The sequence below is a fragment of the Dasypus novemcinctus genome, chromosome 6 (assembly GCF_030445035.2).
Source record: "Dasypus novemcinctus isolate mDasNov1 chromosome 6, mDasNov1.1.hap2, whole genome shotgun sequence".
Taxonomy (NCBI): Eukaryota; Metazoa; Chordata; class Mammalia; order Cingulata; family Dasypodidae; genus Dasypus; species Dasypus novemcinctus.
The window spans coordinates 104,884,793-105,007,598 of NC_080678.1; the positions used below are offsets into that span (position 1 = coordinate 104,884,793).

The following is a 122,806-nucleotide window of genomic DNA, read 5'->3' on the forward strand; positions in this document are numbered from 1 at the left end:
CGGCACAGGCGCCAAGGGCCCACCCCCAAGCAGGGGGCTCCTCGCACCTTCACCAACCTGTGGGATAGTCGTCTGGTGGTCAGAACCCCGGCCAGAAGGTTCTGGAATTGGCAAGTAGTCGAAATCTGGAATCCTGGCCTCGTGGTGTTTTATTTCTCTCCCACATAAAGATGGAAAGATAGCCAGTTCTTGACTAAAATGGATCACTAAAATTCATCTGAAATAAAAATGTCTTATTCTAGCCTCATTGGCTCATTGTGGCAACTTTCAACACCTTAATTTAGCAGCTAATGATGGAAGATAATTTATTGAGATGTGATTTCATTTTTCCAGGTATGTGTTTTCCCTCCTCTGTTCTGTGAAGTGAGCCATGCCCTCAGTTCTGCTCAGTACATGCCTGCAGACAGCTTTGCAGAGACCACCACCACCAAGGCCTCGACCCTCTGGGAGGTGGAGGGGCAGGACAGAGGGCTCTGGGGACAGGGACAAAGAAGAGGAAGCCCAGGAGCTGCCTGCAGGTAGGAGAGTGTATTAGTCAGCCAAAGGGGTGCTGGTGCAAAATACCAGAAATGGGTTGGTTTTTGTAACGGGTATTTATTTGGGGTAGGAGCTTACAGATACCAGGCCATAAAGCATAAGTTACTTCCCTCACCAAAGTCTATTTCCACATGTTGGAGCAAGATGGCTGCTGACGTCTCCAAGGGCTCAGGCTTCCTGGGTTCCTCTGGGCTCAGCTCTTCTGTTTCCTGCACAAGGTCAGCTGTAGACCACGAGGCTCTCTAGACTTTGCCTCTCTCCACAAGGTCAGCTGTAGACTCTCAGGAAAATAGCTCAGTCTCTCTCCCTGGGGCTCCAGCTTCAGCATCAAACTCCAACATCAAAACTCCAATATGAAAAGCCCCCCCAACTCTGTCCTTTGCCACACCTTTTATCTGTGAGTCTCCACCCACCAAGGTTGCGGAGACTCAACACCCTAAAGACATGGCAAAATTAAAGCCCTAATCAAAACCCAATCATGCCCAAGTACAGATCAGGTTACAAACGTAATCCAATATCTATTTTTGGAATTCATAACCATATCAAAGTGCTACAGAGAGGATGGGGTGGGGGCTGCCTGAGGGTAGCAGAGGATGGGGAGTCCATCCGAGGCTCAGAGTTAGGCTAAATCCTTGGGGTGGGGCTGCTGGAGAACTTTCCAGACACCAGAGGGACAGGGAAAAATTCAATGATGATAGGTTGAATACTCCACTGTAACCATAGGATTGGGATTCAGAGTGATTCAATTGGATAGAAGGGATTTACGGGATGTGAGCAGCGTATCCCAGAATTGGATTACAATTCATGCCTGCTGACCCGAGGCTTTGTGGCAGTCTCACCTGCCGTCCCTTAGCTGGGTGTGAAGGTGGCAAGGGCCCTCCGGTGCCGACAGGAGGGCCGGAGCCCTGGGCCGAAAGCCTGGTCCACGGCCACGGGGTGTGGACGTCAGTCACCCACAGTCTCCACAGCACCACGGGGCTGGCACTGGCTGAGCAGTGCGGCCTGATCGTCCTCACGTGACAGTCATGGGGAGCAAACCCAGGCTTTGACTGAGGGATGGGAGGGGGAGCAGGTGCCGTAGAAGGTGGAGGCTGCAAGTTCCAGGCGTGAAGTGGGTGCTCCGAAGGGCGTCGCGGGGTGACGTGGGCTGGGAGGAGTAGCATGGGGGAGCTGGTCAGGAAAAGGGGGACTGCGGGGACAGGGACCAGGAACGCTGAGACCCCGTGGGCTTGGTGATGACGGGACCAGCTGGCCTGCGCGGCTTCCAGGACTCAGCTCGGCTCGTCGCCTGTGGCCCTGCACGTCGCTGGAACTAGGGTGGCTGCAGGGGGCTGGGGGGCTGGGGTTGGGGGCTCAGGGCCAGACTTGCTGATCCCCAGCAGAGGCTGAGCTTTGGCAAAGGGGCGCCTTGAGCTTGGCGCCTGCCTGCAGAAAGGGGAAAATCAGCCTAACCATGGAAACGTGGTGAAACGTGTGACACGACGGCAGGAAACCAGCTCCAGGTGAGACAGAAGTCCTAGTCCTGTGTGTCCCCTGACTGCAAACACTGGTTTTGAGATCAGCTCTTTAAAATGGCAAGGGATGACTGTAAGCCACGAGCGCCATCTCCTGGAGCCAACTGCATGTCACAGGGGACTCCCCAACCCCCAGCCCCCACCTGGGCACCTGGTGCTGAGGCAGGAAGGCACTAGGGGATGACCCTCAGTCCCAGGCCTTCTGGCCCTGCACCCTGGCTCAGGCTTCCCAGCCAATCTCTGAGAAAGCCCCCAGCCAGGGCAGGGTACCCCATCCCCCGCCTCCTGCCTCGTGTTGGTTTCCGGGTCCCAGGGAACACCTCCCAGGGTGGGTGCTACAGGAGCCAGAATCTGCTTCCCATGGAGGCCCCACCTGGTGGGGTGGTGAGGTGGGGGGTGCAGGTGGGGGGGTTGGGTTCCCAGACACAAGGAATCCTGTCCCTCGGGCATGAGGGCCCCAGGTCACCTTTGGGCTCAGGAGCTGCCCTGCTGGTCATTCTTCTACAGGACATCACTGGGGCCCCGCCCCATGGGGTCTCACCCACTTTCCTGCTCCCACGTGTCAGAGCCACCTGAGCTGAGCAGCGGGGTCCCCGTCCAGCACCGCCCCCGGGCCCCTCATCTGGGGGTTGCTGGGAGCTGTGCAGAGCCTCGTCCACCCTCAGGACCACCGGGCTCCACTCCCCCCTCCTGGTGGTGGCTGCACAACGTGCCTGGGGCCACGGGGTCAAGCCTTACCGTTGCCAAAGCTCGGGGGTCTTTTCAGAGGTCACCTTTACCCCCAGTACCTCCCACTTCCTGAGGGGCTCCTGAGGTGTGGGCTGAGCGCTGACCCCCACTTCCTGCACGTGAGGGACAAACCGCCCTCGCCTCCCAGGCAGCACAGCCCTGTGGAGGCTGGGGCAGCAGGGGGGACTGCGGGGGGGCAGGTGCTGGGCAGGGGGCAGAGAGGAGCTCAGCGTGACCCCAGGGCTCAGCTTGCCATGAGGAGGAGCAGCTGTGGGAAGAGGAGCAGGAGGGGGAAGGGCACCCCAAGAGGACAGAGGCAGAGGCTCCCCAACATGTGCAGAGAACTCCGGGAGCGCCTGACAGTCCCCGGTGTCCCCTCCTAACTGCCCCTCCCCCTGTTTGGGCCCTGACAGCAGCTCTGTTGGAGTCATGTGACCAGTGGGTGGTCAGGAGGGACCCTGACTAGTAGGGGTACCGGGCAGATGTCTGGGAGCCCCTCAGTCCTCCGTGCAGGGGCTGTGGGCAGGGGGAGAGGGGGTGCGGGCAGCACCCAGAGGGCAAGAGCCTGCAGGAGGAAATTCTGCTGGATCCCAAGGCTTTCCAGCTTCTGGAGCCCTGGTCCTGGCTGCCCTCCCGGCCCGGCCCTCAGGCCACAGGCCCCGCCTCCATCGCTCAACCTGCACAGCCCCGCCCCCAGGCCCCCAGGCCCTGCTGCCTGCCTTGGCCCAGCCCTCAGGCCCCGCCCTTCGGCTCAACCCCAGGACACGCCCCCAGGCCAGAGACCCTGCCCCCGGGCCCCGCCCCTCGGCTCAGTTCTAGGCCACGCCCAGGCCCCACCTCCAGTTCACTCCAGGCCACGCCCCTCAGTTAACCCTGGCCCCACCCCCTCAGCCCTGTCTTCTGCTCTGGGGTGGCTGCCTCTGCACAGCCTGAGGCAGGTCAGGCCTGTGCACAGCCTTTGGCAGGGCTGCTTTGATGTTTCCATAGAAATGCCCCTTGCACAGAGGCACTGAGGGACACAGCAGGCTGAGGGCATCTGGAAGTGGCCTGTGGAAAGTTGTGCAGATTTCGTGGGTCCCTGGAAGCTTCCATGTTAGGCGATAGAAACCCCCATATTCAATATGCAGCCTTCCAAGCTCCTGAAGCTCCCCCTCCCCAGGCTGGTGTCAAAGTCCAGAGGGGCCTGGCCCCACTGCTGTCCTCGGGGCTGCCCGGCTCACCTGGTCATGGCCTGCTCAGGCCTCAGACCCTTGGACCTCTGGGAGGGCAAGTCCTCGTCACCACACAGCCCTGGGACCAGTGACCTCCTCGGGCTTCAGCCCTGGATCCTCAGGCTGGTTCCCTCTGACCTCTGACCTTGACCTCTGCCCTCTGTCCCTGTTGACCCTGCCTGTGTTTAGAGACACAGCATCCCTTGGGGTGAGCGTCAGCCTTGGCCCACGCTGGGAGGGGATGCTGACCCCAGGCCTCTTGTTCCCCTGCCAGCACCTGGGCCAGGCCACCAGCCTGTCCCATGGATCAGAAGACAGAGGACAGCAGTGGCTGAGCTGCCACTGCCTCACCTGGCACAGGCTGCCCAGCATGGCGCAGGCAGAAGCACCTGTGCGCGTTTGAGAAAAGCAGTTTCCTCCAGGCACCCTCCATCTCCATTCTGGGCTAGGCCTCGATTTGGACATTTTCTCAGCCTCAAGCTGTAAGCTGACAAACTTCCATTGTCTAGGCCACCTGATTTCATGGTATCTGCTTTGAGCAGCCTAGGAAACCAGAACAGATGTGGGTACCAGGAGAGAGGGGTGCTACTATTGCAAACACAAAACAGAGGAAAGGGCTTTGGAATTGGGTTGGGCAGAGGTTGTAAGAATTGTGAGGTGCTTGAAAGATAAGCCTTAAATTTATTTGAAGAGCCTGTTGGTAGGAATATGAATGCAAAAGGTATTTCTGATGAGTCCTTAGAAAGAATGCATGTGTTATTGAAAATTGGAAGAAAGGCAGTTGTAGCAGTTTGATATGTTTATGAATTCCAATAATAGATATTGGATTATGTTTGTAATCTGGTCTGTACCTGGGTGTTATTGAGTTATGATAAGGGCTTTGATTGGGCCATGTCATTAGGGCTTTGTGTCCCCACCCCTTGGTGGGTGGGGACTCACAGATAAAAGGCATGGCAAAGGACAAAGTGGGAGTTTTGATGTTGGAGTTTGATGCTGAAATCTTAAGCTGGAGTCCCAGGGAAAGAGACAGAACCCTTCACTTGATATTCTACAGTTGACCTTGTGGAGAAAACAGAGGAGCTGAGCCCAGAGGAACCCAGGAAGCCTGAGCCCTCGCACATGTCAGCAGCCATCTTGCTCCAACATGTGGAAATAGACTTTGGTGAGGGAAGTAACTTATGCTTTATGGCCTGGTATCTGTAAGCTCCTACCCCCAAATAAATATCCTTTATAAAAACCAACCAATTTCTTGTATTTTGCATCAGCAGCCCTTTGGCTGACTAATACAGCAGTCTTTGTTTTAAAATGGGAGAGAACTTGGCAATATTGAGTCCTGATGACAGATGGGAGAACTTAAGAGCTATGAACTTGAGGATATTTCCAAGCTAAGTGTGGGTGGAAAGTGCAGCCTGCTTCTCCTTGAACTTTATAATAAAACATGAGAGGAAAGGGATAACTGGAAACTGAACTCTTGGATACAGAAAACAAAACAAAACAAAACAGACATTGATGATTGGGAAAATTCTGAGCTTTGAGAAAGCAAGTCCCAGAAAATAGCGCTCCCTGTGAGGGTTTAGCTGAGCATGGAACCGGGCAGTGGTTTCCTTCCAAGTCAGGACTGGAAATGCGGCTCTCCAGGTCAGAGCTGGGAATGCCCTGCTGCCTGATGGCTGGGACCCCTGTGCAGCACGTGAAAACCAACAAGCTTCTGAGAGATCCCTATGAAAGGAACCCCTGCCAGCCTGGGCTGGAAGGGACAGAAAAGGACAGATGGAAGGAAAACCCCTTCAAGGGCAGAACATGGGAGGCTGAGGTCTGGACCACAGGCATCCACTGGGGCCCAGAGAAGGGGCCACCTGTGCATGTGGGAAGGGCGAGTGTGCCCGCAGCTGGAGGCTGCACCTTCCCCCCCGTCGCTCAACCAACGCTGCTCCCCCCGGTTGCTCAACCAGTGCTGCTCCTCTCTCCTGAGTGGGCAGAGCCCCCACCCAGGATTGCGGAGGGTCTGGCCCCCAGCCCAGGGCTCGAGGAGGGGGACAGTGTACGGGCACTGCAGGAGCCCGGCCAGGCCAGTGCCTGAAGAGGAGGAGGCGGTCAGCGAGCCCGAGGCCCTGGCTCTGGAAGGCGGGGGTTCTCGGGGTGCAGTGGACCCTGGACTGTGAGGCCAGTGGGGCCCGTGGCTCTGACCCCTCCCTGGGCTGGTCTCACCCCTGCCTGTGGAGGCCTCAGCAGGGAAGGCCATGTGAGTGGGGTGGGTGTGGGGTAGGGGACCCTCAGGACTCACCTTGCCACCAGGAGCTCGGGTTCCAGCCCCCTATACCCCTCACCGTGGGGGCTTTTGGGCTAACAGGTGCAGTGCAGGGCCCAGGAAAAGCCCCTTCATCTGCGTTTCCACACAGGGCAGCCCCCGTCCCCCACCGCCCCTTCCCTGGCAGGTGATTTGGGACGACGGCTGCATCACGTCCTGCTGCCACCTCTCCGCGGGGTCTGGCTCCAACTGCGCCTCCCCTCAGCGTTGTTCCCAGAGCATGTCCTGACACAGTAATCGCCCCCAGGCCAGCCTGCATCCCCTGGTCTCCTCTAGCTCAGGTGAGCCACCTGGAAGAGATCAGGTAGCACAGGTGTGCTGACGTGGTCCACCAGGCCCTGTGGGTGTCACTGCCGTGGCCCCTCCACGTGGATGCCAGGGTGACACCAGAAGGCCAGCTCCAAGGTCCTCCTGCTCATGAGGGGTCTGTGCCAGAGCCTGGGGACTCTCCACGTGTCCCTCCTCCCTACCTGGGCTCACGCCTGGACTGAACCCCAGGGCCCCCGTGGTCAGGTGGGGCCATGTCTGAGCTCACATCAGGGCACGTGGCCAGGCAGGCCCCTGCCAGCCTCTCCAGCTCTTCCGCCTCCTGGGTGACGTTCCAGTTGGCAGGGCCGCCACTGTCATTGGCCTTGAGTGACCACGTGGCGGCTCAGCACCCGCTGTGGCCAGGAGCCCCTCTGCCCTGTCGGGGTGAGGAGTCCTCCCATGTGGCATTTCATGAGTGGGGCTATTTGTTCCCGTGCCCATTCCAGCTCATTCTGACTCTGCAGGGTCTGCTTCATTTCTGTCTCTTGGGAAATGTGCATTTATTGCTCTGATTTAAAATAAGGAGGAAGAATTCCCCAGGAGAGTCCCCCTTTCACTCCTCTCAGATGTGGGCAGCTCAGAGGGGAGGCTCGTTTTCTCCAGCCCCGAGGACTCAGGCAGGGGGGGTCACAGAGGGCTGCACCCCTTCTCCCCTCACTAGGGTTGAGGGGCTCCCGATCAAGGCCCCAGCCAAGGGTCAGCTGAGGGGAGGGAGGGGGGGAGAGGGCCAGGGAGGGACTGTCCATGAAATCCCATTTTCCTGAAGCCTCATGTTCAGTTCTCAGCAGAAGCTGAGGTCTGAAGTCCCAGGTGTGGCCGTCAGGGGGCCCAGTGACCTGACAGATGACCTCTGACCTAAGCCCTGCACGGCCACTGTGTCCTCGAGTGCAGGGAAGGCATGAGGGGCCACGCCAAGCTCGCGTTGGTTTAACTAAGAGCGCCCTCAGCCTCCACTGTAGGAGGATGTGGTGGCTTCAGCGGGACTGCGTGGAGTCTGTAGGAAGGTCAGACCCATTCCTCCAGAGTCCAGAGCCCCAGGCGTGGGCAGGGGCCTGCTCGGTTCACACAGAGTCAGGGGATGGCAGTCGGCTGAGGCACACCGAGCCTCAGGCACAACCAGCTGAGGCACACCGAGCCTCAGGGACAGCCAGCTGAGGCACACCAAGCCTCAGGGCACAGCCAGCTGAGCCATAGTGAGTCTCGGGGACAGCCAGCTCTGAGGCACACCGGGCCTTGGGGACAGCCAGCTGAGGCACACCCGGCCTCAGGGACAGCCAGCTGAGGCACACTGAGCCTCGGGGCACAGCCAGCTGAGGCACACCAAACCTCGGGGACAGCCAGCTGAGGCACACTGAGCCGCAGGGCACCAGTTATGGAAGGTCCAATGTGTCTGCCAGCAAAGGAAAAGAGCACGTCTCTACGCTGCCAGGTGATTGCAACCCCCTTGCTATAGTTTTCTTTTTTCAGTGCAAGTAGTTTGCAGGCTGATCCCAGGAAGTACCTCAGGAAGGGAAGGTGGGGTGGAGACAGCGATGAGAAAGTGGCAGAGAGCGCAAGGCAGCGGGTCTCAGAGGGTGACTGCTGTGAGCCCCTGAGCTCAGTCCTGGGGCTCTTAGGAGACAGTGTAGACCACTCATCTGAGTTTTCCCTGCAGAGGTGGATAGGGCTGGGGCAGTGGCCCACCAGCTCCTGTGTCCTGTGTGCCTCCCTGCAAGGGGCACTGACTCCCTGACATTTCCAGCATGCCCAGTGTGTGGACAGGGCAGGCTCAGGTGACTTGAAAAGCCCCCAGGTGAGAACTGCAGGTGCTGTTCTTGTTTTGGGGTTTGGGTACACAGTAGTGGTGTGCTGAGGGGACATGGGGGGCAAACCTATAGCATCTGCCACATCTTTATTGAGTGCCTACTGTGTGATGAGGCATCATCACAGTATAGCTCCCAAATGAAAAGACTAGAACCTAGTAAATTAGAGACAGTGGGACACCCAGTGAAGCAGGAAGGGGACAGTTTAGTTACAGCGGGTTAGAGCAGGCTTTCGGAGGAAATAGCATCTGAATCTGAATGTTGAGAAAACCCAAAATCCAGACATCTGGGGAGCAGCATTTTAGGTGCAGGACAACCAGTGAGGAAGGCCTGAGAGGAGAGAGGGCAATTGTGAAGGTGAAAGGAGCTGATGGTTGGAGGACTCACTGCTTTCCATCCTTTTGATCCTAGTTCTGCCCCAGGCCCCCAGAGCCATAAATCCACTCCCTCTTCCAAAGTCAGTCCTTGAGAGGCCCCTCACTCAGGGGTCAGGGGAAGGGTCTGGGCTCCCCCATCCAATTATCCCCACTCCTCAGAAGCCCTTTCACCTTAGACAAGGCCTCCAGATCTGAGCCTTACTTTCCTCCTCTGCAAAATGGCAGGAAAAACAGTGTCTACCTTGTAGCATTGGGAAGCAGGTTGGGAGGCTCCCTTTCTCCCAGGCAGAGGAGAAGGGGTCCCAGTGCATGTTAATCTTGTACCCTGCAAGGTTGTTGAATTTGTTTTTGACTCTATTACTTTTCTTGTGAATTCTTTGGTATTGTCTATAGAAAGGATCCTGTCATCATGAACAGAGTTTTACTTCTTCCTTTTCAATTTGGATGACTTTTATTTCTTATTCTTGTCTAATTGCTCTGGCTAGAACTCCCAGTACAATGTTGAAGAACAGTAATGAATGCAGAAACCATTATCTTATTCCTGATCTCAGAGGGAAAGCTTTCTGTCTTTCATCATTGAGTAAGATATTAGCTATGGCATTTTCATAAATGCCCTTTAGAATGCCAAGGAAGTTCCTCTCTCTTAATTTTTTCTGAATGTCTTCATCACAAACAGGTGTTGGATATTTTCAAATGTCTTTACTGTGTCAATTGAGATGACTGTGTATGTTTTTTCCTTCATTCTATTAATGAGGTGAATTTGTTTGATTGTTTTCTGTTGAACTAGCCTTGTATTTCTGGGATAAATCCTAGTTGGTCGTGGTGCATACTTATTTTAACATGCTATTGGATTCATTTTTTTTTTGTTTTTGTCTTTATTTATTTTTTCAATATTACATTTAAAAAATATGAGGTCCCCATATACAACTATGGATTGTAATACTCAATATTGAATACCATCAATATATAAAAAGCATAATACATCATGGCCAGGGAAAGTTTATTCCAGGAATATGATTTATTTTTAATATTCAAAATGGAACACTATAATTCCCTACCTGAAGAGAACAAAAGAGAATAATTTGGCTATCTCAATAAATACAAAAAGAGCATTTGATAAAACCCCATGCCTATTTATGATTTTTAAAATTTTTAACAACTGAAAATAAAAGGAAACCTTTTCTTTGAGCTAATAAAAACCTACCACAAACAATATAATTAATGGTGAATTATTGACATTATTCTTTCAGAAATAGAAAATGGCAGAATAGAAGTGGTGATAGCCACTTCAACACATGGTTAGAACCAGAGCAATATGGCAGAATAAGGATATAAAAGGCCTAACAATTGGAGAAGAAAACAGTGAACTCTCATTAACTTGTAGATGACATATTTGTTTAAATACAAAATCCAAAGGAATCTGTAAATTTTAGAATTGATAGTCAATTATTTAAGGTCTGCAGATATGAGATTAATATACAAAATTTGTTCTACTTCTAATACAGTAACAAGGAAATACAAAAGGAAATGTGGTAGCACTGGAAACCCCAAACACTGAGTGAAATTAAAGCCTTAAGTAATATAAAGGGACATATTATATTTATGACTTGGAATAATATTGGAAGATGACAACTTTTATGAAATTGATTAAAACTATAAAAGATTTAAAATAATTCTAATGTCTTATGAGGTTTTTGTGGAAAAATCAAGCTGATTTTAAAATCAATAAGAAAATACAAAGAGCAAAGACTAGCCAAATCAATTTTGAATAAGAACAAAGCTGATTTATATTGCTATTAAGATCTCTTTTATGACACAGTATTAAGATAATATGATATCATGTGTAGATATATCACCTCCTACCTGACAGTGGATTGACCTCACTCCTGCCCTTCTCCTCAGACAAACTTTCCTCTAACACTGTAGAAGCACACAGAGCTTTGGCTGCCATAACTTCAAACACAGCCTGCTCCAAGCACATCTTGTTTTGAGAAAAGAGCACATACCGAGATCTTTCTCCAGTACTTGCACATAAGCCCTAGCACTTGTTCCTCACCCATATATATACATGACCTATGAGCAGCTGCCTCAGGCAGAGACATAAGCAACTGAAATTCTTGCTGTCTCGCTGTCAGCCATGAGGTAGCTTCAACTCTCTATAAGTAAGTTCCCCTAATAAATACTTTTGGGGTGATCACCCTGGTATTTAGTGGTTCTTTGGAATCACAACCAGCCCATTGTTGGGCAGTTTGAGGCAGTCTTTGATGGGCCTTCTCGGATTTCTTTTTCAGGGCAAGTCCAGCTTGCTGGTTCAACAACTGGTATTGAGCAGGAGTCAGGAGAAATGGGCTGGGGACAAGAGGAACTGAATGAGGAAATTCCAAGCTGCCCACAATGGTCCACACCTGCCACACATCTCTTAGACACCTGTAGGTTGCCTCAGGAGTATAGTGATGCTCCAAAGACCCAGGCAAAATTGCACTCAGCCAGAAAGGAGGTAAAGGATCTTGTGGCTGGCATAGAGTAGCCCCTCCTGTGGGCAGTAAAAGTTGCTACTGAAGCAGAGTTAGCAGCTGAGGCCAGAGAATATAATGTAGAGGAAAAGGTGCAGATGGAGCAAGACATGAGGTCAACTACAACTTTGCAGGTAAGTGATATGATGAAAAAGGTAGATAAAGAGGATAAAGGTGGAAAAAGGAGAATCTAGGTTAAACACCTTGGCCTGCTATGTGCAGAAAAGTGTGGGAAAAGACTCCTTAAAGTGAAGGTATGGGCTATCGTGAAGGTTACCAACTGGGATGCAAAGGTACAGAATCCTTTAGAAAGAGAGTGAGTCTGGTGATTTGGTTGAGGTAGTCAGCTCAGAAGACAAGGGTGGGGAAGTGTCTCTGTGCACTCATTCCCTTATACAGAATAAAGTAAAAGAGACACAACCAGTGGGAGCTCAGGGGCCCCTCCAGGAGTGAGTCAAACATATTCCAGATGGGAATATATCCCAACACAGCTGATGGATATTGCAAGCCATTTCTGCCAAAATCCTTAGGAGACACTGGTGGCATAGCTAGTGAGTCTGTGGGTGAGTCTTGTCTGGCAGTAAGGCTGATAAGATCAATAATGCCACTGCCCACCCATCCATCAGATAGGGCTTACATGGGGCAAGGCAGTGCAGGGCAATCATACCTTAACCAGTTGGCTCATTAATGCCTACCAAGATGCATGACTGTTCCCTGGAAAACTATTGAAGCCCAAGCACTACTCAGAGAGCTGACAATGCACTTGGCCATTTATGCCCTGCTCTTCTGGGGCTCTGGCATTGCCACTCTTATACAAACATGAGGAAAACTTATTAAATCAACTACTAAAAGTGGGACCTCTCAGTTGGAAGAGGACACTCCTCCCCACTTTAGGTCCTCCTGCCAGTATACCTTTGTATGAGGCAGGACAAGTCCTTGCTAAGACAGGAAAGAAAGAGACAGATAACAGGATATCCAGAGTTCAGAATGTCAAATGGGAGAGTGAAATACAGGGAAAAGATAATTACCTCTCCCCAAAATCCAGTGCAAAGAGGGTTTCCAGAAGCCAGATGTGGCTGAAAGCTAGGGTGGCACAGGAGAAAATTGACAAGCAATCTAATGCAGTCCTGTTGAAATACCGAAAGGGGCTGAAGCCAGAACAGCAATATACTAGAGGGTCCTGTAGGCAAAGGTTAGAGCTCTGACACCTCAGGAGGAGACAGAAAGAGAATGGCCAAGTTTCCCTGAGATACAGGACCATTCTGGGAGCTGGAATCCATGGAAGTAACTATACACTGGACCCCACAAAATAAAAAAAGGTGTTGGCCCTAGTAGAAAAGGGAGCACAATGAACTACATATATGGGAATCCCCATCAGTTCTCCAGACCCCTGACATACATTCATGGGTATAAGAATGTGTGATAGTTTGAGGCTTTTATGGACCCCAGAAAATCATATTCTTAGGGCTAATTTATTCCTGTGGGTATAAACCTATTATAGGTGGGATTTTCTTTTTATTCGGTTACTTCAGTAAGGTGTGACCCAGAGTGGATCTTAATCCTCTTACTGAAGTCCTTTATAAATGGGATAAATACAGACAGAAAACCACAGAATACAAAAAAAGCCACAGGAACAGAAAGAAAAAGACAGGAGAACCAAGAGCTGAAATCAACAGATCCCAGGAAAAAGGAAGCCAGGAGCTGAAGCAACAAAACCTGGAAGAGAAGGGAGAGACCAGAAGATGCCTCCATATGCCAGTCTTCAAGAAGAAAGCATCATCAGATTGTGCCTTGTTTTGGACATTTTTCTCAGCCTCAAAATTGTATGTTTACAGCCTGATATCCTCTTTGTAAAAGTCAACCCATTTCTGCAGCTTTTAGCAAACTAAAGCAGGGTGCATCCATCCCAGTATCATCTGTCAGATAGGTCCAACCCCTCTATCCCACAGTGGGTATATCTATCTCCAGTACCTGACAATATACTAGGAGTAGATGCTCTCTTAGGGGCTGCATTAGATACCATTTTGGAGAATTTTGCCTAAAGGTGGGTGTCGTGAAGGCAGGGCTGCAGGGAAATACAAGGTGGGAAACTGCTGTCTACCATGACAAAGGAAAACAGTAGCTATTAAATAAGATCACCCGCTTGTGGGACAAAAAGAAACCTGTGCAACTATCTTGGAATTGGAAAAGGTGAAAATTATATCACCAGCACAGATGACTCTTGATAGGCCAGTTTGGCCTGGATGGAAGCTGGATGGAGTGTGGAAAATGGCCATAGATTATCTGGAACTGAACCAAGTGACTCCTACCATCTGTGCTGCCATAGCCAACATAGCCCAAATATTAGAGACATTAACAACCTGGCTAGGGACCTGTCATGCTATGATGGGCTTAGTGAATGCATTCTTTAGTATGCCAACTGATAAACACTCACAGGACATAGGGAGGACAGCAGTGGGCCTTCTGAGGCCTTCCCCAAGGATATCTACATAGTCCTACTATTTGTCATGGGTTAGGAGCAGAAACCTGGCTACCTTGGGTCCACTTCCAGGAATACATGTAGAACTTTATGTAGATGACATTTTGCTGACCTCTATAGACTCCAGTCTTTTACAGAAACCTACGAGAAGGTCTGGCAGCACCTCCAGAAGAGAATATGGGTAATCAACCCTCAGAAAATGCAGGGACCGGGAAATACTGTCAAATTCCTCAGGATAATATGGTTACATAAAACTTGTGTTTTTCCATCAGCTGTGAAAAATAAGACACAAGCTTACCCTGCTCACAAATGGTTAAAGAGGTGCAGACTCTTGTGGAGTTATTGGGCTATCTGAGGAGGTTCATTCCTCATTTGGCACAATGCCCATGCCCCCTGTATTGGCTAAGGAAAAGGGAACAGTATGAAATTAGAGTCACAAGGAAGAAGAGAACTTTGTCAAAGAAAAAAATGTAAGTAGCCAAGCACAGGTCCTGCAAACTGTGACTCCAGGGCGACCATTTGAGCTATATATGTCATTACAGAGGATGGAATGGGATGGGCTCTATGGCAAAGGGACAGGGAAGACACAGATCTCCATAGTGTTTTTTTTTAAATTTATTTTTTATTTATTTCTCTCCCATTCCCCCCTTCCCCCAGTTGTCTGCTCTTTGTGTCCATTCACTGTGTGTTCTTCTGTGTCTGCTTGCATTCCTGTCAGTGGCACCAGGAATCTGTGTCTCTTTTTTGTTGTTGTTGCATCATCTTGATGTGTCAGCTCTCTGTGTGCATGGCACCACTCCTCGGCAGCCTGCACTTTTTTCACGCGGGGCAGCTCTCCTTGCAGGGCACATTCCTTGCACATGGGGCTCCCCTAGGTGGGGGACACCCCTACGTGGCATGGCACTCCTCGTGCAAATCAGCACTATATGTAGGTCAGCTCACCACATGGGTCAGGAGGCCCTGGGTTTGAACCCTGGACCTCCCATATGGTAGGCAGCCACTCCATCAGTTGAGCTATCAGTTGAGCCAAATCTGCTTCCCTCCATAGGATTGTTTTGTATGTTTTATTTGGCCTTCATTTTTTTTTAATTTATTGAAAATATATCGTTCATACATAACATACATGAACAATAAATGTATAATAGTTGTGAACCTACAAAATAAATACATATAACATCAAACATATATACCATCTCACCCTACCACCAATAACTTGCATTGTTTTTAAACCTTTTTAACTAATGATTAAAGAGCACTGTCAAAATATTTCTATTAAACAAAGTATTTTTCCCCTAACTAATCCAATTATTATTATCTTTAGATCATTTATATATGAACATACATAAACAATTAAGTGTATAGTAAAAGTTGTGAACTTACAAAGCAAATATGCATAACATCATACAGGGGTCCCTTACATCAACCCTTCACCAACACCCTGCATCGTCGTGAGATATTTGTTACAAATTATGAAAGAACATGGTCAAAATCATACCATTGATCAGTTCTTATCTTACATTTGGTGTGTTTTTCTCCCAACCCACCCTTTTTTTTTTTAATATATATTCTTTATGACAGAAGTTGTAAACTTATAAAACAATCATGCACATGGGTAAAATTCCCAAACAACACCCTTTCATCAACATTCCACAACGTGGTGTGTCATTTGCTACAGATAAAATAATATCATCTGATTATTGCCATGTCCATAGTGTACTTTTGGCTCGCATTTTCCATACTGCCTCAGTATCAACACAGTACATCTTTCATATAGATGCAAGAATATTATATTATTACTACTAATCACAGTCCATAGGTCACTCCAGCAATATTTTTCCCATGCTTCTCCACATTCGCAACACCCTGCAGTAGTGATATACATTTGCTCTAGCTAGCAAAGGAAACTGTTGCATCTGTACCATCAACCACAATTCTCACCCACCTCTTGGTTTACTGTGCTATCCAGTTCCTAGATCATTCTCAAGCATTGTCAATTGGCATTTACATAACTAGACTACCATTTTCAGTCACATCTCCATTTATAAACTAGCTGTTACTGTGTGTTACCATCTACTCTATGCATTTACACACTTTTACAGCAAAGCTAATTAAAACTTCTACATACATTAAACAGCAGTAGCTCACTCAGTCCTTCTCTTATCTCCTTTAAGAATCCACCACCTTGAGGGGGTGGGGGGTATATGGGACCTCATATTTTTTTAATCTAATATTAAAAAAAAAATAAAGACAAAAAAAAAAAAAGAATCCACCACCTACCACCAGGTCTTGAAGATATTTTCCAATAATTTCTTCTAGAAGTTTTATGGTTCTTGCTTTTATTTTCAGGTTTTTTAATTCATTTTTGAGTTATTTTTTGTATAGGGTGTGAGATAGGGGTTCTCTTTTCTTCTTTCAGCTATGGATGTCCAATTCTTTCAGGTCCATTTGCAGAATGGGCTGTTCTGCCTGAGCTGTGTGAGTTTGACAGGCTAGTCAAAAATCACTTGAGCACACCTGTGAGGATATACTTGGTTCCATTGTTCTATTTTGTCTGTCTCTAGGTCACTACCATGTTGGTTTTACCACTGCAGGTAGATATTATTATGATTTAAAGTCTGGAGATGAGGGTTCACTTTTCCTTTTTATGATGTTTCTGGCTATTCACGCCTCCTTACCCTTCCAAATAAATTTATTTATCATGTTTTCAATTTTTTTTTTAATGCTGGTGGAATTTTTATCTGGATTGCATTAAATCTGTATATCAATTTGAGTAGAATTGACATCTTAATGATATTTAGTCTTCCAATCCATGAGCATGGAATGTTCTTCCAGTTATTTAGGGCTTTTTAAAATTTGTTTGACATTGAATACAAGTGCTTTACATCATTCGTTAAGTTCATTCCTGACTATTTGAGTTTTATCTGTCATATTTTATTTTCACCTCTCTTTTGACACTTTCAGTTACTTTTATTGATATAATCTTCATTTCTAGACTCTCTTCCAGGCCCCTCTCTCCTGTCTTGTCTTTTCAGGCTCTAGCACACCCTTTAGTATGTCCTGAAAATCTGGTCTCTTGCTTGGAAATTCTCTGTTTCTGTTTATCTGTGGATATTCTAATTTCGCCCTCATTTTTGAAAGACAGTCTTGCTGGATATAAGATTCTTGGCTGGAAGTTTTTCTCTTGTAGTATCTTAAATATATCAGACCACTGTCTTCTTGCCTCCATGGTTTCTTGTGAGAAATCAGCACTTAATCTTATTGGATATCCCTTATATGTTATGTATTGCTTTTCTCTTGCTGCTCTCAGAATTCTCTTTGTCTTTGGCCATTGACATTCTGATGAGTATGTGTCTTGGAGTTGGTCTATTTGGATTTTTTCGGATGTGAGTACATTGTGCTTCTTGGACAGGGATATCTACATCCTTCAATAGGGTTGGGACATTTTGTACCATTATTTCTTTATTTTTTTAAAAGATTTATTCATTTCTCTCCCCTCCACCACCCGGTTGTCTGCTCTCTGCCCGGTTGTCTGTCGGTTCACTGTGTGTTCTTCTGTGACTGCTTCTATCCTTATCAGCAGCACCAGGAATCTGTGTCTCTTTTTGTTGTGTCATCTTGCTGTGTCACCTCTCTGGGTGGGTGGCACCACTCTTGGGCAGGCTGTGCTTTTTTCACACTGGGCGGTTCTCCTTACGGGGTGCACTCCTTGTGCGTGGGGCTCCTCTATGCAGGGTGCACCCCTGCATGGCATGGCACTCCTTGCACGCATCAGCACTGTGCATGGGCCAGCTCCATACCGGTCAGGTCAAGGAGGCCCAGGGTTTGAACCGCGGACCTCCCATGTGGTAGGCAGATGCCCTATCCATTGGGCCAAGTCTGCTTCCCCATTATTTCTTTAAATATTCCTTCTGCCTCTTTTCCCTTCTCTTTTCTTTCTGGGACACCCATGACACATATGTTTGCGCATCTTTTGTTGTCATTTTGCTCCCTGAGACCTTGTTCAATTTTTTCCCATTATTTTCTTATCTGTTCTTTTGTATGTTCACTTTCAGAGGCCATTTCTTCAAACTCACCAATTCTTTCTTCTGCCTCCTCAAATCTACTATTATATGATTCCAGTGGTTTTTAAAATTTCATTGATTGCACCTTTCATTCCCATAAGATCTGCTATTTTTCTATGTTTTCAAATTCTTCTTTGTGCTCATCCAATGTCTTCTTAATATCCTTAATCTCTTTAGCCACCTCATTGAATTTATTAAGGAGATTTGTTTGAACATCTATAATTAGTTGTCTCAACTTATTTATGTCATCTGGAGGCTTATCTTGTTCCTTTACCTGGGCCATAGCTTCCTGTTTCTTGGTGTGGATTGTAATTTTTTGTTGGTGTCTTCACATCTGGCTTACTAGAGTATTTTTTCTGGGTGCAGTTTTTCTCTCTAGTTTAGGGCTTCCTATCATTTCTTCCTCGCTGGTTATGCAGTAGGAGCCAAGCATGTAGTTGGTGCTGTAAGCTGTGGAGGTTCAAGCTGCCCTCATTGCACCAGGGACTAATGAAGCTTCTTCCAATTTTCTCCTTTGCCAGGGGTAGGGACAGAGTCCCAACTGTGGAATAATCCACATGCAGGCCTAGACTGTAGTTGCCCAGAGAGACTGATGAGGCTTCACACCCCTTTCTGACCTACCTGGGGCAGGGATGGAGCTGCAGGTGTGGGCAGCAATCTATGCAAACTTCTAGTTTTCAGTCTATGCCAGCCAAAGTTCTCTGCAGTTACCTGTATAGGCTGGTGCAGGGCTCCTCAGCCTCCTCCCTGCCAGAGGTGGGGCTGAAGCCTAGGTGGGTTACAGGCTGATCTGCGTGAAAGAAACTGTCAGCCCAGCTTCTCCTCAGGCTGGGGGCAGATTCAGAATGGTGGCTACCAGCCTATTTCTGACTTGGGCTGGTTCTCACCCCAGCTGTTCCCAGGATTATCTCTTAGCCAGTCAAGTCTCCCAATCAGTAGCTGAAATCGGCAGCCAATCATCTCTTCCTCCTGTTTCTGGGAAATGGAGCTTCCTCTTCTCATCACAGAGCAGCTCCTGGGGTGGCTTCTGCCACCAGAGCAGGATAATCACTGGCCTCTGCAGCTTGGCTGGTAATTTCCTGGAGAGGATGGCACAGGTCCCCGCAGCTTCCTCCTTGCTGAAGGTGGCACTGGGGCCTAAGCTAGACCTGCAATATGATCTGGATGGGAAGAAGTCAGACCCCAGCAGTGCTGGGATTCTCAGTCCATCCTGCTTCCCCTATGCCAGATGCAGAGTTAAGATGGCAGCTCCCGGCCTCTTTCTGGCCTGTACAGGCTGAAACCTTAGCTGTTCTCAGGATCATACTGTAGCCCACTGAATTTCCTCATCATAGCTGAAATTGGTGCCCAACTGTCTCTTCCTCCCCCATATTGGGGAAGTGGAGCTTTCAATTCCAGCCTTGGAACAGCTCCCGAGGCAGCTTGTGCCTCCAGTGGAGGATGGGCACCGGCCTCCATGGCATGAAGTGCTCTACTTACGAGTCTTCTCTGCAGATGGGCTATCTCCTCATTCCATTCCTTCAAGGACATTGCAGGATGCTCTTCTGGCCTCCTGGAGCCACCAAACAGGTGCTTTAGCTAGCTTCAGAGAGCTCTGGGTGTTTGCTAACTGCTCTGAAGCAGTAGCTGACTCTAGGAGCTCCTTACTCTGCTGCCATCTTGCTGGTTCTCCCTCCATAGGGTTTTAATTTCAAACTCTTATTGGGAGCTGAGCAATGTTACAGCATCCTGGAAAAGCAATTCCTAGCTGTGTACCAAGCTTTACTACAGAGACCATCACAGGGGATATTCCATTAAGGGGTGGGTAGAGGGGTTCTTGCAAGGCCTGCTTCTGCAGTCGTCCAGGATGGCACATTAGTGCGGTGGTATGCAGATCTACAAAAGAGGGGACACTTAACATCTAGCCCTATCTCACTGGAGAAACAAGCCCGTCTGGGGCCCATATCATACACCACAGAATCAGAAGAGGCCCCAGAGTTAGTTGCCCCTAGAAATGCCCTAGTGTGTAAGGGAAGAAGAAGGGACATCTCCACAGAATGCTTGGTATACAGATGGCTCCTGCTGAGGCTATCTCCTGTCCATACAACTAGCAACAGCCACCCTTGAGGTGGAGATGGGAAGAGAAAGCAGGAGTCAGTGGGCTAAGCTAAGAGCCATTTGGTTGGTTCTTATGAATGAGCCATATCTAGTCACCATTTGCAGATTCTTGGACAGTGATGAAAGGGTTAGCAATGTGGATTGCCCAAAGGGAAGATGATAAATGACTTATAAACAGGGGTCCCTTGTGGGGGTCTAGACCCAGGCAGTGGAAATGACTGACAAGATTGAACACACATAGCCCAGTATGGATACAAGGGGGTGGTGGTCCCAGGGGTCATCACAAACCTGAAGGCCAGCACAAATGGCTGGTCTATCTCCAGACAGGACATCGACAGAATCTCCCAGGACTGCCCCACTTACAGCAAAGTGTGACCCAAATCTCTGCCCAGGGCATCTGGCCATATAACAAGAGGAAGTAAAGATTTAGACATCTGGCAGGTGGATTACATAGGGCCTCTTCTGGGGTGCCAAGGGTGTTGCTATGCACTTACCTGTGTAGACACTGTGGGTGATGTCATGCAAGCATTCCCTTGTGGAAGTGACAACCAAACATTCACCATTATAGGACTGCAGTGTCTACAATGTATGGCATACCCAGTGTCATTTCTAATAACTATGGGCACCCCTTCACCAGCATCCTCATACAAGATTGCATGCAAAAAGAGGGGATAATGTGGCATTTCATTTACCTGATAACCTTCAAGGGGCTTCCCTAATGGAAAGGAAAATTTGCCTGCTGAAGGAATAGATTACACTCCCCACAGGAAGGCCATCTCTAAACTGATGGGCAGTAAGCCTACCAAAGGCCATCAGAAAATTTAATGAAGTGCCCACCATGCAGGTAAGCCAGCCTTGACAGGACCCTTGCAGTGCCTGCTCCTGCAAAGCTAGGCAAGTGTGGAAATGAACAGAGGAGGTCTGGAGCCCTGAACCAAATGCCACCCAGAATGGGAGAGCACCATGAACACTTCCTATCACTCCACATACTGGAATAAGACGTTGGGATCTGGGGTGGATAGTGCCCAAGGGATGGATCAAGATCCTTTTGACGATAGTGCAGGAGGTCCCCCTACCCTGGAGCTAACCCTGACATTTCTAGAGGAGTCAGAACCCAGAGAGATGTGATGGTAATGGGCACATGAGCGTCCCATCCTGAAGGACACAGCTGTGACAAGGGTGCACTGGATTAGTGCTAACACAATTAGCATGGATGGGGCCACCCCTCCCATGGTGGGATGAGAGGTGTGGTGCAGCAAGCCAGGGCAAGACCCTGCTGGAGCAGAGGCCACTGCTGAAGGAGGAACCCACTAGTCTCATTCATAGAAGGGCCAAATGGCCCAGTCTGTGTTCCTAACAACTTCTTAGGTTTTTGCTGCCAGGTTATGCTGTCTTTTATGGCTAACTGCTTATGCTAACGCTTGGAGCACCTCTGAAAATATGTTTTTAGTCTGACCCCATTTAATGGCAGACACACACAACTGGTGTTTGCACCCTCATGCCTTTGAGCAGCTAAAGAGGCACCCCTGGTGGGTTGATCCGCTTCTAGGTTGTGACTCGGAAAACTGGCCAACTCTGGATTTGAGAACAGAAGGAAATGTCAACCTTGAACACCACTGACATCCCAGGTGACACCGTGGACTCAGGGAGGGGGCCACAACCTAACCTTTTCCAGCAATGTCTCAGAAAAATAAACCATCAGGAAAGGGCACATAATGCCCCAAAGGATACGACCTTTTATCAATGGGGGTCCTATGCTCAATTATGAAATGTATTTATTTGGCTAACTCCTATCATGGGATACTACCATGACCTGCCTTCCTGTGTCTGGAACAAAAAAAAAAAAAACACATGAAAGACCGTGATGCAGTTAATACTAAATATCTGGCTTATGTGCCTCCTGGAAAATAATATTATTGTCCTAACTAGCAGTGACTAGGTTGCTCTTGCCTGGGCTCCACACACCCTGGTAACTATTGGATTTCCTCTAGAGGCACACATTGATTATATGTGGCCATGGCAGCTTGTGGTAGTTTGACTGTTTGCACCCTAGAAAAGATCATTTCCTGAGAGCTAATGCATGCCTGTGGGTGTGAACCTACTGTGGGTAGGAGCTTTTGATTAAATTACTTCAGTTAGGATGTTTCATTAGATTACTTCAGTAGGGCATGACCCAGGGTGGGTCTTAATCCTTTTATTGGAGTCTTTAAAAATGGGGTGAATACAGGGAGAGGAGAACCTCAGAGACTGAGAGAAACCCCCAGAAGCTGAGAGAGAAAGTCCCAGAAGCCAGAAGTTGAAATTACCAGAATCCAGGAAAAAGAAAGCCACAGAAGCCAAGAGAAAATTAGAAGCTGAAAGTAAAGAGACCCAGAGGACAAGGGAGAAGCAGCAGACACTGCCATTTTGCCCTGCCACATGACAGGGGTCCAGGATCACTGGCAGCCGTATCTTCAGGGAAAGAACCTCACCTGATGCCGTGATTTGGACATTTTTCTCAGTCTTGGAACTATAAGCTTATAAATTAATAAATCCCCATTGTAAAAGCCAATCCATTTCTGGTATATTGCTTGGCAGGCTTTAGCAAATTAAAGCTCTGCCCCTCTGCCAAGTGGATAGAAAGATGCACTCTTGGCTTCTCCTGTTTGAACTCTAGGATATCAGACACAATCCCAGTGCCCTTAAATGAGCCTATTTGGAGGGGAGGTGGAACAGGTCTTTATTCTTTAGGTGGGATTTTTTTTTAAAGATTTATTTGTTTGTTTCCCTTTATTCCCCACCCCCACCCCAGTTGTCTGTTCTCTGTGTCCATTTGTTGTGTCTTCTTCTTTGTCCACTTCTGTTGTTGTCAGTGGCACAGGAATGTTTCTTTTTGTTGCATCATCTTGCTGCGTCAGCTCTGTGTGTGTGTGGTGCCATTCCTGGGCAGGCTGCACTTTCTTTCTCACTGGGTGGCTCTCCTTAGGGGGTGCACTCCTTGCATGTGGGGCTCCCTTACATGGGGGACACCCTGCATGGCAGGGCACTCCTGCATAGCAGGGCACTCCTTGCGTGCATCAGAACTGCGCATGGGCCAACTCCTTGGTGGGGTTATTTGATCTTTGTTTTGCTCCCCAAGGAGGTGATATTGATATCATGCTAAAGATATAAAAATTCCAAAAGTTTGTAACCATGGACCTCAACAATACTGTGCATAGCTTTCTCCCCCTAAATCAAGAAACTGTGGCTCTATGCAAGGTGGTGTTACAAAACTGCATGGTTCTGAATATTCTCACTGCAGTTCAAAGGGAAAGTGTGCCTTAATAAAAACTGAGTGTTGTGCCTACAGTCTAGATAAAGAAACCAAAGTGAATAAGTCCTTTGCTCACCCACAAAAACAACTGCAAATCATAGGTCAAATGGGTGATGATTCACCATGGTGCCAAAGGAAGGCTTGGTTCTCAGGGTGGGGTCACTGTTGGAAAACACTATTGATAGGCCTTCTGCATATTGGGGCAATTGGACTTATTCTATTGTTGGTGCAGATTTTGTCTCCAATGCTCCTTAAAAATGGGGAAAACCATTTTACAAGCTTTACCTCTACCCTGCCCATAGCCTAGGGACACCTACAGGAGAAGGGGCATGTGAGACTGTACAGTCTGGTAGGGAGATGGGTTGTGCAATACATATAGCATCTCCTACTCCACCAAGGACTGAATTCACCCCTGCCCTCCTCCTCAGACATCCCTCTAACACCCTAGAGGCACAGGGAGCTTTGGCTGCTCTAACCTGAGTGCAGCCTATCAGGAGCACATCTTGTTTTGAGAAAAGAGCACATAGCAAGATGATTTCCCAGTACTTGCACACAGGCCCCTGGCACTTAGTCACCTTTGTTCCTCAACCTGTAAGTGACTGCCATAGGCATGGACACAATCTAATGAACTTCTTGCTATCTGCTGTCTGTCAGAAGGTAGCTGCTTTGCTCTGTAAAGAAGTTCCCCTAATAAATGCTTTCAGACTGATTACCCTGGAGTGTAGTGGCTCTTTCTTTGGACTCTCAAGAAGCCCAGCTGTGAGGTGGCTTGGGGCAGTCCTGGATAGATCTTCCCCTATTTCTTTCTTTGGGGTGAGTCCTGCCACTGGTTTAGTGGAATCAAACGTAAGAGTGGAACAGGAATGAAAATATATCAATAGAACAGACTTCAGAGTTCTGTGCAGTGGTGAAAAAAGATGGTCTTTTCAAACAAGTAGATTGATGTCAATAGATAACCATGTGGGGGAGGAGGGAGAAGCTTGATCCTTTGATTACACCATTCGCACTACATTTTTGATGAATTTCAAATCTAAATATGAAAGACTTAAGTTTCCAACAGAAAATATCAAAGAATAACATTATGACCTAGGAATAGGCAAAAATTGATGTAAAGGGACCAGAAGAGAAATAAAAACATTGAATTGGAATATATTAAAATTAGGATTTTCTGTGCAAAAGATACTTTTTTTTAAAGATTTATTTCTCTCCCCTTCCCCCCCCAACCCAGTTGTCTGTTCTCTGTGTCTATTTGCTGCATCTTCTCTGTCCACTTCTGTTGTTGTCAGCGGCACAGGAATCTGTGTTTCTTTGTGCTGCGTCATCTTGCTGTGTCAGCTCTCCATGGGTGTGGTGCAATTCCTGGGCAGGCTGCATTTTCTTTTGGGCTGGGTGGCTCTCCTTAAGGGGCGCACTTCTTGCACATGGGGCTCCCCTACATGGGGGACACCCCTGCAAAAGATACTTTTAAGAGAGTAAAATGGCAAGCCATGATATTTACAATACTTAATCTGATAAGAGCAATTTATCAAGAATATAAAAACAACACCTACAAATTAATAAGACAAAGGCTGGCAACCCAATAGAAAAATGGGCAAAAGACAAGTGATGTCACAGAAAAGTATATCTGAATAGCCAATAAACATATAAAAGTCTATTTGTCATCAAGTAAATGAATTAAAAAACAATACACTACACATCTACTATAATGGCTAAAATGAAAAGGCAGACAATACCTACATTGGTAAGGATATGGAGAAACTGCAACTCTCATACACTACTAAGAATATAAATTGCAGGAACTATTTTGGAAAACAATGGCAGAATCTACTAAAGCTGAAAATATGTATACCACATGACCCAGCAACCTTATTCTCGGTACATGCCCAACAGAAATGGGCCCATATGTTCATCAAAAGGCATGCACTAGAATGTTCATAGCAGCATTATTTGTCCAAGCTGAGAACTGAAAGCTCTCCAAAGCTCGTCAATAGCAGAGCATACAGTAGAAAACTATACTGCACTATTAAGTAAAGTTATATGCAACTATCAGAATGACTCTCACAAAGAAAATGTTAAACAAAAGAAGTCACATGCGGAAGAAAATACATGTCATTTCATTTATACCCAAAGAGCAAAATTAGCTCAGGACTCAAAGTAAATATCAGCAGGAGACTGAGAAAGTAAAAATCACCCCTGTTATCTATGATTATATGTTAGCTGATAGCACAGATAAAGTCAGCTGCAAGGTTAACAGAAAACATTTCTCCCACCGTCATGCTGCAAATGTGAAGCACACACAGTGACTCTCTTCCTTGAGTTACTCCTGCTTTTTTCACCAATGATGCCCAGCCCTGCTTTACTAACCTCACCTGCCAAGCATTACTGAGATACCTCATTACTAAGCTGCCCATACTTCATGACAGCAACCAATTTAGAACTGATCCTCACTTCCCTAACTTTTACTTGGAATTATTCCACCCCAGCCTAACCCTTTCTAAAGCCTCTCCCCACCAAGATCAGCTCATGGTTTCTCTGTTGTGCCCTCCCTTGTTGCAGCAAGCCAATAAGCCAAAGTTTGTTGGACTAAATTTTCTCCTTGTTGGTATCTGACTATTGGGATTTAATAATGGTAGCAGTTTGATATTATTGATGAATTCCAAAAAGAAATATTAGATTATGTTTGTAAACTGGTCTTCTCCTCTGGGCATATGAGATTATATTGGATTCAGAGGTTTACTTGATTAATCAGGTAAACTTCTTGTGTCAGTAGGGCTTTCAGTCCCCACTCCTTGGTGGGTGGGGACTCACAGATAAAAGGCATGGCAAAGGACAGAGTTGAAGCATTTTTGATGTTGGAGGTTTGATGTCAGAGTTTGATGCTGAGGCCTTAAGTTGGAGCTCCAGGAATAAAGGAAAGAGAAGCAAGCCCCAGGAAGGGAGGAACCCAGGAAGCCTGAACCCTTGCAGACATTGGCAGCCATCTTGCTCCAACTTGTGAAAATAGACTTTGGTGAGGGAAGTAAATAACTTACGCTTTATGGCCTCGTATCTGTAAGCTCCTACCCCAAATAAATACCCTTTATAACACCAACCAATTTCTGGTATTTTGCATCAGCACCCCTTTGGCTGACTAACACAATAATATATCAAAAATAGGCCATATGGTTAGAAGTCAGGACAGCAGTTAATAACAGAGGGGTCAGAGACTAGGAGGGAGCCCAAAACTGGCTTCTATGAAGTTAGTGATACTGTATTTCTTGAGTAAGTGGTAGCTGTACAGGTGTGTTCTCTTTGTGACTCTTAATTGACCTTATACTTATAATTTGGGAACTTTTCTTGAGGTATGGTATACCCCAATTAAAAACTTATTGGGAAGCGGACTTGGCCCAATAAATAGGGCATCCGTCTACCACATGGGATGTCCGTGGTTAAAACCCCGGGCCTCCTTGACCTGTGTGGATCTGGCCTATGCACAGTGCTGATGTGCACAAGTAGTGCCCTGCCACGTAGGGGTGTCCCCCGTGTAGGGGAGCCCCATGCACAAGGAGTGCGCCCCGTAAGGAGGGCAGCCCAGTGCGAAAGAAAATGCAGCCTGCTCAAGAATGGCACTGCCCACATGGAGAGCTGACACAGCAAGATGATGCAACAAAAAGGAAAACAGATTCCCAATGCCACTGATAAGGATAGAAGCCGTCACAGAACACACAGCGAATGGACACAGAGAGCAGGCAACTGGGAGGGTGAGGGGAAGGGGAGAGAAATAAATTAATAATTTTTTAAAAACTTATTAAAAAAACTAAAAAGCAAACAAAGTATTTTCTCCACTTCTGTGTCCATCTGTGTTATCTTCACGAGTTTGCCCTTTACTTTCTTAAACCTGCTTACCATCTAGTTATAGAGGGTAGGGTCACTAGAGGCTTCGTCTTCTGCAATCCAGGGGATCAAGTCTTGGCAGTGAGCGTCCTCCTGGGGCTTTTGCAAAGACATTAGCCCATAACACGTGGTGGGACTTTCTTTTACACCTGATATTGTGTGTCCACTTGTGCTAAACAATTCTTCCTGTTCTTGGTACAGTTCTTAATTTTTGTGGAGCAATTTGAATTAGTTTTCAGTGCCTAAACTTCCTTACTTGTGCAAAAAGAAAGTTACCCATAATTTTCTTGAACCAATGTTTAATAGAACATCTCCTCATGAAGATATATATATATATATATATATATATATATATATATAATAATATCCATATATAGGAAACAGACTGTCAAGGATACATCCACAGCCAAAAATAAGTTCTGTTGTTTACAACTAAAAAAGTAAGTATTTAGGCTTTGAGTTTTTAGAGAGAAAGCTAGCCCTGGCTAAAGAGAAGTCATAAGCAAAGCCCTGGATGAAAGACAGGCTTTGCTCAAGACTTAGCCATTAGATCCATCAGAATCAATTATCAGACCTGTAAGAGAAAGGAGGGCCCCAATACCAAGGCAAAGAGCTCCTGGTTCTGAAACCTAATATGATGGAGGACACAGAGTGGCAGGGGAATCCGGTGACTCAGAAAAAGAACAGTAACAGCTTTATTGAGTCATTAGGAAAAAAATGAAAGCTACAACATAACCCACATCCTTCCCCCTGGACTGTTAGCAGATTATGGTTCATAAATATTGGTTTTCCTCAAAGTACAAGATAAAGGATAATTTTGCAGTGATTTCTCCTGGTTATAAGATTTCATGTCCCCCCATTAGGAAAATAAGTCATTGTACGCTGCACTACGTGACCTTGCCCATCAGGACAAGCCCGAGTCCTGTACTGTATCTGCTCCTGAGTAGAGGAATGCTGGTGGGGGATGTGACTCCATCAGTTCTTGAAATTTAACTTGCACAATAAAACAGTAAGTGAATAAAATGACAGCAGTGATAGTCTCCACAGAGATGATGCATGTTGCATTATCCCTACGGAGTTGCAGTTGTGAAAGCATGGGGACGAGACAGTTGTACCTTCTAAAACTGTGAAACTCTTCAACCGAATGAGCATGTAGAGCTCAGTCAGGAGCGCTGCACATGAACCCCCTGGTGTTCTCAGGAGTGCAGCAGAGGGCGCTCGTCTCTGGACCTCCTGTGCCAGCTTCTGCCTCTGAGATGATGTCTAGAACCTTTGATGGGGAGCACCTAGCATCCTGCCATTGAGATCATTGTGGGTTTTGCAGCCAATACGAACCTGCTCCCGGGTCTACGGAAGTGATTTCAGAAGCTCCAGAAAAGACAATTCCTTCATGATTCTAGAGATGGCAAGGGCTGCCCCAAATTCTGCAGCTAAGAGGGTGGAGATGTTCATGTGTGGGGGTTTATGTATCTAGAGCCAGGCATTCAAAAGGACTGTAATGGAGGGACTATCATGGCATTACCGTGTCAGACTGGCAGAGTGAGCAGCTGCCTTTCCCTGCCAGGCTCAGTGTTGACCACCACTGCCCTGGCGGGGAGGACGAGCAGTCTGCAACCCTCCTGGCTGCTGGCCAGCTGAGCTGAGTTGCTGTGAATTCTGGAATGTGGGCAGATAGGCCTGCGGCATCTGTGGCTGCTGTCCATGGAAGTCAGGCTGCTGTGCCACTGCTGGTAAGTTGGCTGATGGACGTGCAGCATCTGCCCCTTCTGCCCTCCCCGGCCAGGCTGTGGCACCTGGGGCTGCTGTGAATACTGGAAAGTGGGCAGATAGGCCTGCAGCATCTGTGGCTGCTGCCTGCCCTGGGCAGGCTGTAGTACCTGGGGCTGCTGAGAATACTGGTACATGGGCAGATAGACCGGCAGCATCTGTGGCTGCTGCCCACCCTGGGTAGGCTGCTGCTGCAGATCTGGAATGTGGGCAGACAGGCCTGCAATGTCTGCCCCTGCTGCCCTCCCTGGCCAGGTCGTAGTACCTGGGGCTGCTGAGAATGCTGGTATGTGAGCAGATAGACCTGCAGCATCTGCAACTGCTGCCCTCTGAGGGCACGTTGCTGCTGCTGCTGCTGCTGCTGCTGCTGCTGCTGCTGCTGCTGCCTCCACTGCCACTGCTGGGACATGGGCAGACAGGCCTGCAGGGTCTGTCCCTGCTGCTCTCCCTGGCCAGGCTGCTACCCCTGGGATGAAACATATTGCTGAAGGATCCTCCTGAGACTCTGATCTAAGAGCATCTTCCAGTTGGGAACATGTCCAAGCAGCCACTGGAGCAGCTTTCTCATTTCTGACTGTGGATCTCTCAGGCCAACAAGTATCTCCTGGGGATTCTTTGGGCGTCGGGATTTTAGAAAACTCTGTATAAGTGTCTTGAGCATTGGGTTCAATAGTTGTTCCCATTCAGGACATTCCTGCAATAACTGCTGCAAGAGTCTGCAGCCAAGTTGCTGGGACAGCCCTGTGTCTTCTCTGCAGGAGTCAGCCAGTGACCTAAGAAGGGCTTGTCCTGGGATGGGATTTTCTTCTCTATTCCCCCACCCCCAAGACTCTTCATTTAGAGAAAATGTGGAAGGTATGGGAGTACTTGGATGCTGTGGTTGGGTAGTTGGACAGCCAGTGTAGAATGGTGAACTGGGCAAGGCCAAAGATGGTCCCACGCTTGCCCTGGACATCACAGAAGGACTCAGGGCCATGCTCACGCTCCTGACTTCAGGGTTCCCTGAGTTGGGCCCCTGGCCAGGAACACCTTCTGACCTCCTAGCAGAGTGGAGGACAGCATGCTGGTCATCACGGGTGCTCAGAACAGGTGCTTGTCATCCTTGGTCCTGGTTCGGTCCCCAGGAGGCCATTGCTTCTTTCCTTGACTGTGTCCAGTTCTTCAATCTGAAGCCAAACCCAAGCAGGGAATAGGAAGAGAGAGCATTAATTTACTTACCACGAAAGCCTCATCAACACCTTATCATGAAATAAGGATCATTTTCTTATAGTGCAAGCTCAGCATGATGGCCTCCTAAGACTAGACACATAGCACAGATTCTTACCCCTAAACGCAGGGATCTGCTAGGGCTTGCCCCATTCTGCTTTCTCGGAATGATCTTTTCTTGGTATTTCTTACAGGCTCCCAGACACCTCCCTCAACTTACCATTTCCTCACACCTACGTGCCTTGACTGAAGCCTTTCCCACACCCTCGAGTGCTCTCCCTGCAACATCTTCCCCATCTTGACAACCTTTTTTCATCTTCCAGGACACAGGTGAAAGGCAATCTTGTGCTTGTAGAAATACCCACTTCTAGGATGACATCCTTGCATTCACCTACGCCTCACCTGTGGGGGAGTGCATTCTGGGTACCAGTAGACTGGGAGCAAAGGCAGAGTCTAAGGCAGTGGTTCTCATCACAGTCACCTGGCACACTAGGGCAGGAGGCCCAGGCTCACTGACACAGGCCTCGGTATTTTTAACCAAGCTCCCCAGCTGATTCTGAACACAGTCAATCGAACATCTCAAGACATAAACTTCAAGTCTTACTCTTAACTTTGCCAGCTGTGTGGCCCTGGAGACATCGTGAAACTCTCAGAACGTCACTTTCCTCAAGGAAAAAAGATGGGACTAGTGAAACATGTCTGCATTTCTTACAGGCTATTAAAGGCGAACTGGGGGGCAGGGTCTTCACAGCCTGAAGGGTGTTATGCAAATGTATTTTTATCCTGGTAAGAGAGATGGGCAGGCAACACACCAGCAGAGAAGCTTGGTGTTACTGCTTGTCCCCACATCAGGAATATCTGCTTCCTTGACCAATTTGTGATGTCCAGAAGGACGTTCCCAGAAAAGCATTTAGGACAAGAAAGAATTTGATTCATACACATTGGCTAACTCTTTTAAAAAGGCATTTAAGCACAATTGATATGCCAAGCAATTTCAATTTTTAATTGCTCACAACAATCCTGATTTGGAGCATTATCTGCCTAAGAAGCTGATGGATTAATTTATGTGTCCAAGTCACACTGCAGTGGAGAAGAGGATATAGAGCACTGCTACCCCTCCTGCTCTGAGTGGAGTGAATACTGCCTGTCCCCTCCCTCACCACAGGCAGGACAAGAAAGCTGGGGAGCAGGCTACGTGACACAGGAAACAGGCTCCCGTGTTGCGTCCTGGTGCATGAAAGCCCCTAAGAGAACAGCCGTGTCAGGCTGGACCTACCCCGTCGATGCCCGCCTGGAGACCCAGTACTGACCTCCAGGTCTCCGTGCAAGTAGGCGACCAAGATGCCAGGCGCTTGCTGGGGTTTTCATACCTTTTTCAAACCTGCTAAAAACAAGCAGCTCATCTTGCAACCTCCTTCCCAGATACCTAGTGAACATCTAAGTCTGTTTTTCTTCCTGTCAATTTTTGTAATTTTAGATACAGAGAACACCGATTCAAGCCCACTCCTTGCTGCACCAGACAGAGGCCCTCCTTTGTCAGTGCCTGCTGTGGACTTACCCGGGGCAGGCAGGGGTGATGCTGCAGGACTCCCAGGGCCACTGCCACCCTCCACTCACAGCTTGCAGGGCCTTCTTCCCTCTGCCCCCTTGAATCGTCCAGAGATTTTTTTTTTTTTTAAAGAAAATTGAACCTGAACTTCCAGAGATGTACTCTAAAGATTAAGGACCACACTCTGGATGCAATTAGCCAGGCACAATATGTAAGAAGCCAATCTAACTACAAGTCCCAGCGACCAGGCGAGGCAGGGCAGAAATACCTCCCAGAACACATGATTTTCAATGAAGCAACGCCTCGTCCCTCCTTCCCACCAACTCCCTCCTCCACACACAGCTGGGTTTTCACAATGGGCTATTTAAATCACGTGGAACTGACTTTAGACCATGAGGTGAGGCTCCAAATTAAACTGTTTTCCAAATAACATTTCCCACTGTAAAATCAGAAAAACTAAATCCATCAGCAATTCTTGTAACTATGAGCGGCAAACTGAAGCGAAGCAAGTAGCCCTTGCTAATGGAAGTATAAGTTGGTGCACGCTTTTCCTAAAAGCCATTCAATTTAAGATCGTTTGTCAGAAAAATAGATATTACCTCTGATCTTATAAAATCTCACAGGCAGCTTATCCTACAGGAATCTCTCTCTGTAAAGCAGTGGGTCTCAAAGTGGGGTCCCAGACCAAAAACGGTATCACCTGAGAATGTGTTAGAAAACGAACATTCTTGGGCCCCAGCCCAGGCCTTCTGAATCAGAACCTCTGGGGAGGGGGCCCGATGCGCTGGCCTTTACCAAGCCCTCCAGGTGGCTCTGCAGCACACTCACATTTGGGAACCACTGCTATAGCAGCATGTTCTCAAACACAGCTGCCCGCTGGTACTACTTGTGCAGCTCAAGAAAATCTCGCCTAAGAGACCTTTGATTTCATTGGCAAAGCCCAAAGTGATTCAAAGGTGCAGTCATGTTAAAGACCTATTCTAAGGGAAAGGAGCTCCACAAGCTTCCCATGCTGATTTTTTTTTTTTTTTTGGTCAAGTGGGGAAAATGTGAGTGCAGCCTAACTGCTCATATTTTAAAGTCCATGTATAGCCATTCAAAGTGGAAATTACAATTATATTGAAAACTGGAAAATTCTTCTGATTTTATGCAATTATGCATATTTAAATCTAATATTATCTAGAGAAAAAAACCAGAATGAAAGGAAAATGTTAAATGTGCTTGTGTGTTGTAAAGATTTTTCTAATTATCTTAAAAGCTTTTAAATGTGCTAATATTTTGAATAAAGACCATTTCATAATTTTTTAAAATGTACCCGATGATATCTGTCTTTTTTTTGAAGTAGCATGCTCTAAGATATAGGCAGTAAATGAATGGATAAAGTTTCAGGGGCACTGAAACTCCATTAAGTTTTTAAGGTATAATTTCAGGAGAGCAAAATGGTATTGGTATATGATACCACACAAATTAATTAAGTTTTTTCCTACTTAAGTATGTTAATCATGATGAAACTGAAACCTAAATCAGTATTAGCTCTCAAAGGGAATGGGGATGATCTGATTGAGAATATAGATAAAGAGCAATAAATTGATAGGTAAGAATACCTGAATCAAGATGGACTTGAACCTTTCAGACCAGGCTGAGAGAAGGCCAGGAGAGAGGGAAGAGAGAGATTTATGTTTGTTTGACTCTTTGGAATTGAATATCTTGCTTCAAATTCTTACAGAGAATCAAACTGAATTTAAGGTGTTTCCCTCCCTCCCCTCCTTCCTTTCTTTTTTAGGAGATACCAGGGATGGAAACTGGGACCTCGTACATGGGAAGCAGGCACTCAAGCACTTAAGCTACATCTGCTCCCCTGAGGGGTTTCTTGATACATTGAACTTAACCTACATCAGAATAGGAAAACTTTCTTGAATGCTTTCAAGGAGTAAACCAATAGGAGCAAACACATAGAATCCCACTAAAAGCATATTTTGAACAATAAAAAAAAGATTATGGAAGCAGTAGAAGCAGCACATATAACCACTTTGAGACAGAAGATTTCCAGTTATATGGAAGTAAATTTAATTTCTCCAATCATTTCAAAGCCTATAATGTGGTAAATATGTAAGGTTACTTTACATGAAAAATAATGTGTCTATTCTTGTTCTCTTGAATAAAATCTGCTTGGTACCTCAAAATGCTGGAAACTTGATTCTTGTAGCCCGAACTCAGACTTTCTATATTTCCACTACTTGAGGATCAGTTTCAATAAATCGTACTCAGTCACTGGAATCAGGCAGTTGTGTCAGAATCCTGCCCAAATATTCAGGTTTCTTTATAATAGCTTAATTGAATTACAATGCACATGCCCTAAAGTTCACCCTCTGAAAATGTACACACTAGTGCTTTTGGTATATTTTGTGCACCCATCACCACTAATTTTATAACATTTCCAACACCCAAAAAAGAACCCATTAGCACTCACTTCCCATTCTCCACCCTCAACCCCAGGCAATCACTAACCTGCTTTCTGTCTCTATAGAGTTACCTATTATAGACATTTCATATAAATGGAATCCTACAATCATACAACATATAGCCTTTTGTGTGGCTTCTTGCACTTATTTTCAAGGTCCATCCATGTTGCAAGCATGTATCAATACTTCATTCCTTTTATATGGCCCAAGAGTATTCCATTTTATATATATATATATATATATATATATACCACATTTTGTCTATCCCAAATGACAGGCTTTTACCATTTTCATTTTTTGGCTATGATGACATAGGTATGGCATTTTGTTATCATCAAACACATTCACACATATTAGACATACATTATCAACTCTCTTGGGTGAATCCTAGGAGTAATAATGGTTAGGTCATATAATAACTGTATGTTGAACTTTTTGTGGAACTGCCAGATTGTTCTCCAAAGCATTTTACGTTTCCATTAGCAAGGTATGAGGGTCCATTTTCTCCACATCCTCACCAACAATTATTGTCCATCTTTTTTATTCTAGTCATCCTAGGGAGTGTCAAGTGTCATACTAGAGATTTCATTCTCTATGGAGCACTAATAGCTAATGAAACTTCTACATAACTGGAGTGGGAGAAAAATCCTCCACCACCAATTCTCCCAAGTGAATGCTAAATCAAAAAAGAAAATGCCATCAAGAATATATACCTCCTTCTCTATGGTAGATGTTTTTTCACTAAACAACTATAGGACCCCAAGTGCATTAAAGAGGGGGAGAGAGAGAGGGTCCGTTCCACATACAGACCTAGGATTCAGGTCTGCAGAGAGGCATGTTCTCCAACACATCAATCAGCACATCTCCAACACTGGCATTTCTGTGCTCATCTATACGAATCAGACTGCCTACATTAGTTTGGGGAATTCTGAGAGTATTGGTAAATCTACTTTGTTTTAGTAGGGTGATTAACATCACTGAACTTTTATTTTGTGTGAATATGTAGGGGACAGGGAGAGAAGCTTCCAGCAGCTACTTTAAAGACAAGATGCAGGCAACAAATTCATTGACCCTTTCCTGAACATCTTGTGTTATGTGATCTGTGGGGAAGGAAAGGAGAACTTGCATAAGGACTAAAGATCCTCACAGAATTTCTAAATTATATAGTTCAGATGGAATTAGGTTGGTGGTAAAATGGAGAAAAAAGTGTGCCTACATTCCAGGTATGGGAAAGGACACCAGAATCAGGTCAACATATCAATGACTCCCGGCAGCTTTATTTGGTTTTTGTTGTTTTTCACTTCTTCCCCCCCACCCTCAACCTTACTGTCTGCTCTCTGTGTCCATTTGCTGTGCATTCTTCTGTGTCTGCTTTAGGTGGCATCAGGAGCCAATCCTGGGACCTTCCAGAGGAGGAGAGAGGTGCTCAATCTCTGGAGGACCTCAGCTCCCTAGTCTGCTGTGTCTCTTATTGTCTCTCCTCTGTGTCTCTTTTTGTTGCATCATCTTGCTGTGCCAGCTCTTTGCTCAGGCCAGCTTACCCCGTGGGCCAGCACTGCTACCTGGGCCAGCACTCCACTTGGGCCAGCTCACCACATGGGCAAGCTCACCATGCAGGCCAACTCTCTGCTCAGGCCAACTCACCACATGGGCCAGCTCACCACACGGGCCAGCTTGTCTTCACCAGGAGGCCAGGGGAATCAAACCCTGTACCTCCCATATGGTAGACGGGAGCCAAATCAATTGAGCTACATCTGCTTCCCACTGCCAGCATTTTTAAGGTCATGACACCCATTGAAAATTATAATATAAGCATACCTCATTTTATTGCACTTCACAAATATTGCATTTTTAACAAATCAAAAGTTTGTGGCAACCCTATGTCAAGCAAGTCTACTCTCACCATTTTTCCAACAGCATGAGCTTACTTTGTGCCTCTCTAGTCACATTTTGGTAATTCTCACAATATTTCACACTTTTTCATTATTATTTTATCTGTTTGGGTGATCTGTGATCAGAGATCTTTGTTGTTACTATTGTAATTATTTTGGGGTACCATGAACCACAACCATATAAGACAGGGAACTTAATAAATATTGTGTGTGTTCTGACTGCTCCACCAACTGGCTGTTTCTCTCTCTCTCTCTTCAGGCCTCCCTACTCCCTGATATATAACAATATTGAAATTAGGCCAATTAATAACCTACAGAGGCTTCTAAGTGTTCAAATGAAAGAGTCACATGTCTCTCACTTTAAATCAAAAGCTAGAAATGATTAAGCTTTGTGAAGAAGGCATATCAAAAGCCGAAATAGACTGAAAGCTAGACACCTTGTGCCAAACAGTAAGCCAGGTTATAAATGTAAAAGTTCTTAAAGGAACTCTAGAATAGCAAGAGCACTTAAAGTGTGACTTCAGTCAACACTCAAATGATAAGAAAGCAAAACAGCCTTATTGCTGATATGCAGAAAGTTTTAGTGGTCTGTATCGAAGACTAAACCAGCCACAACATTCCCTTAAACCAAAAGCTAATCCAGAGCAAAGCCCTAACTCTCTTCAATTTGATGATGGCTAAGAGAGGTGAGGAAATTGCAGAAGAGAAGTTTGAAGCTAGCAGAGGTTGGTTCATGAGGTTTGTAACAGTTTGATATGGTTATGAATTCCAAAAACAGATACTGGATTATGTTTGTAATCTGGTCTGTACCTGGGTGTGATTAAGTTATGATTAAGGCTTTGATTGGGCCATGTCGTTAGGATGTTGAGTCCCTACCCCTTGGTGGGTGGGGACTCACAGATAAAAGACATGGCAAAGGACAGAACTGAGGGTTTTTAATGTTGAAGTTTTGATGTTGGAGTTTGATGCTGAAGCCTTAACCTGGAGCCCCAGAAGTAAGCCCACAGAGGAAAGAGAAGTAAGCCCCAGGAAGAGAGGAACCCTGAGCTCAGGAAGAAGCTAGACCCTGGAAGGGAGGAACCCAGGAAGTCTGAACCCTGCAGACATCAGCAGACATCTTGCTTCAACAGATGGAAATAGACTTTGGTGAGGGAAGTAACTTATGCTTTATGGCCTGTTATCTGTAAGCATCTACCCCAAATAAAAACCCTTTATAAAAATCAACCAATTTCTGGTATTTTGCATCAGCACCCCTTTGCCGACTAATGTAAGGTTTAAGGAAAGAAGCCATCTCCATAACATAAAAGTGCAAGGTCAAACAACGAGTGCTGATGTAGAAGCTGCACCAAGTTATCCAGAAGATCTACCTAAGATAACTGATGAACGTGACTACAATAAACAGATTTTTAATGTAGGCAAGAAGAATTCCTTTGAAAGAATATGTCATCCAAGACTTCTGAAGTTACAAAGGAGAAATCAATGTCTGGCTTCAAAGTTTCAAAGAATTGGCCGAGTCTTCTATTAGAGACTAATGAAGCTGGTGACTTTAAGTTAAAGTCAATGCTTAGTTGCTGTTCTGTAAATCAAGGGCCTTTAAGAACTACGCTAAATCTACTCTGTCTGTGCTCTAGTAATGGAACAACAAAGCCTAGATGACAGCACATCTGTTTAGAAGATGGTTTACTGAATATTTGCCCACTGTTGAGACCTACTGCTTAGAAAAAAAAGATTTCTTTCAAAATATTACTGCTCACTGAAATGCACCTGGTCACCCAAGCATTCTGAAGGAGATGTACAATGATATTCATGTTGCTTTCATGCCTGCTAACACAACATCCATTCTGTAGCCCATGGATCAAGAAGTCATTTCAACTTTCAAGTCTTATTATTTAAGAAATACATTTGGTAAGGCTATAGCTGCCATAGGTAGTGATTCCTCCAATGAATCTGGGCAAAGTCAATTGACACTCTTCTGAAAAGGATTCACAATTCTAGATGCCATTAAGAACATTCACAATTCATGAGAGAAGGTCAAAATTTCAACTTTAAGAGGAGTTTGGAAGACATTTATTCCAGCCCTCATGGATGACTTTGAGGAGATCAAGACTTCAGTGGTAAGAGTAACTGCAGATGTAGTAGAAAAAGCAAGAGAAATAGAATGAGAAGTGGAGCCTGAAGATGTGACTGAATTGCTGCAATCTCATAATAAAACTGGAAGAGTTGTTTCTTACAGACGATCAAAGAAAGTAGTTTCTTGAGATGGAAACTACTCTTGGTGAAGATGCTATGAACACTGTTGAAATGACAACAAAGCCTGTAGAATATTACATAGTTTATAAAGCAGAGTTTGAGAGGACTGACTCCACTTTTGAAAGAAGTTCTGTGGGTAAAATGCTATTAAACAGCATCGCACACTTCAGAAAATCTTTCATGAAAGGAAAAACCAATCGACGCAGCAACTTCATTGTTGTCTTATTTAAAAGATATTGCCACAGCTACCTCAGTCTTCAGCAAATACCATCCTGATCAGTAAGCAGCCATCAACACCTAGGCAAGATCCTCCAGCAGCAAAAAGATTATGACTCGCTGAAGGCTCAGATGATGGTTAGCATTTTTTAGCAATAAAGTATTTTTCACTGAGGTATATACATCATTTTAGACATAGTGCTATTGCTATTTAGATATAGTGCTTAATAGGCTACACTATATAGTATAAACATAACTTTTATATGTACCAGGAAAACAAACACTTCATGTAACTCACTTTATTGTGATCTTTGCTTTACTGCAGTGGCCTGGAACAAAACCTGCAATAGCTCTGAGGTATGCCAGTAATTTTTTAACAAATGTTCAAAGGGATTTGGAGTTTTTACTGGGACTTGGTGAAAAATAATTTTACCTATATATATATATATATAATTCCAATATGATAAAAAAAATACAAGACATTAAGGAAAATAGATATTGAATATAAACTTAAAGGTAAAATAATCTGACATTTTTAATGAGTTCACAAATATGCATTTTTAAGTATCAGGTTTAATGCCTGAAATCAGGCTCAGATGATGGTTAGCATTTTTTAGCAATAAAGTGTTTTTAATTGAGGTATATACATCTTTTTAGACATAGTGCTATTGCTATTTAGACATAGTGCTTAACAGGCTACACTATATAGTATAAACATAACTTTTATATGTACCAGCAAATAACGTGCATATTAATCCTGTCATATTTTTAAATATTTACCGTAAGGTTGATTAAAAGAAAGATCAATGTCCCAGAAGTATCCTGGGGCTGGCCTAGGCCTAGGACCTTGTCTAAGGTCCATTCTTGTGGGAGAATTTTGTAAAACTTGACAAGTCAAATTTGAAAAACAAGAATTATTAAGATAGCTTGCCTTATATTGAGATTTTTAAATTGTAGTCATAAAATGATCTGATGTTAACATAGGACTAGAGATAGACAAATAGATCAGGAGACAGAGAATTTAGAAGCAGACCAACAAAAAAGGGGGAATTTGGACTATAACAAAGATTGCATTAAAATCACAAGATGGGGAGCAGATGTGGCTCAAGCTGTTGAGCACCTGCTTCCCACATAGGAGGTTCCGTGCCTCCTAGAAAACAAAAAAACAAGCAAAATGGAGGAAGCAGATGTGGCTCAAGCGATTGGACTTCTGCCTACCATATGGGAGGACCTGGGTTCTGTCCCTGAGGCCTCCTGGTAAAGGCATGCCTGCGTGGCAAGCCAGTGCCCACATGGTGAGCCAGGCAGCAAGATGATGATGCAACAAGAGACAGGAAGGGTAGAGTCAAGGTGAGACACAACAGAAAACCAGGAACTGAGGCAGTGTATGTGACAGAGAACCTCTCTCCACATCATAGGTTCCTAGGATCGAATCTCAGTGAATCCTAGAGGATTACTTCTTACAAGGTAAGGCAAATGCACAGATGTAATAAGAAATCAGTGGTTTTGAACTCACAATATATAAACACATAATGTGTGCCAAGAACTACATGCATGTGCAGAGAGAAGGGTATAGGAACATAGCTTGTGTAAAATACTTAAGTTAAATTGACATCAAAGCAAACAAAACTTGTACAGATTGAGGGTTTGAAATTTAAGCCCCATGGGACCACAAAGAAAATATCAGAAAATATGCAAGCTCAGAGACACAGAAATTAGAGTACAGATTACAATAGGCAGGAGGCAGAGGAAATGGGGAGTTAATGCAATATGAAAGTAGAGTTTGAGGAGATGGGGAAGTTTTAGTAATGAAAGGTGGCAAGAACTGCACAACATTGTGAATGTGACTAATCCCACTGAATGGTATGCTTGGGGATGGCTGGGATGGGAAAGTTTATGTTGTATATATTTTCCCACAATGTTTATATTTATGACATTTTAATGCAATGAATTTATTATTTATACATATAGTGCTTAATTTTGAATGACTAAAGAGACAATGACAAGTAAATGCAACATATGATCCTGGATGGGAATGAGCAAGGGATGTGAGAAGATTCATAAGAAAATTATTGGGACATATGAAAAAACCTGAAAATAGACTGTAAGCTTTATATCAATGTTGAATTTCTTGAACTTGAAAACCACACTTAAGGTGGATATATAAGTGAATACCCTTGTTCTTAGAAATGTATATGGCAGTATTAAGTGTTCAAGGAACATGATATACACAGCCTACACCCCAAGGTTCAGAAAATGGATTGATAAGAGACACAGATGGATAGATAACTGGGATGATAAGACAAATGTGGGCACATGTTAAAATTGGTGGTTTGGGGGTAATTGAGGGGGTTAGGGACATGTTGGTGTTTTCTATGGGGTTTTTATTATTTTTGTAACTGTCCTGTAAGTTTGAAAGTATTTCCTGATAAAAGAAGTTTAAAATTTAAAACATATATTGATGAACTTGCTGTGAGAAAGGACTTTCTGCAGCAAAATAGTGAAGCCACTTCAATCTTGAGTGAATTTTCTATTCTGCACAATTTCTTCCCTTCTAATTTTTCCAATATTGCCTTTATAGAAATTATTGCAGTCTACATCAATTATTTGCTATAGAACTTCCACAAAATGTAATGTGATACAACATCCACAAAATGTAATGTGATACAACAATCATTTGTTTATATTTATGAACTTTTAATGCAATGAATTTGTATGTATAGTTCTTAATTTTGCTTCTTATTTTTCTAACCAGATAAACTGTGCTGGTATATATTCTGCCAAAAATATACCTTTAATTCTAAATAACTGAATAATTTTGCACTTTTTTGTTGATTTTTTTAGTTTGGCCAAATTACTTCTATGAAGCCTAATTTTTTCCAAATGTGATCATGCAACTTACAAATTTACGAAGGTGTTTAAAATTTTGTTTAAAGCTATTTATTACAAAATATAACACACATACAGAGACCTGGATAAAACAAATATATGCCACTCAAATAAGAATTAGGATATCGCCAGGACCACAGCAGCACTCTATGTATCTGTTTCCTGAAATATAGCCAATATCATGAATTTTACAGTAAGCACTTGTGATTTTTTTAAAATATATTTTTAATATTTTAAAAAAATAATTTAAAAAAATTTTAAGAATGACTTCCTTGGGGATTGGCATCAACTTGTCAGACTCATTTAAGCTTCATGTGTAGCTATAGATAATTTCCACTGCTATCTACTATTCCACTGTATGAATATACCATAATGTATACATTATTCTGTTGATAGACAGCTGGGTTGTTCCTATTTGGGGCTAAGTAATTCTCACACATTCTATACATCAATTTACCTGCTTCTAGACTTCAGTATTATTGGCTACATTTCAATTCTCCACACACTTGTATGTATATGTTATTTTTGTGTTTTACTTTATATCATCTCAACATTATAGAAAATATAATAAAACATATACAAAAGTAAAAAGAACCACATAATGAACCACCAGGTACTTGTCATACTGTTGCCCTCCACCTATGCTTATGCTGATTTTTAACTTTTATGATGGAAAACTAGCAAACCTATGCAAAAGTAGGAAGAACAGTACACTGAACCCGCAAGTACCTATCATTCAGCTTCAGTATTTACTAAATAGTGGCCAATGTAGTTTCATCCAAACCTTGACATGAATGATTTTTAAGCTAACCTCGGCCATCATATAACTGCATATGTAAATATTTTATTATGTATCTCTAAAATATTGAGAACTTTCTTGAAAAACATAACTACAATTCCTGGAAACTAATAATTCCTTTCACGGAATATCCAATCATTGCTCAAATTTCCCTAATGGTCACACAATTTTTAAAATTTGTTTTAATCCAGATTCATGTAACGTCTGTATAATTTGCACCTATATATCTACACGTCCCTACCAAAAATTATTATTATGGTTTAAGTAGTCAATATTCATTCTTATCTATGCAACATATTTACCACAATAATTGCACTCCACACCTTCCTTAATCTGGGTCATTCATCTGGCATTGTTTTGCTTTCCTTCAAAGAATAATACCCTTTTATTTGTTTAACCCAAGACTTCTGACAGAAAATTCTCATTTTTGTCTTCAAAACTTTACTTGGCCCTCTTTCTTAAGAGTTATTTTTGTTTGGAACAAAAAGGAACATAGAGTTATCTTTCACTTTTTCTTTCACTAATGATCATGACAAGACAATTTCTTGTTCCTCTGATGTAACCTTTTCATTCCCTGGATGTCTTAGTATTCGACCTTCATCTTTCATTTTCTATAGTTTTCTTATCAGGCTTCCAGGAGCTCATTTTATGTTATGTCCTTGGTATTACTGCATTTCTGATATCTGTGATAAATGTCTTTCAATCATTCCTGGAAATTTCTCACCATTTATCTCTTAAATACTATTCTCTACATCCTCTGCAACTCAATTAAATAAATACATAAAACATACTACGTATCCTTTATAATTTTCAGTCTCTTTTATATTTGACATCCATTTGCCTCTCTGTGCTTTACTATAAATGATTTCCTCTGAACTATCTCCCAGGTCAATTTGTGTCTAATCTGTTAAACCATCCAATTAGTGTTAAGCAGTTCTAGAATGCCTATTTGGTTAATTTTTCAGAATGACGAGGACACTTTTTGTTGTTTTCAGTAGCCAAAATATTTAACTCCAGTCTTGTATCTCCTGTAAGGGAGATAAACCACTAACTTTGTTTCATCATTTACGTGTGTTAAGAATCTTCCATAGAGTCCCTTGTGTCTGCTCTTTCTGCTGGTTCTTACACATGGTTACTATCTCTTTCTGGCCTGGCTATCTGTGATTATGTGCCGAGCATAGTAATTGAAAAATTATTTTCAAAAACTTATCTGAGGTCTAAGATGATTTTTCTGCCTTCAGAGGAATTTTTCTTGCTTCTGACAGGGAATTTGGGGGCTCCAACACTCCTTGGTATTTTTAACAGACTTTCAGGGCCTAGGAATGTTCTAGACCTCCCAAACATCTTGAAATCTGGCTAAAATTTGTAGGAGGGCTGATTTACTTCCTGTTCATCATGTAAGAAAGTCCTCCAAGGGCCAAGTCAAAGATGAGATTATTATTATAGTCCATCTGCCCTATGGACCACAGGTGTCTCTTTTTTCCCATCAGTACCACAACACTCCCAAAAGCAAATCTCAGGCTGGCTACTCTCTCAGATCATTCTGTGCTGCAAGGGCAAAAGCAGGATGACATGGTGAACTAACATCTTACAATTCCTGCCCTCTTCCATACCACATTCCAGTAGTTACTGTCTTTATAGTTCTTTGATACTCCTTGGAAGATTTTTTTAAAATATTCTGTTCAACTTTGTCAATTTCCATCAGTACATTGATTGGTCAAACTAATCTTGTCTATGCTCAATGGGAAACTATTTGGTCACTAAGAATATTATCAAGCTAACACTGGGGAATGGAAGAAGAGTCCACAGCATACCATAAAACTAAAAATGCAAATTACACAAGAATAGGTAAGGTATCTTATTTTTAAAAAACAAGCACATATCCTAAAATCTCAACACTGAAATGTATGAAACAAAAAAATCTGTACTATGCAAAATAAATATACCGGCATAGAGCAATCCAGAACAGTCTGCATGACAAAAATTCTTAGACCCTTAAAATGTTTTAATTATATGATTCCATACCAATTTTCTCATAGGACTGAATGAAACACAATGAGGACATATTCTTCTAGAGCATAAATCTACAACCACTCCAGCATACTCTTAATGCTGCTGTGTATGTTATAAACATTATTCAATTAGTCATAGCAATACTTAAAATTTTCTTCTCAGACCTCTAGCAGTGATTTTAGGCATATCTTTTTTGTGACCTCGTGAACACCCAGATGATGTTTTCATGGAATTTTAAACTATAGCACTGAATATTAATTCAACTTCAAAACCTCCAAAGTGTGTAAACAATACCATTTTTAGCATAAGTTTCTCTTTACTAAAGTGCCACTACCATGCAGTGAAAACCACAATTCATAATCAACTGAGCAAGTCAGCTTTAGGCTTTGTGATACCAAATAATTATAAAATAATTTGGAAGCTGCATTTGTTAAAATTTTACAACAAAGTGAAAGGGAAAATTTCAAATTTCATGGTTCAAATTCCCACAAAATGCCAATGTTGTTTTATATATTTGGTGCATGTTCTTATATTTGGATTTAAATGCATAGAAAATGATCAGGAAGGATGCACACTGACCTAACCAGTTTCCTGAATGACAAGTCTCAATACTGGAACTGTACATTATGGCAGATCTTATCTTTACTTGTTACTAATTCATTTAGAAAAAGAATGTTATGTAGTACTTGTGAAATGAAAAAAACAATCAGATCTCACAGTACACAGTTTCATATTTCTATTTTAGATGCATAGGCTAACCTCACCAGTCTCCCTATGGAACTCTTACATAAGTCAGTTCCCTCTCCGATACCCACTCTCTTTATCTTTATGTCAAGGACACCATTATCCAACATATCCAGCTCACTAAAATTTGAACATTCCTAGCATAGGTCTGGTGCATAAAAGGTACTCAAGAAATTTATGTAAGAACCTATCACCATCCAGAGGAGGCTATAAACATGGGGAGGGGAAATGAGTTGCCTAGGGTCCCCCAGCAGAGATAGCTACTTTGGTCTTCCGAGACCTTCTTCTCAATTGCTTCTTCTACAAGGGATACAGATTTCTTGTCTCTTCCAGGATGAGCAGACTTGTTGATCCTGAGCCAGCGGTCATAAATCCAGGATCTCTCAATGCTGAGCAAGCTGTGGGGGCCCTAAAAGCCCCCAGAGATTGACCATGGCTCCTAATCTCTTCCAATTTCCTTTTTAATGGAATGTTACTCTTAGATTGTAGAGAATGACTGCACCCATGAGCTCTGTTGAAACTGTGCAGCCGTATCGTCTGACCTGCCTCCCCATGAAGTCAGCAGGGAGTACCTTATTAGTATATTCATGGAGATTTTTTCAGTGTTAGTTCTACTCTTCCATTTTTATAAAGATAAATAAGGAGATGGAGGCTCCACTTGGATGCCAGGGGGAATAAGACATTCAGAGTCTGGAAGGCTGATTATTAGGCATCATGGCAAACCTCCACTCTTGTCTGCTCCCAATATACCAATGGGATCTTCAAATGTGATCCCAAAAGGGAACTTAAGAGTATGAGATCTTAGGATCTGAGGGAACAGGGGTCTTGGCTAGTTAGAAAGCAATGATTCCCAGCTCTGCATAAACTCTGAGAACTGTCTATCATACAGTTTCCCCAATAATTGTCCCTGCCTCAGCAGCTGTCTAGTGCCTGGACTGGAAGAGCCTTCCCTTAGCATATGCAGAATGATTCTCAGATTTCTTGAGCTCTTTCTCTGCTACCTCCCTCTCCAGTAGTCTCCTCCCCAAATCAGAGCTGATTTAACCACACTGAACTCTGAAACGTCTCTCCATTATTGAGCCAGGCTATATTTGGCATTTTCCCTACATATGCCGTATCAGGGCTTTTCTCTCAACAGGAAGCTGGGGACATCACAGGGATGTTTTTTTTTTTTTTCCTCTCTAAGGAATCAGTCACACAACCCCTAATGTCCAATTGCTTAAAAGTTGTTTAATATTTTTCCAGTTTTCTAGTTGTTTCATATATTGTGTCCAGTTTTCCAGTAGCTTAGAATGAGACAGCACTTTGTGCAAAAGTTCGTTTGTAGAACAATAAATCTTTTCAATAATTTTATACTTAACTCTGGCATAAAATATTATCCCATCTAGCCATTTAGTCAGCTAAAAAATTTACAAACACACTGTTTGGATTCTTTATTGGAGAGGGTGCTTAAGAACAATGGCTATATTTATTGATATACACCAAGAGAATGCCAAGAAAGATATGAGTACATTGATTTACACTCCACAAATATTTTATTTAAATATAGATTTTGTTTTACAGTTGAAAAAGACACAGGTGTTTAAGCATGAATATTTACAACATGTCATAGTTATCAACCAAGTTGGGGTACATTTTACCTAGGATTATATAGGTTCCAGTAAGCAAACATATATACACACTATTTCAATGATAAAGCATACTCAACTCAGTGGTTCTTCATATTTATGCTTAAAAACAGTACTTTTAATTACTCGACTTAATCATGCTTTTCAAATTTAGATGCTATAGCAAATTGGTCATGCCTCTAACTGAATATTTTCAGTAACAATTTTGGTGTCATATATAAAACAGGAGTTTTAGTATATTTCCTGGAAAAAATATTATTTTCATTTCCCAAAGTGATTAATTTCCATTCAGATAAATCCTCTGACATATGATCAAAAATGAATCATTTTGAAAGTTGTGACACATTCAAAATTTTCATAAGGTGCTCCAAATATCTGCTGTTCAATGGGATGTGACTTTACTCTGGGTAAAATACTTCTCATGTTTATATTAAGTTTCTCCCCTGTGCTATTTCTTATGCAAACTGAGTAAGTGAAATAAGAAAAGGTTTCTGTACTTTCAGGATGTAGACAGGGGTTTCTTCTCTGTGTAGGTTCTTGAATTAATCAATTTTGAATTTTTGTAAAAGGCTTTCCCACATTTGTAGATTCACAGGCTTTCTCCCTTGTGTGTGTTCTCTGATGAGCTGAGAGGGATGACTTTTGGCAGAAGGGTTTCTGCCCTGTGTGTGTTCTCTGATGTACTCTAAGGGATGAATTACGGTAAAAAGTTTTGCCACATTCATTACATTTATGAAGTTTCTCTCCCATGTGAGTTCTCTGATGTTTAGTGAGACCTGACTTCTGGTAAAAGGTTTTCCTGCATTGAATGCATTCATAAGGCTTCTCCCCTTTGTGTGTTTTCTGGTGTACTCTAAGGGATGACTTCTGGGAAGAAGTTTTCCCACATTCATGGCATTCACAAGGTTTCTCCCCTGTAGGTATTCTCTGATGTACTATAAGAGATGACTTCTGGAAAAAGGTTTCCCACAATCACATTGAGTTTTTCCCCTGTGTGAGTTTTGTGATGCACGCTAAGTTTTGACTTCACAGAGAACCATTTTCCACATTCATTACATGCATAGAGTTTCTCTCCAGTATGAGTTCTCTGATGGTTAATGAAGTTTGGCTTTTGGGAAAATGTTTTCCCACATTCATTACATTCATAGGGTTTCACTCCTGTGTGTATCCTGTGAGGTACCATGAGGAATGAATTGTAGAGGAAGGTTTTTCCACATTCATTACATTCATAGGGCTTCTCCCCTTTGTGAGTTCTCTGGTGCACACAGATATTTGACTTGTCACAGAATTTTTTTCCACATTCGTTACATCCACATTCATTACATTCCCTTGTGTGTGTTCTCTGATGCACTATGAGGCCTGACCTATATCTGAATGTTTCCCTACATTCAATGCATTCATGTGGTTTCTACCCTGTGTGTATCCTGTGAGGCCTGATCTATTTGTAAATGTTTTCCCACATTCACTACATTCATAAGCTTTCTCCCCTTTTGTGTATCCTCTTATGAACTATGAGAGATGATTTGTGGCTGAGGGTTTTCCTGCAATCACTACATTCATAGAGGTTTTTTCCTATGTGTGTTTGCTGATGTTAAGGAAGAACTAGTGTCTGCCAAAAGGATCTCCCATACTGATTATTTTCATAGGGTTTCTTTCCTGCATATGTTTGCTGATAATGAGAGAGATTTGGTTTCTTGAAGACTTCCCCACCCTCATCACATTCAAAGGTGGTTTCTCCTTGTTGAGTTCTCTCAGTATGAATGGGAAGGGACTTCTTGCTAAAACTATTCTCACTCACATTACAATCATGTTTCTCTCCCAAGGGAACTCTATAGAGTTTATTCAGAGTTGACTTTTGTTGACTTTTCCCCAACAGACCTCCTCTCACAGTCATTAAATTCATAGCCATTCTCCCTTATGTGATTTCTATGATGGGCAAGAAGGGCTGAATTATTAGAAAAGGTTTTCACATTTCATGTACTTCTCCCATGAGTATTCTCTCTTATGGGTAATGATGTCTCCTCATGAAAGGCTTTCCCACATTTGTTACATTCAAAAAGCTGCTTCAGAGTTTGAATATTCTGATGCTGGAATAGGACCTCACTTTGACTAATGGCCTTCACAATTCTGTCATACACAAAATGTTCCTCTCTGGAATGAGGATTCCTATGCCTTATACCGAGGAGTAATTTCCCATGTGTATTTAACTGATCAAACTTCCTTACAATGGAGTTTCTATTACTAATAATTAATTCTGAAATATAGTGCAAGCTCATTCCACCTAAGTCAGATTTATCAGGTATTTTTCCATTCACACTGGGTTTGGGTTCACACTAAATATTTTTCCTAATGTTCTATTTCTCACCTTAGACAGTGTTTTGTTAATGAAATCAACTTTCCATAAAGGCTGGTCTTGGTTTTCCTGGATCTTCTCCATCAGGTCATCAACTTTCCAGAATTCTAGAAATGAAAATAATTTACCATACCTTATAATTGTTAACACATTTAATGTGAAAAGGGGACTTAATCTACAAATGCCTAGTATAGCTTGGCCTTTTGGCCTGAAAGTAAGCCCAAGGGCATACTTCTTGCTCCCCTAGATTTAGACAAAACAAACAGTCTGCAGTAGTGGAAAATGGGAGAGGAGTCCAGGAAAAAAAAACAGGAATTTGACACTTTAGAAATATGATCTTCAAAATTGAATAAACAGGGGGAGCACATGTGGCTCAAGTAGTTGGGTACCCTTTTCCCACATGGGAGGTCCCAGGTTCAGTTCCCAGTGCCTCCTAAAGAAGATGAGCAAGACAGTGAGCTGACGCAACAAGCTAACGCAATGACCTGATGCAACAAGACGACATAACGAGATGAAGCAAGAAGGAGACACAAGAGACATAACAGCAGGAAGCAGATGTGGCTCAAGCAGTTGGGCACCCTCCTCCCACAAGGGAGGTCCCCGGTTCAGTTCCCAGTGCCTCCTAATAACATGGAGACACAGAGAGCACACAACGAACAGACACAAAGAGCAGACAGCAAGCACAAACGGGCGGGGGGGGAGGTTAGAAATAAATCTTTTAAAAAAATAAACAAAGTTAAATAAACAGAAAATATTTCAAACAAGACACTGCTTAGATGAATGCTTGAGACCTAAATGAATAATATGTAGACCCACAAGAAAAATTAGTAGGCAATGGTATTGAGGGGAGATATCACAATAAAAATTATATTTAGAGGAGGCACATCAAAATATGGGTGCTTCTCTTTTACTTCAGGATCCTCACTAATATATATGCTTTCAATCTCACCCCACTCTTTTTTTTTAAGATTTATTTATTTATTTAATGAGCCCCCCCCTTGTCTGTTCTCTGTGTCTATTTGCTGTGTCTTGTTTCTTTGTCCGCTTCTGTTGTCAGCGGCATGGGAAGTGTGGGCAGCACCATTCCTGGGCAGGCTGCACTTTCTTTCACACTGGGCGGCTCTCTTTAGGGGGCACACTCCCCACGTGTGGGGCTCCCCTATGCGGGGGGACACCCCTGGGTGGCGCGGCACTTGTGCGCATCAGCACTGCACATGGGCCAGCTCCACATGGGTCAAGGAGGCTTGGGGTTTGAACCACGGACCTCCCATGTGGTAGACAGATGCCCTAACGACTGGGCAAAGTCCATTTCCCCACTCTTTTCTATTCTACTTACCAATGCCAAATAAAATTTCAGAAAGCAAAAATTTCCTCATGTTCAATAGAACAACCCTGTTGCCTGGAGTGTAATTTTCAGTCCAGCTCTGATTCACATGGAAATCCAATGTCCAAAGAAAGCACACATTTAGGTTATTCTTGAAACAAGATCAGATGCAAAGTTTTATTTGGCTATTATACCTTCACCTCTACCAGAGTTGTTCACTACTAACCTATCAAGGTCATCAAATCAAAGTTTCTCTATTTCTACCTGTTGATTTCACTCTGTCATAAATAAACTTATACCTCACATAATAATTCTTTACTTTGCAGGGAGATACACACACACACACACACACACACACACACACACGTACTTCACCATTTCTGGTTTCATTTCCTGTGTGAATCTTAAAGAGAGCTTTCAACCTAGTTTTAAGAATATTTATCTTTTTTCTATTTATTATGAAAAGCTTTTCTCTGAACATGACAGCTATCTACATTGAAAACATCATTATCAGTTCTATGTTCAAGACCTACAACATTGAAGGGACCAAGAAATAAGACAGACACAAATCTGCCTTCTGACAGATAAAACCTTACAATTGAATCCTATTTGTGGTGATAACTATCATTCCTCATGGCTGCAATGACTACCCTTTACTCTCCACAAAGCAGACTTCCTCCAAAACTCTCTCATGCCTAACCACAGGCCTGCCCTTATATCCATCCACTGGGTTAGTAGTAAGCCTTTCAGTCAGCTTGACTTATAAGCTAGAAACCCTTCAAGAAATGACTACTGTTCTATATTATCCAAAACAAGCCTTCTCACAGAAGTTATCAATACTAACTATATCACGTTGTATACCATGACTCTATAAAAGCATTCCTTTCTAAACATAGAATTCTGAAATATTTGATGCTGCTTTTGTTATTTTATCACAAATACAACCTAATGTCCTGGCAGGTATTACCATATTTCCAATTTCCTTTGCGCTCCTCTGAATGGATAATAAATCACTCGGCATGTACAAGTAAGTGGGTGCACCAAAGTTACTGGGAAAACTGCCTCAAAACACATCTCTCAGACTCACTGCCACCTTATATCTAATGATTCATAAGCTGAAGATTTTGACCTGAGCATGCCAATTTATAGAGTTCCTAGGTTTCTGAATGAATAAATATGAAAGAACTCTCTCTTCCCAGGCTACACAATAAACAAAGTAATCATCAAATATCTATTATATGTTACCTAGCAGAGGAAGGAAGAGTAAAAGAGATGTCCTTCTTTTGGGGATATCAAAATTTATGGGGGAAAAAAGCCTTAGGCAAGAAACACATCTTGTCAAGTATCAAAATTTATGACCAAATTTTAATTTCTTAAAATGCCAGTCATTAAGTGGACACGATTAATATAGTCAAAAAATATTTCACGAAGAGAATAGAAAACGTGAGCTCAAACCTAAAAAGTGTATAAACCAACAAAAACAAGAACTTAGCAATAGGACTACTATATGCCAGGTATTGTTTTAAGCACTTTTCATGCATTGGTTCATTTAACTATGGACAGGCAAGACACAATGGAATAAGAAGTGTAAATAAGGGAGGAACAGTATGTTTGAGAGACATCAAGAAGACTTTACCGAACAGAACTGAGCTGAAATTTCAGACACCAGAGAAAAATTAATTTAGGCAGGCAAAATGGGGCCATATTTGATACTCATCAAAGAGGAATTTAAATTTGATGTGTTAGGTATTAGGGGCAGTCTTAGACTTACCCTGTCAGGCTAGTCACACAGAAGCTTTACAGTCTAATTCATATTATACATTAGAGGAATCAAAACATAAACCTAAGTGTATGGATCTGCTTGTGAGTGATGTCAGGTGAAAGTGAGATTCTGAAGGATTTTGAAGTCAGTTTACAAAGGTGAAACAAGAACTGCAAGAGAATGGCAGAGATGGAAGATTTAAAGGAATTTCATTTTTGTCAGTTGAAGTACTTCTAATGAATAAAAACCTAATAAGTAAATAGGATGTGAGAAGAATTTTCAATTTGTGAGATATAATTTTAGCTTTTGCTTTGTTGAAAATGTAGGAATCAGAGCCCAGGAGGAATTTACTGTAGGAAGGAATAGTAAGGGGCTCCAGAGCAAAGGGACCAAATAAGATTGTGACATAATTTGGGAGTAACAGGCTTCAAGTCTTGTAAATTTATGAATCACTGAAGAGGTACTATAAAGAGAGACAAACAGAAGGTAGATGAGATGATTTCTTCCATCCACTAGATGAGCCAAGCTTTGTTCCAGGCACAGAGTATAGAGTTCTAAGCATGGCAGTCAAGATGTGAACAAGCACTTAGGGAAGAAGGGTCAAAGAAGCTAATGGTTAATCCTCCAATCCAAGGGAGGAGAGATGAAGGACACAGAAGAGCTTAAAAGAAATTCTGGCGCTCAGTATGACTGCAGGGATTAAGGAAAGGTTAGGAAAAGTCCCTATGGTTCAGAAAACAAACTATTTCACAGAGAAAAAGCATGAGAGAGCAGAAGGAAACACAGGAGATGAGATCTACTGGAAGTCACATCTTGGAATAACAGAATATAATCACCACCACCTCCACTCTCTCTACCCATATTTTAACATTTGATACCCAAAAAAATCAGGCATGCCACACATGTGTATATTATGAAGTATAAAAATCAAATAAAAAATGATGCAAAATTTAAAAATTGTTAAAAAGAGGAATAAAACACAAAAAAAGAAAAAAATGAAAAAAGAAAATCAAACAACAATGAACCCACAACTCACTTAATGTTACCAATATCCTCCAATCTACATGCGAATACCTACCTATCCTATCCCCCAATCCAGAAGAAACCCTATTAAAATCAGTGATTTAGCATTCTATTGCTTTTTGTTTTAATACACATATTGTTTTCCTATATGTATTTTTGAACTTCATTAATATGGAATCATACCATATGTATATTTCTAGAATTGCTTTTTTTTTTTAAACCAGGAAGTCCCAGGGATCAAACCTGGGACTGCCATATGGTAAAAGGGAGCTCAATTTCTTGAGCCACAGCTACTTCCCTAAAATTGCTTTTTTAAAAGATATTTTATTGTCTTTTTTGTAAAAGATACATAGATCGCACAAAATGTTACATTAAAAAATATGAGGTTCTCATATACCCCACTCCCCACCCTTCCACACTCCTTCCACATTAACAACCTCTTTCATCAGTTTGGCACTTTCATTGCATTTGATGAATACATTTTGGAGCACTGCCACACAGCATGAATTATAGTTTATATTGTAATTTACACTACACCCCCCCCCCCAGTCCATTCAGTGGGTTATGGGCAAGATATATAATGTCCTGCATCTGTCCCTGAAATATCACTCAGGACAACTCCAAGTCCCAAAAATGCCCCCATATTTTACCTCTTCTTCCCAGATGGCCAAAGTAGAAACAACCCCAGGTAGTGGTGCTCCTGAGGGCTATGGAGACACACAGGTCCCTACGGTCACGGCAGATGGCTCTGGAGTTCAGTGCCTTTTCAGTGGGCCCTACTTTGGAATTTGTGCTCCTGAGTGTGATGGAGTTGGGACTCAGAAGTGACCTCTCTACACACATCTCTTCTGTCACTTTTACTGAACCTGTGGTTGGCGCTGGGGTTGGTGTATACTCAGGAGACTTGAATCCCTGTACTGTCCATGTGCCAGCTGGGCTCTGAGCCTCTGCAGAGCTGCAACACCTACTCTACAGTCTGTAGGACTTACCTAGAATTGCTTTTTATTTTTTTTTAAGTAGCAACTTTTTCTTTAATGGTTAGTGCATATTTTAACAGCAATGGTGAGAATGGAAAATCACCTTTTCAGTCACAGTTATATTTCGTGTTTTTTCCCTTTAAGCATAGCATTCATTCTTAGAGGGTTTATTCATTGTTTAAACATTTACTGATCAGTTATTGTCTGGTTTGCTTTCAACCAACTATTTTTTTAATAGATTGTTTCAAAGTTAATAGATCACATAGAACATTACATTAAAAAAAAAACTTGAGGTTCCCGTATAACCTACACCCCACTCCCCCAACCCCATCATTTTTGTAAATTGTATTTTTTGAAGATACATACATCACAAAAAAGGATACATTATAAAAAATATAAGAGGTTACCATATATCCTCCATCCACCCAGAATTGCTTTTTAATGCAATATTTTATTTCAGATCCATTCACACTGTTGCAGCACACAGCATGGATATATTACAACATAGTCATCAACCATTCTGCAAGTAGCCATTCACCAGGGAACCTGTTATTTGTCATTACAATGACACCTCAGATCTGTTTTTACATATTTCCTGGTATCTCCAGCATATACACCTAGAAGCATAATTGCTGAGTCAGAGGGAATGGGCAGGCTCAGCATCATATGGGAAGTAGGACTGTTTTCAAAGTGGTTGTGTGTCAAGCTTATGAAAGAGTTTCTGGTACATTTGGTATTCTAAGACTTCTTAATGTTTGTCCTTTTGAGACTGTCTCACTGCAGTCTCAGTTTGTGTTGCCTTGATCACAGTAAAGTTGGGCTTTTTCTTATATAGTCATTATTAGCATTCATGTTTCTTTCAGACAGAAATGCCTACTGTTTTTCAATAGATTGCTTGACTCCTTATTAATTGCTCATTCAATAAATATTTATATTAAGTGGCTAGTTCATTTCAAGCATTGTTCTTGGTACTGCATATATATCAATGAAGTAACTCAGACAATTTTCAGACAAGAAAATAATATAGTATATGAGACTGTTTTGCTTGATGAAGAGAAAAACAAAGCAGTCAAAAGGAAACATGGATTAACTGAGCATAAGATTGCAATTTTAAATGGGATTGTTAAGGAAGTACAACTTTTTTTGTATTTCACATTTTAAAGCTTTCATATTTACCTGCTAATACAGCTGGTATTACTGTTTGTTTATGGATGAGTTGGAATCTGATGACATTTTTAATTCCACTTTCCCTAACAGTATTTACTGAGCAATGCTGACATTCCTCAGTTTCTGTCACAGTCAGTTCAGCTATAACACTAGTTTTGAAAGTACTTATTTGTTCTAAAACAACTGAAATATTAGGGAACAACTTGAGCATAACTCAAATTCTGCATTTGCTTATGCAGGATTTCATCTTCAGAAAACACTAGGTGAACACAGAAAACTGTACCAAGCTGAACAGCGCCCCAAAGGAATACATAAAATGTACACATGCACACATGTCAAACATCTCAGTTAACTGTGAATTATGAACTACATGCATCCATGTATGGTATTAAAACTTTGTCTGATTTCAGAAAATCCTCTACCAGTTCAAAAAAATTTGCAATCCTTTCAATACATACTACCACCAGCAATGGGAAGATCTCTTTAACAGTAAATATTTTTTATGCTATTATGTATACCTTAAACATTTAACAAGTGTAAAACTCTGCTGCCACTTTTATTAAGTTTCCAGTCTTTTTTTTAATGTGTCACTGAAATTTTTGACTTTTGTCTCTCTCACCTCATTTCTCCAATATAAGCTATCTGGTTTTTACTGTACAATTTTGAAAAGCACAGCAAATTTTAAGAATGCATATGACATGTTATAGCAAAACTGACTATACCAAGTTTCTGACGTGCAGGTCCTTCTGGCTTATGATTCTGCCCCACACATCAATGCAGACAAGTCATTGTCTTAGAACAATGTCCACAAAAACATCAGGGTAGAGAAGGCCAAGGGTCCATCCCTCCACAAAAACAGTGAATAAATAGGTAAACACTATGAGAATCAACTTCATCAGAGCTCTAGAACTAGTCAAAGGTCTACAGCAACTAGGCAAAGGTTAATTAAGAATCTTGATAGGCAACTATAACAAATCTACCATAGTTATGAAAGATGTTGTTAATGGGGGCAACTGGGGGGTGGTGGTGTATGTGGGAATCCCCTATACTTTTGATGTAACATTTATGTAATCTAAAGCTTCTTTTTTAAAAAAAAATGGTAGGGGGAGTCTTTAAAAAAAGAATCTTGATAGGAAAGCTTTGTGGCAGAAAGATTAAATCAGAGTTAAATGAAACAGAGAACAGAAAAATAGTTGGTTCTTTGAAAACATTAATAAAATATATGAGGCAAGTAGACTTGGCCCAGTGATTAGGGCATCCGTCTACCACACGGGAGGTCTGCGGTTCAAACCCCGGGGCCTCCTTGACCCGTGTGGAGCTGGCCCATGCACAGTGTTGATGTGCGCAAGGAGTGCCGTGCCACACAGGGGTGTGCCCCGTAAGGAGAGCCACCTGCGTGAAACAAAGTGCAGCCTACCCAGGAATGGTGCCGCACACACGGAGAGCTGTCACAAGATGATGCAACAAAAAGAAACACAGATTCCCATGCCGCTGACAACAACAGAAGCAGACAAAGAAGAACATATAGCAAATAGACACAGAGGACAGACAACTGGGGGGCAGGGGGAGAGAAATTTTTAAAAAAAGAAACACAGATTCCTGGTGCTGCTGCTAAGGATAGAAGTGGTCACAGAAGAACACACAGCGAATGGACACACAGAGCAAACAACTGGGGGAGGGGGTAGAGAAATAAATAGAAAATAAATCTTAAAAAAAAAAGAAAAGCAGGGATGTTTTAAAAAATAATAAAATATATGAACATTTAGCTAAAATGACTAAGAAAAAAGAGAAGACTCAAATCTCTAAAATCAGGAATGAAAGTGGGACATTACTACTGACTTTCCAGAAATAAAAAGAATAATATGAAAATACTATGAACAATTTTAGGCCAACAAAGTAGACAACCTAGATGAAATCAACAAATTCCTAGAAAGATACAAATTAACAAAATGGACTCAAGAAAATAAAAAATACAAATAGATCTTTACTAAGTAAAGAGATTGACTGGTAATCAAAAATATTCAACAAAAAAAGCCCAGGAACAAATAGCTTTACTGGTGAATTCTAGGAACATGTAATTAATATCAGTCCTCTATTCTTTTTCCCAAAAATAGAGGCACAAACACTTCCCACTCATTGAGGTTAGCATTGTCCTAATACTAAAGGGAGACAAAAACATCACAAGAAATCCACAGACCAATATCCCTTATAAAGTTATATGCAAAAATTTTCAACAAAATATTAGCAACCAAATCCAGCAGTATAGAAAAATGAAGATAAATAAGGAAACAGAGTTTGAAAAATATGATAAATGAACTAGATTTAACAGACATTTATAGAGTATTACACCCCAAACAGCAGTATAACATTTTTTGCAATAAAGTTTAAAAGACTGGAATGATACACTTTTTCTGATCATAATGGAATGAAGCTGGAAATCAAAAGTGGGCAGAAAAAGGGAAAATTCACATATATATGGAGATTAAGCAGCACACTCTTAAATAATCAGGGGGTCAAAGAAATTGCAAGAGAAATCAGTAAATGTCTTGAGACATGAAAATGATAACACAATGTCAAACTTCTGGTATACAACTAAGGCAGTGCTGAGAAGGAAATTGATAGCCCTCGATGTTTACATTAAAAAAAAAAACAACAAAGAGCTAAAAATGAAGACCTAACTGCACACCTAAAGGAACTGGGAAATGAACAGCAGATTAATCCCAAACCAAGACAAAGTGGGAAAAGTAATGAGCAGAGCAGAAATAAATGATATTGAGAATGATAACAACAATAAAAAAAAAAGAATCAACAAACCAAAAGTTGGTTTGAGATCAACAAAATCAACAAACCCTTAGCTAGACTGACAAAAAAAAGAGATAACATCCAAATAAATAAAATTAGAAATGAGATGGGAAACATTACCACTGATCCTACAGAAATAAGAGAGATCACAAGAGGATACTACTAACAACTCTATGCCAACAAACTAGCTAACAGACAAAATGGACAAGCTCCCAGAAACACACCAACAACCTACAATGACCCTAAAAGAAATATAAGACCTCAACGAATCAATCACAAGAAAAACATCTCCCAAAATTGAAAAGCCCAGAACCAGAAGACTTCACAGGTGAATTCTACCAGGCATTCAAGGTAAACTACTACCATTTTACTCAAGCTCTTCCAAAAAAATGAACAGGAAGACATGCTACCAAACTCATTCTTTGAAGCCAACATCACCCTAATACCAAAATCAGATAAAGATACTACAAAAACAAGAACATTACAGGCCAGTTTCTCTAATGAATATAAAGCAAAAATCTTCAAAATATACTTGCACACCAAGTCCAAAAGCACATTTAAAGAATTGTATATCATAAGTGGGTTTTATCCCAGATATAAAAGGGTTGCTCAACACAAGAAAATCAATTAGTTTTATTTCAACATTAATAAAGAAGAAAAATCACATGATCTTCTCAATTGATGCAGAAAAGTCATTTAACAAAATACAGCACTTATTTACTTATTTATACAGCATCATTTTTTACAAAAACACTCCAAAATATAGGAATAGAAGGAAGCTTTCTCAATATTGTAAAGTGCATAAAAGAAAAACCCACAACTAGCACTGTACTCAATGGTGAATGACTAAAAGCTTCCCTGTATAGATTGGGAACAAAACAAGGATGTCCCCTGTCACCACTGATATTCAATATTGTGTTAGAGGTTATAGCTAGAGCAATTAAGCCAGAAAAAGAGATAAAAGGCACCCAAATGGGAAAGGAGGAAGTAAAACTTCCATTATTTACTAATGATATGATCCTATATCTAAAAAATTCTGAAAAATCCACAACAAAGATACTAGAAGTATCAAGTTCAACAAAGTAGCAGCATATGAGATTAATATGCAAAAATATACAGCATTTCTATACACTATGATGAGCAATCAGTAAAAGTCAGTAAAAAATATCCATTTATAATAGCAACTCGAAGAATCAAATATTAAAATTAAACTTATCTGAGGACATAAAAGGCCTGTATTCAGAAAATACAAAATATTGCTATAAGAAACCAAAAAAGAACTAAATAAATGGAAGGACATTCCATGTTCATGGACTGGAAGACCAAATATCATCAAGCTGTAAATTCTGCCCAAACTGATTTCCAGATTCAACACAGTCCCAATAAAATTCCCAATGGCTTTTATTGCAGAAATGGAAAAGCCAATTATCAACTTTATTTGGAAGGGTAAGAGGCTCCAAATAGTTAAAAACATCTTGGGAAGCGGACTTGACCCAGTGGTTAGGGTGTCCGCCTACCACATGGGAGGTCTGCGGTTCAAACCCCGGCCTCCTTGACCTGCGTGGAGCTGGCCCACGTGCAGTGCTGATGAGCGCAAGGAGTGCCGAGCCACACAGGGGTTTCCCCCGCATAGGAGAGCTCCATGCACAAGGAGTGCGCCCTGTAAGGAGAGCCACCCAGCATGAAAGAAAGTGCAGCCTGCCCAGGAATGGTGCCGTACACATGGAGAGCTGACGCAGCAAGATGACATAGCAAAAAGAAACACAGATTTCTGTGCCGCTGACAACAACAGAAGCAGACAAAGAAGACGCAGCAAATAGACACAGAACAGACAACCGGGTTGGGGGGTGGGGGGAAGGGAAGAGAAATAAATAAATAAATCTTAAAAAAAAAGGCAATTAAAAAAATAAAAATAAAAACATCTTTAAAAAGAAGAATGAAGTTGGAGGACTCTCACTTCCTGACTTTAAATCACATTACTCAACTACAGTGGTTAAAAAAAAACACAAAAAAACAAAAAACCCAGCATGGTACTGGCATAAAGACAGATAGATTGACCAATGCAACTGAACTGAGAACTCAGAAATAGACCTCACATCTATAGTCAAGTGATATTTTGAAAGGCTGTTTTAAGCACATCCAGCTGGGCCAGATCAGTTTATTCAATTAATGGTGCTGGGAGAACTGGAGAGTCATATCCAAAAGAAAGAAAGAGAACTTCTATCTCACACCTTATACAAAAATTAACTCAAAATGGATCAAGGAACTAAAAATAAAAGCTACACCATAAAACTCCTAGAATAAAATGTAGATAAACATCTTCAGGATCTAGTGGTAGGCAGTAGTTTCTTAAACCTTAAACCCAAAACACAAGCAATGAAAGAAAAAGTAAATTGGATCTCATCAAAATTAAACACTTTTATGCTTCAAAAGACTGACAAGAAGGTAAAAAGGCAGTCCACTTAATGGGAAAAAGTATCTGGAAACCACATATCTGATAAGGGTTTGATTTTCATATCTTATAAAGAGATCATACAACTCAACAATAAAAGGGCAAGCAATCCAGTTATAAAATGGGCAAAAGACTTAAATAGGCATTTTTCCAAAGAGGAAATATAAATCACAAAAAAGCACATGAAAAAAATCTTCAATACCACTAGTTATTAGGGTAATGCAAATCAAAACCACAGTGAGATGTCATCTCACAACTCATATATGGCCATTAATTTAAAAAAAATGGAAAACAAGTGCTAAACAGGATGTGGAGAAACAGGAACACTCCTTCACTGGAATACAGAATGTTGCAGCTTCTGTGGAAGTTAGTTTGGCAGTGCCTCAAGAAGCTGGATATAGAACTGCCATATGATCCAGAAATCTCATTACTAGGAATATATTCAGAAAAACTGAAAGCAAGTATGTGAACTGACATTTGCACACTGATGTTCATAGCAATATTCTATGCATATGAACAACTATATTTATTAGCTAAACAAAATGTGCTATATGCATACAATGGAATATTATTCAACTGTAAGGAGAAATGAAATTGGGATGCTTATGAGAACATAGATGAATCTTGAAGACATTATGTTGAGTGAAATAAGCCAGACACAAAAGGACAAATATTGTATGGTCTCACTAATGTGAACTAAATAATGAGTAAACTCACAGTGGTAAACTCTAGAACATAGGTTAGGTTACGAGGAGAATGTGGGTTGAGAATGGGAGCTGATGCTTAATATATGTAGACTTTTAGTAAGGTTTCTTGTAAAAGTGTAGAAATGAATAGAATTGATGGTAACATATTACAGTGGGCATAACAAACACTGATGTTTTATAAATGTGATTGTGGCTGAAAGAGTAGTCTGTGGACATAAATGTCAATTGAAAGGAAGGTAGAAATAATCTAGGGAATGTGTAACAGTGATTTCAGTGGTAGGTGAAGACTGAAGTTAACAGTATTAAATGTAACAAATGTTCTTCATTTACAAAGTTAAGAATAGGATGATACACAGGAAAATTACAACAAATATAACTTCTGGACAATAGTTAACTGTACTATTGTATTATTTTTGCAGCAATGGCAAAGAAGATATTTCAATGCTAAGGGACAATAGGGGATAGGCAATTTTTCCTTCTGGAGTAATGAAAACATTCTAAAATTAACTGAGGTGATCACAGCACAACTCTGATGAAAATGAGAACCACTGAGTGTACAATCTGAATGGACTGTACAAAGCATAAGACTGTATAACACAAGGAATTCTGTGGCAGAAAATGGTTTGTGGTTAACAAAACAAATATGAGAACATTCTCTCATGAACTATAACAAACTTATAACACTAGTACAGGGTGTTAATAATCAGGTGGGGGGAGTGGATGTGGCTCAAGTGATTGGCACCCGCCTCCCACATGGGAGGTCCAAGGTTCAGTTCCCACTGCCTCCTCAAGAAAAAAAAAAACAACAATGAGTAGACAATGAGCAAAAACAACAAGAAGAAGCTGACAATAAAGAAAAACAATGAGCAAAAAGACCAGGGAGCCATCTTGGTGTAGAGGGGAGGGGAGGGAATAAAATAAAATAAAATTTACTTAAATAATAATAAAAATCAGGTGGGTTGGGGGAGAATACAACAAATGTAAGATATGGGCTATAGTTAGTAATATTCTGGTGATATTCTTTCACAGTTTGTAAAAAATATTTCACAACAATGCAAAGTTTTGGTGGTGGGGTGATATTTGGGAGCACTGTATGGTGCTATGCATGTTTGTTTTGTAAGTTCACAACTTTTATTATACTATATATGCTCATTGTTTATGTATGCTCATGCATGAATGATCTACTTCAATAGAATTTTATTTAAAAACTACTACTCTATATCATGATCAGAAATACAAAGGTGGTCCAACCGATGCAAGTCTATCAATGTAATATACCATGTTAATAGAATTAAGGGGGAAAAAAACACATGACCATGTCAATTGATATATAAAAAGCATTTAACAAATCCAATAACCTTTTATGATAAAATCACTCCACAAATTTGGAAAAGAAGGAAACTTACTTAACATGATAAAGGGCTTCTATGAAAAACCCACAGCCAACAACAATTATGGTAAAAGACTAAAAGCTTTTCCACAAAGATCAGGGATAAGCAAGGATGCTTTCACCATTTCTATTCAACACTGTACCAGAAGTTATAGCCACGACATTAGGCAAGACAAACAAACAAAAGGCATCTAAAACTGGAAAGGAAGAAACTAATCTATCTCTATTCACAGATGACATGATTACATATTTAGAAAATCCTAAAAAAATCCACAAAAATTCTATTAGAGCTAGTAAACAAATTCAGCATAGGTGCAAGATACAAGAACAATATTTAAAAATCAGTTGTGTTCCTACACACCAGCAATGGAAAATCCAAAATGAAATTAAGTGAACAATTCCATTTATAACAGCATCCAGAGATTAAAAATATTAGGAATAAATCCAACTAGTGAGGTGTGAAGACTTACACATAGAAAACCACAACGTATAAAACGGCAATATTCCCAAAATTGACCTCAGATTCAATGAAATCCCTATCAAAATCCCAAATGCCTGTTTTTTAGACATGGAAACACTAAGCCTAAAATTAATACAAAATTGCAAGGAACCCTGAATAGCCAAAACAATCTCAAAAAAGAAAAAAAAGTGGTAATGGCATAAACATAAACATATCAATGAAATAGAACTGCGAATCCAGAAATAAACCCACAGGTAAAGAATTATTCTTAGAACAAATGGGTTGAGGTATTTGGATATCCACTTGTAAAAGAATGAAATTGAACCACTACCTCATACCATATACAAAAACTAACTCAAAGTGGATCAAAGACCTAACTATTATAATATAAATATAATGTAATATAAAAGCTAAGAATATAAAACTCTCAGAAGAAAACACATGGGTAAATCTTCATGACCTCAGTTCAGCAATGGCTTCTTATATATGACACCAAAAACTTAACAAAAGAAACAATAGATATAAATTTGACTTTATCAAAATTATACTTTTCTTCATGGAAAGCACACTATCAAGAAAGTGAAATGACAACCTCGAGAATGGGAGAAAATATCTGCAAATCATATTTCTAATAAGAGGCTAGTATCCAGAATATAATACAAAACCAACTAAAACTTAAAAACAAAAAGACAAATAACCCAACTTAAAAATGAGCAAAAACATGAATACATATTTCTCTGAAGAAGATATACTAATTTTCCAATAAATACATGAAAAGATTCTAAACACCATTTTTCATTAGGGAAAAGCAAATAACCACATTGAGATACCACTGCACACCCAACAGGACAAATGGCTATAATAAAATAATTTTTTAAAATGGAAAGAAACAAGTGTTGGTGAGGATGGGAGAAATTGGAACCCTCATTTGTACATTGCTGGTAGGCAGATGAAATGGTGCTAACACTGAGGGAAACAATTTGACAGTTTCTCACTCAGTTAAACACAGAATACCAATGGTCCAGCAATTCTACTCCTAGGTATAAAGTGAAAACTGGTGTTCAACTAATAGTTTGTACATGAATGTTCACAGCAACATGTGGAAACAATGCAAATGCCCAATGGATGAATGGATAAACACAATGTGGTACATCCATACAATGAAGTACTTTCCAGCCATAAAAAAGGATGAAGTACTGGTATATGCCAAAACATGGATAAACTTTAAAAACATTATCTAAATGAAAGAACTTGGTCACAAAAGGCCAGATATTGTATGATACCATTTATATGAAATCTCCAGAAGAGCAAATCCATACAGAGAGACCAGATTAGTGGCTGCCAGGAACTGGGAGAAGAGGGAGCTGGAGAATGACTGCTTGATGGGTATGGTATTTGGGGGGGGGGGGAGTTCTACATATTCTGGAATTAGATAGCGTTGATGGTTGCACAACACTGTGAACGTACTATGAATCACTGAGTTACATACTTCAAAATGGCTAAAATGTTAAACTTTATGCTAGTGAATTTTACTTCAAGAAATTCAAATTCTTAACTGCTGAAACATTAAAATAAATCTTGACATATTTCTTGTTTCTTATTTTTATTTCATACAAATTTTAGAACTCTCACATTACATGGTAACAACGAACAAATTAAATCCTAAACAAAACAAAACATGGTGGTTTGAATTACTGAATCTACAGGTAAATTTCAGAGTGGACTTGTCATTACAACATGTGCTTTAAATCCACATTTACATTTCCTTTAAGATAAGTTTTTCCTATTTTCTCCATTAAAGGTCTTGCTATTGTAAATAGTTTAAATTTTGCTGAACTGTGTTTTCTAAAGAATATTGGTGCTTAAAAATGTAATAGATCAATTTATCTTTATTAAGCCAACTTGCTATATGTTCATACTATTTTTAATCATTTGTCTACAGATTCCTTTATTTTTTCATAAGAATAACCATAATATCTGTATATGAGCTTGATTTTCCATTGTTGTAAAACACTTATTAATTTCATTTTTGGCTTATTACTCTGGGTAGGATCCCCCAAAACTATTAAATACAAGTAGTGAGAGTGGAGATCAGATTTTTCTGATGTTTGATTTGGGATCCTGTCTCTCTCTTTGAGACTGAAGAAGTCCCCTTTCTATTCTATTTTAGTGAGATTTTTATTAAAAATGGGTGTTGATTTTTACCAGTTTTACTTACATTAAGATGACAGGGGTTTTACTAAAGTATTAATGAGGTAAATTACAATGAAATACTGTCTCATGTTAAATTACCTTACATTGATAGAGTGGAGCCTACTTGATCATGCTTTATTATCTTTTTATTTTTTAACTCATTATTATATAAAATTTCCTGTTAGAGATTAATTTTGGAATCTTCCATTCTTGTTCTTACCTTGTAAGATTTTTTTATAAGATTATATTTATTTCAAAGTAAGTTCTGGATAGTGTTTATTCTTATTCTAATCACTTGAAGAATTCACATGATATTAAAATTATCTAATTCTTGAAAATATGGTAGACCTTCCCAGGAAACAATATTATAATATTGTTTTCTTTCTGGAAAGATTTCTGAACAACTGATTCAATTCTTAAAATATTTTAGCTTTGTATTGTTTTTTTCCTAGAAGTTTTTCCACTCTAAGTTTTCAAATTTAGTAACATGATGGTGTTCAGAACAGTGGCTGAGCACCTGCTTTACATGTATGAGGTCCTGGATTCAAACCCCAGTCAATCCTAAAAAAAAAGAAAGAAAGAAATTATTAGGAAAGCACATGTAGCTTCCCATATCCAAGGTCCCAGGTTCAATACCAAGGACCTCCTGGGGAAAAAAAAATTCTGTTATGACACATTTTTAAATAAAAACAAAAGCACAGTAAACAGTATAAAGAATGCCCATGAACCCCTCACCTACTCTCAACCATTATCTACGTTTTGTTATCTGTGCTTCATCTATCAATCCCCCAACACACAAATGTGCATTTGTTGCTGGGAACATATTAAAGCAAATCTTATCCAATTCATCCCAAATACCGCAGCATACATGAGAGAATGTGAGTTGAATAGAATAAATTCACCAATATTTATTAAAATTATTCTTATGGGCTAGAACACAAACATGATCGATTATACATTTTGTAATTCTTTTAAATATTGACTCAGAGTTCTGTATACACTGTTTTAAGATTAGCAATTTGTACTTGAAATTTCCTAGATTTTTATTAAAGAATTTTATTTTTGATTTATCAATAATTGAGAGGGGGATGTACTGCAATAGAATTCATTATGTAATTCTATCAAGTTTTATTTGCACCTATCATTTTGGGTCTAATAATCTATCCCAATTGTCAGAGTCTTAATCAGTGACCCGAGGGTATCAGGAATGAAATAAAGAGAAAAGGGGGAAGGAAACAAGGAGAAAGAGCAGAGAGAGAAAGAACGAGAGAGCTGGGATCAGAGGATCTGCGAGTAGAGACTCAAACAACTTTATTACAAGGGGCTCTTATATACCAGTGTATGTGTCTACAAGCAGGCCCACAGCAGCCTAAATGCCATTAAGCATAAACATTAGCATTAACATAGTGTCCGAGTGACATCAAGGAGCAACACTTATTAACCATCAACATTACCTATAGTCTAAAGAATTTTCTTTTTAAAAAAATCTTATCTCAAGGTGCAAAGTCTAAGTGTTCTATACATTACAAAAGGTATGAGCTCATCTTTTCCTTCAGCCTTTAACAGCTTCAGCCCATTTGCTGGGAACTCCCAAATCACTGCATTCCTTAGGTTGCAAGGGTAGTCATAGAGACAGCACGTCTCTCCTTGAGAGGCTACTGTGCCTCAGTTTCCAACATTTCCCCCTTTTTTAGTCAAGGTGACCGTGCCTGTCTTAGGTTGCCCTCCTCTAAGGGTCTTACCCATCATTGACTACCGTCCAAGCTCTTCAACTTGGGGAAATTATTGAGGTGCTTTTGCTAGCACCAGATTATTCACATGTCCCATGGCTGTTACGCTTTGCAATTTTCTTTGAAAGCACTGTCCGGCACGGGTGAGAATAATGAGCAACAGAACAAGTATGATTAGCACTATTCCTAAAGCTGACAGAAAACTCTGTGATTTCCACCAATTTACTGGATTAAACTTATTGAAATGAGAAATGAAATCATTAAAGACATATCCTTATCATCAGCTACATTAATCTGATTAAGGGATTTCTAATTATCTTTTTCTGTAATTCTTCTATTTCTATTGACATATTACCTTTATGACCTATCAAATGATTCTACTATATCTGATTTATTATATGCAGAGTCAAAGAAATTACTTTCCTTCCAACCACACCTCAATCCCCTTAACAAGTTTAAATTATACAATTGATCTCCAATATGCAAAACAGCAGATTCTAAATTATTAACCCAATTATTTAACTGTTCATCAATTGTGCTTTTGGCTATGCCACAAATCACTACCATTTTTGTGCCAATCATGCACGTATTATTGAGTCTGTACTTTCACGCAAAGCTATCATAGCAGTAGCAGAAGCTGTAATGATTCCAATCAGTCCCAAAATGCTTATAATGAGCAGTCCAATAAAGCATTCAGTCCATTTCAAGAATTTTCATGCAGCAATAATTGACTTTCAGAAGATGACTGCCAAATGAACATCATTCTCACCAGTATCCAGATGCATTTTCTTCTTCTGGTCATGGCTGTTGTTTTTCCGTCCTGCAACACACTTCCTGATATGTATACAAGGTACCATTTTCATAAAACAGTGGAACATTCTTAATAGTTATCTTACCAGTTATGAAAACAAATGGATCTTCGACACAGGTTTTAAAATGGTATGTTTAAGGATCAAATGTATTTCCCAGCCATTCATACGGAGGGGCAATTCCAAAAATTATTTTCCACAAATTCTTTTGCAGGTTATGACTGAGTGCCATTGGTCCAAGGGGCCGGTATCCATTTTCCTTTGTGACGGTAACAGTTCCTGCCACAATAGCATAAGAGCACACAGGCCCAAAATCCATAGGCAGACAAAAGCTGCAAGTTCACAGTTCCAGAATGTGTAAAGTTCATGTGATGTATGGAAGCAATTGAAAAATTTTTATGATTAAAGTTAAAATTGCCACAGGTTTCAGTAAAGTATTTTAATCTCCAGCCATATTTCCACATTTTCCCCTTTTTGTTTTAGTAATGAATACAGCTTCAGTGGGTTTGAATAGTGCATCTGAGGGCTCATTCCTCTCAAGAGCAGGAGGGCTCTGATGTCACAGTCATTGGAGTAAGCAGGAAGGAACTTACGGGGGATGTTTATTAGCTGTTGGTGAGTAACCATAATTGCTGGGCTAGGCACCACAAGGTTTGGTACTCGATGATGTTCGCCTTTCTGGTAGAGCCACTCTGCCTTTTCTCAGGTTTCAGTTGTAGGCCCAGGATCTTCACAAAGGCATCTGCGTCAACAGTCTTAAAAGGGATGTTAGAGGAGTGGCAGGGACATGACAGTCACCTGTTACTAACAGCAGGTATCCTGGATTTTTTTTCATAATCTGAGGGTGATTTATAAAAGTCCATCATTTCTGTCTTGTTTTCAGTATTTGCAATCTACCCCTGGATAGGGATGGCCATCTTTAGAGTGACCAGACATTATTGGGTTAAGTCTTTCACTTTTAGCAGGGTCTCCCATGCTGCATACAATTGCCTTTTATATTGCACTTTTGACCTTCCAGAATTGTGGTTAAAACCCAAGGGTTACTTTTAGAATTTTGCTTTTTCACAAACTCCACCCAAAGCCAATATGGGTGCTTGCCGCATCCAATTCATAGACTGAGTTAATGTCCAAAATTTACCTTCTTTTTATTATTTAAAGCAGCTTGCTGGAGGTTTCCCTACTTCCTTGAAGGACCTTTCCCAATTAATACATACAATGGTTTTAATATTTGAGACTAAGTGAGAGATGAAAGATTTTTAGCACTTCAACATTATTACAAACTCTGTTAACATGATTGCATTCCATCATTTACAACAAGAGGGCATAGTTTTATCCCATCCAACCAAACCACATTTAGGAATTTGATAGAGCAGCAGGGACTTTGCAACCTGTCCCAATTGTTTGCTTAGTTCAGGCTTTTAAGAGAATATACTGAAGATGGTGGCTGAGTGAACTTGCCTTGCCGTCTCTCCTGGGAAGAGGCAGCTGGGCACCGCTGGAGGTTCTCCAGGACCAGGCTTTTACAGGATTTTTTCAGGGCAGGAAGTGTCTGGACATCGATTTGGTGGGAAGGTAATGGAAAGGACTGGTCTATAAGATATAATTTGGGACTTTTCAGGAGGGGGAGGCAAGATGGCGGCTGAGTGAACTTCCCGGTTACTAGCTCCTGGGGGGAATCGGCTGGGAGGCGTCGGAGACTCTTTGGGACAGGCTGTTTTGGGATTTTTCCTGGTCCGGAGGTGTGTGGACATCGATTTGGAGGGAAGGTAACAGAGAGGATCCATCTGTGAAATATACACGGAGATCCCAGCTACGTGTGGAGGACTCCCTCCTTGGGTAGGTGGAGCCGAGGCAGCTAGCACTGCCGCAGGTGGTGGGCGGGAGAGCCGAGCTGCGCTGTGCCGCGGCTGGCGGCGGGTGAAGGAGCCGAACCCAGCCGAGCCTAGCCGCGCCGCGGCGGGCGGGAGAGCCGAGACGCGCTGCGCCGCGGCGGCAGGCGGTGGGCGGGGAAGCTGAGTCCGGCCGAGCCCGGCTGAGCCACGGCGGGCGGGGGGGCCGGGCCCAGCTGAGCTCGGCCGAGGCCAGCTGTGCCGCGCCAGGCGGCGAGCGGGAGAGCCGAGCCGCGCTGCGCCGCGCCGGGCGGCAGGTGGGAAAGCCGAGCCTGGCCGAGCCCAGCCGAGCCGTGGCGGGAGGGGAAGCCGAGCCCAGCCGAGCCGCGGCGGGCGGCAGGCGGGGGACCCGAGCCCAGCCGAGTCCAGCCTAGCCCAGCCGAGCCGCGGTGGGCGGCGGGCGGGGGACCGGAGCTCAGCTGAGCCCAGCCGAGCCTGGCGGCGGGGTTTCTGTTCTTTGGTTTTTTTTAATTTTTTTTATTTATTTTTATTTTTTTATTTTTCGTTGTTGTTGTTGTTCTTTTTTTTTTTTCAATCCTCTCTTTCTTGTCCCCAATATTCTTCTTATACTATTTTACCTTAACAATACAATAGGTCCTACAGGAAATACCTCACATTTGCTGGGTTTCCTCACCCTCCACTGCCTCATTTCTCTGTGAATAGATTTAGCCTATCTGCACTATCCCCTTTCCCCTACAACTTGATATCCTCCACCATCTGCTATCTCTCCTATATTCCATCTCCCTTTCTTTGATCCACAAAGTGTATAACTCTTAATTTCTAATACCTTTGTTTAGTTTTCCATCTGGTATTCATCCCTGAAACTATTACCTTTCTTTTCTCTTTCCCTCTCTCACGAAAACAATAGCCTCTTAGTACGTACCACATTCCTCCCATATTCAGTCGTCTACCTCATTATAGGTACTTTCCTACTACTATAACTCTACACAATTTACATGATCTAACCTCCATCCTCCCAGAACTCATATTGTTGCTTTGTAAACATATATCACCAATACTACTTCACACTTTTCCTTCCTTACACAATTGACTTACCCCAGCACTAATACTTTCCTTTAAAGTGAGCTTAACTAGCAATAAGAAATTGGAATAAGAAGAACAAAGTGACAAAGAGAAGATATAACACTTATGCAAAAACAACAGCTAATTAATCTCCAAGACTAGACAAAGAAGCTAAGGAACTGATTAAACCCGTCAAGAAAAAATGTTGACAAGACAGCAACAAAAATCTACAAACCAAACCAGTAATCAGGAAAACATGGCTGAATCCAATCAACAAACTGAAAATCAGGAAGGGGGGCAGGACTTCGCACAAGCAATGAAAGATCTCAGAACATTTATCACCGACAAATTTAATGAAGTAATGAAAGAGGTTAACAGCGTGAAGACAACACTTGGAGGGGAAATTGCAGACATGCGCAAAAAAATAACAGATATGATGGAAATGAACACCACAATTCAAGAAATCAAAAATACACTTGCAGCAAATATCAGCAGACTAGAAGAGGCAGAGCAGAGAATTAGTGATGTGGAAGACAGTGCATTGGAAATCAAACAGATAGTAGAAGTGGTCAATAAAAAGGTAGAAAAAATCCAGATAGGACTTAGGGACCTGAATGATAACACAAAATGCTCAAACATACGTATTATAGGCATTCCAGAAGGAGAGAAGGGAAAGGGGTCAGAAGGAGTGTTGCAGGAAATAATGAATGAAAACTTCCCAAATCTACTGAAAGAGACAGATGTACATATCCAAGAAGCACAGTGCACTCCACTGGTCATAAACCCCAACAGGCCCACCCCAAGACATATACTTGTCAAATTATCCAATGCTCAAGACAAAGAAAAAATTCTAAAAGCAGCAAGAGAAAAGAAAACCATCACATACAAGGGAAACTCCATAAGATTAAGTGCTGATTTCTCATCTGAAACGATGGAGGCAAGAAGGCAGTGGTATGATATAGTCAAGGTACTAAAGGAAAAAAATCTCCAACCAAGAATACTCTATCCAGCTAAACTAGCATTCAAAAATGATGGAGAGTTCAAAATATTCACAGATAAACAGAAACGGAAAGAGTATATCAACAAGAAACCTCCCCTTCAAGAAATTCTTAAGGGAGTTCTGCAGGAAGAAAGGAAAAAACAGGACAGTCAGAGATGGAGGAGAGTGTAAAAGCAACAGGAAAGACAAAAATAGAAGGGGAAAATAAAATAATACAAACAAAATATAACAAACACAAATCCAACCAAAATATGGCTACCATAAATAACTCTCTAAACGTAATAACACTGAATGTCAACGGATTAAACTCACCTATCAAAAGATTCAGACTGGGACACTGGATAAGGAAATATGACCCATCTATATGCTGCCTACAAGAGACACATCTTAGACCCAGAGACTCATGGAGGTTGAAAGTGAATGGCTGGAAAACAATCATACAAGCAAACAACAACCAAAAAAAGGCAGGAGTAGCTATATTAATATCAGACAAAATAGACTTTAAATGCGAAACAATTGTGAGAGACAAAGAAGGATACTATATTTTAGTGAAAGGGACAATTTGTCAAGAAGATCAAACAATCATAAATATTTATGCTCCTAACAAGGGCGCCTCTAAATATGTGAGGCAAACGCTGGAAAAACTAAGTGAAAGAATAGATGCATCTACAATTTTAGTGGGGGATTTTAATACACCACTATCAACTCTGGACAGAACATCTCAAAAGAGAATCACTAAAGAAACAAAACATTTGAACAGTATATTAGAAGAGCTGGATCTAATAGACATATATAGATCATTACACCCAAACACAGCAGGATATACATTTTTCTCAAGCGCACATGGAACATTCTTCAAGATTGACCATATGCTAGGCCACAAAGAAAGGCTTAATGAATTCAGAAAGATCGAAATCATACAAAACAATATCTCTGACCACAGTGGAGTGAAGCTGGAAATTTGCAAGGGACAGAGACCCAGACGTCACACGACAATTTGGAAATTAAACAGCACACTCTTAGAAAAACAGTGGGTCAAAGAGGAAATCTCAAAAGAAATCAATGACTACCTTGAAACAAATGATAATGATAACACAATATACCAAAATTTATGGGATGCAGCAAAAGCGGTACTGAGAGGGAAATTTATAGCCATAAATTCATATATCAAAAAAGAAGAAAGAGCAGAAATTGAAGAATTAACTGCACATTTGAAGGAATTAGAAAAACAACAACAAAGTAACCCAACAGGAAGAAGAAGGAAGGAAATAACAAAGATAAGAGCAGAACTAAATGAAATAGAAAATAAGAAAGCACTTGAAAAAATAAACAAGACCAAGAGCTGGTTTTTTGAGAAGATCAACAAAATTGACAAACCTTTAGCGAGACTAACAAAGAAAAAAAGAGAAAAGATGCAAATACACAAAATAAGAAATGAGAAAGGTGATATCACCACTGACCCCACAGAAATAAAGACTATCATAAGAGGATACTTTGAAAAACTATATTCCAACAAAAATGACAATTTAGAGGAAATGGACAAATTCCTAGAAACTCATAAGCAGCCCATACTGACGAAAGAAGAAATTGATGATCTTAACAAACCAATCACAAGCAAAGAGATAGAATCAGTCATTAAAAATCTCCCAACTAAGAAGAGCCCAGGGACAGACGGCTTCACAGGTGAATTCTACAAAACATTCCGGAAAGAACTAACACCAATCCTGTTGAAACTATTCCAAAAAATCGAAACAGAAGGAACACTGCCTAATTCCTTCTATGATGCCAACATTACCCTAGTACCAAAGCCAAACAAAGACACCACAAGAAAGGAAAACTACAGACCAATTTCTCTAATGAACCTAGACGCAAAAATACTTAACAAAATACTTGCTAATCGTATTCAACAACACATTAAACGAATTGTACACCATGACCAAGTGGGATTTATCCCAGGTATGCAAAGATGGTTCAACATAAGAAAATCAATCAATGTAATACACCATATAAACAGATTGAGAGAAAAAAACCACATGATTATATCTATAGATGCAGAAAAGGCATTTGACAAAATACAGCACCCCTTCCTGATAAAAACACTCCAAAAGATCGGAATACAAGGAAACTTTTTGAACATGATAAAGAGTATATATGAAAAACCTAAAGCCAACATTGTTTACAATGGCGAAATCCTGAAATCCTTCCCTCTAAAATCAGGAACAAGACAAGGATGCCCATTGTCTCCGCTCCTATTTAACATTGTCTTGGAAGTACTGGCTCGAGCACTGAGACAAGAACCAGATATAAAAGGCATTCAAATTGGAAGGGAAGAAGTCAAAATTTCATTATTTGCAGATGACATGATCCTATATATAGAAAACCCTGAGAGATCTTCAACAAAGCTTCTAGAACTCATAAATGAGTTTAGCAAAGTCGCAGGTTATAAGATCAATGCACAAAAATCAGTAGCATTTCTATACACCAATAATGAGCAAGATCAGGAGGAAATCAAGAAACAAATACCATTCACAATAGTAAATAAAAAAATCAAATACTTAGGAATAAATTTAACTAAAGAGGTAAAAAACTTATACATCGAGAACTATACAAGATTGTTCAAGGAAATCAAAGAAGACCTAAATAAATGGAAGAATATTCCCTGTTCATGGATAGGAAGACTGAATATTATTAAGATGTCTATCCTACCAAAACTGATCTACACATTCAATGCAATCCCAATAAAAATCAACACAGCCTTCTTTAAGGAACTAGAAAAACTAACTATGAAATTTATTTGGAATAAAAAGAGGCCCCGAATAGCCAAAGACATATTGAAAAAGAAAAACGAAATAGGAGGAATCACACTTCCGGACTTCAAAACATACTACAAAGCTACAGTAGTGAAAACAGCATGGTACTGGCATAAGGAGAGACACACAGACCAATGAAATCGAATTGAAAGTTCAGATATAGAACCTCATGTATATAGCCATATAATATTCGATAAAGCCACCAAACCCTCTCAACTGGGAGAGAATGGCCTATTCAACAAATGGTGCCTGGAGAACTGGATAGCCATATGTAGAAGAATGAAAGAGGATTACCATCTCACACCTTATACAAAGATCAACTCAAGATGGATCAAAGACCTAAATATAAGAGCCAAGACCATAAAGACCTTAGAAAGCAGTGTAGGGAAACATCTACAGGACCTTGTAATAGGAAATGGCTTCATGAATATCACACCAAAAGCACGAGCAGCAAAAGAACAAATAGATAAATGGGACTACCTCAAAATTAAAGCCTTCTGCACCTCAAAGGAGTTTGTCAAGAAAGTAAAAAGGGAACCCACACAATGGGAGAAAATATTTGGCAACCATATATCTGATAAGAGACTTATAACTTGCATATATAAAGAACTCATATATCTCGAAAACAAAAAGATAAACAACCCATTTAAAAAATGGGAAAAAGATTTAAACAGACACTTCTCCAAAGAAGAAATACAAATGGCTAAAAAGCACATGAATAAATGCTCCAAATCCCTAGCTATCAGGGAAATGCAAATCAAAACTACAATGAGATACCATCTTACTCCCATAAGATTGGCAGCCATGAAAAAAACAGTAGAATACAAATGCTGGAGAGGATGTGAAGAAAGGGGAACACTCATCCATTGCTGGTGGGAATGCAGAAGGATCCAACCATTCTGGAGGACAGTTTGGCAGTTTCTCAAAAAATTATCCATAGATTTGCCATATGACCCAGCAATACCACTGCTGGGTATATACCCATCAGATCTGAAAACAAGGACACAAACCGATATATGTACACCAATGTTCATAGCAGCATTGTTCACCATCGCCAAAAGTTGGAATCAATCCAAAAGTCCATCAACAGATGAGTGGATCAATAAAATGTGGTATATACACACAATGGAATACTACTCAGCTGTAAGAACCAATACACTACAATCGCACATGATAACATGGATGAACCTTGAGAATCTTATGTTAAGTGAAGCAACCCAGGCATTGAAGGACAAATACTATATGACCCCAATGATATGAAATAAGTTAACTGCCTCAGAGAGCTAGAGTCTGGAAAAGTGGCTTACTGGAAATCGGGGGGTGGAGGAAGGATGTGAGTTAATATCTGTAGGGGTGGAATCTGTGATGAGCTGGGGGTAAGTATGAGCACAAAGAAGGGACAAAATGGGGGCAAGGGGTTACCTTTGGGTGGGGTTTTCTGGGTTTGAGGGGGGCTGGGGATGGGAAGAGGGGTAATATGGTCCAAGAAATAGGTGGAAGGGAGGGGCAACATACAAACATGGGAGAGTGCCAGAAGTTCGTTGAGAACTAAACATTGAGTAAAACGTATCAAAGTATAAGTAGGAGGGTCACCTGGTTAGGACGCTCAGGGGGCATGGTCTGATGCGGGACAGACTCCGGAGGGAATAGCTGGAGGCTCATTTTGCCAAGGTGGGTTCTACCATTGGGTGGGGTGGACCCATATCCTGGGGAAGACTAATGCCGTCGAATAGAGAGAACTGTATCTCTCGTGAGAAAGGACGGCTCCCAGGGCATTAGATTGGCAGGCGTTGTGGGCCCTAAGGGGAGGGGAAAATGGATGTGCAATGGATAGAACAAAGGTAAATAAGGGGGCAAAAGAGGAGTTATGTGAGAGTACACGAGGATGAATATAAAACAGCTAATATTACACCAAAAACATATAGGGGACGACAGACTAATAATGAAAACCATAAGACAAAACATAGGATAACTAAAAAATGTAGAAAACTGTACAACCTAAAGTATGGACCACATAGTAAGCACAAATGTTACCTTGTTTGAAAACTATAGTTTCGGAATCTGTACATCAGTTTCAGGAAATATGATATGAATAAGTTAAAAGATTATTGCTGTGGAAGGGAAAAGGTTTTATGGTGGATCTGGGGAAATACTGTATATTGTATATATGAATTTTGGTGATCTAAGACTCTTCTGAAGCTGACATTATGTTGGGATTCACTTTACGGGAAGTTTTGGATCACAGAGTGGTTCAACAATGGCAGCGGAGGAATACTGATATGGGATGTTATTGACAGGATATATATGGTTGACAGGGAGTTATACAGGGCATATGCCCAGGGTATATGGTAATGTCTATATATACTCATAGTGGAAACAATTAAAAACAACAGCTGCAGGGATACTGGGCTCCTGGCCGGGGGGTCACTGTTGTGGGCCCTGGGAGAGCAGCGGCAATCCTCCAGGTGCAATGGCAAGAACCAGGAAGGAAGGAGGGCCCAACAGTGGGCTCTTGATACTAATGGCTACACTTTTGAGCCTATGCACCTGCAATAAGAACAAGGCCTAGAGTAGCATTGTGCCTGGGGGTTTCCTCCTGACAGCCTTCATGTTACTCAAATGTGGCCACTCTCACAGCCAAACTCAGCGTGTAGATGTGATGCATTCCCCCCAGCGTGGGACACGACACCTGGGGATGAGCCTCCCTGGCACCGAGGGATCACTACCACATACCGGCTGAAGAAGCAACTAGAAAATGACCTTGAATTAAAGATTCAATGCGGAACAGCAGAATATACCTGTCTACATATAATAACATGACTTCGGGAAGCGGTTTGACCTAATGTAAGGGGGAAATGGAAAGGAGAAATGAGATTATAAGGCTGTGAGTCTCCAAAAAAGAGTCTGGAGGTTGTCAGAGGGAATACCCCTATGTACAACTGAACAGAGTCTAAGAGACAGATAAGGTAGATACAACCCCAGGTATTGGTTCTTTTGAGGGATAAAGAGACCCACGGGTTCTATGGTCATGGCAGAAGGGGTTCACTGCCATGACAGATGGCCCTTCTTTGGAGCTGGTGTTTCTGCGTGATGGAAATGGACTCAGAGGGGATCTCTTTTCACAAGACTTGCATGCTACTTTATTGGAATTGTAGTTGGTGCTGAGTTTAAGATATATGTAGGGGATTTGAATCTCTGGACTGATAATATGACACCCAGGCCCAGAGCCTCAACAGACTTCAGCTCCTACACTTTGACTTATTGGACTTACTCCACTCAGCTAACATGGAGTTGAAGAAGGTCAACCACCACAACATGGAGCCTAGAGTGTCTACAACTAGAAGCGGGAAGAGTGCATCCAGTACCCATGTGGAATCTAAGCCCTCACTTGACATAGGTGTGCAATAGACACAACCAATCCAATGTCCACAGAGAAAATGTGGAATGGGTGTGGGAACGGTAGCCATGGGGGCTGCTGGGTGTGGGGAACGGGAGGAAGAGATGAGATGTGGAGGCATTTTCGGGACGTGGAGTTGTCCTGGATAGTGCTTCACGGACAATTACGGGACACTGTAGAGCCCCCCAGGGCCCACTGGATGGAACGTGAGAGAGTCTGGGCTATGATGTGGACCATTGACTATGGGGTGCAGTGATGCTCAGAGATGAACTTACCAGGTGCAATGGATGTATCACGATGATGGGAGAGAGTGTTGCTGTGGGGGGAGTGGGGGGCGGGGGCGGTGGGGTTGAATGGGACCTCATATATATTTTTTTAATGTAATTAAAAAAATAATAATAAATAAATATTTAAAAAAAGAAATATGAATATGGGTAAAATTGCATATATAAGACCGTTTTTCCTTGATACTGAACAAATATATGTTAATAATACAAACTATCATATCAGACCAAAAAAAAACCCATTATGCTAAGTGAAAGAAACCAGACACAAAGTACTACATATTGTATGATTCCATTTATATAAAATATAAATGTAAATCAATTTATAAGGATGAAATTACATAGTGGTTATGTAAGGCTGGGTAAGGACTGCTAAGGGGTATAGAGTTTGGAATAATGAAATTGTTCTAAAAATTTTTGTGGTGATGGATGCACATTGTGATTATACTAAAAGTCATTGATCATATACTTTGGCTAGATCATATGGTATGTGAATATATCTCAATAAAACAGCTCAATAAATAAATAAATAAAGGTACAAAAATAGCCAGAGATAGGAGCTATGTACAGCAGGGAAAGCATAGAGAAATTGAGAGGTGAAGAATTTTCCTGTTTGTTTGTTTTTGTTTATTATTATTATTGAAATAATGAAAAATGCTCTAATAATGATTGAAGTGATGAATGCATATATATGTGATTATACCAAATACTATTGATTGTACACTTTGGATGAATCGTATGTTTTATTAGTATGTATTAATAAAATTGATTTGTTTAAGTCAAAAAAATAAAATAAAATAAAATCATCACACTAAAAAAAAATAAAAAATAAAAAAATAAAATAAAATGGAATTTTGAGTTTGCACAAACTTTCGAGTTCAACAATTCACCTTTTGCAAACAGATGAAGAAATGGAAAATTGAAGATATTAACTGCCGTGTCCAGAATCTCCCAGTGATGCAGTAGAGGCGTTGAGAATTAAACCCGCATCTCTTGAATGCCACAATTCTAAACACCAACTCACATTCTTTTTTTTTCTAACCAGAAGCTTCCAAAGCATCCAATACTCTCCTGAAGTCTAAAGTTCCCCACGAAAGGATCAATATCCAAATAAAGGTGTTGTAATTTGACCTTGAAAAGGTCAACCCTAGGTTGTCTGCCTCCCACCCTTTTTCCACGACCTGGGGCACCAGGAGAGCACCTGGTGGGCAGTGAGTGCTCCCCTGCCACGTGGAAACAGGCCGCGGGGCTGAGGGACAGGTGCAGGCCTTCTGTGAGCAGCCAGGCCTGGGATGTACCCATGAGGTGCCTCATGCATTTAGAAGACTTTCTCCCTGCACAGAGCCCCTCCTTCCTCTACACACACACACACACACACATGCATGTGTACACACACACACTCCTCTAAGAGGCAGGTTTTCGTCTGAGTGCCTTGGTGTTCTGCTGAAGTGGGTGAGAAGAGTGGTTTTAGCAGAAATCCTTTCCGCCTTGGCCTTCTGCCCAAGGCGCCCAGAGTCCTGGTTTTCCTTGCAGAGGCTGAACCCCTTCTGCGTGGCTGGCCCTAGCCTGAGTTTGTGTATTAAACGCAGGCTGGGGTGCACACCTGGGCGGACAGCTATTTCTTCCTGGACCTGCTTTGCAGTTCAATATGAAAGTCAGGTTACTGCTTGCTCTTTCCCTTGCTCTGAAAGACAGGAGCACAGCACCGGGAGGGCAGGGAGAGTCCTTTATGAGCAAATCTGGGCCTTGAATCCACGGCTCACAGCCGGCTGGGAGGTCCCACCAAGGACTCTTTAAGGCCCTGTGGGAACAGGGGGCCGAACCCGACCAATGTGCTTTCATGGTGGAGATTTCCCTCTGTTAAGAACGGATGCTAGGGCTTTACTGGATTATCTGTAGCGTTTTGGGAGGGTTGGTCAGCCTTTCATGCATTCGTTTAGTCCACAAATAGTTTTTGAGCACATATAAAATGCCATATCGTTAGGCATCGGGGGTCCTCCCTGCCTTGCAAGTGCTTAAAGGCCAAGAAGGAAGGCAGAGGAAAGTGTGGTGGCGATTGCGGGGCGGGTGAGCACTGGCAGTGTGGCAGAAGCCTGAGAACAAGGAGGCCAGGCATCCAGCGCCCCCTCCCCTACAGCCCCTGCCCACCGGAGCTGCCGGCTGCAGCCCCAGGACCAAATCCAGCAGTTTCTGGAAATCAAGTTTTCTTGGAATGTGGCCACATTCATTCGTTTTCTCACTGTCGGCACCTGCGTTCAAGCTTCGGCAGCAGAAGCAGCAGACTGAGTCCCAGGGCCTGGGATACTGACCACGTGGCCCTTGACGGGGAGGTTTGCCTCCCCGGACTCGAGAAATCCTGGTTCTGAGGCAGCAGGGCTCTTCTGGGGAAGAGAAGGTGGGCCACCCAGAGCCACGAGCTGGCCTCTGGGCCTCGTTGGGTGGGGATTCTAGAAAACACAAGGGTGTCTGGAGGCCCCGGCATGCCGCTGCACCAGCGGCTTTGGGCCTAGGGTGGCCATGGCTCTGGCTTCCTGGAGCATCTTGCTCGGGAGTGAGTCCCACCCCTGAGCCCAGGAGCACTGGCCTGTCAATGGAGAGGCTTACATCCTGTCCTCCACCTCCCGTCGAGGATGGACCCCGAGATTTGCACCCTGGGCCTGCTCTGCCTGCTTCCTCCTGCACTGCCTGTTTCCTTCCACCCGAGGGGGTGCTGAGCTATGACAGCAAAGGTGAGGGGACTTTGCTGATGGAACTGGGGTCCATAATCTCAGGACGCTGAGTTAATCTAAACGGAGATTATCCCGGGTGGGCCTGACCTAATCAGGCAAGCCCCGCCCAAGAGGCTCCCGGGCCTTTCTTGAAAAAAGAAGCTCAAAGCAGAAGAGTGTCTCCCTTGTTGGTCTCCAAGGGGCAGATAACCAGCTGTGAACTGCCTGCAGAGAAGGATACTCTAGCTGCTGTGGGCCTCAGTCCTGCAACACAAGAAAACAAGCTCGAACAGAAAAAACAGAAGGAGCTTGGGTGAGGCCCCAAGATGCAGATGAAAATGTGGCCTGGCTGACACCCCAACAGTGGTCCCAGCTATATGCGGTCCAGGACTCCTGGCCCATGGACTCCATGAGGTGATCAATGAGTGGAGTTTGCTGTGAGTTGTTACACAGACAAAGGAAACTCGTGATGTCAAATAGGGCCGTTGGGGCAGGAGGTGGCTCGTGGCTGCAGTGGACAGGTGAGCCCTGAATTGTAGCATGCAGGTAAACCTTTGAAATTGGCCAGGTGTGTGGCAGTTGCATCTTCTAAGGTATGCAGAGGAGGTCGGCCGGGCTGGCGAAGGAGGAAGAGGTGAGGTTGGAGACAGGTGGAGCGAGAAGGGCTGGTGGGACTTCGGGTGGAGAGGGCAGGTTCTCTGACCATCAGGACGGTTGGCAGCGAGGGCCCCAGACAGCCCTCTGCTTTGCTGCCTCTGGGCAGGTGCCTGGACATTACTGAGCCTCTGCTTCCTCCCAGCTTGTGCTGGGATTGGATATGCTGACTCATGAAGCACCTAGAACCTTCCAGGCACAGGCAAGTGCTCCAGGGTGAGAGCGGCAGTCACATGCCTGTCTGGAGACGAGAAGAGAGCTTTGGGGTGAGGCGTACGTTCATGAGTCATCAGCAAAGATGGTAGCTGGAGTCACAGGTGCTGCTGGGCATGGAGCGCAGCTGCCCCTGTTCTCCCTGGACCTTGCTGGCAGGACTCAGGCGGGCTGTGCCGTGAGGTGCCTTGATGCCCCGAGGGCATTCGTACTGGAGCTCCACTCCCGCATTCGTAGTCCAACTTGTCCACATCTTTAGACCCATCGAGGCACTCACCAGCCCTGCCTCAGCTTTGCATTCACTCGCTACTTGTGCCCTACCTGTGTCCTGCTCATCCCAATTCAGCAACTCCAAAGAAACGCCACCGATGACTGACGTGGAGTTCTGGGGTGGCTTCCAGCAGGGCAGTGAGGCAGTCTTTCCTAACTTGGCCCCAGCTCAGGTGGGCAAAGCCCAGAGAACTGTGCCTCCAATTGGCAAAACATCCCAACGAGCTGCAGCGGGAATAAAAAGCCATTATTTTATCTGCTGTATACACACATACATACACGCACGTCTACACAGATATAAAATATCCCTGAAATGGGAGCTGCCTCTTGCACATAATCTGCTCTTCTATTTTAATATTTGAAATTCTCATTGGCCGGCCACAGCAAAGCTCTCTGTCTCGACACCGTAACACATGGAGCTGTAGAAAACGGGTTGTTCCATCCGCTCTGCTTTAGACACTGACCTTGGGATGGTTGACAGTTTGGTAGTCACAGAGTTCTGAGGCCCAGGTTGGGCCTGGGCTAACCAGCCACAGGAACTCAGTGAACAGGACAGTGAACAGGATAAGTTAACAGGATAGTCTTCAGGTATATGCCAATGCAGAACGTCTCCACTAAATCAAACTCCTAACAGGCTTGGTGTCAGAATTTGCTAGACCAGTTTGGCTCAGAGTGAAAGGTATAAAGAAATGGGCTACAATGCACCAGCATACTTGTAGCTTACTCTCATGAATTTAGAGGTGGGACACAAATCTGTTGAACTAGAGTCACATTACCCAGAATTTAAACTTTAGCCGTAACAGACATATCAATTAAAATTCTAATAATGCCAGCAATGATTATGTATTTGCTGAGCTCCCAGGCACTGGGCAGGTCACATGTATTAGCAAAACTGATCTCTTCTGATACCTATTTTGCTTATATACATGCTATTGTCTGAATTCCAGAAAATAAAAAACAAGAGCAATCCTTCAGTCCTGAAGCAGCAAATGAGTTTCCTTCGTGAACGATTAGAACGCAAACTCCCTGCGACATCGTCAGGATTATGCGGAGAGGACAGTCGGTGGTCCTTAGCCTCCCTTGCCTTAGCGATCCTGCAGTGCTTTTCCTGCTGGACTTGCGCTCTCTGAAAGCTGCCCGCGAGCACGAGGGAGCAGCTGTCTGCCTGGGTTTTGAGAGCCATGTCCCAGTGCCCACTGCACTTGGGAAGCGGAGCTGACCTGCTGTGTCCAGAGGGGGTGTTTCCCCAGCCCCTCTGCAATTTCATTTTCTGTTAATCTGGTCTATCTCAAAACCTGGGCTTGTCATCGTCACTTTTGGCACCCGTTTTCCTTGGGAATCAGAAGTGAAATATGCAGGCTTTCTGCCATGAAATGACCCCGCACTCCCTGCTTGAGCATGTGAAAGCCGTTTTAGGCAAGCGTGTGAAGACTCCTAAGTTTGGTGTAATACACTGTGCATTTTGGCACAGGCCATTATTACGATGCAGCCTCATTTGTTTACCTTCCCGGCTAGGAAAGACACAGGTAGGTGAGCGGCCAAGAGGAGGAGGGGATAAATGGAGAAGAGGGAATGGGGTTTGGCTCTTGTTATATTGATTTTGGCAAAAACGCCACATGAAAAATTATGCCTCAGATAAAAATAAATTATCATCTACAAGTATTTGAATGAGAAGGGTTCCCTGTGAAAACTTAATAAATGAAGGTTAATTCAGTTACCAATTTGTAGCCATGAAACAGAACCAGGCATGTTATTCTTTGGAGCTTGTTTTGGGAAAGATTTCATAACCCATGAAGCAATTCTTCACAAAGTGCATAAAAGTGTCAGCTTACGTATAATTTATGCAGCGAATGTTAGTTATGGTCTGCTTAATAGTATTTAATGCTGTCGCATGACATCATTCTTTCATTTACCAAATGTGGAAAAATAAAAAGACCAATCAAAAACATTTTGCAGAGCAAGAAATATGCTTATTGAGTTTGATAAAAATTGTAGGAGACGATAAACAGATTCACTGGGGGAGGTATCTCTAGAAGATTTTTGAAAAGAGTTATTGTGGTACAGCATGTACAGTATTTACTCTGTGGTTATTTTAATCATAATTTACTTACTGTGTGTATGTTATCTAATGTGCTGCTAATGTGCCTTAAGCAATTCATTTTGCCGACAGCACAGTAAATTGCCATCTAGCCTTGGCCCTTTATTAGCAGCAATGATTAAATCCAATTTTAGTTGTACTTACTACATTTTCTCCACTGCCTACAGGGATTGCCTATGGGGGGGGAGTGCGGGGAGGAGGTGCTGCTTTTGCCCCTCATCTCACCATCTTTTAACCCAAAATCCAAAATCCAAAATTTTTAGCAGCATGTCCCCTACCTGTGTTTAGAGGAACTCTCGCTTCCTACCACCTCCGATATTTTTGCTGTTATGAGAATGCAGGTCAAAATGTTTGAAAATGTTGTATAAATAAAATATAACCCTCGATGTGTCACTACGCAGTGAAAGCGTTGAATAAAAGAAAGCCTTCCCCTTGCCTGTGTTCCTGTCTGCGTGCACGTGCGTGCGTGTTTGACTCCAGCGAGAAACCAAGGGTTGACTTCGTACATTGTGGGACCAGAATATTCTCCCACGTTAACTCAGTGGGCGAATTCTCCGAGGGTATGTAACTGCATTATTTAATTCTGCAAAGCAAGTCGGGGTACAATTTGCGTGAAATGTGTTACAGGAAATGAAGTTATAAACTCTCGCGTGCCATGAACCCTGGCACACATTTCCTGGTGTTCCCGTGGATGGGAATCTGCATAATGCAGCTGCGGCCTGCAGGCTCCAAGCTCATGCGCCACACACACGCCACTGTGTTTCTGAAACTCATTTTATTTGCAAATGATAGAGAAAGGGATTCCCTGGCTTCCAAGTTTGGGTTTGGTCCAGTGGCCCTCTCATCTGCAGGGAGCATTTTCTTGCAAGTTTTACCTGAGCCTAGTAGGAGAGGGCGGGCAGAGCGGGGCCTCGGCCTGAAGCCAACCCTGCCGTCCATTGGAGGAAAACCAAGTCCTGGCATCTTTTGGCCAGACCCCGGGGAAAGTGTGGGGCTCCTTTTCTTACCCTCAGATTCCACATAGGTAAACTGGCTTGTATGCTGCTTGAAACTCAGGACATGTTCTGCAAGCAAGACGGTTTTTAAAGAATTCTTCACAGGCTCTTGGTGAGGAAGGAAGCCGCTGTCTGTCTTTGGCCTTGGGAAAAGGGAGGGACACCCGCCAAGCCGTTGGGCCGAGCCGAGTCCTGGCTCCCCGGCCCGGCCGTGCTGGGAGACTTCGTGGGGCCTCCTGGGCCACGGCGGAGTCTATGGTCCTGGCCAGGCCAAGCTAGGGGTGGCCCCGTGGTTCTCACGGCCTCTGGGTGTCTTCCCACTTCCTCCGTGCATCCCTCTCCTAGCCCTGCTTGTCAGGGAGCTCCTGAAGACAGAGTCCAGAAAGACCTTTAGAAAACAGTCCCCGGCTGCGGCTCAGTCATCGCAGATGAGTCAGTTGTCGCGGGGCTCTGGGCAGGTGGCAGCTGCTCTGCCGGGACCGCAGAGGAGTGGGTGGGCGTGGCTGAGGGGGAGGTCACCCCCCCCGCCCAGGGGCAGGACAGGAAGATGAGGGGGAGGATTCCGGGCTAGGGGTGCAGGGGGTGGGCAGGGAACCAGCCTCCGATTTTTCCACTCCTTGATTTCAAGGCCTCTGTGCGGTGGCTTTTGAAATACCTCTCCAGGGACTGCTGAAACCTCAAGAGGCAATTGAATTTTCTTGGGTAAATTATCCAGAGAATTACCCAAGGCCTCTGACGACTTTAGAGAGAGCCTTGACGGACCCTCCACAGATGTTCTTGGGTCCTCGTTGGGGTCCAGGGTGAGTCCCGAAGTCCTGGTTCTCCCAGTGGCCACCCTGCGGTAGCCCGAGAGAATTAAGTCCTAACCAACACCGTCAAATGAAGGTAAACCCAAGTTGCTCACCTAAAAAGGAACTTGGCTTCTTTGTCATTATCTTGTCCCTTCATTCTGAAGATCAAAGCCGCTGTCCTTTGGAGTGATCACTTGACTAATTGCATGGTTATATCTTAGACCCAATTAATAGTTAAATGGCTTTTTACTGTTGAAATTATACCTTCTCTAGGAGTTAGAAAAGGAACAATGGCTCTGCCTGAGTCTGGTTGCTATAATATCGATATCCTTCATGAATAGTAAAAAGATTGCCTTTTTTAAGAAACCTTCCTTGGTTAAATTGATCTCTTTCCTACAGGGACCTGTAGAAATGGGCAGCTTATGAACACAGCCTAAACAGTTGCTGTTGGGAATGAAATAGAAGTGAAAAGAGATAATTCCTCCTGGAAATCCATGAAGAAGCAGGAAATATTCTGTCATGTGAGGCCCCTGGAAACTTCAAATACTTTGTCTTCTTTTTTCTTTCCACTTGGCCTTAGAAGTTAAATCTGTTGTTTGACAGTTTTTCTTGTCCATAATGTTTTCATTCCCCCACCCTAGCAAAAACCTATGCTATATTTTGAGGGGACCCTTCGGCTTTCAGATGCTTAATTTCATGGGGCTTATTCAAAATTGTCCCATTAGCAAACCCTGACATAGTAATTCACCTAAAATGAAATTGATTTCCCAGGAGCCTCCCTGTGGCATCGTGGGCTCCTTCTCTGACCTGGTGGGGAAACTCACCTCAAACCCCTGAAGGAAAACAAGGAAATGGATATAATCCCTGTGACACAGGACCTCTGCATGGCCCTGGAAAACAGCCTGCAAACTGCATTTACCCAGAAAAAAAAAGGGGGATAAAAGGCCTCTGGTTCCCAAATGCTGAAAGGCAGAGCCTGCTAACGGTGTATTTTTAATTACTTGAATGCTTTAGCACAGAACGTAGCCCGTTTGTAGTTACCTTCAATATGTAGACTACAAATTATTAGTGCATGAAAATGGCATCCGAGTTCTGTTGCTGGGTCTAGTAATTTTGGATATTTTCCATGCTATTACTGCCTGCTCCATATACCTTTACTGGTTCTTTTTGAAATTAACTTAATGGCACGCTGCAGCAATGGACTGCCTACTGTGAGTGCGCACTTGCCTGCAAAGATGGGCCGGGTTCCCACTGAGACGCGCCGATTTGGCACAAACAGAGAAATGCTTCAGCATTAATTTACTCCAGTATCAAATTATTCAAAATAAATAATTAAAGGCTTTTCAGGAGTCAGAGTCAATATTTGCTTTCAATGTTTTGGATCCATGCAACCACAGCGCATCCTGAGCAGGGCCAGGGCCCCGCCGCGTCCTGCCACCGCAGCAGCAATCTCTTCCTCCGCTTCCACAGGTTTTTCCCTTCAGGCATTAAATGTCGTTTCTCTGTCCCTGAAATTTCTCCGCAGCCCCCAGGATGCTTCTCTGGTGAGTTCCGTCATTTCCCAGCAGCTGGGGCGTGGAGCAGATCTGATGTCCTCCTCTTGCTATGGGCATGTTGCCTGGAGCTCTCCTCCTGGCGGGATGTCCTGGGGAGAAGGGGTGTTGGAGCAAGAGGCCTGGAGCAATCCCCGGGAGAAGGCAAAACTCAGCAAGTCACCGGTCACCGTGGGAAAGGGGCCCCGGGGGGGGGCACCTACCTCTGCTCAGGGAGTTGCTGTTTGAACCATCTTTGAGCAGGGCCAGATGCATCTCCGTGACCACCTCGTCCACTGTTCCAGCCTCAAAGCTCTCCCTTCCTCAAATTCTCTGAGATGCTTGCATATCTGGGCTCAGAGTTTTAACTGTCGCATCCATCATGGGAAGCATGTCCTAGAGTCCCAAATGACAGTACAAGAGGCTCAGGAGCAGCTCTGGCTGGTGGCTCCTCTTTCCGAAAAGATGCGTCTATCTTTCAACTCTCCCACTGCATGCATGCTGTGTTTGCATGTGTGTGCACCTGCCCACCTCGCCCAAAGGGTTCAAGACACACGAGGATGTCGTCGTCTTTTATTATTTCGGAGGCAGTCACCGGGGAAACCCACCCTTGGAGCCTGGGTGGTCTCTGAGAAGCTATGTCCAACCCACTTTTAGATGGTGAGTGGAGAAAAGGGGTGTAAATGTCCCTTTAATTTCTCTCTCTCTCTGCTCTTCTCTCCATTCAGAAGAGAGCAAGGACCCAAAGAGCCACATGCACATCTTACCGGCCCCTCCACACAGCCCTATGAGCCTGGCAATGCTGGAAGCCCCAGCTGGAGAGGGGGAGAATGAGGCTTACAGGATGTCAAGCAACCTGGCCAAAGGCAAACGCCTCTCACGTGGCAGAGCTATACAGGCATGTGGCTTCAGCCTGGCTTCAGGGCTCATACCTGGACTTATTTTGCCTGGAGGAAGATGGATCTGGCATTTTGTATGAAACTGGATGAAGTGTTCACATGGCTAATAAGATGCTCATTCTGAAAGAAACAAATTTAATTAGAATACTTTTTTTTTAAGAGTACACTGGATTACAGAGGTAGAAAAGGTTAGGTGCCCGTAAAGATGGCACCTCTTTTAAAAGTTGGTGGTGAACAGTATATATGTATTTTAAGTTCTTGGTTAACCCTCAGAGAGAAATTGTAATAGATAACAATTTAGGTACTTAGCTGTGAGAGGCTGCCCCCAAGTTAGTTTGGTGGCCTTTAGATTAAAAGGGTTGTTGACTCCACTGTTTTCAGCCAAGATGGTGGTTACTTAATGCATAAGGGTTTTGAGCTTCAATTAATAGTTTTAAGTTTCAGGTTTGCAATACTTCACATGTTTTCTCTCCCTGGGAGCAGGCCATAAAGTCAATTGTGTGTCAAGTTCTACTTACAGTATTCTGGTATTTATTGTTCCACTTCGTATGTTCTGCACAGAAGCAGTACTGTTGACTCTAGAGAGAAACTAGGGAGTACATTTCACTGGCCTGGTGCCTAGTGCACTTTGGCACTCTGAGACAGTGCAGTCTGAAGATGATGTCCATTGCACATTTGGCTATACTGAGCCACTGCTGGCTGCTGCAGGAGGTTGAAACTGCAAAGCAGTTTCCATCCACTTCAGAAGCACAGCCAGAGAAGTCATAGATATTTTTATTGTTTTAGGGGTCAGTGACCAAACTAGCCAATAACTCATATGGAGAGGCAGCCTACAATGTATTCAAGGCCTGTTTTGAATGTAAAAGAGAGTTTGACAATGCTCAAGTTTATTTCTTGATTTTTATATACCTTTTAAACATTTTCAATGCAATGTGTTACATATTAAATGAACTTAACTTTTTAGTATTTTGCTTTTTACTTTTTAAAAACAAAATCTATTTTCATTTATTTCTCTCCCCTTTCCCCTGGTTGTCTGCTCTCTGTGTCCATTTGCTTCTGCATCTGCTTGCATTATCTGGCAGCACTGGGAAACTGCATCTCTTTTTTGTTGTGTCATCTTGCTGTGTCACCTCTGTGTGTGTGTGGTGCCACTTCTGGGTGGGCTGTCCTTTTGTCACACTGGGCGGCTCTCCTTACAGGGTACACTCCTTGGGCATGGGGCACCCCTACATGGGGACATCCCTGTGTGGCATGGCACTCCTTGCACGTAGCAGCACTGCACATGGGCCAGCTCCACACGGGTCAGAAGGCCCTGGGGATCGAACCCTGGACCTTCTGTATGGTAGATGGATGCTCTATCAGTTGAGCTATGCCTGCTTCCCCTTTGCTTTTTGCTTTTACACTTTTATCTTAAAGACATTAATTAGCAGGCATTTTAATTTAGCAGTGGAAGTAAAACTATTTTTATTGGTAAAATTAAAACAGAAGATTCCCAATGGAATAGAGGAAACTTTTATTATTACTACTTGAATATGCACATTGAGGTGACTTTCAGACAGGTTTCATTGCTATGAAGTTACTTATTGCTGTTCATATTAATCCAGGCTTCTAGCTAATAATGGCCCTTAGAACTAGAGCCATTTAAATGCTTCAGTTTGGAAGATATTTTTATAAACTCTTTACAATTGACAACAATTACAGACTGGCAAATTTACCTTAGATTACAATTAGTAAGCAATGGGATTTACTTTGTGCATTTAAGAGAAAGCAGGCCTATATTTAATATAATTTTATTAAACATGAGCTTACAGCTTTTATTATTTTAAAGATTCAATATATATAATGTAAACTTATTAACCTGGTATCCCATGAACCAAAGACATAATTCTTAAGCTAAACAAATTGAAATTGTTATTTTTTAAACAAAGAATGTTGTTTTCTTTTTCTGTACAGGGGCTTAAAATCTTCTGTTTTTGATCATTTTAAAACTGTGAATAATTTTTAAAGCATACTGATTTTTAGGCTTTGGAATATAAAGCAATTATGTAATTTGTTCCAATTGTAGCTTAATAAGGATTTTTATAACTTTTCCAATAGTTTTTATATTCAGATTTCCATATGATTTTTTAATACCACCTAGTTCAATTTGGGTTTTAGGAATATATATATATTACTTATATAACTGCATATTTAACTTCAACAATTTGAGCAAATAGGCAGACATGCATAGTTTGATACAGAAACACCACTTAGTTGTTTAAAACTTTTTTTCTTTGCTGGCTAATCCAGAGTATAATCTTCTCACTGGTTTTCCTGGTTACATTGTTTGGAGGAACCTGGCAAGCATTTGGAGCTTCTGCTTAGACTGAAAAGAAATCTGGTAGCTCTGACTCACTTCCTTCTGAGACAGCCTGAACAATGGGGGTTGCTTAGTAAGGCCTTTTGGGCAAAGGAAAGGCCTCGTACACTGGGAAGAGCACTGCTTACTTTTGGAAAACCTGGCAACAGTTATTTCTGATTCCTCGTGGAAATGGCCAAACAGAATTAATTTATAGTATTGGGAAAGGTCAAGGAAAAAGACAACTTTCCCTTTAAAAGGGTAAAGAAATGCGAAGAACAAAATTATTTAGAATGACAGAAAACTGATATACATAAAACTTTTCTAAATCCAACTATAAGTTTCCCATAGTCTAATTATCAAGTTGAATTGTCAAGGGGTGGGCCAGAACTGCAGGAACCGTAAGCAAAGGCAAATGCAGTTTATAATTACTATCACAATAGTTGAAGTTTAAGGGTTAAATTAGTTATAAAATAACTATAAGATAAGTTTGAGTTATGATTACTATTATTATAATAAGCACTAGATAACCTTGAAGTAGCCATAAACAGAGGTAAATTAATTTAATATTACTATTAAAATAGCTGAAATTTAGCTTATATTTACTCCACTATAGCAGTTTAGTTATAAATTTATATATATATAGGTACTTATAAAATGATTTTAATTTTTAGTTACAGTTTTTAGTAAGTTTTTACCTTAAGGTGAATTTATTAATTAAGTCACAAGAATTTTATTAGTAACAACCTTGTGAAGTTTTTTGCTTTTCTAGTAACTGAATAAATTTCATTCGTGAGTTATGCATTAAATTTACCAGCAAGACAGTATTGGTATTTAAAAATTCATTACTTGGTTACTTTTTTTTTTGCCTTTATTTATTTTTTTAATGTTACATTAAAAAAATATGAGGTCCCCATACACCCCCGACCCTTCTCACCCCACTCCTCCCCCCATAACAACAACCTCCTCCATCATCATGAGACATTCACTGCACTTGGTGAATACATCTCTGAGCACCACTGCACCTCATGGTCACTGGTCCACACCATAGCCCACACTCTCCCACAGTCCAACCAGTGGGCCATGGGAGGACATACGATGTCCAGTAACTCCCCACAGCACCACCCAGAACAACTCCAAGCCCCAAAAATGCCCCCACATCACATCTCTTCCTCCCACTCCCTACCCCCAGCAGTCACCATGGCCACTTTCTCCACACCAATGCCATATTTTCTTTGATTACTAATCACAATATTTCATGAATAGAAAATCAGTAAGTCTGCTCTAATCCATAGTCTGTTCCTCCATCCTGTGGACCCTGGAATGGTTGTGTCCACTCCAAATCTATATCATGAGGGGGCTTAGATTCCACATGGATGCTGGATGCAATTATCCTGCTTTCAGTTGTAGGCACTTTTGTCTCCCTGGTGTGGTGGTTGACCTTCTTCACCTTCATGTTAGCTGAGTGGGGTAAGTCCAATAAACCAGAGTATAGGAGTGTAGGAGTTGCAAGTCTGTCGAGGCTCAGGGCCTGGCTATCACATGGTCAGTCCAGAGATTCAGGTCCCCTGGGTATACATTAAACCCAGCACCAAATGCAGATCAGGTAAAAGTAACAGGAGAGGCTTGTGGACAAAGATCACATCTGAGTCCAGCTACTTTTTTACTGTTATTCAACAAGTGAACTTTAAATTTTATTTTCTAGGACCAGGCAAACTGACAAGGTTCAGCATAGATTTTAAAGGTGAACATAAAGTTAAATACAGATTAAAATGGAAGAATTATTATTTTTTTATCTTTAGCATTTCCGGGGTATTGGGAGATAGGCTGATTAAATTTAGCATGATGTTGCCAAGCCAAATTGTTCTTTTCCTTTGCAGTTTTTATGACTATTGTCAGACAGTTTCCCAGCTAAACTATTAAAAGGGCTATTAAGTAATTAGAGGTTTCTTGTTCTAGGCAATAGTTTTTTCTCTGGACAAAGGTATTTTACCAGTTTTACAGTTTTCAAAACATTTCAAAGCATTTTTACAGAGAAATGCGAAGAGAAATTCAGAGAGGCAGAATCTGGGCAGAAGTTAATTTTGCAAATGTATTTTGGCTGTGAAACCCTGGGAGAGGAATTTTTATTGCATTCATCCGGGTTCTGTTCAGCACCCCTCCATCTCCCCCCTCCTAGGCAGCTGGGCATGATCAGATGGGAATGTGGCTTACAAATTGAAGGTATGGACTTACTGGGAGAGGCCAGCCCCTGGCTTTCCACCGCTGTCATGCATCTTCCTAAGGGAGGAGGAGGGAGAAGGTAATGGCAGCAAGTTCCAGCCTGCTAAAATGGCTTGAGAAAACTTTCCAGGCTTGGTGCCTTCCCGGGGACCCCTATCCTGGCAGGGTCATGATTCAAGCCATTGTTCCACCAGCCATCCTGACTGGGGCCAGCTCCAATAAACTAGGGTGCATGGTGTAGACACAGATGACCCCCGAGCCCCAGCAAATCGAACAGACCCAGAGGCAAGAGAGCAGAGCGTGTGCACATTCAGACTCCATGGTTTTGCTTTATAAACTACAATCATTTCACTCCTTTGCCAGTGACAAGGGAGGGCTCCAGGTTAACCAAAGTTCACTACTTCACACAATTACACAATTCAGCATCATTGTCCAGAGGCATGAAAACATTCTGAACAACAGAGACAGAAGCACAAAGCACATCAATCTGACCCACAACTTTATTCCTCCGGCTCGGCTGCCCCTGAGCAACCACTGTAATCCTAGGAATAAGGAACTTTCTTTCTTTTTTTTTTTTTTAAGATTTTTAATTTATTTCTCTCCCAGTTTTCTGCTCTCTGTGTCCATTCACTGTGTGTTCTTCTGTGACTGCTTCTATCCTTATCAGCGGGACCAGGAATCTGTGTTTCTTTTCATTGTGTCATCTTGTTTTGTCAGCTCTCCCTGTGTGGTCCCCATTCTAAGGCAGGCTGCACTTTCTTTTGCACTGGGCAGCTCTCCTTATGGGGCACACTCCTTGCATGTAGGGCTCCCCTGTGTGGCATGGCACTCCTTGTGTGCATCAGCACTGCACATGGGCCAGCTCCACATGGGTCAAGGAGGCCTGGGGTTTGAACCATGGACCTCGCATGTGGTAAGCAGACACCCTATCCTTGGGCCAAATCCGCTTCCTGGAAGAGGGAACTTTCAAACCAAACCTTTAATAGGACTTTCTGTTTACCCTTGCTGTTTACAGAGCAAGCTTATTTGCAACTCAGCACCAAAACAAAGATTTATTTCTGGCTAAACTTTTTCACTGTGTGAACTTATACTCAGATCAAGCTGTAGTATAAAAACCAAACAATTTTCCTGTAACCAAGATTTTCCAAATCCAGACCAATTTTCAGGATGCATTTAGACTTAAACCCATCAACGTTTTCCCCACTGTAATCAAACCTCCACTATCTTAGTGAAGGTGGAACCAGATGCTAATTGCAGTTAGCTGAACCTAAACATCAGGTTTCTTTTTTTTTTTTCCTCTTTCCTTTCAGACCTGGAGAAGATGACTTTCCCCTGAATTTCTGGAGGTACTGGGGTCCTCTTGGGAGGTGATCAGGCTCCCCTTCTAACATTTACAGTTAGGTTTTCCTGACACTATGCCCCCCTGGGAGGGTCTTCCCTGGGGTGTGGAGATTTTTCACTCCCAGAATCTTTTTAGACCATCTGCTGCATCCGATTCTTGCTGAGAGGATTCTGGCAGAGCCCACATCCTCTTTCTGGACTGAAGAGAGTCCAGGACTGCCCGGATTTGGGGTCCCTCTGATCCCAGAGGCTTTTACCTGGGGGTCACACCTGGCAGCGCTGCCTTCCCCACACCAGACTTGTGCACAGCCAGCCCTTGGCTTCTCCGGTGGGAGCTGCAGTCAAGGACTCAGCACCCCCCCACCTCCCCATCCAACCCAGTCCTATTCAAGAGGGAAAGGGAACAGGTAAGCCAGAACCTTTCCCCTTGTGAGCCTCTGGCTCACACCATCACAGTAAGGGATTCAGCACTTGATTGCTATTTTAATTGTGGCTTGATGGCCTTAGGTGACTATTTTCCACACCTGGGAGCTCAGCTTCCTCAGCTCAGAAGCTGCCGTATCCAGATTGTACCCTGCTAGCATGGCTCAGGAGACTTAAGGAAAAAGTCTGAGAACTTCTACAAGGTGGGGGCCACCTTGTAGGAAGTTTTGGGGCCTGGGACAAATGAATTTGATTTCATATTCATTGAATCTTTTTCCTGTAGATGAATGAAAGGATAAATTGATTGATTTGTAGACTGTCTGCTAGTGGATTGCAGAGGTGTGGAAAAGAATGGAGGCAAGGAGACCAGCGAGGAGGCTGTCAAATGGTTTAGCAAGGGAGGAGGTGGCCAGGAGAAGTAGGTGGGAATGGGCAGGACTTGATGGCTTGGGATTAGTGGGTGTAGAAATGAGGAGAGTGTGATGTAACCCTTGGATATTTTATGAAGAAGTGGTTTGATTTTGGTGCCATTTGATAAGATGGGGAAGACTGTAAGAAGGGCAGAAGATGGGATCTGAAAGGATCACAAACTGCTGTATCAGTGATTTATTATTTTATTACTATTATTATTTTTAGAGATTTTAAAAAATTTATTTCTCTCTCCTTCCCCTCAGTTGTCTCCTCTCTGTATCCATTCACTGTGTGTTCTTCTGTGTCTGCTTCTATTTTTGTCAGTAGCACCTGGAATCTGTGTCTCTTCTTTGTTGTGTCATCTTCTTGTGTCAGCTCTCCATGTGTTGCACCATTCCTGGCCAGGTTGAACTTTCTTTTGCACTGGGCAGCTCACCTTACGGAGCTCTCTCCTTGTGCGTGGGGCTCCCCTATGTGAGCAACAGCCCTGTGTGGCATGGCACTCCTTGCACGCATCAGCACTGCATGTGGGCCAGCTCACCAAGAATCAAGGAGGCCCTGGGTTTGCACCATGGACCTCCCATGTGGTAGATGGATGCTCTATCTGTTGAGCCAAGTCTGCTTCCCTGTATCAGTGATTTAATTTGTCTTGAACCAAGTCTACCATGAGTGAACTCTTCAGGGAAACTCAGCTCCAAGGCATGACTCAAAGATCCAGGGTGTTACCATTTGTGGCTCTTCCCTCTTGACAAGTGGTCCCACAGTGGCATGTTAGAGAAAGACCAGTAGAAGTGGTGCACTGATGTGTATGTGCCTTTGGCTGGAAGTGGCAGTGATGCCCTCTTCTGCTTGTCTTCCTATCAGCCCAAATTCAGTCCTATGGACTGAATGCAGCTGACCACAGGCTGGGAATGCCATCCTCTTGTGCCTAGAGGTGGAATGATTTCAAGGAGGCATGGCGTAGGTACTGCTACAAGGGGTAGATGAAGACTGCTTTTAGGGTGTGTTGGTAAGTTGGAGTTCCAGAGAGAGGACAGGCTGGAGATGCTGTTTCCAGGTGCCTCTGGATATTATGTCATTACCTGGGCTATAAAGAATAACCTAGAATATATAGCCATGAGAATAATACATTTCAAGGAGGAATGTTACCAAGAAATTAAATAAGGCAAAAACCAGAAGAGACCTTTGCAAGTGAGGATGGAAGTCCAGTTGTGAAGTTATTGAAGAAAAACCGTGGCCAGCTTTGCCAAAATGATGAGAAGGGGCATAGTTTCATAGCTGGAGGAGAATATATTTAAGTTAGGGAAAGCTAGAGTATGTTTTTATTCTGATGAGAATATTCAAATAGCACAGAATGAAGTGATAATTTAGGATGCAAGCAGAATAAGTGATAATGGACACACCCTTGGAGGTGACATTGTCTAGAATCCAGAGCTCAAGCAGAGTGACAGAGCTTTCTGGAGAGCAGGACACACCATCCATTGTACTCTACCTCCTGGTAGAAGGGAAGGTAGCAAAGGTGGACAGAAGGGGTGGGAGAGTTTCTTTCTGAATTCTTGTATCTCTCAGTGGAAAATAAACCAGGTCATTGGCTGAGTGGGTTAGAGGGGGGAGACTAGGGGACACGTAGGAGTTTTGAGAAGAGGTGGGCTTTGCTGGGGAGCACCCCTCAAAGAGTGTGCCAAGGCTGCAGGTGTGAATAACCAGCAGGGTTTTGTTGCTGGGTGCTCCCACCGCACAGCCCATTCTGGTGACCAGAGTTACAGGCGAGCCCGCACGACTCGGTGAAGGGATAAGGAAACAGGGGAATCACTGGCATTTTTGATGAAGGGATTCGAATGACAAGGCATGGATATCAGCTGGAGAGCTAAGGGGGTGACGATGTGGGGGAGATGGAAACTTCTACACTTTTACCATGGTCAAAGGTTATGTGTCCTCTACTTGGGTCTGGTCAGTCTAACTTTTTCACCTCAAGGTTCATTGACTCAGAAGAGTCATTTGGGCACCCCAACAACCGCCTCCATGCATGTACCTGCCTGCATCCTTGGGCCTGGGGGAGGCCCCTGCGGCTGGGGCGGCTTGCACCCCGATGCTGACAGGGGGGTCTGGAGGGGTCAGGCTAGACCACAGCGGCATCTGAGGCTGCGGCAGACAGCCTCGGAGGGGCTCTCAGGCGTGGAGGACGCACGGCAAGGGGAGGAAGAAAGCCGTGGAGACCAGGTCTGTGTGCAAGTCCGGTTTATTGCGGAAGGGGACACAGCTTTATAGGGTTAGGGACTGCGTGGAGGGATTTGATAGGTGCGGGCGGGTACTGCTTCCTGAAAGGTGATTGTAAGCGGTTGATAGGCAGAGGGCTGGCTGAGAGGTTTGGAATAGGGGAGGGGAAAGGGGGAGTGAGAGCTGGCCGGATGTTGGGCTAGGCAGGAGATTAAAAGGGGGAGGGCAGCGCCGGCCAGCCGTTAGCAGCAAAGGCCTAGTCAGGCATGGTCACCTTATCTAGGCCCAGTGGGCAGAGGCGGTATCACTTCTTGCTGCACCGTTTGCTACTGTGGCAAGCCGGGCGCCCTTCCTCCCACATTTCCCCCTTTGTTTTCATTAAGCTCCTCCGAAAAGCTTGATTTGAGGAGGGAGGGGGACTGTGCCTGTCTTAGGTCGGGATTGTGCCCAGCCGGGCAATGCCCGTGCCACACAGGTGGCCAGTTTTACCCGTCATGGGGAAGCGTGGCAGCAAAAGGCCGTGTCCCTGCCTTAGGTTGACTGGCGGGCCGATCCCGTTGCCCATCATTGGCTAACCAGTCCAGCGCCTCGATGGAATGTTGGCGGCCTTAGATAAACAGGGCAGGGGAGGGGAAAGGGTAAGGGTAAGGGGTTAGGATGGGCAGTGAGAAGGGGTAGGGGCAGGGGAGCTGGGGCTTGGGTGCGTTGAGAGGCGGCTGGCCATTTGGGGAGGATGGCAATTAATGGAGACTCCTGGTGCGTCTTCGTCGGTGGTGCGGATTCGCTGGTACCGGACCTGGATGGGCTTACTAAGGACAGAGTTAACTTGATTTTTGACAAGCCGGACAATTCGCCTGATGATCCAGGGTCCTAGGGCTAATAGGAGGACAAGGGTGAGGAGCAGGCCTAGAAAGGGGAGAAAGTAAGAAAGGATTCCATTGGGCAGCCCCCAAGAGAAAGACCATCCGGCTTCACGTTCCTGCTTTCTCTTGCGGAGGCCCTCCCTACTTGTGCGAGGTTATCTCGAATGAGGCCAGAGTGGTTAGCATAGAAGCAGCATTTTTCTCCTAATGCTGTGCAGAGCCCCCTTCTTTTAGGAGGAGGAGGTCTAGGCCCCTGTGGTTTTGGAGAACGACCTCGGACAGGGAGTTGAGAGATGTTTCAAGGTGGGCCATGGAAGTCTCAAGGCGGGCGATGTCTGCATCGACAGCTTGCCTAAGGGTTGAAAAGGAATTATCTTGGAGGCTGAGAGCTGCAGCTCCAGTGGCTGCGCCGGCAAGACCTAGAAGGGTGGCAATTGTGATGGCGGTGAAGACTTCCTGTTTCTGCTCATGCTGCGGGGAGCTGAAGTGCTGCCAGGAGTCAAAAAATTGGTTATCAGTATAAAAGAGAACGCGGGGGGCAATGAGTATGAGCACACAGGTGTCGCTGGTGGAGTTAAGGGTTTGAACATTGAGACATGGAGTGAGGCCGGAGGAAGAACATAGCCATTTGGTATTATTAAGGGGAATTAGGAACTTAGCGGCTGCATTAGGGGTGTGAGTTAGGCTGCAGAGGGCCTGCATGGAGGGGAGAACTTTGCCGCCGATTTTTATTATACAGAGTCCAGTCTGGGAAACTGATTGGAGGGTGAGTCCTCTTTTTGTTTGGTTCCAATTGCAAGAGGTACCAGTGGAGTCTGGGGAGGTGCGATAGGCGCTGTTGGTAGCTATGGCTTCATAGAAGGGAGCCGCGGCGGAGAAGCAGAGCCAGCAACGTTGTGTAAGGTTGGGCTGGGATAAGTTTAAGGAGATAAATGATGAGTTGAGGAGGGCTACAAGAGGGTTGGGGGGTGGCAGGGTTTGGCGGTGGGGAGGATACCTAGTGATGGAAGGATTTAAGGTGGTAGCGGGAGGAGAAGGAGAAACAGAGGGAGGAGGGGGAGGCCGTGTGTGGGGAGGATTGAGAACTTGATTTGGGCCCATGGCGGCGGATTGTGTGCGGATTGAATTTTTCTTTATAATGAAAAAGGCACCGTAATCATAGCTGCTCATGTAAAGTCGGGCTCCCCAGGTGCGGCCCTGTAGCCAGCCTGCATTTTCAGGGTTTTTGACAGTGAGCGTAATGCTGCTCCAGTAGGGCTTAATGCTGCTCCTGTGACTTTTATCCTTAAAAGAAAGGGAGAGGTAGGGGTCCCTATTGGGAGCTCCCGACCATCCGTGGGCCATGGTTTTGCACCCCCAGGAGGGGCAGTAATAGTGCGCTGGGTCATAGCAGCCTCTGGCCGTGGAAGGACAAATATAGAAGCCTGAGACTTCATGATTATAGGGGCCGTCAAGGCCTGTAAGTGAGCTGTATCAACACCGGTGAGTCTTGTGTGTAACGTCTATGAGGGAACTGATGACAGGAAGGTTGGCGAGATTACATATGTGCACTGTGAAGGAGGGAGCACCCGCAGTAATGTTATTAGCGAGGAGCTTTTCCTGCTGCCAAAGAGAGAGTGTCCAGTTAAAGGGCCGATGGCTTATACTAGCCTGGTCCGTAGTGGAGGGGAGCAGAGCTAACATGAAAAGCAGGAGAGAGTGTAGATTTTTAGGTTTCTTGTTTGAAGCTAAGGCTCGGACAGCAAGCTGTACTAGCTGTCCAAGGAGGAGGGTGTCATGGGCTAGATCTGCGGCCATATTTAGCCTCTCCATCCGATGGGCGAGTGCTCTCATCATCCATCGTTGGAACCTGCTGCTGGCCGGTGGCGGGTTTGACATTTTTTTCGGGGATCCAGAGCGGCTGGGAGGCATTTTCTGGAAAGACACAAGCAAACCCTCTGCCTTGGGTGAGAAGGGGACTGGGTCCCTGCCAATTGTTTGTTTCTGGGTCCTTCTAAAACACCATCGGGGCAACTGTTGGTGCGTAGGAGGGGCCCCAATGCTTATGGAGGGGGGAAAGACCGTTTTTATCAAAGGAGAGGAGGTTTATGTGAATGAGGCAGGCAGTGATAATGTCGCCTGGTTGACTATGTGGGCGTAGATCCTTCTCTTATTGAATTTGCACTTTGAGCTGGCGGTGGATGCATTCTACTATAGCCTGCCCCTGGGGGTTGTATGGAATGCCGAAGTGGTGAGTAATGTTGTAGAGCTGGAGAAATGCAGCGAATGAGGAGCTGCGATACCTAGGCCTATTATTGGTTTTAACATCCCAAGGAACCCCCATGAATAAGATGGCTTGCCGCAATGCTTTAATGCAATGCTTGGCTGTTTCTCCCGGTAAGGGGACAGCGTAGCAAAGGTGAGAAAAGGTGTCGACTGTGACATGGACATACTTGAGGCGCCCAAATGATGGCACATGGGTGATGTCTATTTGCCATCGGGAGTTTGGCTTGAGGCCGCGGGGGTTGACCCCTTGTGGCTGCAACAGTCCAAGCGGCAAGAAGGGGGCGCATGTTTTACAGGCACGCACCAAATGCTTGCACGTTTCCTTGGGGAGGCCCGGCAAAAGACGTTGAAGTGAGGCTGCTGAAAAGTGGAACTTAGAATGGAGAAGTTTGGCTTGATTGACCAAGTCTCCGACAGTGGCTATTGTATGGGTGGAGATGGTTTGGTCGGCAGCAGAATTACCCGTGGCTAGAGGCCCGGGCAGCCCTGAATGGCTGTGAATATGAGAAATGTACTATGGCTGTGTGCGGAGCTTGAGCTCTTGCTGCAAGGCATGGAGTGCTTGATCAATGGGTGTGTCACGTGGAAAGAAAACAGCGTGGGCAATAACTGAACAAACTTGCAGGGCATACTGACTATCAGTGAAGATGTTGACGGGCTCATTGCCGTGGTGTTGGAAGGCAGTGAGGATGGCTAGTAGCTCGCCCACCTGAACCAATCCAGGATGGGTTTGGCAGTAAATGGTTGGCAAGTCACGGCTGGGAGAGTAGGCAATATAAGTAAACTTGGTCTTAGAGGCGTCCGTGAAGACAGTAGTGGAGTTGGAGAGAGGCTTGGAGCCAGGGAAAGGGTGGTATAGTGGGGAGAGGGGGAGCCTTGTGAGGCCCTGGAGCAACTTGTGTGTGGGGGGGGTAATGGCAGTTAAAGGTCCCGTGGAAGATTTCTAGAAGAATTTGAGCACGGGGGTTTTCGGAGAAAAGGGCAGTGGTGTGCTTATCAGTAAGGCATACATATTCAGAATCAGAGACAATATTCAAGGACTCTTAAAACATTTGTAAAACTTTAATGATGGCTCAAAGCTCCGTGCATTGAGCAGATGAATAAGGAGTTGGCTAAACCTGTTCTTTTTGGAAAGTAACACATGCTGTTTTGTTTTTTTTTTTTAATGCTGCTTTTTCATTACTATTACTATTAGTAAATACTGTACAAGATGGTTGGGCTATGCACATAGCCTTGAAAAGCACTGCAAAAGTTTATTGTTGGGTTCTTTACAGATAAAGGAATGCAGTTGGCTTGATTTGTGTAAGACACTAAAGAGAGTCTCAGCAAGTTTTAAAACAAAGTGATAGCAACACAGCTGGACTTTAACTTTTTGCAACAAACTAGCAGTATTTGGGATTGCTGCACACTAGTGTTGTTACTTTAATCTATGGTAAGGGGTTGTTTTTGTGACATATACTCTTTTATAATAATTAAAACTATAATTAACCATATTGTACTTTTCTTTAATATTATGCTGAAATATTGGTAACTTTATACACTTTTAAGCATTCATAGAAACTTTTTATCCATACGACTTTAATTAATAGAGGGTTTAAGGGAAGAAAAAGTTGTTAATTTTATAACACTGTAAAACACCTTTATTTAGCTTATAACATATTAAATGAACTTAATTATTACTTTAATTTTTCTTTCAAGGTAAAAGAACAAATCTCCTACAATTAGTTTGGAACAAAAGGCCACTGTTCAGGATTAGGTCTTGAGAAAGCAGTTTTGAACGTTATGTTCCTTTAAGAGATAAAGCTTTCTTTCTTGGAACACCGAGGAAATGATAAGCACAAGAAACATAAGACAGACTCTCTTTGTATACTGACTGAGGATAAGAACTTTTACTAAAACAGATTAATGGTGAGAGGCCTTGAGAAAGAACAAAAATTTTCAACTTTGCATCAGCATACTACCCGACACCAAAGCCTGTAAAATTTTATAGATAGACCCATTAAATTTTCTTTAACTTTAACTGTAAAAATTCTTTGTCCATTAATCTTCTGCAGTTTTAGCATTCACTCAGGTTTCGTCCTATATTCTACTTTTTCCAATAGTCAATTATTTTATTTCAGGACAAAATTATTTTCTGTTTCCTTAATAATAAAAACACATTCCATATAGCCTACATCAAAGTTATCAAGCAAACCTCTTATAACAATACTGTGAACATTAAACAAGCTTGTTAAAATAATGAACTTTTCTTTAAATACTTAGTAGCATGCAATATTAGAAACAGTTTCCTAGAAGTAAGTTGGCAGGGGAGGCTGGTTGCTGCCAATCTTTCCTGTTATAAAATTACCTTTTATTATTATCATCATCAATTCAGTTTTATATATATTTAAGAATGACCTTTTGGAATTAGCCATTTAATACTTTAATGTAAACAATGCTTTATTAAACCTTTTATTTATAACCATATAGACTATTGAAGACAAATTTTATGTTTATAGAACACATTCCCTTACTTAAAGTTATCACAATACCTTTTACAGCTTGCCATCTGCAAATTAAGTTTCAAGAGTTCATGAAAAATTAGCTATTTTACTTTAGGACAAAATACGCCTTTTTGCAAAACTTATTACATTTCAGTTAGCATTTTCACAAACTTTTAACCTTTTTTAATATTCATTTAAGCTTTACATTCTTTATATTATCCTGTGAAGAAAAATAAGTTATTCATTTTAATCTGGGCAAGAACAACCTTTTATGAAGACGTACAGTTAATCTTGTCAATCAAGACTTACGATTTCTATTATTGTAGATATTTTATTAACATTTAAGCTTATGTATTGATATAATAAACTGAAGTATTAATATAAGCGCTTATTTAATTTTTGGCCATTTGGATAGAGCTCTTTTAAAGATTTCTAGTAATTTATATTTACCATCCGGAGGTATCACAATATACATTGACATTGAACGAACAGACAAACACAGAACAATCACAACACAGTAACAGAAACATACAGTTTACAATTAATTCATAATTCTTAGTTTCTTAGTATAGCTGCTTTTAAATCCTCTGTTATATAGCACATTTTAGATTGTACATTTCAAGATTTTCTCTGGAATCCATGCTGCCTGCAACACGAAAGCCTGTACTCGGAAACATTCCTATCAGTTATCAGCAATCAGCTAAAATAACTTGAGCAGCAGTTAGGCAGACCATTAGCACACATTTTTGGATAATTACTGTAAGACTATACTGAGACTTGAAGTTCAGGAGTAAACTATTGATTTAAAACTGAAAATTCCTTTTTAAACCTTGATAAAATTTTTGTACTAATTTTAATATCTTGGTTAAAGAAGTCCAATTAGAATTAGCATGGAAATAAAACAGAACACCAATGTTGCCATGTTTTTTTCTCATACCAGTGGATTAACTATTATTAGCCTTTACTAGCCCAGAGCTACATTGTCATGTAGATAGTAGGGAGCTTGAGGAGTTGTGAACAGGTGTGGGCGTTTGCTGGAACAGAGTTGATTGCCTTATAAGCTTGTGTGGATTTTCGGGCTTGTGGCTGGCCTTGTTGATAGGCGGGGCCAATTTCAGATAGGTATCAGGGTCCGAGAGATTGGCAGTGGAAACCTAGGGGTTGAAGGGGACCAGTAGATCCCAGCAAGCCTGGAGTTGCCTGCCCGAAACTTTACATTGGTGGCAGGCTAGTAGGCCAGCAAGCGCTCTGACTTGCGGCTCTTGGCGGGAAGATAGACGCCCGCCCATTTTTCTGCCGGGGCCGATAACGGGGGTCCTTACCTTGAGAGCGTGGCAAAGGGATGGGAGCGAGGTCCCACGGGGGTGAGGCAGCGGTCACGTCGGACCGGCCCCGGTCCCTGTTCGGGCGCCAGTTGCGGCTGGGGCGGCTTGCACCCCGATGCTGACGGGGGGGTCTGGAGGGGTCAGGCTAGACTGCAGCGGCATCTGAGGCTGCGGCAGACAGCCTCAGAGGGGCTCTCAGGCATGGAGGATGCACGGCAAGGGGAGGAAGAAAGCCGTGGAGACCAGGTCTGTGCGCAAGTCTGGTTTATTGCGGAAGGGGACACAGCTTTATAGGGTTAGGGACTGCGTGGAGGGATTTGATAGGTGCGGGCGGGTACTGCTTCCTGATAGGTGATTGTAAGCGGTTGCTAGGCAGAGGGCTGGCTGAGAGGTTTGGAATAGGGGAGGGGAAAGGGGGAGTGAGAGCTGGCCGGATGTTGGGCTAGGCGGGAGATAAAAAAGGGGAGGGCAGCGCCAGCCAGCCGTTAGCAGCAAAGGCCTAGTCAGGCGTGGTCACCTTATCTAGACCCAGTGGGCAGAGGCGGTATCACTTCTTGCCACACCGTTTGCTACTGTGGCAAGCCGGGCGCCCTTCCTCCCACAGCCCCCCAGGGAGGTAATAGTACTTCACTGCAGGTATCTCAGCTGGTACCTGCACACGGGGGTGATTATTTTATTAATTGCTTCCCTTTTAGATTATGACTTTCTGGGGGCAGAAACTGTCCATTTTGCTTTTAGTAATATCTTCAGTATCACATGCCTGGCACTTATCAGATACCCCAGAATTAGCTGGGAATATTTACTAGTTCATGTGTGTCCATGTCACAGAGCAGTGGGTTAAGGCACAATTTTCAATAGGGCAACTTGCTTTCCTGCATGTATCGGTAGTGTCAACTGAGACATGGCAAACTAAGCTGCAAGACAACAGAGCCATTTATCTGGAGTCTTAGAATTTCAATTTGGGAAGCACAGATTCAGGGAGCACCTCAAATCATGTCCCATTTGGCATTTCCAGGCCAGGGTTTATAAAGGAAAGAAGTTTGACAAGTTGTTTGTGGTTGGTGGGTATTTGGGGTGCTCTTGTCCTTCAGGTTAGATGGTTAACTGAGTTCTTTACCTTATGGTTTATGTCATGGTTCAGAGGTTCTTGGGGTTTTGAGAAGCGTTGTTGCTTGAGGCTTTGCCGACTTAGAAGTTTATGGTATCATTTGTGACATCTCATTCAGGCCTCTGTAAGAGTGCCCCATAGAGTGACCTGCTGGCTCCATTTTAAATGTCTTACAGCCACAGTAACTCTACTTTGTTTTATTTCTTTAAACAGTAGGTAGAAGACTTGGTTGTGGATGAAAAATAAAGAGGTGGCTCCTGCAGTAAAATACTTGAGTAAATGGGGGGTGACATTTGAAATTGTTAGGGTCGTGTCTAGAGACCCTGTGTGAAAGGCAGAACAAAAGGAGGCAACTGCTTAATTTTAACAGTGTAATGAAAACCTGAAATCCTCTAAATTTATACATGAGTCCCAGGAAGAGAAATTCAGCCCTGGCTTTCAATAGAAGCTTATTAATAATGTGAATAGGAATAACAATATTTGTATGATACAGAAGTTGATGTTGCACTGGATGACGTGAAGGTATTTATGAAAAGGGTAAGGATTAGCGTGCAAGATGCAAATCTTCCCACAGGAAGGACAGCACACCCCGAGCTCTGTTCAGCTGGGTGGTGGAGTGGGGACCAGTGAAAGGTGGTGGTGCTTCTACTACCAGCGTGTGTAAACCCCGTGCTCCTGCGTGGGAAAGCTCCAGACAGCAGCACAGGCTCACTCCTAGGTTTCTTTCAAAAAGAAAACCACCAACAACAAAAGCCCAGCCACCTCTGGCCTTTTGCACCTATTTCTGTCTCTTCTGAAAATGGCCCTGTGCTCCTTGGCATGCATTGTGCAGCAACACATATGTCTGCTCATGAGAAAGGCAAGGATGGTTCCTTGGAGGTGTAGAGTAAGAGAATTCTAAACAGAACTTAGAGCCTGATCTCTAACTTGGAGAAAACAGCCACCAGTGCACCTCCTCACCTCCATGCATGCTCGGAAAGAAGCAGAACAAGGTGAACCCTTGTGCACCTGCTCGTGGCTGTCAGTGAGGTTCCACCTGAGAATGGTGGCCATGCCCCCTTGCTTTTCCTGTGCAGCACTACCATCAAGAGGTCATGGATCCCAGGCAGCCACCCTTCATCAGCCAGGTCAAGTGGAAGAAGAGCCAGAGGAACTACCTGAGAGAACCTGTGCTGCTGATTCCTGAGTCCTTCCCTTTGACAGGTACTGCTGGGCCACGTGGTCTTTCCACAGTGAGCCCCTCTGAGCCCCACAGGCCTGTGGCTGGAGACGTGTGCTTCTGGCAGCACCTCGCCATACCCCTGGAACTAGATGCCCAGTCTTGCTGGGTTCCTCCTCTCCCAGATGCCACTGTTTAGTCTTCTCTGACATAAACGTAGATCCTTGCTTGTTCAGATAGACCTTTTGATTTTCTTTTCTAAAAGTTTAACAGACAAGAAGTGTAATTATTATAGGATGGTGAAAGATTTGGTGGTCCATATGAGGTTGGATCCAGAAAAGAGGCAACCTGAATTTTTAAAAATTCATCACTACTACACAAAAGAAAGTATTCCTTCTCTGGCTGTGCGTACCAAACTCAAGGCCTGTCTAGATCCTCAGCATTTCAGCTTCTTCTACTAGAAAATGACAATTGGGAAGAAAATGACATTTTTTGGCCAACTCTAGTTATTGCATCATTAGAATATTGAAAGAGGTTAAGAGGGGCAAGAAGGAAAGGCTCTCAAGTGCTTACACGAACAGTGGCGCGAAACCGAGACTGCGCTGGAGTTGGACGGTATTTGTCCACAGCATTTCCACAGCAGCAGCAGGCATGAGCGCCGGCTCAAAGGACAGTCGACCTGCTTTTTGCAAATGATGGGGTTGCTTCTTGCTTATTTTCATGAGCTATTTTCCATTTTCAGAGATGAGTGTGTGCAAAGGGAGCTTCAACGCTGTGATCTGAAATTTGATAGCAAATTTCAGTCCTTCTCAGGGAGAGTTTTGAAATCAGTAAAAATGATCCAAGGAGAAAGAATGGTAAGAGCATTTCAAGATTGTTGTGTCAATTTTGGGGCAAATGAATTATGACGCCAGAGGAATGGACTCGGTCCTGCTATAATTGTGACCACTGTGTCTTCTCAAATTAGCCATCCCTTCCCCATGAGGGAACAAACAGGCTTGCAATAGGAATGTGTAGAAAATGCCTGGCACATAGTAAGCTTTGTATTATGGTTTTATCACTTAATAATGTGGGCATTTTTTCAAGGCATAATAATCCAAATTTATCCATGAAGACACAAATTCATAGAATCAATCTAAAAGACTGTAAGCCGTGGGAGATTTCCAATTTTACTAACTCATATTTTTAAGGAAAAGTGAGTAATTCAGTCAGCATTGGAGCTTGTCATTTGTAGTATTTCACTAGGAAGTCGCAGTTGGTAAAACATTTCAGATTTATAATGTGCTTTGGAATTCTTTTCCAGCTTGACTCCCATTCACAACTTGCAGACTGGTCAAAAGAAATAGAAGTGGGCTCTTACTCAGGACAAAGTCCCTCCATGACTGGCCCTTGCTGTGCACCAGGAAAAATCAGAACGCTGCCATGTCTTGAGCACGGAGTCTGCAGAAAGTGACAAAAAACATGGGCATAGCTATGAAAAGTCCAAAATGTAAGTATGTAGAGCAGAAATCCATTCCAGCTTAAAAGTTGGTTCCTGGCAATCCAGCAGCAGAGGAACTGAAATATTAATTTGTAGGAATGTGTCTCCTTCTTTGACAAAACCCTTTAAAATTTTGTAAACAAAAAGTCTTTTGTTTTGTCTCCCTTAGACATATGTTGAACCTTGATTTTGTGAACTATGGTTTGTGGCTAGTGGAATACATGTTGAAGGAGGCTTCAGAAATAGCAACTTGATCTGGAATTGGCATGGGTAGTAATAACTAGCTCCCAATCATGTTTTCAGAAAATTGAACTTGTTTTTTCAAAAACAAAATTTTCCCTAGGATGCTTGTCTCAGCATTGTATCTTATGCCATTTTCTAATTCATTTCATGGGCTATGTAAAATTCTTGTTATATGTTTTGTTCTACATTATCTTATGTATATAGATGATATATGTATTTTATAGGATTGATGTGGGTGATACAATTGAATCCTATTTAACAGTCTTAGATGAACATGCTTCATCAAAAATACAGATGGTACATATCGACTTGATATATGATCCATCTTTAGCAGTTGAGTAGTTCTAAAGCTGCATACTCATGCATTTTAGAAGCTAGAGTGTTGCCAAGTGGTTCTGAAACCAGCCCAGGAAAGCGAATTTACCTCTCTCGTGTAGCTGAATTCAGGCAGCTGCAGTTTAGCTATTTTTTAGTATCATCTCATGCTAATTCTCTGAGGTTCATAGACTTAAAATTGTCACAGAAGTCTCTAAATTTCTATGGTGTTTTTAGATTTCTAAGTGCTGTGGGTGATGTTAATCTCCAAATGTGATTGTTAGTCTTCTCTCCCTACTTATAACTCACTACATCTATGACCCATCTCCTCCAGCATGTCTCTTACAAAGCTCAGTATTTCTCTTGGAATCTTCCCTTTCCTCTCCCTTAGCCAGTGCCTTAGACCTAGTTGTCATTCTGGGATGGGAATTCCTTCACCAACTGTTCCTTCAGTTCTTTCTCCTAACACATCTCTTTCTTCTGCTTCTTCCAGCATGCTGTTTAGGAGCTTGTTCTTTCTCGACCACGTGACCAAGCTGTTTGTCCTATTGTCTTGTACCTAAAACCTAGACTTCTCTCTCCTTCACAATTTCCACTAAGGAGGACTTTTCAGGCTATGCTGAAGAATTCCTTGTACTTATCATTCTTACATGAGCTGCCTCGCTTTCATAATCCTGTTCTCTTCAAATGCTGTGGCTCGCTTCCTATTTCTTGATCACGTGCCATCTTATATTGTCATCTGGTGTTGTGGCCTTAAGTCCTCAGAGCAGAGAAATCTTCTGTTGGGAGCTCTCACAGCATGGCATTTTACATGTGAGAATCTGTGAATGGGATGGAGTTTGGTCAGTGTTTGGATTTCAACTCATTATCATAATGGGAATTTCTTTGCTTGTTTAGCATCTGCCTAAAAAATTAAGGTCTGCCTTTTAATTTGGGGATTTCTGAAAACAAACCAACCCACCTACCCACCCTTTGTTTCACCTCTTGAAGGGGAACTTGACTAGTTTACCTCCTGGTACAATAGACTCTTCTCTACATCAAGTCATCTCCTTTTACATATTCTAAGGGTGTAGGTTAGATGGGGAGAGGACTAGCCCCAGAATCTTTCTTCTTATGTTCTCCAGAGATTGAGGGATGACCAGGAGGACAGGGACTGAACCCTCACTCCCAAAATCAGAGAATTTCCTAGTCTAATAAAAGATGCCTCCCCAAAGGATCCTGTGAGCATCATGATGTGATAAGAAACATTTCGAAGAATTTCCTTTTGAATCAGGAACAAGCCCTTTCTCCTCGACTGCCCAGGCCTTGAGACCAGTGAAGATTTGGTACCCTCCTTTGTTGCTTATAAACAGGCAGTTTCCAGAACTCTCCAGCTTGTTCTGTGGTTAGTACCTAACTCAGTAGGTTGTAGAAGTAATGAACTGAGTCCAATGAAATGCTTGGTAAGTACTTGACTGATCATGGTTGTCCAGTAAAAGGTGAATATCCTTATTTTTTTAAAAGATTTATTTATTTATTAATTTCTCTGCCCTTTCCCCCAGCCCCAGTTGTCTGTTCTCTGTGTCTATTTGCTGTGTCTTCTTCTTTGTCCACTTCTGTTGTTGTCAGCATCAGGGGAATCTGTGTTTCTTTTTATTGCATCGTCTTGTTGTGTCAGCTCTCTGTGTGTGCGGCACCATTCCTGGGCCATACACACTTTCTTTCACACTGGGCAGCTCTCCTTATGGGGCACACTCCTTGCATGTGAGTCTCCCCTATGTGGGGACACCCCTGCATGGCAGGGCACTCCTTGCACACATCAACACTGTGCATGGGCGAGCTCCACACAGATCAAGGAGGCCCGGGGTTTGAAGCACGGAGCTCCCATGTGGTAGACGAATGCCCTAACCACTGGGGCAAATCTGCCACCTTATGAATATCCTTATGATGGAATCCTGCAGTGAGTGTTTTTTTAACCCTGCTTGTTGGCTTCATGATAAATGCCAGAGAATTGAAACACTAGATCCAAAGGACCTGTGCAAGTTTAAGCTCTTGATGCAACTGCCAAATCGCCTACATTGCAGCCTGTCTCTTCCACACACTCTCCCTCACAGCTGTCATGTAAGCTCTAGGAATGTCACCCTCTTGGACCCAAATATTTGCTTAATCAGTCTACTCTAGCTGGTCATTGCTCCACCTCAATTGCTTCCTTGATGGTTTTCATTTCTCCTATCACTGCCTTGCTGTTTCTCTGGGAGTCTCACATGTGTTTGCTTTCAAGGTCATCTGCATGCTGTCCAACAACAGAGAAGACAAGTATGATAGCATAAAAAAATACTTGTGTACCGACTGTCCCATTCTGAGCCAGTGCTTGCTGGTGCGGACCATAGAGAGATCACAGATGCCAATGAGCATTGCTATCAAGATGGGAGGAGAGCTCTGGAAGGTGGACACAGGTGTATGTTGGATTTCGTTGCCTACTCTCTTTTTTTAAAAAAGATTTATTTATCCCCCCCACCACCCTGCTGTCTGCTCTCTCTGTCCATTTGTGGTGTGTTCTTCTGTGTCTGTTTGTCTTCTCTTTAGGTGGCACAGGGAACCCATCCTGGGACATTCCAGAGTGGGAGAGAGGTGATCACTCTCTTGTGCCACCTTAGCTCCCTGGTCTGCCACGTCTCTCATTGTCTCTCCTCTGTGTCTTTTTGTTGCATCATCTTGTTGCACCTGCACTCCTGCACAGGCCAGCACTCCATGTGAACCAGCTTGGCTTCACCAGGAAGCCCCGGGAATCAAACCCCAAACCTCCCATATGCTAGACAGGAGCCCAATCACGTGAGCCACATCCATTTCCCTCATTGGCTTCTCCTTATTTGTTTGTGTTTAGTGGGGTTTGACAAGAGCCTAAGGAACTCTTTTTAATTCAGTGGTTAAAGTTTGCTTGGATTCTGTTATAACTAAATCTACCTTTATTTTAAAATTTAAGCTAAAGCAAGCAATGTTTATTGGTATTGATTGTTTCCATGATATTGAAAATTGACAGAAGTCAATTGCAGGATTGTGTCAAGCTTGAATGAAGATTTAACACAGTGAGTAAGCGTTTGCAGATGTTGTTTAGTTGGTGTTAAGCCTAGAGAATGAGAGCTGTCTTTGGGTGAAACTGGAGAGGTGAGCCAAACAAGAAGTTGCCAGCTTCTCAAGAGGTCAGGAGCTGGAAAGAAAAGTTGTTCTTTGCCCTTCTGTATATTTCCAAAATACAGTGGAAGGATTCACAAAGTTTTCTATTGCTACCTAGCCAATCATCACAAAGTTAGCAGCTCCAGGTAACATCTGTTTGTGACTAGACAGTTCTGTGGCTCAGAAACCTGGCACGGTATGGGCGCAGGCCTCACAAGTTTAAAGTCCAAGTGTGTTAGCCGAGCTGCATCATTGCCTGGAAGCCTGGGGTCCTCTTCCAAGCTCACATGGATGTGGCAGAATCCATCCCTTGTGGTTGTTGTGGGACTGAGGTCCTGTTGGGGTTTGGCTGTCAGGTCATATAAGCTTCTAGAGCACGTCCACATTTCTTAAGTGGCCCCTCCATCTCCAACCAGCCTGGGTACACTGAGTCTTCCTTCTGATGTTAATCCCTCTGTCTTTTCTGCCACCAGCCAGAAGTAACACTCTGCTTTAGAGGGTCTACTGTAATTAGATTATTCCTCCTTGGAAAATGTTATTTTAAGGGGAACTCTGCCCCATAGCATATATCATCCCAGGGGTGGTAACTCGGCATATACACAGGATCTGGGTTTGGAGTAGGGCATTTGGGGGACCATTGTTGGAATGCAGCCTGCATCTCCAGGTGGATCATCAGTACAAGAAGGAAGACAAACATGGAAACCCAACTGGGAGGCAGAGGCAGCCAGAAAGGAGGATCTGGGGGTTCTCGTCTATTTGTGCATAAACTACCCAGAAGAGGAAGGCTGCTTCTAGCTACCAGGCCTTCCTTTTCTCCAGAGGCCCTTTTCTTTTCTGCTCTTGGGTACAAACCACACTGCTCCCTGAAATGAATTTTTGCACACTTCAGTACATAATTCCTTCTGCATTACATGATACATGACTGTCGTAAATCACCATTTTGTTTCATCATAATATTTGTGGTCAGTGAAGCATAACTGCCAAGAGTATTCTTTAAGGAGCAACCTTTTTATTTTTAAATTTTTTCCTTACAAGGTCCTGGGGATCGAACCTGGGACCTTTTACATGGGAGGCAGGTGCTTAACCACTTGAGCGACATCTGCTCCCCAAGAATAACCGTTTTTATTTTGACAGATGATTAACTTGACCAGCCACCATATTCTCTGTCAAAACGAAAACCTTCTTTTGCTATGTTTTCCTGGGGGGGAATTAGAGAATGATATTGCAGTGATAAGGACAAATTAAGCTTTCATTCATTCAACAGATATTGTTGAGTACCATTTTCTAAATACTTAGATTGCAGTCATTAACCTGTAGACCAAAAATGCCTGCCCTTTCCTATGGAGCTTAAATTCTGGTGGAGAGGCAGGCAGACAAATACACACATCCCAAGACAAGTGGTCAAGATGCGCTGAAGTAAACTAAAACACAACAAGACAGTTGAAACTTGAGGGAAGTGTAGACTTTTTCTTGACATATTGTGTGCCTATTACAATAGCTGTCACCATTCCCAAGAGAGCTGCTTTCTCAAAGCAGATGGTTGTAGATGAGCCAGAGTTTGAGAACTCCATCTCCAGGAGGAGGCCCCCAGGAGTTCTGGCTCTTTGTTTGTTGTTGTTGTTGTTGTTGCATTCTCCCATAGGTGAAACTGCCGCAGCCATGCATAGTGAAAGTGGGTGTAATCTGTAGTATTGCTGTTAAATGCCCCCTTATCTCTTCCTTTTGTGCACATCAATGTTTTGTAAAAATGTTTGATGTCATAGGGGACCAAGACTTCGGTGAGCTCTGTAGGGGGATATAGAATTGATCTTTAATAAGATCCTCAATTCTGATTGTGATGTTGATGTTATAGATTCATTCAGAAGGGAAGTAAGATTCCAAAGCTCTTGTTTTCCAAACCAATCACTTATAATCTCAGCGCACATGGTACTCTCGATGTGTTTTCCAAAAATCAGGGCAAGAGCTTGTGGATGGGCTGAAGACCTGCTTGTGTGGTCAACACTAATAGTTTTCAACTGGGGCAACCTTCTGCCCTCCCAACCCCCATCCCCAGAGGACACTGGTCCTTGTCTAGAGACTTTCCAAATGTCATGGTTCACAGTTTGGGGTGGGGGTGTGCCTGGTGACTGGCCTCTAGTGCGCAGAGGTCAGGGACGCTGCTAACCCTACAATGCATAGCGCAACCTCCTGCAGCAAAGAATTATCTGGCCCCCAAATGTTGACAGTCCTGTGGTGAGAAGTCCTGGACTAGACTGAAGGTTTAGGCTGTGAAAGACCCTAAGTGCTGTAGTGTCAAAAAGGAGCCTCAAATTTGTTGAAACTACCAATGGTTACTGTTCATTAACACAGGTGTCTGGTTTCTTTTCAGCTGCCATGAAGGCCTGGACTAAGAGCCCTGCCATCTGTTATTATCACGTATTGGTATAGGGTGGGAGATGGACATCTTCAAGCATTGCTAGATTATGGAATACCACAGCTCGACCTCCTTAAAACTAGTTGCTAAGTCCTTTGAGTAAGTATCTACATTGCAAAGGGCCACCTTTATGTGTATGTGTGCATGTGTGTATGTGAGATCTGCACTTGAGTCTTTAACATTTCCAAAGCAAAACTAAAAACCAAAATATATATATATTTCCAAAGGAATTCCAAGTGTTAACTATGAGGACCAGGAACTTGACACCAATGGTGGGCTTCAGGCAAGGGGAGGAGAGAAGAGAGACCCTACTGCTTTTGACTTTGAGCCCCATACCAGAGTCAGAGGGAAAAAAGGGAGAATTGGAATATTGGAGGAGCAGATATTTCTTTACCTCCAGGGTAAAAATTTTGCCATTTTCAATCTCCATTCCAGCCCTGAAGTAGGAAGGCTTGGTGGCCTCAGATTTCCACAAGATCCATGATGTTAGCCTGGCCAGTGGTTTGCACTCCTCTCCCCTTCACCCAGAGTTTTGCAGTTACCAGGAGGGGGAGCCCTCCCAGCTGGCTTCTCTAGCCCCATCTGTGTGTCTTTTGGCCCTGCAGTCCTGCCTGAATAGCAGGAATAGCTCCTAAGGCTGGAGGAAAGGACCTTTCCCCTGGGGAGTAGGTGGCTGGACCAGAGTAGACACCTTTTTATTTACATCTTGAAATAGACACATGAACCTAAAACAGTGATATTGGGTACCTAGAGTGCTGCTGTCCCCATATGATTATTATCTTTAGGAGGTACTGGGGATTGAATGGAGGACCTTCTATGTGGGAAGCAAGCTCTCACCTATGAGCTACACCCACTCCCTGCAAACTCTTTTAAGAGATCCTATGTATATGATCTTTCACATATTGAATGCTTCCATGATAAGACTGAGTAGACACAGTAGCACTTATCACAGTTTTTTAAAGTACCAAACTAACTGTAATCGTGATGAAGAAATGTATCAACAGATTTTTTGTTGAGTCTCAAGGAAGAATTCAAATTCCACTTCCAGGCATGATTGCCCAGAAGGGAATGATAAGCCCTTTTGTAGTTTTATTTTCATTTTTTAAAGATCTGATTGTATAATTTTCTTAAATTACTTCAGTTTAGCAAAGTCACTTAATTCAAATAACTTCTCCTTAAAAAGTATTTTTGGTTCTTTACACCAATTTGAGCTTATATTATTACTTTTACACTGTGGGTCTTTATTTGGACATAGGAATTGTGCTTGGTGGTCTGGCCGGATTGGTTTCTTAAACTCACTTTCATAGGAGTCTGCGACCCAAAAACATTGTTTTTTTTTAGTGGGGCCCTAATTTGTATGTTATGATTATAGGAGAGAGTAAATTGTGTTTTATATTGACACTCCTCAATCATCAAAGTCAGGTCTTAGCAAATATAACCTAAAAATCACAGTATTTAATTAACACACTAAGGAGGTTTATTCTTTTTAAATGTTTTCTTGCATTTCTAGGGGACAACATCTAAACTAAACTAAAGCCCACTTTCTCTTATGTGCAAACTTTCTGCATGTAATACCTATCCCCTCTGAACCGGGGTGATTCAATACCAAAGTAATAGTCACAGTTATTTGGCAACAAAATACAGAGTTTAATTTTTAAAAATCAGGACTGGATAATATGGACATCATGAAATAATTGAAAATGATATTCAGAAATTGCTTTGTCTTTTTTTTGAGGAAGCAACTCTTAGAGGGAAGCTGCAGGCAATACAACATAGGGTTAAACACACAAGTTTCAGGTAAAGTGTTAGAAATAGTTTATATATGTTTGCAAGTGAAACAAGTTACAGGAGAGAAAACACACTTACCCTAATAAAAAGAACTAAACATGAAAAAAATAGTTTATATAAATGAATTTTTAAATGATTATATATATGTATAATGGAACAGAGCATAAGAGAACTGATAAATGTTGAATAGAAAGATAACTTTGTAATTGAATATCTAGCAATGATAAAGATGGTAGAAGTGAGAAAATTAGAAGGGTTAAAGGGCAGATTAGACACAAAAGAACAGAAATAATTAAATGCAAAATCCATTCAAAGAAATTCACAGAACTCAGTGCAGAGTCATGGAGAGATGGAAGGTATGAATACAGATTATCGAAATGTAAAACTAAGTGAGCAGATTTGCTATAGGTTGAGTAGAAGTTCAAAAAGATGGAGCTAGCAGGAAGGGGGTCAATATTAAAGAGAGAATTGCTGAAAACCTGACTCCTTAGATTCAGGAATAATAGAACCTAAGCAAGAACAATTAAAATAAATCCATACCTAGACACATAGTGAAACATCAAAATATCTAAGACAGGAGATTTTAAAATCAGAAGAGGAAAATATATTATTGATAAACAATAAAAATTCCATTCAGCCATAGAAAGCAGAAGACATTGAAATAATATCCTCAATATGCTAACATGTAACTCTCACCCTAAAATTTGGTACCCAGTTAAACTATCATTCAAAGGTGAGGGTGAAATAAAACAAGATTTAGATAATTATACATATTGTATATGTCCATCAGACCCTCACTGAAATATAACTACCTTAAAGTATATATTTAGGGGAAAGGAAAGTGAACAAATAAAGAAGGAATGAGATTCAAGAAGCAATGCTATCAAAAATATTTGGGAGTTTAAAACACTGACCTTATAAATGTCAAATTTGGGCAGTATGTAAGAACTAGGTAGATATAAAATATTGGACATAAACACCATTTGCATGGGAAAATAGGGATCAGGGCTAAAGAATCCAGAGATCCTCAGTTGCTAGGTACAATGGTTAAATTAAAGTTTAAATGATTAACTTTAGACTTGCTAAGTTGACTATGTAAATTAAAATATATGGGAAACCATAAAGTGAAATAAAACTTGACTTCCATCTCAATAGAGTGGGGGGAGGGATAAATGAAAATGAAAGAAAGGCAGAAATATTGATCAATCTAGTAAAAGACAGGAAAGAATTAAGCAAAACACAGATAAACCATAAATTTAAAGAACAAAATAATAGGGTCCACATAAAATAAACCCGATAATTTAAACAGATTAACCTTGCCTCTTAAATCAGAACACAGGTTGGAGAAAAATCAGTAAGTTAGTTGTTCTTTAGAAGAAACACTCCTAATAAATCTTAAAAGTATGATAAAATTGGGGGAAAAAAGGGATGGAAAAATACACCAGAATATTAACCCAAAATTCTGGCCTTGGATATATTGATATAAAGAAATAAGTGAAACTAACAGTTCACCAGAAAGAGAGCAATTCTGAATTTGTAGGTGCTCAACCTAAGCTCCAATCTGGCTATATACTTTAGAGAAAGACTTGCGTTTTGTGCCCAAGAAACCACCCATTAGAATCTTCCTCATGTCTTTAATCTGGAAAAAAAATTAGGAGGAAACTATCAACAAGAGAATGGATAATGAATTTTGAAGCCTGTGTATGATGGGGAATTACTCAACAGGCAACAGAATGGACTAGGAACACTTTATTATGTAATTCTGGATAATAAGATCTATCCAACAGTATGGGTAAATCTTTAAACTAGAGTAAATAAAAGTTCTTTTGACATATACAACATACAGCATATATATATACACACACACAATATAAATATAAATTTTTGAAATGTATGTTGTTGAGAGATAATATGTAGGTAATAGCAAATGTGCTAATTTTATTTTTCTGTCTAGATATCTGTGTATACCTTATTCGTCTAAAGCACCTGACAGTACCATCCCAATGGTTTAAATATCCTTTATGGAGTTGTGTCATTGTTTACCTGTTCAACAGACTGTCATTTAAGGAAACACTTTCTGCTTGGGGAATGCGTTTCTGTTGAGTAACAGACTAAATGTTTTCAGAGCCTCCACTCACTACGTGCTTTTTTTCTACAATGAGCTGATTCTCATATGTTGTATAATTCCAGGTATGGTTTCTTCATTGTGAGTCAGCCTGTGAAACATGGGACTGTTACTCCCACACATTATAATGTCATCTATGACATTGTTTGCTTGACCCCAGACACAGTGAGCATTTGACTTACAAGCTGTGCCACATGTATTATAACTTGCCAGTAAGGATCTTCTGATCCCGGTTTTCCTCCAGATCTGTAAAATGAATGGGTCAAACTTGCATGCCTATGTTTTAATCTGTGATGTGACAAATGTGAAAATGTAAATCTAGAGAAAATAGATGTAAATTAAATTAAAAAAAAAAAGAAACTTCCTCTTAGTTTTCTTCCTCCTACAGAGTGTGATTTGTGTTCCTGTGCCTCGCCACTTTGCTCACAAACTGTCTTACCTCGTGGGTCACAGGATTCAGGCACAGCCACACAATTTACTGTCAGAATGTCTCTAATACCTTTGATCTGCCAAAGATTGGGCTTTGTACATTTCAATTTGTAAATTGAAGCTGGACGTTTGCATTATTCTTCTAGATTCATGTTTCAGATTTGACTCATTCTTGATTGGTCATGGGAGAGGCTCAGAGGGATGTATTCTATTTTCAGTAGTATCACTCACTTAAACAAGGCTTTATGCCCCATTTTCCAGGAAGGAAAACCAACAGTGAGAGTTTTGTCTTACAGCTTAGCTTTCCAATATCTTACAAAGTGCATATAATTTAAACAGAGATGAATGCTGCCCTCCAAGAAAAGAGACTCAAATAGAAAATGGTTGACCATTATTCACATGCAAATGGCAATAATGCACATCTATAAACAAATATATTGGAACACTAGCATATACATAGTTTCCCAAGTACAATGTATATGTGCATTGCATGAAACACTCATTGCTTTGTGAAATATTTATTTTGCTTTGGAAGGACAGGAAATATGAGATGGTGATGGATTTCTGTTAATATTTTCTATTTTTAAATAAGTGACCTATTACTGATATATTATACATAAAATGTTTATGGTATTCTCTGCACTGGGGTGGGAGTTGAATATATATGTTTGGTATAAAAAGATACCAGTGATTTGAAAGTTGGCAGCTTAGAAACATAAATGCATTTCATCATGTTTTTTTGCAGAGAAGGAAAACTAAGACCTTGATTGGCATCTCTAACTTCATTCTATTGCACATGTGCCAAGTGTGATGATGTTTATTTTGATAGCTGCACCATCATCAGGAGGAAATTTTGGATAATTTGTTTGAATGAAGCCATTTTTCCTCCTGAAAGCAGACACATTTTTTTCCTCTCAATATAAACCAATCTTAAGTAGACTCAGAATTTAATGTGCCTGGTATTTGAGAGTGCCCTATTTTCTGATATTCATAGAGTGGTATATTTTAGGGAGTACTTTGTTTCAAACATGCCAGAAAGTGTTATGTCTGAAATTGATAGAACTACTTCAATCATAAGTTAAGTAAATTTGATTTGATATTTAAGCGAGTCTTAGAAGAAATACAATTAAGCAAGAGTTACTTAAACTTTGCCATCCAGTTAAAATTCTAGTGATCAGTACTGCCAATGGTGATCAATCTATTATAGGAGATTGGCTCATAATGAAAGACAAGCAAAGGCAAAACGCTCTTTTCCGAAGCCATGAATTAGACTTAAGGTGACACATTTCTAGGTATCTACAGAAAAAGAAACAAACTTAAGTTAGTATTGAAACTTTCTGTATGTTCCTATTATGCAATATGTACAAATATAATTTATCCATAACAGTATTCAAATTTGTAAATTTAAGAGATATGTTTCAATAAAAGTATATAAACTAAAATAATTAAATCAGATTTCCTTATTTTAAAAATTCATGTTGGCCTTCATATTCTTCACGTACTGTTTGGAGAAAAAAATTGTTGCTTTTTCAAACCAAACGGATATATTTTCTGGACTAGTGGGGAATCTAAACCTTTAGCCTATAGGCTTTAAAAAAATTAAGTGAAGGGAGACAGGTATTCGATATTTCTAAGAGAAAACCTATGATCCCAAAGGTCTAGGTAAAGCTTCTGTAATTTACCACCATATATAAGTATCCAATTGCTGGGAGGTATCTAATTAAAGGACAATCAGGAATGCATTTGGCCTAAGTGGAAACATTATATATATAATCGAATACATTTCCTGATTCTGCCAAGATTGTATAAATTATCCATCAAAGTGATAGCAAGGCAAAGAAGAAAACAGCTTCAATATCTGGCAGGTAGCCCTGATATTTGAGACAAATTTTATGTTTCCTTTGAGATGTCTTCTTTGACACATGGGTTTTTTAGAAATGTGTTGTTTAATCCTCAAATATTTTTGGATTTTCTAGTGGTCTTTCTGTTACTGATTTTTACTTTAATTACATTGTGATCTCAGAGCATACTTTACCTTATTTCTATTCTTCTAAATTTGTTCATGTGTTTTATGGATCAGGGTTTGGGCTATCTTTGTGAGTGTTCACTGGATGCTTGAGAAGAATGTGTATCCTGTTGTTTTTGGAGGAAGAATTCCATTAGTGTCAACTAAATCTAGTTGATTGTTGCTGTTCATGTCAAATGTATTCTTCTGGATTTTCTGCCTACTGGAACTGTTTGTAACTGATACAGGGGCACTGAAGTCTCCAGAGAGATTTGTCTTTTCTCCTTGCAGTTCTACCCTTTTTGCTTCACGTAATTGTTGCTTTATTGTTAGGCACAAATACATTCAGAATTGTTGTGTCTTGAAAAATCTGCCCACTTTTTCATTATGTAATGCCACTCTTTATCCCTGATAATTTTCCTTACTGTGAAATCTGCTTTGTCTGAAGTTAACAGAATTATTAAAGCTTTCTATTTGATTAGTGTTTGTGTGGTGCATCTTTTCCCATCCTTTTTACTTTAAATTCATGTTTGTCTTTATATTTAAAATGGGTTTCTTCAGACAACAAAGAGTTGGGTCATCTTTTTATTTTTTTAATCCACGCTGATAGTCTGTTTTTAAATTGCTGTATTTACACCATGCACATTTAAAGCAATTGACATGCTTGGATTAATATATATCATTTTGTAACTATTTTCTATCTGTTGTCCTTGTTCTTTCTTTTACTTCTTTTTTTTCATTTCTTTTTAAAGAAGCTTTAGACTACATTGAAAATATAGATTCCCATATACCCTACCTCCTCCCCCACCACTTTTCTCTATTAACATCTTTTTCTTTCTTTTTATGCCTTCTGTGGTTTTGAGTAAGCATTTTATGATTCCATTTTCTCTCCTCTCCTAGCATAAGAAATATATTTCTTTTAAAATTATTTTACTACTTTCTTTAAAGCTTGAAATAGGAATTTTCAAATCCACCTTCAAATAACACTATGTCCTCACAGGTAGTTAAGGTACTTTATAATGTAGTATTAGCAATCCCTCCCACCTGTCACTTAAAATATTGGCTGGAATATGTGTTCTCCCCCACATGGAAGGATGGGAGGAGCCCAGCGCTGGAGAGGCTCCTGCCAGGCCCTGCTGGAACCGCCAGCTCCCTAATGTGCCCCCAAGACTGTGATGCGGCAAGTTCTCAGCTCAGGGATCCCTGCTCTGTTCTCTGTCCCCTCTTGGAGAGCATGGCCTTCCTGACCATGCAGGGCTCCTGCCCGAGGCCAGGGCTGTTATGACTGCTCCTCCCACAGGGAGCTGAGACCCAAACCTCCTCCTGGCCCTGCCTGGCCCTCGTCTGCCCGAGAAGGGCATTAGCGCAGGGACCATGGCTCAGAGCCCAGCCTTGTAGTGGGTGACCTCGCCCCATCCTGGTTTGATGCTCCCAGGACTGGCTGGGTAACGTCCCTCTAATCATTAAGCCGAGGCGTTGGTGCAGGGCCCGCTCCTTTCCACGCCCGCAGAGCCCATTCTCAGGCACCGAGTCCCCTGCGAGAAGCGGGAGAGGGAGGCTGATGCCAGCCCTGTCCAGGCCAGGGGACAGGAACTCACGGGGACCACATGAGGGCGGGGCACGACCTCAGCCTGCAGGCTGTGCATCCTTTAGGCACCTCGGGGATGGACCCCAGGGCCTCTAGATCCCAGCAGAGCGACCTGTGCAGAAACAGGGTGAGGGATACACACGCTTGCTGGCATGCGTTCACCCACACACGTAAAATGTGTGTAAATGGACCCAGTTTCCACACAGAACCTGCAACAGAGCCTGGCAAAGACGCACACAGAATTAAGAGGGCGCATAAACCCTACAAGAAGACCTCGATAACACCCAATTTGGAAATCACACCTGCACACAGCGACTTCAGAATTGTCCCGGCACGCCCAAGACTGCTGTGAGGATCCAGTGGGAGGCGCCCCGTCAAGGCCCCTTCAGGGCCCCCGGCTGGCTCTGTGAGGAGGGGTGCATGCTGCCAGCCTCCCTGCTCCTGTCGCCTTCCCTTCCCGGTCGGCCTCTGGGAAGCCCTCGATCTGCTCCCCTGACTCCCCTGTCACCGGGGCTCAGCCGGTGAGGGACAGGCTCCTCTCTCCTTGTTTCTGGGGTCCAAAAGTCTCCACATCCAGAAGGTTCTGAAGGCATTTCCCACACAAGAGGGCCTTTCTCAGGGCTCGCTTCTCCCGCCCAGAACCCTCCCCGCTTGCTCACAGCCCCCTCAGCCATCCTCCGCAAAGCCTGGGCATGCCATTGGGCAAGGAGATGAATGTAAGCCAGGAGCGCCATTTGGGAGCCATCTGCACCTCACGGGCCTCCCGACCCCCAGCCCCGCCTGGGCGCCTGGTGCTGAGGCAGGAAGGCCCTGCACCCCTGGCTTAGCCGCATCTGAGACAGACTCCGGCCCGGCCTACCCAGGGCAGGGCCCTGCACCCCA

The 122,806-nt window shown here is 42.6% G+C and overlaps 1 pseudogene; it reads right to left on the reverse strand.

Moving 5' to 3' along the window:
- Positions 1-47,592: 47,592 nt before the first annotated feature.
- On the reverse strand, positions 47,593-106,279 carry LOC131278911 (putative zinc finger protein 487; annotated as a pseudogene).
- Positions 106,280-122,806: the final 16,527 nt, after the last annotated feature.